The 139,058-nt window shown below is 41.0% G+C and overlaps 12 protein-coding genes and 4 long non-coding RNA genes across 42 annotated transcripts in view; 8 read left to right on the forward strand and 8 right to left on the reverse strand.

Moving 5' to 3' along the window:
• Positions 1 to 4,597, reverse strand: part of tm9sf5 (transmembrane 9 superfamily protein member 5) — a 9,560-nt gene extending 4,963 nt beyond the window's left edge. Inside the window, exons 1-11 of one of the 2 annotated variants that reach the window (XM_086221885.1) lie at positions 4,288 to 4,597; positions 3,663 to 3,730; positions 3,483 to 3,576; positions 3,243 to 3,370; positions 2,982 to 3,111; positions 2,156 to 2,283; positions 1,916 to 2,030; positions 1,736 to 1,815; positions 1,545 to 1,650; positions 1,052 to 1,102; positions 593 to 725 (exon numbers count right to left, since the gene is read on the reverse strand). In XM_086221885.1, coding sequence (XP_086078011.1) covers positions 593 to 725; positions 1,052 to 1,102; positions 1,545 to 1,650; positions 1,736 to 1,815; positions 1,916 to 2,030; positions 2,156 to 2,283; positions 2,982 to 3,111; positions 3,243 to 3,370; positions 3,483 to 3,576; positions 3,663 to 3,730; positions 4,288 to 4,425 — 1,171 coding nt within the window. In that variant the 5' untranslated portion in view covers positions 4,426 to 4,597. The remainder of the gene's footprint in view (positions 1 to 592; positions 726 to 1,051; positions 1,103 to 1,544; positions 1,651 to 1,735; positions 1,816 to 1,915; positions 2,031 to 2,155; positions 2,284 to 2,981; positions 3,112 to 3,242; positions 3,371 to 3,482; positions 3,577 to 3,662; positions 3,731 to 4,287) is intronic. The other variant, XM_086221886.1, reaches the window with a different exon arrangement.
• Positions 4,598 to 6,512: 1,915 nt separating this feature from the next.
• Positions 6,513 to 10,447, forward strand: rbmx (RNA binding motif protein X-linked). 3 transcript variants are annotated; one of them, XM_086221889.1, is made up of 9 exons: positions 6,513 to 7,021; positions 7,126 to 7,251; positions 7,620 to 7,726; positions 7,836 to 7,989; positions 8,117 to 8,257; positions 8,368 to 8,482; positions 8,713 to 8,841; positions 8,927 to 9,018; positions 9,821 to 10,447. In XM_086221889.1, the coding sequence occupies exons 2-9, from the start codon at positions 7,143 to 7,145 to the stop codon at positions 10,135 to 10,137; spliced, it is 1,164 nt and encodes a 387-aa protein (XP_086078015.1). In that variant the 5' UTR covers positions 6,513 to 7,021; positions 7,126 to 7,142; the 3' UTR covers positions 10,138 to 10,447. The 3 variants fall into 3 exon arrangements, with proteins under 3 accessions (XP_086078015.1, XP_086078014.1, XP_086078013.1); XM_086221888.1 differs by having other exon boundaries at positions 6,514 to 7,025; XM_086221887.1 differs by having other exon boundaries at positions 6,516 to 6,937.
• Positions 10,448 to 14,632: 4,185 nt separating this feature from the next.
• On the forward strand, positions 14,633 to 38,172 carry arhgef6 (Rac/Cdc42 guanine nucleotide exchange factor (GEF) 6). 4 transcript variants are annotated; one of them, XM_086221896.1, is made up of 22 exons: positions 14,633 to 15,049; positions 16,109 to 16,192; positions 17,966 to 18,050; positions 21,165 to 21,286; positions 21,630 to 21,834; positions 22,901 to 22,953; positions 23,340 to 23,434; positions 23,664 to 23,759; positions 24,286 to 24,408; positions 26,103 to 26,241; positions 26,365 to 26,424; positions 27,852 to 27,998; positions 29,020 to 29,106; positions 29,461 to 29,542; positions 29,988 to 30,103; positions 30,251 to 30,430; positions 31,518 to 31,538; positions 33,349 to 33,445; positions 33,901 to 33,987; positions 34,085 to 34,184; positions 34,383 to 34,437; positions 35,702 to 38,172. In XM_086221896.1, exons 1-22 carry the CDS (start codon positions 14,885 to 14,887, stop codon positions 35,822 to 35,824), a joined length of 2,322 nt encoding a protein of 773 aa, XP_086078022.1. In that variant the 5' UTR covers positions 14,633 to 14,884; the 3' UTR covers positions 35,825 to 38,172. The 4 variants fall into 4 exon arrangements, with proteins under 4 accessions (XP_086078022.1, XP_086078023.1, XP_086078024.1 ...); XM_086221897.1 differs by having other exon boundaries at positions 34,088 to 34,184; XM_086221898.1 differs by lacking the exon at positions 31,518 to 31,538.
• cd40lg (CD40 ligand) lies at positions 38,145 to 41,942 on the reverse strand. The gene is made up of 4 exons (XM_086221901.1): positions 41,589 to 41,942; positions 40,970 to 41,000; positions 40,721 to 40,873; positions 38,145 to 40,632 (listed from the first exon to the last, which is right to left on the reverse strand). The coding sequence occupies exons 1-4, from the start codon at positions 41,787 to 41,789 to the stop codon at positions 40,256 to 40,258; spliced, it is 762 nt and encodes a 253-aa protein (XP_086078027.1). The 5' UTR covers positions 41,790 to 41,942; the 3' UTR covers positions 38,145 to 40,255.
• A 1,310-nt stretch (positions 41,943 to 43,252) lies between these two features.
• Positions 43,253 to 49,467, reverse strand: tmtops3a (teleost multiple tissue opsin 3a). Its single transcript, XM_086221900.1, has 4 exons — positions 49,089 to 49,467; positions 47,339 to 47,667; positions 44,324 to 44,557; positions 43,253 to 43,477 (listed from the first exon to the last, which is right to left on the reverse strand). Exons 1-4 carry the CDS (start codon positions 49,465 to 49,467, stop codon positions 43,253 to 43,255), a joined length of 1,167 nt encoding a protein of 388 aa, XP_086078026.1.
• Positions 49,468 to 51,875: 2,408 nt separating this feature from the next.
• Positions 51,876 to 59,145, reverse strand: LOC147251317 (dynein regulatory complex subunit 11-like). Of its 6 annotated transcripts, none has more exons than XM_086221893.1 (19): positions 58,862 to 59,144; positions 57,912 to 58,077; positions 57,476 to 57,595; positions 57,098 to 57,259; positions 56,943 to 57,014; positions 56,299 to 56,504; positions 56,118 to 56,202; positions 55,939 to 56,049; positions 55,710 to 55,779; positions 55,247 to 55,353; positions 55,023 to 55,103; positions 54,832 to 54,893; positions 54,643 to 54,737; positions 54,240 to 54,347; positions 53,958 to 54,157; positions 52,962 to 53,048; positions 52,693 to 52,870; positions 52,372 to 52,610; positions 51,876 to 52,260 (listed from the first exon to the last, which is right to left on the reverse strand). In XM_086221893.1, exons 1-19 carry the CDS (start codon positions 58,870 to 58,872, stop codon positions 52,150 to 52,152), a joined length of 2,271 nt encoding a protein of 756 aa, XP_086078019.1. In that variant the 5' UTR covers positions 58,873 to 59,144; the 3' UTR covers positions 51,876 to 52,149. The 6 variants fall into 6 exon arrangements, with proteins under 6 accessions (XP_086078019.1, XP_086078016.1, XP_086078017.1 ...); XM_086221890.1 differs by having other exon boundaries at positions 57,750 to 58,077; positions 58,862 to 59,142; XM_086221891.1 differs by having other exon boundaries at positions 54,643 to 54,725; positions 57,750 to 58,077; positions 58,862 to 59,141.
• Positions 58,369 to 63,389, forward strand: LOC147251318 (uncharacterized). The gene is made up of 3 exons (XR_015118922.1): positions 58,369 to 58,667; positions 60,465 to 60,574; positions 62,295 to 63,389. It is a non-coding gene; the product is annotated as an uncharacterized LOC147251318 (long non-coding RNA).
• vgll1l (vestigial like family member 1-like) lies at positions 60,086 to 63,460 on the reverse strand. The gene is made up of 4 exons (XM_086221902.1): positions 63,223 to 63,460; positions 62,233 to 62,438; positions 61,794 to 62,141; positions 60,086 to 60,870 (listed from the first exon to the last, which is right to left on the reverse strand). Exons 2-4 carry the CDS (start codon positions 62,423 to 62,425, stop codon positions 60,833 to 60,835), a joined length of 579 nt encoding a protein of 192 aa, XP_086078028.1. The 5' UTR covers positions 62,426 to 62,438; positions 63,223 to 63,460; the 3' UTR covers positions 60,086 to 60,832.
• An 857-nt stretch (positions 63,461 to 64,317) lies between these two features.
• Positions 64,318 to 74,650, reverse strand: adgrg4a (adhesion G protein-coupled receptor G4a). The gene is given in 24 exon segments (XM_086222472.1): positions 64,318 to 64,887; positions 65,008 to 65,109; positions 65,390 to 65,670; positions 65,887 to 65,992; positions 66,531 to 66,799; positions 67,224 to 67,345; positions 67,645 to 67,748; positions 67,922 to 67,967; positions 68,058 to 68,189; positions 68,407 to 68,559; positions 68,862 to 69,027; positions 69,122 to 69,338; positions 69,528 to 69,634; positions 70,287 to 70,416; positions 70,498 to 70,658; positions 70,956 to 71,062; positions 71,140 to 71,228; positions 72,562 to 72,710; positions 72,845 to 72,882; positions 73,125 to 73,179; positions 73,268 to 73,326; positions 73,422 to 73,513; positions 73,779 to 74,411; positions 74,599 to 74,650. Coding segments are annotated over 24 exon segments (3,513 nt in total). The 3' UTR covers positions 64,318 to 64,744.
• A 2,087-nt stretch (positions 74,651 to 76,737) lies between these two features.
• On the forward strand, positions 76,738 to 77,237 carry LOC147251321 (uncharacterized). Its single transcript, XR_015118993.1, has 3 exons — positions 76,738 to 76,887; positions 76,963 to 77,076; positions 77,151 to 77,237. It is a non-coding gene; the product is annotated as an uncharacterized LOC147251321 (long non-coding RNA).
• A 904-nt stretch (positions 77,238 to 78,141) lies between these two features.
• On the forward strand, positions 78,142 to 79,953 carry LOC147251322 (uncharacterized). The gene is made up of 4 exons (XR_015118995.1): positions 78,142 to 78,156; positions 78,251 to 78,395; positions 79,406 to 79,445; positions 79,779 to 79,953. It is a non-coding gene; the product is annotated as an uncharacterized LOC147251322 (long non-coding RNA).
• Positions 79,954 to 82,219: 2,266 nt separating this feature from the next.
• Positions 82,220 to 106,368, forward strand: map7d3 (MAP7 domain containing 3). 14 transcript variants are annotated; one of them, XM_086221906.1, is made up of 21 exons: positions 82,220 to 82,377; positions 88,589 to 88,693; positions 89,034 to 89,114; positions 89,353 to 89,516; positions 89,905 to 90,016; positions 91,012 to 91,095; positions 91,804 to 91,911; positions 92,547 to 92,648; positions 94,365 to 94,463; positions 96,131 to 96,256; positions 98,629 to 98,768; positions 100,875 to 101,002; positions 101,092 to 101,312; positions 103,091 to 103,220; positions 103,559 to 103,844; positions 104,164 to 104,211; positions 104,304 to 104,361; positions 104,516 to 104,696; positions 105,854 to 105,917; positions 106,002 to 106,143; positions 106,228 to 106,368. In XM_086221906.1, exons 1-21 carry the CDS (start codon positions 82,332 to 82,334, stop codon positions 106,233 to 106,235), a joined length of 2,433 nt encoding a protein of 810 aa, XP_086078032.1. In that variant the 5' UTR covers positions 82,220 to 82,331; the 3' UTR covers positions 106,236 to 106,368. The 14 variants fall into 14 exon arrangements, with proteins under 14 accessions (XP_086078032.1, XP_086078029.1, XP_086078030.1 ...); XM_086221903.1 differs by having other exon boundaries at positions 105,854 to 106,143; XM_086221904.1 differs by having other exon boundaries at positions 98,653 to 98,768; positions 105,854 to 106,143.
• A 2,498-nt stretch (positions 106,369 to 108,866) lies between these two features.
• Positions 108,867 to 121,328, reverse strand: fhl1a (four and a half LIM domains 1a). 2 transcript variants are annotated; one of them, XM_086221920.1, is made up of 6 exons: positions 121,069 to 121,328; positions 112,464 to 112,645; positions 111,576 to 111,753; positions 110,630 to 110,799; positions 110,349 to 110,535; positions 108,867 to 109,620 (listed from the first exon to the last, which is right to left on the reverse strand). In XM_086221920.1, the coding sequence occupies exons 2-6, from the start codon at positions 112,617 to 112,619 to the stop codon at positions 109,466 to 109,468; spliced, it is 846 nt and encodes a 281-aa protein (XP_086078046.1). In that variant the 5' UTR covers positions 112,620 to 112,645; positions 121,069 to 121,328; the 3' UTR covers positions 108,867 to 109,465. The 2 variants fall into 2 exon arrangements, with proteins under 2 accessions (XP_086078046.1, XP_086078045.1); XM_086221919.1 differs by lacking the exon at positions 121,069 to 121,328 and adding an exon at positions 115,198 to 115,342.
• LOC147251325 (uncharacterized) lies at positions 113,422 to 120,077 on the forward strand. The gene is made up of 3 exons (XR_015118923.1): positions 113,422 to 113,565; positions 117,967 to 118,418; positions 119,594 to 120,077. It is a non-coding gene; the product is annotated as an uncharacterized LOC147251325 (long non-coding RNA).
• A 1,964-nt stretch (positions 121,329 to 123,292) lies between the features above and the next one.
• On the reverse strand, positions 123,293 to 136,640 carry slc9a6a (solute carrier family 9 member A6a). Of its 2 annotated transcripts, XM_086221921.1 has the most exons (17): positions 136,215 to 136,640; positions 134,795 to 134,994; positions 133,512 to 133,589; positions 133,261 to 133,337; positions 133,062 to 133,174; positions 132,763 to 132,868; positions 132,519 to 132,593; positions 130,586 to 130,727; positions 129,957 to 130,062; positions 129,626 to 129,714; positions 129,033 to 129,146; positions 128,489 to 128,600; positions 128,157 to 128,310; positions 127,898 to 127,928; positions 127,721 to 127,809; positions 127,149 to 127,254; positions 123,293 to 126,892 (listed from the first exon to the last, which is right to left on the reverse strand). In XM_086221921.1, exons 1-17 carry the CDS (start codon positions 136,507 to 136,509, stop codon positions 126,641 to 126,643), a joined length of 2,139 nt encoding a protein of 712 aa, XP_086078047.1. In that variant the 5' UTR covers positions 136,510 to 136,640; the 3' UTR covers positions 123,293 to 126,640. The 2 variants fall into 2 exon arrangements, with proteins under 2 accessions (XP_086078047.1, XP_086078049.1); XM_086221923.1 differs by lacking the exon at positions 132,519 to 132,593 and having other exon boundaries at positions 123,294 to 126,892.
• An 817-nt stretch (positions 136,641 to 137,457) lies between these two features.
• taf7 (TAF7 RNA polymerase II, TATA box binding protein (TBP)-associated factor) overlaps positions 137,458 to 139,058 on the forward strand; it is a 7,574-nt gene continuing 5,973 nt past the window's right edge. Inside the window, exons 1-4 of the mRNA XM_086221929.1 lie at positions 137,458 to 137,788; positions 138,481 to 138,557; positions 138,642 to 138,720; positions 139,013 to 139,058. The exon at positions 139,013 to 139,058 is cut by the window's right edge and continues 88 nt beyond it. Of these exons, the coding sequence (XP_086078055.1) occupies positions 137,770 to 137,788; positions 138,481 to 138,557; positions 138,642 to 138,720; positions 139,013 to 139,058 (221 nt within the window). The 5' untranslated portion in view covers positions 137,458 to 137,769. The remainder of the gene's footprint in view (positions 137,789 to 138,480; positions 138,558 to 138,641; positions 138,721 to 139,012) is intronic.

Below are 139,058 nucleotides of genomic sequence, written 5' to 3' on the forward strand. Positions count from 1 at the left end.
ATATACACATACATACATACATATATATATACACATACATACATACATATATATATACACATACATACATACATATATATATATATACACATACATACATACATATATATATATACACATACATACATACATACATATATATATATATACACATACATACATACATATATATATACACATACATACATATATATATATACATATATATATATACACACATATATACACACATATATACATATATATACACATATATACATATATATACACATATATACATATATATATACATATATACATATATATACACATATATACATATATATACACATATATACATATATATACACATATATACATATATATACATATATACACATATATACATATACACATATATACATATATACACATATATACACATATACATACATATATACATATATATACATATATACATATATATGTATATATATGTATATATATATATCATAATGTATTCTTTTTTTTTTTTTTTAGAATTAAGTTTTCTTTCATTCTTGAGGAATAAATATCCAAGATATATCTTGTGATAATGTCAAAGCCTTCTTACAGAGTGTGATGAAGGTCATGATGGAGATCTGAGTGCCTTGTCCCAGGAACACAGACAGCAACATGCCCTTCCTGGGTGGACGGAACACATCCCCATGAACCTGCTTCCACCCCGACTCCTCCTGCGCATCCTCCTGAAACAGGACATCGCACAGCAACAGTCACAATCAAGTGAAGCGAAAAAGGGAAGTTAACCGACCACCACGCCGCACCACCTCACAGTGACACCTGTTAGCAAAGCAGAGCAAAGTGACAACAGTGTCAACAAAAGCTGTAAAATGTGGCATGAGAAACCCAAGTTCAGGAGTCTGTTTCTTTAAACTGGTGAATAAAAAAAAAAGGTATTCAAACCACATTTTACCCTCTGTGCTGATGAGGTTGTTGACTGCAATCACACACCCAAACACCTGATTAAATTACCAAGAAAAGGTTTGTTCATAACGCTGATCAATAAGCTTACGTATGGGACAGAGGTTTTGTCCTTTGTAGATGGAATCTTTATCAAGTCTGCCTGTGGAATGTGACAAAATATTTTTAAATCTAGGGACGGTGCATCCAGTGTGCAGGGCGGTATTTCACACAGCAGAATCAATACATCATTAAACTTACAAAGGTTTAAGAAAGAAAAAAAACAACAACTTCACCTCAACTGAAGTTTTATTACTCACTGTGGCAAAGTAAATATCTACAAATGACCTTTGTAAAGCAGCTACAAACAAGGAAGTGTTCAGCAAAATGTGACTGCTTTCAACCATTTTACTGTTGTTGACTCGAGGTGGGAGGTTTTCACCATACACAGGAGAATTAGTCACAACTTTTCTGAATAACATTAAATGCATTATAGTCACGCAGTTCTCCTCTAAACCTAGATAACATACAGAGAGTCTAATCTAGTATTGAGCTGTATTTCTCACACCTTTGTTCAGTGTGTATATGTGCAGTTCTGCTCTTACCTGGTCCACCTGGTTGTATCTGGCGATGTCCTTGTGCAGAGTTCTCAGCATGATCATGGCAACCATCCCGGACAAAAAGAGGACGATCACCAGTGAATTCATGATACTACAGAAACACACGAGACACTTAACATCCAGATATAAGATTACAGCTTAGTGTTTTTGTTATCATATGAGAAACGTCCCCGTACCTGAACCACTGGATGTTAGTGTGAGGCATTGAGACCAGGATGTAGTCCCACCTGGAAGCCCACTTGATAGACGGGTTTTCCTGTTCAAAGGAGTTAAATCAATCAGTTTCTGTCTCGCAGTTTAACAACCATGGTAATTACAGTGGTAATTACACTAAGTTATACAGTTTGGAGGCCTACCGTAAAGGAGACAGAGTAGGTGTAAACTATGGACACGTCGTTTTCAAACTCCCCAGGTACCTCCATGGGGTTACCGCCCTCACAGATCGGGTTCTTCTCATCTGTTTGTGCGATACTGTAAAGAACAGAACATACAAGTCAAATCTTAAGAAAACTAGATTGTTTTAAATGAGATATTAATATAATTGGCACATGATGATGTGCATTAAATCAAAGTCTAATGGTTACATATCCATTTACCTCTTTGGTTCCAGGGTGGCTGCAACCAGCCGAGCTCCTCTCCAGCCTTCCGTTGTTTCTCTGTGGTATGTGATCTTGATGTCTACATGGTTGAAGACGTAAAATGTGTTCTTCTTGTTGAACTCGGCCTGTAAAAAGAAGATTTTATTTCATGTGTGCGTCAAGAAATATAATAAATAATTCACAACATGTCTTATAATTGCAAAATTACTGACAGTTTAAGACTGTTTATTTGTATTCCAAGTGTCAAGAACCTTAAATATAACTGAATAGAAAAAGTCATTGTTATTATTCTTTCCTTGAATGCTACAATTACAAAGACAGTATCTTCAAATTAAAAATAAATGAATAAAAGAGCTTTTGTTTTTGTTAAACTTGAATCACATTATCTTTCAATAAGCACACATTATATCAGCAACAGAACATCTGCCAGTGCCACAGCCAACAGCTTATTGGCAAATAAGATGAGATTTGCACTGGCAGCTGTTCTGTTCTGCCAATATCAAAGTTCAAGAGTGACTTTGCTGTCCCACAAGGTGGAAAACTTCAACCTGAGCCTTCACCCATGCTGCAGCATCCACATACAAATATGTCAGTAAGATCATCTAACAATGTTCCTTGTGCATAAAATGAATAAAAGCATGAATAAAAACAAAAACTGACACAGCTCCTTCGTAAAAGTAAAATATCTGTTGCTGACGGAAGGATATATCTTTCATTTTAAAATTGATGTGAAACTGCCGGTGTCTATTTAATGAATAACGCCTGATAAACCAGAGTAGCAAGTCACAAGCAGATGAGCAGTCTATTTGAAATCCCAACTCACATTAATAACACAAGCATCTTTAACTCTTCCTTCTGGGGTGACCAGGCAGCCAATGGGAAAGCCCGGGTTGCAGTACTTCTGACTCTCTTCCACCTCATAGCACCATGTGACCGGCATGTTGTCAATAATCCTGAAAAATGATCCAACATGCCTCTCATTAAACACAGTCTGTGCAAAAAAAATGCTTATAAAGAAGGTTTTCCAGCAGCCATCCATGTTTCTATCACGGAAGACAGTAGGAACAGGACATGCTTAACTAACCAGTGGTGCTGGTAGTTAAGCAGCATTCCCATCTTCAGAAAATCCAGTTTGGTTGCATCATCATGACTCCCCTTCTTGTAGGTTTTTGTACACACCCTCTCACACTTAACATTTTCTCCAAAGTTAAACTGTAAAAAAAAAAGAAAAAAAGAAAGAAAAGTCACTTTGGGAGAGTGCATTCTCAAAACAAAGGAAGCTAAAATCAACACATTAGGACTTGGAATTACGACAAACACCTACCTTGTAAGGTGATGACTCAATTCGTTCTCCAAACAGCACCTGCCCGAGGTTCTCAGAGGGCCTCCTTTCTTTGTCATCTTTGCAAAAGTCAAAGCTTTGACAAATACACAGACAACACACAATTAAATGATAAGCAGGAAAGTGTATTTCCAGACATAGCTAATATTACACGTTACTTACACATCATATTCATAAGGAAGAACTGACTCCACAGAATCCAAACGATTGACAAAGAGCTGAATTACTGTCTGTAAAGAACCACAAAACAAAACTTTCAAACTGAACTGACGGGCTGGAACCACACAATAATTAGCTTCAGTGTCTGGGTTAGAAAAGTGCACGTTTCAACCCCTTTACACGATATATTGTTTGCAGTAAATGGAAATTAGTTATATCATGGTTGAATGAAGTGAATTTAGTTATACTTTCTTTCTTCGCCATAAAGTGAGCTGGTTATTGAATTCCAACGCACTGTCAACAATACTAACCTGCACCAGGTAATAGTAGCAGAACAGTAGAGCTTAGCACTCCCACTTTAATGACTTTTTACCATCGTGTGACAGACACACGAAAATTCGAATAATCGTTCAGGCAATGTTGAGGAGAGCTAGCAAATGAATATAGCTAGCACAGACGTCATAATACTAACTTATGCTTAAGCTCGGTTTCCAGGTAATGACTGGGGCCTAAATGAGTCCCGGTAGGCTAACGAGCTAGGTGATGATAATAGCATGAATATGAAAATTCCAAAATCATTACAAATCCCACAACATTCGACAGAAAGCCCTTTATCAAGTCAGCATACCTGGCAATCTTCTCCACCTTTGCCGCTTTCACAAAAACTCACTGGAGCTAAACCCGGAAGATAAAACGCCGAGCTCGAACAGACACGTAAAACTAGCAAGTACAGCAGCACCAAACCGAAGTGTATCCGCCTCTTCATTTTATCGCGGACACGGTTATTCGTTGCTCTTGTCTACTTGTGCCAAATGAGAGAGTTTCTTTTCGTCAGGAAAACGGTTTGCTAGCCGTACGCGGTAAACTGTATCCTCCAGCTCGAGACGTAGGAGCTGACTGGGCTGAGCTGTCTGGCGCAACTAGCATCTGTGACCAGTTCCGTGACGTTGCACCACTCATTCAGTAGAACGAATCTTTTCACTGAACCTTTTGAACGAGTTCATGTCCCGAAACCACCGGTTCGTTAGGCAGTTAAATCAACCAATCAAACTCGATTTTATAACATATTTCACTTCTAGTACATGGAGTTAGGAATTGCTCCACATTTGACATATAAATTGGTACCATGAAAATGACGAAAAAAACGACAAAACTGTTTGAGATGAATGCTTGCTTGACACTAAAAACTGATTTAGGAAAATAATTTTAAGAGCAATAATAGCAGGCAGTGGAATGCAAAGACTTTATTACTTGCCATTATAGTGATAAAAACAACATTAAATTTATCAAAAGGACAAAGCAACATGACAAAAACATGAATGCAATTTGTTGAAATTAAATGCAGTGAGAGATATAAAAGCTAGAATTAAAGAAATATAATACAGAAATAATAAAGAATAGTGTTCCATGGAGGCAAGAACAAAGTGAACATACAGTTTCCATAACGATCTTTTTGAACGAATCTTTTCAGTGGCGAGGCTCTAGTGATTCGTTACACCACATGAATGACGGTTCCCATCTGTGACAAATTTTGCGGAAACGTAATGATTAGCGCCGGAAGTTGTAACGCCAGACATTATTCCTGAAAACGTCATATATCTTACATGTATAGCTGTCGTGGACATGCATATATATATATATATATATATATATATATATATATATATATATATATATATATATATATATATATATATATATATATATATATATATATATATATACCTTTATTCCGGAAGAGTTGCACTGACGTTGCACATCAACGTAAACATATCATCATCTGTGATAAATAATAATAATGATACATACAGGCTATGAAGGCACACGTTTATGATCACACACCATGAAGGGCAGAAATGAAGACACTGTCTTGGGAATCATTAGACAGTTTAACAAACTTGAAAAACTGGATTTTAAAAAGCTCTTGTTGTGTAATATGTAGATTTGAGCTCAATATATTATCATCGCCTACATTTTAAAAAAAACAAACTAAAATACTGAATGATTTTTAAGAGCCTATAATGAAATAACAATTCTCTAAATCAAGAACAACATCCACCAGTAATTACATTTATTCTGCAATGACATCTTTTATTGACTTGAACTACTTACTCCAATAACCTCATGGCAGCACGGCAACATTACATCTCAGAAATAGTGATAAAATCATAGAAAAGAAAATAAAAGAACCTGATTTCAAACTGCGTACAGCGACATATTCAATTATTTTTTTTAAAGTTGCAGAAAGAAGCCAGGAAACGATGTCGAACATAAAATATCATATGAATTCATATTTAAAACTAAACTAAAATTAAACTGACTTAGATAACAACTTTTTAAAATAAATATCAGATGGTACCTGTTAGAAAGCCCTCATAGTTTAAGTAGAATGTTGTTCGGTTCATTCAGTATGTTTTATTTCCATTTACAGAGTAAATTAAATGTTACAGTTTTTTTCCGTAGTGTCCCTGACCCCACGTCGTTTACCGTTATTTTGTGTCTTCTGTCGCGCGTGCATGTTTAAATATAAAAATTATATCTGCTTCGAAAGCCGTTTAAACTGTAATTTCTTTGCTGTGTGTAAATGACCAAAGGTGAGTGGTTTTGTGTTCACTTAGTATAGAGTATGATTATTCACCGTTTACAGTTACTGGTTCATTGTTGAGGCATATTATCGATAAGTACGTAACGGACATTAACTTTAGCCATTACCCCCTCATGCTGTTAATTATTTCACGTCTGGTTATGTTATTTACATTACTTTCCTTCTGTATAAGTGTTATTTATAGTGGTTGTGCTTAAGATATGTTCATTACTGATGTTGATTACTGTTTTTAATATTCCAGAACCACAGCGATCCGTAACAGCTATCTGCCATGGATACCTACCAGCTGTTCCGGCTTATATCCTATAAAGAATATAAAGACCAAACCTGGGAAGTCAAGCTGCCTACTCTCTAACCGGAACACCTTATACCTTGCGCCGCTCTGAAACCACACACTTGGAGACCTCCTTTTTAGTACCACTTGGAGGCAGTAATGCACCATTTCATTGTTAGCCGACGGCGTTAGGCTTCACAGAAGTAGAATTAGGACAAGAAGAAGAAGAAGACGGGAGGAGGGTACCTCTTCTGCGTTTACAGGCGGCTGGTATACGTTACACTCGATAAGTAACACAGTGGTATTGTAGTTTTATCGGCTGTACTACACTGAACGAGCGGCTGGCACGCGGAAGAACTCCGTTATCAGTTGGAATAATAGCCAGCTAGCATTATTCAGGTAACTAGCTAAGCTAACGCTACTCCCCCGTTTGCGCGTTTATCGCCATTTTGCGCATTCAACAGCCCAAGGTTTTCGCCAGAGGCGGGTAACATTGAACACCACATGTTTGCATGCTTTGGGAACACCGATTTGTGTGTGCTGCTGCTGCTCAGTCCGGTAACTACACATACGGTTCTTTGTTGCAGGCGGTGGATTGAGCAGCATGGCAGAGGCAGACCGACCGGGGAAGCTTTTCATCGGTGGACTGAATACCGAGACCACCGAAAAGGCCCTGGAGCAGTACTTCAGCAAATATGGCAGGATTGTTGAAGGTGAGAAGGAACCATTGTTGGCGTTTTTGTTGTTGTTTTTTTCAGGCCAAACTCAATTAAGTCCAAGTATGATATTTCAGAAACGCACATTTATTTAAATGTGATGTGTTTCAAGTTGGTTACTTTTCAGATGGAAAGTTTTGACGACTCCTTAATTACAACTAAACTGTTAAAATTGTTTGATTAAATCCGGGAATTATTCTTTTAAATCCGAAACTGATTGAATGGAAATGAACATACAATTGAAGAAACGTTAAGAACTTAGTAACTCTTGTAGCCAAATAGTCTCTATTTGGTAACATTTTCAGTCCAGACATCCTGTCAGGAAACCAAAAGCTCTGTTCTGACTTTGAATCTCCTCTTTTCAGTTCTTTTGATGAAAGACAGAGAAACAAACAAATCTAGAGGCTTTGCTTTTGTGACATTTGAAAATCCAGCTGATGCAAAAGATGCAGCACATGAGATGAATGGAAAGGTACATTTTATAATCTGTGCTATTTTTAAGCATTAGTATGTATGACCAACCATAATCACAAAATATAAATGTTGAATCTGTGATTGTAATTGTACCTCTTCCACCTCAGTCTCTTGATGGCAAGCCTATCAAAGTGGAGCAAGCTACTAAACCTCAGTTCGAGAGTGCTGGCAGGCGAGGACCACCTCCCATGCATCGCAGTCGTGGTCCCCCCAGAGGCCCGCGTGGATCCAGGGGTAGTCCTGGTGGTATGAGGGGCAGGGGTGAGTTGTCAATATTTTTTCTGTTAAATATGAATTAGTAAAATTAAGATTTAAAGTAAAATATTCTGATGGATAACTTTTTCACTTTGGTGTGTTTTTAATAATTACATTTCCTGTCTGTCAAAAGACTACTACGATTCAGGGAATGGAGAACCATTCTTCAAAGGGATGTCATCCAGAGGCCCCCCTCCAATGAAGAGAGGGCCCCCACTTCGCAACGGAGGGCCTCCGCCTAAGAGATCTGCCCCATCTGGTCCCATGAGCAGGCGTAAGTGTTGGAGAATGTGAGAGTTTGATGGTCTCCTGCATATATCCATATAAGCTTTGTGTGTATCATGATTGTTGGGTGATAGATGGCGTCTGTTTGCTTTGCTTCAGCCCCCATGTCAAGGGACAGGGATCCTTACGGTCCCCCTCCTCGCAGAGACTCCATGATGTCCAGGAGAGATGATTACCCTTCACCGAGAGATGACCATTATAACTCTAAAGATGGGTATGCTATGTTAATATTATTCAGCTGCAAAGAAAGTTTTCGAAAGATTGGTTGTGCTGCATGCAAGGATGAAGGACATAGAATACCCCAAATTACAGACATCTGGCTCATCCTGTCAGTTTATTGGTCGGAGCATAATTAACAAGTGCGTATTGAATTGTTTAGTGAGTTTCTGAAAAGAGTAATAACATCTTTCTAAATTTTGAAGTTGATTGGGTTTTGTTTGACAGCTACTCCAGTCGAGACTATAACTCAAGAGACTCTAGGGACTATGGACCTCCTCCCAGAGATTATTCATACCGGGATTATTCCAATTCAGGTTCGCGGGATGACTACGGCTCAATGTCAAGGGGATACAGGTAAAGAATTTGAATTGATGCATAAGTTTAAAAACAGACATTTTTGCACCTGGCTACTAAGTAACAATGATCCCTGTTATTTAAGCGATCGTGATAGCTACGGGGGAGGTCGGGAACCACGAAGCTATATGGACCGTCCAAGTGGTGGCTCCTACCGAGACTCGTATGATGGTTACGGTAAGATATGACTACACAAGAGTCAAACTGAAAACTGCTGTGGCACAAAGAAGATCTGCATAAATAACAAATCATCCAACCAAATCGTAGCGTTGACTACCTCAACTGCCAGTCACAAGAAGCATCTGTTTTGTCCCCTAACCCAGAGGAAACAGCATTTCAAGTGGCCTCTTAATCGTTCTCATTCCATTTGTGGCATCCCCGACCTGCAAACCAAGTTGAAATTGTCCTGCTATTGGGATATGTATAAGTATTGGCCTCTCCACTGAGCAACTCAATATTGGAAAGCCATGTCCACACATGATAATCCAGATTACCGCTTCATTCCTCAAAACAATAAGTGTCTCACAATATCACATCAAAATAATGCAGACAACCTAATGTACCCCAGAGAGCTGACAACCATACGGAAAGCCCTTGGAAAGATCTGTTGACCACTCCTCTGTAGATGTTGCCTTTCAAAGCCCTCCCTCAAGGAGTAACCTTCAAAAAAAACACCAAGACCACTCTGAAAACCACGTCCTTACCTGCAAATCTAACACTTGGAGCTCTGAAAGGAAAACTGGCTTCTCAAATCAATGGCATGCTGAAACGAGTATCATTGCCCGTTTATTCCCTGTGCTTACTGCCCGTATCGTCCAAATACCTATTTAGGACAGAATACATGATGGGACATGTAAGCATGTCTTCCATTAAAATTATCTGTTGCAGAATTGATTGTATTGGCAAAACTGAGCCCTTGACCGTGCAAGAAAATGTATAAATTGAACCTTGCCAATTACCTGAACCATTGACCCTGCAGGTAACTCTCGCAGCGCCCCACCTTCACGGGGCCCCCCACCATCCTATGGTGGGAGCAGTGGAAGCAGTCGTTACGATGACTATGGCAGCAGTTCCCGGGATGGCTATGGCAGTCGTGACAGTTACCCCAGCAGTCGGAGTGACACATATCCACCTGCCCGTGGTGAGCGAATGGGCAGGCAGGAGAGGGGCCCAGCTCCCCCTGTCGAGAGAGGCTACCCTCCTCGTGATTCATATGGCAGCTCAAGTCGTGGAGGGCCACGTGGGGGCCGTGGTGGCAGTCGACCTGATAGAGGAATGGCTCGCAGCAGATACTGAAATGGACATGGAAGTCACTTTAAAGCAGATTTTAGTCTCCGTGCACACAGTTAACGCGTGTTTTGGAAGAAATCTGACAAAAGAGAACATGTCTAAATCTGTGGAAGATCAAGCATAGCTTTGAACTGTATCTGGAATTTCCCAATTTTTTTTTATGTGTAAACCATTTTTTTATTAGAATTTCTCTTGCTCATGTAACAGTACAGTTACCAAGTGAGTGTTAGTTTTTGTACATTCAGTGCTGTTATAATCTGCAATGCCCTATAAGTCTGGCTTTCCTACTCTAATAAAGCTTTTAGTTGTACCTTGACCTCTGCTCATCGATTTACCAAACAAGAACAGAGGCAGCGACATGACTGGTAATTAAGAACGGGATCTCCCTCACCAAGTTCTCTGCAGAACTTGGGTGAGTCTCCGTTCGTGCTGTTCTAGACGAGGAACCTTAGTACACTCTGAACACAAATGTGCTTCCAACTGGTCACTACTGTTTTAAGCGATAGGCAAATGTTACTGTCAGAATGTTCCGATGTATTTTCCTGGAAATGGATCCATCACCCTAGAGCCACTTGATGGCATGCAACGACAAAACCAAAGGCAACAACAACCAAATGCAAGATTCTTTTCAACTCCACCGATAGTCAACAGCTGGTAAGCAAAGCAAACCTCTTTGTTTCTCATCTGTAAATGAGTTTCTCATTGTCCTGTATTTCAACCCTCACTGAACGTGCGCTATCCAAGACAACTTTTGCCTCAGAGGACAAAAGCAAAGTGGAGGTCAACTGAATGAGCCTTTTTCATTATAGTCCGTTTGCCTCAGTTAAAATAGTCCAAAGTGCAGCAACATCCTGAGACGTTTCATCCCTGGTCAGCAGTGAAAGTTGTACAGCCATTTTCCAGCTGAGCCCTCAAGGCAATGGAGACCCTTTTCCCTAACCAGTCGTCTAACCTGAGTAAGCATGATTGGCAAGTGTTTTTCAAAACCGTAGGCAAATATTTGTACTTTTTTTTTTTTTTCCTTCTTAGACTTCTCTAAATTAAAGGCAGTGTTGTCAGTCTGAAACCTTTTCCACAAGCATGCCAATTCAAACAATGGAGACCTCTGGGAGAACGCCGGCATCCTAACTGCCCCAACTGGAAACACTCAAACACAAAACTCAGTCGGACCAAGGACCCGAAGATAACTTTCAAACGTTTCATGAATACATCATCAAGATAAGGGCAGGTTGTTAATGGTATGCTTGTCATTGCAGGATGAAAACCCCTCAAGGCAACTGCCCTTGCATCAGACCTGAACTGTGTCCCCAGGATGTTGGACCGATGATGACAACGGGACACTAACACAGGTATTGGACTAATCCTTGGTTAAATACGTGAAGAAATACATAGGTGACAGTTGTTTGACAAACCGTGTTTGTAGTTGGTTGTGAAACAAAATGGTAGTATTTAATTTTACATTCCTGCAAATGTCAACCCATGTAATCAGTTATGTTGTGTACTTGCCGCCTCCTAGATGCTGTTCCAGGCTTCTGTTGAGACAGCTGCTTGAACGTGCGGAAACTGGGAAGAACACAGGCTGAAGATTGTCTCCAAGCAGTGTTTGTGGTATTCAATAAAGATGAGAAGAATAACTTCTTTCGGTCTTCTTGCCTTTTGATCAAAGAATTAACTTAAAGATGAAGATGGTTTGAACATTTTACATATGGCCCCTCGTTGTTTGTCGTAAGTAGTATTTTTGACTTCGTTTTGCTTCTGCAGATTTTCTTATGGCGATAAGCATCTTCTGTAATTTAGTTATGGGATTATAGGAATTCCCTTGCAGAAATTCAATCTGATTTATGGATTTGTGATAGAAAGGTTTGAGCTGACGCACAGTCCTCAACATTAACAGAAGCCCTGTTCATATTGGAATCTGCAACAGTGACATATTTTGCAGTAGTAGCTTCTCATGACTAATCCATCGAACCAAATGCTGTTATTCCTCCCTTAGCGGTGTTGCAAAAGTAGTAATTTATGTATTGTTGTTTTGACATTGTTAGTTGTCTTTTGCCGTTTGGTAGCTGGACAGTAACAAGCCATCCATCAGTTTGTCAGGAGTGTGTTTATCTAAGTACACAGGATTATGTAAAATTAAGGTCTCGTGGCTTTAACACATCGCTCACCTCTACGTTAAACTAAACGAGACATTTTACTTTTACCAAAATCACAGTATGACCGAGTATAATATCTATATTTAAGGAGGGGCAATATTTTCTAAATGCCAAATGTCTCAAAATACAATTCTAAATGAAATATTGTGCCACTGCAGATATTCTCAGCCTGCAAATCTTGCTACAGGCTTTTGAAAACTTCATAGGTTGTCACAGATCTCTGTAAAAATCGCATGATGACTCATTCCAATATTGTGAGTCTGATTGCACCATCAATCAAAATAATTGCAGTTAGATATTTTTCTTTAAAAAAAAAGGCTGAGCCCTAAACCGCTGCCGGGAATTGTTAAGGATTCTGAATTCATGCTTGTTTTAAAATTTTGTATACAAGTGACAAGAATGATGCGTTGGCTCTCTGGGTGCTACAAAATGTCCGGCCACTACCATCTGCCCCAGACTGCAGGTGACGGAATCGGGCCAGCTCCCAGGCAGGAGAAGCAGTGCCTCAGTGGTTGAGTATATAATGTACATACAACGTTGTATTATACACTATCACAAAACATTTTATTCATAATTCAAAACAATAAAAGGCTGCGTTCCTATTAGTTAGAATGTAATAAGCAAATTTCTCTGTGATAACACAAATGTAAAGTAATGACTCCCAACACAATCCATGTGCATGTTTAGGTAGACAAGTGGTAAAAGCAGACCAATGGAAAGACATTTGCCTGCTTCTTCAGCCAAAATGGCAAGAAGTTGTCACCAATCTCCACGTTCACAAGCGTTTCTGGCAGTCAAGATCTCACACTCGTACACTCCTCCATTACACACACCATCAAGCTGCTGCAAAGTATATTCCCCTGCATAGATGCTGTTGCTTTAGTCAGTGAAAACCTTTGATGTGATTCCAGCTCTTTGACTACATGCATTGCCCTGTAACGGCTTTCGCTATTGGTTTCCCCTTCACACCAGGCCTCTTTAGCACGAGAACCATATTTGCATCCAAGATCGATCAGTGGGAAGCCCCGTGTAGCACACTTCACCCCATATGACCCCCTTGTCCCTTTAGAAATTAAGAAACAAAATCTGGGGCCAGCTGCACGTGTAGCCAGAGGGCACCTCATGTTCTCGTACAACTGGAGTTACCTCCTGGGGGTCCATCATTTCTATGAGCCAACCTGTGACAGATTTTGTTATTAGTTACTTCTAAGGAGAAGGTGGTCAAGGTTGAGTTTCCAGTTATCTACAATGTGTTCATGAACAGTATGGAAAACAGAAGCAGCAGACATGCCTGATATAATGGTATTCACAAGTTCTCATAACAAATATGTCTGACATTGTTCACCCAAGGAAAATAAGTATGATTTGCATATTAGAAATCTTACAACGCAAGCTACTTTTCTCCATTGTTCACATTTCCAGATATGATTACCCGACTTCTCGCTAGAATGTCAATTCTCCCTTGTTAATGCACTAGAAGCTTCAGGTTTCCACATGATTGGTTATACATCCTGTACTTTGAATCAGGATCAGCTTTCAAACTCTTTGTGATCTCACATCTTGCTTGCATCTTAAAATACGATTTACACTGAGTGCAGAAAATGTACACTTTCATAAATGAAGATGAAAAAGGCCCTCTAGTGTCAAACTCTGCACATACATCAGTCTAAACTGCTCATATATTCAACCGTGGGAACAAGAAAAATTGCAATTCTTTAAAGGAACAGGGCAACGTTTTGGGAAATGATATATAATATATATTTATTATTTCTATTTGTATTTGCCATTGATCCAACAGCTGGACAAGATGATAGAAACCCGTCTCTAGTGCATCTGACCACTGCACTCTGTCAAGATAGGAGTTCAGACAGCATGTCTGATTCTCAAATAATAATATCCATTCATGATTAATGGTCTGTCCATAGAAAATGGATGGATGGATGGTTTATCCAACCCTTGCTATATTAATACAGGCAAAGGTCGTGGAGATGAATGTATTCAGTGACTTTTGATGGAGGTATGCTAATCTACCCACTCACTATCACTCATTGAGCTAAACTAATTATTGCTCAGGTGTGTGTGTGTGTGTGTGTGTGTGTGTGTGTGTGTGTGTGTGTGTGTGTATATATATATATATGTGTGTGTGTGTGTGTGTGTGTGTGTATATAATGAGTTTTTCTTCCTTTAATACAGAAGTAATGATATTTAACACAAAGACAGACAGAACAATACATTTGCACCAGGCCAAGTTCATCTGCCAGCAGAAGAAATTACAGTGATGACGAAAGAGTTTTCCATGTGTCCTCCTGGGAAACGTGCTGATGCACACGATTTCCTGGTCCAGGCTGCAACCGAACATGTAATGCAATATGAGAAATGCCCTCTGCCAGCATGTGGCTACTCGCAGGGGGAAGATAACTTATTTCTATTGTTGAGGTGCCTATTTGCCAGTAGGGGTGATCATCAGTTCGTCGCCCTTCCTCAACTGCCTCTTCTTTAACTTGTAGCACAAGTGCGGATGTGAGTTGCATATTGATACGGATCAGACTGCCAGATATTTTAGCAATGCGTGCTTAAGCAATTATCTTATTTTTGGAGCCATGAATCCAGAGGAGCAGACGGTAACATGGTTAATATCGTTAGGAGTGCTCAGCTCCCCGAAAAAGAATGTTGCTGACCCAGAAGAGTTTTTGAAAACATCGCTGAAGGATGGGGTTGTCCTGTGCAAGCTCACGGAGCGGCTTATACCTGGCTTCACCCCTAAGGTGAGTTGTAGATTGAAGATATCTTAAGTCAACAAATGTGGAAATGATCGACGGAACAGAAGGGAGGGGTTTAATGAAATCGATACGGACAGCAACTTGTGTAGGCCGTTTATTTCCGCAGCGCGGAAGTTAGCAGTTGTTTTTTTCTGCAGTAAGTTAACATTAGCCTCTAATGTGAAATAGCTCGGACTGAAGGGTCTGATAAACTTTTCAGACGTTAGATTTTAGTATATAGTTTCCTGTAAAGCGACGAAAATGTTCCGCATTCTTGACATGAGTGTTTTCGGTGTGAACACCCACCAAAACAGGACCCATTTCCGTTGCACGAGCGCGTCAACGACTGAACCGAGACCGTAGATGCGTGCCGGTTGGAGGGGGGGTTTCCACACGGCCTTATGTTTACAATAAGCTTTTATTACAGGATAAGCATGTTCAGCGTGAATAACGATTGCTTAGATGTTGCGATGACAAAGTTGATAAGTTGCATTTCGTCACTTCCTCTTGAAAGGTTCGTCTCTTCCCGGTTTGACCTCCCTTTGTAAAGCTTGCAAAGTGGGCGTCAAAGCAGTGGAGAGTAACGTTAGCTCCAATAGCACCGGAAGTAGTAAGTTCTTATTTGTGTGATTTTCTTTTGGTCTGAAAATTTGTTATATATGTGTAGCTGTCGTAGATTGCTCTTGAAAAGTACGGGCCCTCATGGAAGTTCAATTTTTTAAAAAATCCGAAAGTTTAATTTTGGAATATTCAGACGCTAGTTTTTAATAAGGGTTTTATTTTGAAAGTGTTTAAACTCACCGGATGTTCACGTTGCAATTTGCTCACTTGATGCTTCAGTTTTGTTAATGGTTATGAAGGCATGAAGGAGACGTAGAAAGATTCCACAGTTGTGTTTTAAAGTCTTGTTCCGCTTATCGCATTTGTATCTGCTCAACAACTAGGCTTTGCGCGTTTTCTCGTGTAGCTAAAATGGCTATAGCTTTGGACCGGGACGCTTGAGAAGTGCTTGTGTCAGATGTCTATCTCTGTGTTTATTTATTTATTTTCTGTGTTTGGGCTCAGTATTGCCAGGACCCGAGGACTGAAGCCGACTGTATTTCCAACATTAGAGAGTTTTTAAAAGGATGCTCGTCCTTGAAAGTGGAGGTAAGTTGTTTTCGTGTGTGTTGTCAAGTTGTATGTAGCTACAAACGGAATATGTGTCGGTATGAGCTGACCTTTCTCCATCATTATCTCCTTATCTAGCCCTCTTAGCCCACTGCAGTTTACAAAGAGGACTTAAACACACTCTTGCTTGTGTTGTGACCTGCTTATCCTGCTGGTGTAGATTGTCAGACGTCCATGTGGAGAGTGAGCCACATAAACAGGCATGCCGTCAGTCATTGACCAGTCAGGAGGAGCAGGACGGCTGGCCTCTATGACCACTGCCTCTGTTTTTAAATGGCTATCAGCACATTGTTTTCTTCTCTGCCTCTCTCAAACTGCATTGACATTCATGCTTGTTTGGTTTTTGCAGGTTAAAAACTCTTCCTTGACTGCCTGTATTTACTGATGATGAAAATAATTCACAGATGTTGGGAGTCTCCTCCATCTCATTTGCCACACTGGACAGCAGATTCGTTCTCAATCTTTATAAATAATCTTTTCTGGTCATGAATCACATCAGTTGGTTTCTTTAAACAGCTAATTGACTCAGCAAGCCTGGCTCGCTGCAGAGTCAAGTGGTTCAGTACCTCTGCCCAGCTGCCTTGTTATGTCTGGGAGGTCCTCTTTGCTTTTATCCACCAACCCCGCTTTAGCCCATAATTAGACCTTTCTGTAGCCAGCCAGTAGCTCATGGGCAGCCAGGGGATGTCTGTGGTGCTACAGTGAGCCCTGCCCATCTTTTGGTCAGTGATGTGATCATGTTTAAGGAACTTTTTCTCTCTCTCTTTTTTTGTGCCATAGCAAATACAGCCTGTTTATCCTGTGACTGCACAAAGAGACCAGTCATAATGCTTTCACTTCTGCACAGAGAAGCAGAAAGCAGAAGCACCAGTAACTACACAAGACCATCTTTTTTGGCTGTTATGAATCACATGATAAAATGTATTTGTTCAGGTTATATTCTGTCATTTAGTATAACATGTATTCATAACATCTTTGACATTAATTACCTGAAGGGAATGTTTCATTATTATTGAAACATTATTATTTACTGATGCAAATGTTTGTTTGTTTGGTATTCTGCTTAGGAAACCAAAATGATGATGCACAGAGCTGAGATTGTCCTCTAGCTACGTTTAATATGATGAAATCAAGCTGAGTAAATCTTGGTGTCCCCCCTAGGAATTGGATGAAGGCTGATCTTGTACCTAGAGATGTGATTGCTTTAACTCAGAGCGAGAGCCCATAACCACGGCTGCACCGCTCAAACTCTATATTTAAGATGTTTTATTTAAAATGTGAAACCGTATCTGCTGAAGGAAAGAAGATAGGCATCTGAGACAGAGCAAGCAACGTGTGCACGAGTGCGTGTATGCATCTGTGTTTATGCAAGTGCACAGTGAATTGTAAATGAGTCTGGCACTGTATGTTTTATTACAAAACCACTAAGTCACGAAATATGGGTCATGCTTAACATGTCAGTTTTTATCTCTGTCAGTTTGTGAGAGGCTTATTGAAATCCTGTGAGAATTTCATTGTCTGTGTGTGTCCTGTGTTCTATTATTTGTGTGTGTGTGTGTGTGTGTGTGTGTGTGTGTGTGTGTGAGAGAGAGTGTGCGCGCGCTCACAATATCAATTGAGTGTCAATCTGTCCAATCAGTATAAATATTTCCAACTTTGACTTCTCGCGTCATTAACATCTGCTGCTTTCCTGCTTGTATGATCAGATTGTTTGGGGCTTTTTCTTCTGACAAGTGTCTTGTCCTCTTCTAGGGGTTTGAACCAGAGTGGTTATACACTGGTGAGAATTTCTGCAAGGTCTTGACCACTTTGCTGGCAGTCAACTTTGCCACACAAGGTAAGACAGTTGTGCCGATTGTCTCTGAAAGCTTCGTCTCTCGCTGGTGAGCAACTGCTCGATAACTGCTGCAACTAACCTCCTCGACTAATCTATTTGTCAAGTGCTCTGTAAAATTCAAAGAAAAGTTACTGACTTTACGGTAAATTTTGTTTTCAAAATGCTTTGTTTCATCTGTCCAAAAGTTGAGAATGAAAATAAACACATGGAAAGCTGGAACATTGTAATTTTTTTGTGCAGAAATTACAAAATAAGCTAGTTTCAATATGATTTTCTGAAGGATTTATGAATTAATTGCTTCTGGATAGTATTGCATGATTTTTTTTTTAAATACCAGATTCATATTATTTCTATAGTTGTGTCCAGAAATAATCACTTATTGTCAGAAAAAGAGAACTTGATTGCAGTGAAAGAGCATGTGTGTAAACTTTCCATAAAGGGAGCTTTAATACTGAGAACACAGTCCGTGAAGCTACATATCGGGTCTGGTGTGTGTGTGTACCACAAAGAACATTGCTTGTGGTCTCAGTTGCTGTGTTTTTGTTTCACCCGTGGAGCATTTTTAAATTATGATTGGTTGCGATATCCAATGGCAGCTGGCATGGCAGTGTGTGTTTGTGTCACGCTGGGTGCCATATTTACTCATGTGTGTCCATAGCTTGATACACCCAGACTAATATCCTGCTTTGTGGATATTTTGTGCTTTCAAATTAAACATAATGCGTGTAGTACTTCTGGAAACAGCCTCTACTCAAGTGCATGTAAGGATGGAAAATGAAATAGTTTGCAGTGCAGCAACCCTAAAGCACTTCAGGGTTATTTGTTTTACTGGAGAATCTTGTATTATTTTTTTCTGAAGAAGTTTTCACAGAGCTGCCTGGAAGCCACCAGCATTCAGAATGATTTAGTCAGCAGTCTCAAGACCATTCGTCTGCCTTTGCATGTCCCTGAATGCTCAAAAACAGATGTATGTTTAAAGCTATTTGAGAACATTTATTTCTAATGTTCCTCAACGTTATTGTTATAGAGGGACTTGCCTGTTCCTGTTTTTCTATAATCTCTAAATGGCTTGTCTTAGTTAGACTCAAAATAATGTATTTATTGTCAAAAATATTAGAGGCACATTTATTATGTGTCTGTAAACCACATATTTGCACCTATGCTCTGTTATTTACACCACTGTCCTTGTGGCTGTCGTTCCTAATTAGCGGAGCTACAGCAAACACATGGCTAGTCTTCATAAAAGGGCCGTGTGTTACCGCAAACTGCTTGACAGGTAACATTAAACTCCCCTTAAAAGAAGAAAAAGGAAAGGAGAATGACACCTTGGGGTTTCAAAATAAATGTTTGTGTTCTGACACATAAAATAAGTGAAATTAGTCTCTGTCAGTGGTGCGTCTGCTCAGCTACACGGCAGCATTGTCCACTCAACGTTATTTTGCACTTTTCCAGTCTGTATGAAAGCCTTCCACCTGCTGTGTCTTGGCAGCACTGGTTTTTCATTGATGAATCACTGGTCCACCTGAGCAAGGAGTCATAGACCATCTCCTGCGGGATTTGAGGCTTGTATTAGCATTTTTTTTCACACATTTTTGGAGAAAAAACATAGACATTAGTAAATGAGCTTATTGTTTTGATTGAATAAAAGGGGAAGAGTTTTTCTGCAGTGTGAGATGTGGTCTTGTTTTTGTCAGTGCTGGGCTCTGCTCGTATGCAAATCATTTCTTGGCAGTCCTCATCTGCAGTCAGAAATGAACTTGATTTGAAGTGGATGAGTCACAAGTTAGCTGATATGATCAAAGGGGCCTCTGTGGTCTTTCTCGTGATCCTTGTGCCAGCGATGCTTTGGTCCCGCCTTTATTGTCTGCGAGTGGTTGCGCAGCATTTGTGTTTATACAGGGAAGGTGCATGTGGGATTGAGTTTCCTCACCTGCAGTGCATGTGGACTGTCCCACTACATACAGACCTCTTTCCATCATATCAGTTAGCCTGGAGTGTGATGCACCCTGGTGTCTCAGCATATGGAATCCATCTCCCGCCTGCTCTCCAGGCTTTCATTATCATAACATACATTCCAGATGATCTGCCCATGAAATGAGATCACACAAGTGTTGCCAAACACATTTCACTGCCTGTATATTCAAGGACACATGAGTAGGTTTTATAGTTCCCAAGGTCAACCCTTTAGGTTGCAGAGGCCAATTCTACACACTTTGAAATGCTTTTGTAATTTACTGCAGAATTGACCAGTGAACCTGGCTAACTTCCAGCTGGCACTCTATAGGTAGTCTTCAGAGAGGGCGTGTATGTCTCCTTGCAGGTTTGCCATGTGTCACTATCCAAGTGAGTTCTGGCAACCAAATTGATTCCTCTGTCAGTTCATCTCAAGGGCCGCAGTCACAGTGCAGGACAGCTGGCAGCTTCTGCCCCTGAATCAAGGTTCCTCCGCTAAAGTAGCTCAGAGATGACAACGTAGAGAGATCGGATGCTAGCCACATAAGTACACATGCACATACAGTCCTGGGAAAATCACTCGATAAGATGTTCAATAAAATATTGAGCATGTTTTTATTTGTATTTCATCAGCACAAGTGCATCAGTAAGAAGTGGGAGTTCATGACTTGTTGTGATGCATTGATATCGGATTTGTTGCGGATATCTGATTTGCATTTTGTAACTGATGTGACCATAATGTCTGTATCATCTATACAAAAACAAGTTTATATGATATTTACTTATTGAACATATGAGAAAAAACACATGAACACATTGCAAATTTGGATAAAAAAGTTTTTCTGTATTGCAAAACATTACGAAAGACTATAAATGATCAATTCATGCATTTTTTCCTCATCATAAACCAATGATGAGCATAGAAGAGACTGACCATACAAGAATAACATGGAGTCTTGCAGTAGTAAATATGTACATACAAGTTCTGTAGCATAATCACGTGAATTATCTTCTGCCTCGAAAGTATGTGCACCTGCGTCACTTGAGCTCTTCATCTGTGTTTAGACATGTTTCCAAGAGGATATTAACATGTTTTTCTGAGGAGACCAGAAGTTATAACCAAAATAATTGAGGCCCCATATTCCCTCTGTGCATCCGTAGACACTGCTGTCGAGAGGTCATGTCCACAGACCAGTGTCCCCTCTCCTAGCCAGGCGACGTCCACGCACACTGCTTCCTCTGCCAAATCCAAAGGCTCTCTGCGGAGACAATCCAAATCAGTGGTATGGGGTCTTCTCTCTCTTTTTTCTCCATGTAAACACATTGATATACTGTGTTCTACTCTATTTACAAGACTGAATATATTCCAACTCCAAATGCAACAGTAGTTACATTGAAGTGTTCTGATCATTTTGTGGGGTTTTACACAAGAGGACTGAACAATACATCCCTCTGCACAAAGTACAGTATATTATGTAGAACAGTTATTGCTGTTTCACTTGTTTCTGTCTTGGTGCTCCTACAAGGTTTAAGCCAACTATCAGTGAAAAATGTGCCGGTCGGAGATGTGCTGGTCAGGGACGAGGTTAATTTTTCTCTCTCCTGAAAAAAAAAACGTTCTAACAGGAGATGTCTGAGAACGGGGGAGGTGGACAGCTGATGGTGAAGGCCCGCTTCAACTTCAAGCAGAACAACGAGGATGAGCTGTCCTTCAGTAAAGGCGAAGTTATCCTTGTGACACGGCAGGAAGAGGGAGGCTGGTGGGAGGGAACACTCAATGGCAAGACTGGTTGGTTCCCCAGCAACTATGTCCGTGAGGTCAAAACCTGCGGTGAGTCCTGCTGCATGATCATTAATCTCATATCATAAACTCCCCCTTCTCATAAACTGTAAACAATTATATTTTTGTGAAATTAAACTTGTGAAAAGTGGAATCATGATGCTTTTGTAAAGGTGCTATCTCTTGAAAAATTGTTCAAGAAAAGGTCTCTCATGGATTGTAGTTTACATTGCCCGAATTAAAATAATTTAGAGTAAGAGCTCTTTCACTCCCGAGTCCTTTGGTCTGAATTCTTTGACTTTTCACTTTGATGTCAACCACAATTACAGGTGTTAGAGGGATGGTACACTCAAAATATGACAATTCACTCCTTGTCCCTTCACCCCCTTGCTGACGGAATGTCGGATGAATTTTTTAGTCTGCAAAACACTGCAGGAGTTTCAGTTAAAAACTTCCAACCGAAACCCAAACAGTGTTTTGTGGACTAAAAAAATGGCACCCAACATTCCATCAGCATGGCAGTGAGTCATGATGGGCGCAGTTTCATTTTTGCCCGAACTATCCTTTCAACTTCAGACCAAGCAGTTGAACTCTGCTCCTCCTTCAAGGTCAGGACCCAGTGAGTTTCCAAGGTAACAGTGGTCCAGTTCAATCAAAATATTTGCTGCGGTCTAAACCAAATGACGAGTTTGTAAACTTGGAGCATTTCCCCCATGGTACCACTCATTTTCATATATACAGAAAATGAATTAGATGTGTAACTGCAATCCATGTGAGAACTTGGAACTCATTTGTCAGGTGCGTCTGGGACATGAGGAGGAAAGTAAAACCAGGATGAAGGTCCTGTGTTCAGGCTAGTGCATATTCTACTGCTTCCTAGTGTAAATTGATAGAAAAGGTCAGAGGGGTGTGTATAAACTCTGTCCCAACACGAAGAGAAGATGGTGATAATTAATTACACCAAAACATGAAAAAGAACAGGTAAGATTTGGGTGTAGGTAATCAGTCCAACAGTTGGTAATTATCCTAGTCCCTTCTGTCTGGTTTGTCTTTTTGCTCTTTGACCGGTAATAATTAGAGCTAGAAAACCAACTGTACTGATTTCTCCTCACCGCAGAAAAACCAGTGTCTCCTAAAGGAACTCAGCTGACCAAGAACTACTACAGTGTGGTGAGTAGAAGTATTGAAGGATACTTAAAGATGGATAGTATTTATTAATATTCATGTTTGTATGAGCATGTTATTTCTCCATTGATGTAATTTTATGCGAGAGTTGGTCAAACAATGGACACCTGCTTGGCACTGAGAGTTCATGGTCGTAGGAGAGAGTGTGAACACAGTACATTTGAAATCCAGTTATTTGTCGTAGTAGAAAGTAGTAGTAGAATTGGCTGAAAAATCTGTCAAATGGACTGCTACTGAAACAAGAGTTTAGAATATTTTGTCATATATTTCTTGTTTTTTAACCTAGACAAATAAGTAGTAGTATTAAATGATGATAGGATGATATTGGGTTTCCCTGGAATCTGACTGCTCTGCTCATGTTGTTCCTGCAGGTGGTTCAGGACATCCTGGAACATGAGCGAGAGTTTGTCAAAGACCTACAGACCGTTCTGAGTTGTTACCTCCGACCCCTGCAATCCAGCGACAAGTAAGAGCACTAAAGCATCTCTTCTCGGGCAGGAAGAATTAGGAGAACAATAGAAATCTGTGGCCCCTAATCCAGAATGTTGAATGTCTTAATTACTGCTAAATTACGCATGACACATAATTTTTTTGGAAATACATAATTTTTTATAACTGTAGATAACTGTTATCTCAAACGTCTCTGGCAAAGATTGATGGCAATACTTGGTTTTTGTCTCATGTTGATGAAATAGGCTGAGCAGTGCGGACAGCACCACCTTGTGTGGAAACCTGGAGGAGATTCTTTCCTTCCAGCAGAGTCTGTGTGTCTCTTTGGAGGAATGTACAAAGTAAGTTACTCTGGATTTGGTCATAAGTATTCATAACATTGTCTTCATTTATGGAAATGGTTTCATTTTAGAACAGTGTGTATGCTCTGGAAGATGTGAGCAAGTAACAAATAACGTTTCTATCCTTCAGGGTAAAATTGTTGCAAAGACTTGAGAACAGGAAATCAGTATACAATGAACATCCATCTTGTTGTTGTTGTCTTTTTTTTGAAAGATCAAGTTTTGTGCACATTGATCGATAAACTATTAATTGCAATTCATGGATTGTTGAAGAAACTCAGTAACTTCTTAAGAATCACAAGGGGAGGAAGATCTGTTTGCGCTTTCATTAACATTTATTTAATTACATGAATCGTTATGAAACATTCATCTGCAGTGTCATTATCTCTTGGTATGTATGTTTCTAGTTCTATATATCATTACTAAAAACTGCTCCTACTTTTTTATTTCCCGTGTGTCTATTTTTGCTCCCCAGCGCTTACTTCTCTCTCTCACCATCTCTCTGACCTTGCCTTCGTTTTTGCAGAGTCCCGGAGGGCCAGCAGCGAGTGGCGGGCTGCTATATAAATGTGATGTGTCAGATCAAGACTCTGTACCTGGGTTACTGCTCCAGCCACCCGTCAGCTGTCTGCATCCTCACTGATCACAGGTCAGCAACTGCACACACACACACACACACACACACACACACACACACACACATACATACCAGCAACAAAAAGTCTTAATTATTAATCTGAGAGGTATTTTGGGGGAATCGTGCAACCTCATGTTGTTGTTGTTGTTGTTGTTGTTGTTGTTACAAGATAACTTTCAGTGATCAATCCCACATTTTCAGCCTTAGGCTTAAATTCAACTTTAATTTGCCTCCTGACAGTAAAAAGAATGGTCTAGTAGCCTTGGTAATAAGGTTTTTCTTAACACAACCAACACCCTCTGACATATATTCCAGTGGTTTTTGACAAGGGCTCAGAAGATGAAATAGTGGTCATGTGACAATGTCTGGGGAAGGTAAAGGGAAAAACTATCATGTCTCACTGATTTGTTTTGTTATTGTGAAAGACTGTAGTTTTACCTCAGTTTAAACTCTCTGAAGCCCCCCACACTCTTGAACCCTTTTATTGTCCGTGTGTTGTGTGCTACGAGGGCATATCTGCACTGCACCAAGCAGAGCACACCATAGGGGTCACGCTTGCACCCGACTGTGCAAGTGGAAAAATGTTGACCTTTGGCACGGCACACTTTGCCTGTGTTGTACGGGGTTGAGTCTGTAAATTGATTGAATTGCTCACAACTCAGGCTGCGGAGTAATAGGGGGTCAAAAACCAGCTTAAGCAAGCCCAGGCTATCCTAACCTACCCATTTTGTCAGTGTTTACACCAGTGAAAGGTTATTTTTGTTGTCATTATTGCTGTTTTTTCTCCTTTGGGATTACACGATACAGTATTGTTTGCAGTTGATGAGCTGTTGTTCAGCTTTTAGCCACAAGGTGGCAGGATTCCCATTGGAAATCCTCGCAGCCACTGTTAAAATATATCAGAGCTGTCCTCATTGCGTTTGTCAGGTCCTCCAGAGGAGATTGAACAGTATTGTGCCACATAGTGTAGGAGTGGCTGTGTTGAGTGCTACTGTTGACAGGATGTATTGAGACTTGTGGTTATGTTGACATATAAGCAGAGCAGTTTCTCACAGTAAGCACATTTCAGTATCAAAAGTCTTTCTGTGACATTCGCGTTAACCAGTAGTGGGTAATGTGTTGCTACAGGACATTGTATGGTTTCTTCAGTTCATTGAAACCACTGCACCTGCAGCAGCAGTTCCAAAGTACTTTACATCATTCTGCTTCTAATTTACCTTAAAACAGGAGTTTTATAATGGTATGGTGAAGTGTTATTTTATTTGATGATTTCACTGTTGGTTTTTTTTTTAGTTCCGTTTTCAGTTGGAAAAATAAAGTCTCATTACCTCACCACCTGTCTTTTAACGGTTCAAATCTGTGTATTCCAGTTGGAGCATAAAGAGAATTTATTTGCAGAGATAGGGCTCTACAAACTTAGTGTTGCCAGAGTGTAACACTTTGCATTCTATTTCATTGTGGTGCTTCTCTGTAGTACAAAAATAGTTTGTATAGCAACGGATACTTCAAATATATGATGATACAAAATACAAGCTGTAGCAAAATTGATATGACAAATGCACAAATGCCGGCCAATGCAAAGTACCAGTGGGTCTGTAGTCCAAGTCATATATAAGCAAATATTCACTCCATGTGGTTTGTTCCTGTAGAAATAATTCTCAATATGTATGTGTGTGTGTTGGAACTTGGTTGTATGTGTTCAACAGCGAGGAACTGGACAAATTCATGGAGAGCCAGGGAGCCAGTGCTCCAGGGATCCTGAGTCTTACCACCAGTCTCAGTAAGCCCTTCATGAGGCTGGACAAGTACCCCACCCTGCTGCAAGAGCTGGAGAGACATGTGGAGGTGCATGAGAAAGTGTCTAAATATAAACTTATAGAAATAGAATGAGTTATACCTACGCTGCTGTTGTTTTCTCTGATTAAACATAGTAATACACAGTGGATGTGTTTTACTATCTTGCCACAGGAAGCCCATCCAGACTTCGCTGACATTGTAAAGGCAACAGCAGCATTTAGGAGCTTAGTGGTAAGTGAGCGCGCGTGTGTGTGTGTGTGTGTGTGTGTGTGTGTTTGTGTGTGTGTGTGTGTGTTCTTGTACTTGCTACATATTGAGGACTAGAATACTTATTTAACCAACAGAGTGAGGACATTTTAGCCGGTCCTCACATCTTCAAAGGGCCGTTTGAAGGTCAAGACTTGGTTTTAGGGTCGAGGTCCAGGTTAGGTTAGGGTCAAGGTTAGGGTCAGGCAGTCAGTGGAGTTGGTTGGTTGAGGGGCTAGGGAATGTATTACGTCAATAAAAGATATAAGTACAGGGGTGTGTGTGTGTGCGCATGCGCATGTGCATGTGCAACCTGCAGGAGGACCTGTGTGACTGCAATCTTAAACTACATCGAAACAATATCAGCCTGTTAACAACAAGGTATTAGGCTTCCTCATTTTATTAGCACAGCCCGCGAGTTTAACAGCCTTTGAGTATCTCCAGGCTATTCTCAATAATTGGATTGTGAAACCAAAAGGTTTAAGACACTGTTACAGATGTGTGAAAGATGAAAATCTGCCAATAAAATTTGGTTAGCCAATGCAAGGTTTTGTTGGTTTGACAAATCAAGGGTTGTTGGAAAGAATGAAAGTGTGTGAGCTTTTCTCTGCTGCGTGTCTAATCACCATGTTGTTCCTACAGTGGGTGTGAGCTGAAATGACAATTTAGCTGAGATGGATAAGAAACAAGACTCATTTTCCACTGTAAAGCTCAGAGCTCCTAGTAAGAATAGCTGAGGTGACTCACATGTATGTGTGTCTTCAGCAGGGCTGAAAAGGAAAGAGAGGAAAAAACACATCACATAGGACTTAGTGTGTAATTTGCAAGTCTGTCTCTCTGTGATGTGACTGTGTGGTTAGATGAGAATACAGAGGAAATGCTCCTTTCATCTCTGCACGTCCTACACACTTTTTTATATAAATTGAAATATGTTGTATGGTCATTTTACGGTCTGCACAGGGAGAAACCCCACCCAGCACCTGAAAATTTACTACTTACGTTGCAGGTGACTCATTAGATTTCTTACAAAGACTGGAATTAAACCGCAGACATTTTAAATCCTGAAGTCAAATAATTTTGTGAGAGTTGATGTCACTTTTTTTTTTTTTTTAAGTTCTAGAGTTTGGAATTAAAAAAAACAGATCTTCGTCACAGTATTAAGCTTCTAATGCATGTTGTGTTCATCATTTTCATTGAAAATCAAATAAAAATAATTATGGTGTGATAATCATGGAAAAATGTATCTAAGAAAGAAGTTTTCTTATGGCTGTTAAATGTGTTGTATAGTTTAAGTTTTTCTTTTTTTAATCAGTTTGATGCATAGTCAGCCTTTGAAAGTCATCGTTCCTGTGATTCAAAAATTGCAGAAGGCCAAATTGCAATTTTAATTAAAATTGTGTGCGTGTGTTTAGACGCAGTGCCAGGACCTGAGGAAGCGTAAGAACCTAGAGCTGCAGATCTTATCAGAACCAGTGCGTGGCTGGGATGGAGACAGCATGAAGAGCCTGGGTCACGTGGCCTACATGTCCCATGTCCATGTGAAAAATGGGCCCAGTGAGGTGAGAGAGCAGCTGTGTAATGTTTCAGCGTGTTCTACCTCCACAATCACTCAACCAGTGTGTTATTGTTTAACTTGTCTGTATCTTTGTGGTAAAATACAACCTGTTTTGGAGCAGTTTAAGTTTCTCCTGAAAGTGTCAAAACAGGAACCCTACGTAGGTCTTATGGAGACTGAGAAGACGCTTGATGGTTACTGTGTAGGGGTCGACTTTTAGTTGGTGGTTGGAAGAAATTTGAGCTTATACATATTTGAATTCACTCAGTTTTCATCGATGCCAGCCACTTTCCAACCACCACAGCAGTCTCACTGTAATTTGTTTTGCAACTTACCCTTCATGTCAGTTCATCTAATTTTCCACTCATATACCAGGCAAAGGCTTTGCCAGTTCAGTATCTACTCGGTAACAAGTCCCAGTGGTAGCTGGCAGTGTTGGTTCCCGGCTGTCATCGGACACTGGAGACTGCTGCTGGAGACAGTGATATACATTTTTGGTTTGTGGTGTCAAATTTGAAGTACCAAAAAAAAAAAGATAATCAAGTTCCCCTCTTGAATTTAACTCGTTGTGTCATGTCTTTTTGTTTAGTTATATCATATGAAAGAAGATAAATTTGCCTAGAATCTCTTTAAAAATGAGTTAAAAATCGTATTTGTGATCGTCGCACAAAACGTTGAAAGACTAATTTAACATTTTCTCTGCTATATGGGATGTATTTCACATTAATCTATGAAAACTGTCTAAAACGTGCACTATTTGGCAACAAAAGTGTGGATTTTTTTTTAAAATTTATCCTCCCTAAAATATAATGTACTGGCATGTCTCATGCTGCACCCCACCTCCAAGTTTTGTTAAAATAGGCCCAGTTGTTTTTACGTAATCCTGCTGACAGTCATTCAAATGGCGCTGACATCACAACCCCCTGGGGTTGGAGGAAACAAGTCTTCAACTAAACACACTGTATTGTCCCTCAACGTCCAAATAGAACACTTAGGAATCCAGACTTTTCTTTTTTCTTTTCCAGGAAAAAGAGGAGCGCTACCTAATGCTTTTCCCTAACCTCTTAGTCATGCTCTCCACCAGTCCCCGGATGAGTGGGTTTATTTATCAGGTGAGCTACCACACTTCAAGCCTGTCCTCTAGATCTGTTCCGTTATGGTTCGAGTTCACCTGTGCCACAAAGGAACTGCACCAGTCTGGGTTTTATCAGCCCAAGTGTGTTCTGTGTGCTCTGTTTAATTTGTGGTACTCTCAGATTTTAAAAGCATCGTTGTATTCAGGTAACAGAAGAAATCTCAAATATCTGCATGGCTAGACATCACTGGTGGCTAAAAAGAGGAAATACATATATTTCAAGATGTATTTTAATCTTCTGTTAATAAATCCCTTGCCCCTTTTTTTGTTAAAGGTGATAAAATCCCTTACATGAAGTATCTTGTGATTTCTCCGTGTTCCTACCATTCAGGGAAGACTGCCTTTGACAGGCACAACGGTAACAAGACATGCAGAAGACACGGACAGCGCGCAGTATGCCTTTGACATCACAGGTTTGCGTCTGAGTCTTAAGAACAAATGATGACACACTATATCACATTAGGGATAAACTGTGTCTTAAAGTTGTTGCCTAGTCAAACTAATGTAATATTGAGGCAGCCTTTCTCCCTGCAGTGTCTGCACACTGGGTTATATCAGGGTTTGTCTACATGAAGAAGCCCTTTTGAGCAGACAACAACAACGTATTTACATTGCAGTTGGTTGCTTCACAAGTCTTAGATATGTATCTTGTTGTTTTGGGCACAAAACGTATTTAATTGTGTACTTGTTTCTCTCGCACACTATGAAATGCTAAATTAATGGAAACTAACTAACTTGAGGGATCTTCTCGCCCTTCTAAATGACAAACACATTCCCAGAACTGCTTTGACACCTTTAAGCCATGTTTGTCTTTCATTAGAGGAAGTGTGTGTTTGTGTGCGTGCTCTTGTTCTGCAGGGAGCATGATAGAACGTGTTACAGTGTTCTGCAGCAGCGCTGTGGAGCTACAGGAGTGGCTGGAGCACCTTCAGCCCTTTACCAAAGGAGGCAGCCCTGCAGGAACCATCTTAAAGGTTAAGACACATTCACACATTGTGCAAATATGTTTAGAATTCAAAACCAAAAGTAAACTCTGCAACATGCGTACAGTGAAAACCTAGAGGTGAAAGTGTTTGCCATATTTTGTCCCACGTTGTTTTTGTTTTTTTTTCCTGTCTCAGACTGTAGAAGGCAAGTCTCTGAGCATGGTCGGTACACCCACTCACTTGTCCCACCTTGGAAGCCTCAGCGCTGTCAGTCGTGGCCCCCTGGAACCCCCCAAAATCAGCAAACCGTGGTCCCTCAGCTGTCTGCGTCCCGCACCTCCCCTCAAACCCTCTGCTGCACTAGGCTACAAAGAGGTAGGAGATTGAAAAAAATTCACACAACCTTGATGTGCATATAGAGCAGTCAGGCGGGGCATTGTCAAAAAACACAAGACTTCTCCATCCTCCTCAAGTCCCTTCTTGCCAAGAACTGCAATCTGCATGTAATCAGTGTGTTGGTACATCCATCAGCTCATGAATACACAGCCCATGTTACAGATCCCTCCCAAGACACATCATTTGAGGAAAGGAAGTGTGTTGGTGCCCAGAAAATAAATAACATGCTCATCTTCACAACAAATGACTGTGGCCATTATCTATGTGCTTTCGTGGGCGATACAACATATTCATGTGACGCACACATAAGACAGGCAAATAAAATGAGACTCAGAATAAACACGCAACCCGCCCCAAGAGGCTATTTTCAAAAGTCAAGAATATTTCCTTTGTTTGCATATTTGAGTTATGATAAGCTAAGAAAAATCAAACCACATAATTGGTCTTTCATTTTTGTTAAATGTGAATTTTGACTCTTATTCTGACTTTTCATCTTTGCACAGTTGTATCAGAATAGGCACCGTAATGAAAACTATTCCCAAAGGCATTTACAAGTCATGGAAATATATTTGTGAAAATAACACACATAAAACTCCCAAAGTCCATATGAAAGGTGGTGGAGTGAACCTGCTTGAGGATGAGAGTGGTGGTGCTCACTCTGGGGTTCAGGTTACTGGCCATCACACTGGTTGTGTTGATTATTCATAAAGTCTACAGACAGCACACCATTTAAGCACTTCTTTTGTCAACAAGTAAGCTGATAAAGATTGCTTATGTTTTGTTCTTTTAATTCCCAATAACAAAACTACTAGTTGTCCTGGAGCTGTCCTCTTCTCTTCCCTGCAGAGGCTGCATGCATCATCCCCTCAATGCATCCCCCATTTCTGTCACATCAGATGACTTTTTTTTTTTCAATTGTTTTTTTACACATCACCCTGTTCTGCAGTCACGTGGAATGGTGGTGTGAAAATGCTCACCACTAACTCTTCTATTACATTCTTCTCTCTCGTCGTAGTTTTTCATGCACATTTCCCCTTTCTCTCTTTCCCCATTCCGCCCTCTGTAGAGGATGTCTTATATCATGAAGGTAAGGTTAGATCTCAAGTCTGCTTCTCTCCATCTCTGTGGGTAAGAATGTGGGTTAGGGGGTTGGGATGGGGTTGCCTGTGTGTGTGTGTGTGTGTGTGTGTGTGTGTGTGTGTGTGTGTGTGTGTGTGTGTGTGTGTGTGTGTGCGTGTGCGTGTGCGCGTGTGTGTGTGTGGGCTTGCGCTCGCCCCAGTGTTGAGCTGGCATGCATTTGCTCCGTTTGCTACCCCCCCTCACTGTTATCTCAGTTTCCTGTGTATGTGGTGCCGCTCTGTTTTTTGTTGTTTTTTTTTATCACCAGTACTGACTCTAGATATCACTGCTGGCGTACAGCATCAATCTTCCAGATTCTAGTGAAGAGCCCTTATGATGAAACCGGATGCTATTTTTAGAAGTCTATACAATCACAGTCTACACTATCCAGAGTACATTCAGTACCCTCAGACTGCCGCCACAGGTTGAATGATATCTCTTTTTACATGCATAATGATATCTACTTGAATACGACCTTGTGTGGATTTCTTCCAGAGCTAAATAAATGCTAAAGATCCGTCTGTGTCAGCTGGATGTTAAACTCCCCTCAAAACGTATCCAGGCAATAATAAGAGTCATCCATCTTTTCCAGCTCCCAAGTGGCTGTAAAAGGTCAATTATGCAGGTTTAAAGTAAACATCACAAAATCTAGATGGACTACATAATGTTGTGCTGATGTGCTCTGAGCAGATGGCTGTTCGAACCACAGTTAGCATGTCACTGATTTCCCCAAACACCAACCCATAAGAGGAAAAACCTCTCAGGGAAATACCACATCATGGCCACAGTGTGTGAGTGTGCTTGGATAAAGGGAATTCTTGAGCTTTGAAGGTTCTCTGAGACTCCACATAGTCACTTTTTCCTCCTGATACTCGTGACAGTGAGCACGATTCGCAGTTGAAGTGGCTTTTAGGAGCCTGTGGCAGAATTTCCAGAAAAGCTACATCGATGGGTTTCCTTTTTCGTTTCTGATTGTGTGTTGAAGTAAGCGCCTCTATTTCCACCCAAGGATATGAGGCAGACAGCAACAGCAAGTAAATTCCTGCAAGATACTCTTAGGTAGAGCTGCACCATTTAAAAAAAAAAAAAAAAAAAAAAAAAAATCCCAACTAATAGTCATTCTTTTGCCTGATTATTGCAATACCATTTGTGATATTAAAGAGATTCATTTTTGAATCCTTTTTATTTTTCTTTGAAAATTCCAGTTAAAATCAATTTTGCACCACAGTATTTAATTTAATTTTTTTTGTTAAAGCAGCCATTAACAAATACTGCATCTTGTGATTTTTGATTACATTTTAAGTGACAGCTGTTCTGTGAGTCATTCTTCACACCTCAGCTTCAATGCGCTCAAGGGAAAGAAACACAGATTGAATCTATTCACAGTGTCAAACAAGTCAACCATTCATAAAATTACATTGTGGTTATCAAGTGTGGAAAGTAATATCTGCTTCCTTTCCCACAGCTTTTACAAGATGTGTTCCGTTTAAACTTCTACATTTTTCAGTCTGATTGGCGAGAAACCTTTAATGTAATAATTAGATTAGACAACGCCTTTGTCATCATTTTTCATGCATTCGTTGTGTTTGCTAGTCTGGTTTGGTCAGTTATCACCACCTGCTTGCTGCCTTGTGTGTTCTCGGAAATTTGTTGTTTGTTATATGTGTCCCTATAAGCTTGCATCCTGTTTGGTTTGGAGGCTTCGCTTTCCAGGTGTGTGTAGGAGTGTGTGCACGGAGAGAAAAAAAACAAACACATTTACCGTCTCACTCCTTCAGGACTCGAGCAAGAGCCCGAGGCCGATGAAGAAGTTCCTGCCTGGCAACAGGAAGAAAGAGAGGAAACCGTCTGATGACGAGATTCAAACCAGGAAAAGTAAGAGTTGGCTTGGTGTTAGCAGTGGGATCAGATCACCAGGGATCACTCCAAAACCTTTAATTTTTTTGATATTAAAACAAGAGTTCATATTACATCGACCCTGGTACACATCTGTGCTCTTCTATTACACTTCTAATTTTGTATTTAAAAAAAATAACAAGAATTAAAATTTTCTGCAAGTTCAGCTTTATAATAATAGAACAAAAAGTAACAATTTTCAATGTGTTTTCAAGGGTATCAATAGTCCTGACCTCAGGAGTCTGGCTCTTCGTTTAAATAATAATGCAGCAGTGGAGTGGAGGGCCTTCCTTTACCAGTATATATTTGTTCTTGATGACTCTGAAATTCACTTGTGCTTAGAAAAATCAAATGGATGTGATGCCACGGCCGTATTTGGTGGGTAAAACTGAAAGGTGTGAGGTTATTTCGGAGTTAATCACTGGTTTTGACAGGCACAGCTGCTCTTGAGGAGGACGCCCAGATCCTCAGGGTCATTGAGGCCTATTGCACAGGAGCCAGCCTGCATCAGACTACCACAGGTTTGATACCATCATGCATTTTATCTGCAACCACTCATAAAATCAAGATTCAAGCTTTCCTACTCGTGTGTGTGTGTGTGTGTGTGTGCGGATGCAGCAGTGCGTAAAGAGTGTGTGCCTCAGGTCCTTCTCCCAGAGGAGGAGAAGATCATCGTAGAGGAGATGAAGAGCAACGGGCAGACGGTTATTGAGGAGAAGTAAGCACATGATTGCTTGCTAACATGCAGGGCTTTGGCATAATTTGTAGTCGGATTACAAATTTGTGTGTAATTAGATTCAGAAATATAATATTGATTTTAATCATCATGTTAAGACCTTGAGTCCTTCCACAGAATGACCCTGACTTACAATCAAGCTCTTACATCAAGCTTCTTCATACCCCTATTGTCTTTCAGGAGCCTGGTGGATGCTGTGTACGCTTTAAAAGACGAGGTTCATGAACTGAAAAAGGTGATCGTCGCTTTAACGGACCGAATGTGCCCTGCTGAGTATTTGATCCTCTGCTACTAACACGCTAATGATTGTTTTCCATATGCAGTTGGAAACTTTCTTAGTCAAGCATGGTGGCACGAAGAAATTTTTAACCTGGTTCCGCAAATTTTCAGCGCAGCTCAATATTTAGGTCCAAAAAGGAAAAAAAAAATGAGAATCAGCTGCTAATTTTATTGTGGTTAGGACTACTTTTATCTTCAGAAAAAAATACAGCCTTTTTAATAATTTCCAGATGTTTTGGGATTTTTGGAAATCACCTTGCAATCCTCGACCCTATCCCATTTTAGGAACCCCTGTTTTTAACGCAAAGTAAAAGTGGAGATTATAGAAAGTTCATTAGCCATAGTAAAAATTAAATTGTGTATCTGATAATGTCCATTTATATGTGTTTTTTTCCCACATTAAGATGACATTTGCATTCAGGCAATTTTATGCGGCCTTATTCAGCAAAATTAAAAGATGTGCCATGTGGATGGTTCTGTTGCCACTCAAATGAAATTCCATTCAGAAAACACATTTACAAGTTGTTTGCTCGTCATCTCCAGGAAAGACTTGCCTAAGCTTGCAGACCTCACAGTCTAGTTATTTGGCATTGTTTCTATGTGTTTCCTGCAGTTTAATCACAGCGTAAGCTAAGTTGGCGGCAGCCGCTATTCGATCGCCGACCCTGGATGAGATGGCGATGAGGATCAGCCTGATTGCTTTATTTTTCAACTCTCTCTGGATGATGTCACAGACCCAGATATGACTGCGTTTAGTGTTCCAGCTGGACTTATGGTAGCATTACGGTTCTTGCATTCTCTTCCAGTTTTAAAGATCTGCATTAAACATCTCAAGCATTCATAAAAGATCACCAAAGATTTCACCTGTGGGTCCCATGACAGTCTGTCATTAACTGGCTGTCTGTGACATCATCAAGTGGGAGGACCTAAATACCTTCCTCTTCTCATTTGCTCTCGTTGGCTGAGGAAACCTCAGCTGTTCTGCTCCTGCAATAAATGTGCAGAAGCTACTAATAAGGCGCTCGCTAGCATGGCTAATGATACATAAAACACATCGAGGAATGAGCAGGGAAACATTTAGATATACTCATTTATTTCTGCTCTCTACTTCTTCGTCATGTCAGGCCAACATAGATGCTGATACCAATATTTATATCGGAGTTGGTGGCAACAGGAAGTTGCACCTGTTGAATCTTGTCCTTGCCGGCATGTTTTCACAGGAGAATAAGTGGATGAAGCAATTCCTGGAGGAGGAGCAGAAGTCACGGAAAGAGCTGGAGAGAGTGGTCAGAAAACTGGCCAAGCAGAAGAACGACTGTGCTTGGGATGACAGCGGCCACTGAACACGTTTGAGTGTGACTGGATGTGTGTGTGAGTACGGGATCCGCATGTGGAAGGGCAGTCTGTGTGTGTGTGTGTGTGTGTGTGTGTGTGTGTGTGTGCGTGTGTGCGTGTGTTTCTCCATCTATGTTGCATCTGCACATTTCAATCACACGTAGCAGAGTTGGACTCACTCCTGACGATGATGCTGAGTTTCTTGGCTTCAGGCGCTGGGGCTTTATTCGACACAAACAGATATTTCTCACAAGCTTCACTAGATTGGACTGCTTCCTCCCGAAGCGGCTACGCTTAACCAAGACTGATGAAACGGGATGTTTTCAAACACATTGCCTCTCGGTGACTGGCACTGTGAACACTTCAGAGAAAATAGAACAATTTTGGACAAGGAACAGACAAAAAAAACAAGTTCTCTGCTGCTTTTTAAGCAAGAAATGAAAAAAGAGAGTGAAGCCATCAGGCGTTCTCTTGCATGCACTTCTTTCCTCACAGGGACAGTTCTTCTCCTGACATCATTACTGTGGTTTTTTTTTTAATTATTATTATTATTATTATTATTATGGTCATTTTTTTTCAATTTCTTCACAAGGACCCCAGGTGGGGAAATTGATATTTAGCTCTCAAATGGATCTTTTTGTAACTTCCAAGACTTCATATGAGAAGTTTCCTAGTTTTTCTGTTGTGTTTTTTTTTTAGGTGACAGGTAACAGGTGAGCTCATGTTACATCCAACTGATGCAGCTTTTTTAATGTTTATTTAAAAGCTGCATGAATGTACAGTGTATCTACAGATTGAATTCTGCACAGATTGAATTCTGCATCAGCAATGTGATAATCAAGATATTGTGGTATATAATCCAAATCTATCAGGGATGCAGCTGTATAACACAACAGGAAATGGCTGAACTATATCATTTATTATACAGAGTACATAAAAGAATGACCTTAAGCTTCTTAATAAAGTATACTCAAGAAGCAATTTATTTGAACTTACTAGTTGCATAGTCTTGCTTTTTGGATTTTAAAAGATATTCTTTATTTATTGTTTATCGAAGCATTTAATTGAGGTGTTAGCCTTCTAGGTATTGCCTTTGTACTTGTCTGGAATTGTATTAAAACTACAGTGTAAACGCAGAGGAAGTACCCTTGCACTGGCAAAGGGGAATCGATTTTCTAATCACAAACAGGATAAATTAGTCAGAGTCTGACTTGAGAAGTTAGATTTTTTTGTTGTTGTTGTTTGTTTGTTTCCAGCATCGGGAGCTTGCAGAGTGAACAAAAATGGAGAGATTTATGTGTGTTTGTCCAGACTAAAGCTCCATGAGCTCAGTTGGTAAAAGTGCCTCCCGAAGGGGTTGATAAACTTATGAGTTTAAGACCAGACTGGAACTAAATGCATGCTTTTATATCGAAAGTGTCTCTAGTGGTAGCTGAATGAGTATATTGGGTCTTTGCGTGTTAGTCAAGGCTGCAACGGTACATTTCCTCACACGGTTGAGGGTTTTATGCCCTCGCTGCAATGCAGAGCAACAGTGGATGCTAATGAATGCAATAAGTGACTGCTTTATCAACAGACCTCTGGGTTGAGCATGCATCGTAGGCTAGGTGTGGAGAAATTGCAATAATAGTGACATTAATCCTGTTTATTATTAACCAAAACGAGTCCATTCATGTGGTTCAACTACTCTGAAGTTAGGCTCTTCTTTGTAATCTGTTCGCCTTGATTTAATCTAGACTCTTAATTTCAAAAATGTTTTCAATTTCAGTTTTCAGGTCCAAATATTCAACATGAATGACCCGGACTTATAATAAAAATAACAAGAAAATAATAATAATTATTGCAATATTGTACAATCGCGAGTGGGTAGCGATGTTTTCAGGTGCGTCCCCTCACAGCGAGGTCAGAGCCCTGTGTGAGGTACGAGACGGCGCTGGTACATCTGCAGCAGAGTTCTGATCAAGGACACTGCAGCAGGCTGAACGCTGGTCTCTGGTGCTGACCTGACATCATGACTCCCTCTCAGGGCTCTCATCAGCGGTACAGAGCCCCTACTTCCTGTATAGATGTGACTGTGTTTAAAATATTGAAATCAACACTGTTCTTTATTCCTGTACAACCGATTTCAAGTCCCTCACTTGAGCACTTACTGGTGGGAGGGAGTTGATTTCCGATTTCATCTTGTTTATCTGAGATCACATCTCCAGACCACTGTGTGTAATGTTGTTGTTTTTTTTGGTTTTTTTTGAAAGTTCTATGCAATTATTGTTGTTGCAAGTACTGTAATGCCCCCCCCCCCCCCCAGAAACTCTGTACTTTATGTTTGGTATGGCCATTCTTTTATTAAAAAAATAATAAGCGAATTATGGTGGTGACATCATTTACATGACAGCATTTAAAACTGGGAAAATTACACACAGCAAATGATTTAAAAAAATAAATGTAAGTAGATTTTACGTGTGTGTGTGCGTGTGTGTGTGTGTGTGACTGATCTGGAGTTGATATATTAAGAAACCCTTTGCATGATGGAAGGAATGACTAGAATAGATGACATCCTGTGAGAGTGTGTCGCCTCTGCATCTACACACAAACCTCTACTAGAGATTCACACTTTCCATGCAGTTTACCTCTGCTACTGCAGTGCCATGATACACTTCTGTTTTTTGTTTTTTTTTTAAATTTTACAATATGCAAGCAGATGCAGGCTGCAACAGTGGTTAAATGTGTTTTGTTATATCTGAACGCAGCAACTAATAGGTTTTTGCAGCAGGCAGATCTGACATTTGTCAAGACTTCAGTGATTCTAAAAGAAATCAATGTAAAATTAAAAATGTAGAATTGCAGCAACGGAAGCCCAGCTTTTGTCATCTTACATCGCATGGGACGTAAGAGTCATACCTTACCATCTACAGAGTTGTTGATTTTTCTTTTTTCATTTTGCTATAGACATACTGGTGATTTCTCAATGACCTCATCGCTGTGCCTCCTGCGAATTAAATAGGCTGTGTCCTTTTACTGGTTTCAAACACAAACGTGTGCGAGTCGTGTGAAAGTCAATCATTACCGCTTTTGGCCAGAGGGGCCACCAAAGTCAACACAAGCTGAACATTCTGAGTAGCTGCTTTAAAGTTCCCACACTTAAACTATCGCTGTGAGCTTTCACAACAAACCTGTTAAAGTCAAATAGGTCACATCAGTTTCCTTTTCATCAGTGGGCTAGTTTTTGTGAGATATTAATCAAATGGAAGATTTTAACGAGTTGGTTTTGGTACTTAACAGTCCACAGAGTGAATGTTAAGTTTACATTCATTTTTATCAGTTATCCTGTTATTTTAATAGTTGTATTTCAAAGTAAAGGGTGCTTGGAGACCGAATACCTCTGGCAGAACAACCTCGACCACATCAATGGAAAGAAAAGCTGTTTTCTTTTGAATTTGGTAAATGAGTTAATTGGCTTTTTTTTTCTACATTCATGCTACACCCAAGTAAATGTGGTGAATATCAGCTTGGTAGTTCTTACAAACAGCATAGAAAACATGACCTCCTTTGCAGGAGGAAGTAATGCACTGCATTTATCTGAGGTCAGAATCAAAATGTAACTGGCAGCAATGTGACATGTGAAGCTGCTGTGGGCCACTGGCACTGAGTTTACTTGCTTACACAACAAAAAAGTACATGTTTTTTGATAAAGGTTATTATTACTCACATTCCGGTCCCCATTCTGGGTTAGTAGAACTCATCGGGGTCTGTTTATTGTGGCTCAGCATCATGGGAAAAGGCATCTTTGCTATGTGGTTTTTCTTTTGTCCTAGAAATGTAAAACCATAGTGGTAGAGATGGAGGAAGACTTTAAATTCAGGTTTATGCTTTAGATACACCCCACTGAAAGGTTTGATCTTTGCTTGGTTTACGACTGGCTCTCCAGTAAACTACTGTTCATGTCAAAGACTTATCTGAGTATGTTTAATTTGCATTAGATATTTCACAGAAGTGAAAAACAATTCCATCCTTTGGCTCTGGCCAACAATTCAAAGATGAATTTCCCTTCCTGCCTGCTGGAACGTGCACACGTTATGACTGTGTATCTATCTATTATCTACTGACTTGGAATTTATTCCAGAATCAAGGAAGATGGCGGACTCATCCAGAAAAGAGAGATTAGGAATAAAAAAAAATTCATAATTTCAATTCTGTACAACCACAATAACAATAATAAATACAGGAAGAAAAAAAAAAACATTCATGACAGTACCGGGGAAGGTGCTTAAAATAGCAAAAGTGAATCTTATTCAATAAATTATGGTTTGGGAATGTCAGTCAAATTTACACAGAAAGATCCTAAACCATCAGTTTCATGATCAGTTCAGTCTATTGAAGTGTTCTTTATATCCATCCACATGTCAAACAGTTCCCAGCTTGCATGTGCTCAGTCTGGACTCCTACAGTTTGTACATCCCAAAGGTGGTCGCCTGCTCACTGTAGTCCACCAATGAGAGCTTTTGTACCCAGATGGCGAGCTGGTTTCCCTTATTCAGCGAGATCACCTCTCCCTCCGTGGTGGTGCACATCTGTGGGTTGGTTGCAGACTCGGCGTGGCTGTTGAGGCTGCAGTGGACGTGCATCACCGCCTTCTCCTTCCCTTTTTCATTCTCTCTCAGCTTTACCATCATGGCCAGCGGAGGCTGACCGTCCCCCTTTGAGAAGGTCACCCGGGAGGAGACAAAGTAGTCACCAGAGTGCAGCACGGTCAACCAGCTGTTGTGGTAGTAGTTGATGTTACTCAGTACTGAGCTGTCTATGTTCCACTTGAGGTAACCTGTTGGAAAGAGAGAGACGGAAATATTCAAACTTCTTCATATATTTTTGATGCATCTGCTGTAAACTTCCATTCAAAAATGTCTTACCTGCAGAATTCTGTAGTCGTGTGCTCTTGTCAACTATCATCCGTGCAAGAGTTTTGGATGAAGTTCCCTCTGTCTTTGATGACGACGACGATGATGAATTCTGGGAGTGCATTCGCTCGTCAATAATGCGTGCTAAGATTTTTTCCTGTTTTTCTGAAACAAGAACAAATGTTTGAAAAAAGAATTTCACATGAAATGGATATATAAATGCAAAGAATTACATACAAAAAAATTAAGAAATGAACATACCTTCTTTTCCCTCAGTTGATGGAAGCGTCATCTATAGGGATTTAATAAAAAAAAAAATCCCCAAAATAAAAATCATGCGTGTAAGTGACATGAATTATTATTTCCTTATTCATCATTTTAGATATATACATTCATTTGATCCCAGAATGTCCTATAAGATTGAGACACTGCTATTAAAAAAATATGTATGTGTACACATATGTGTATGTATATATATATATATATATATATATATATATGTTTGTTTGTGTGTACACATACACATATAGTGTGACTTGTTTATTTAGCATCATTTCCTCCTGCACTTCAAGCTTCGTGTGGTGTTCTGTTTTTACATTCAAAGCAGTAAATTTAACGTGCAAACCTCACTCAATAAGTAGCACCAATAAGTTAGACTTCATAATGCAGATAAAAATCATTGAACACCTAAAATCCAAACTGGTTTAATGTTTAATAAAATAAAAATAAATATATTTTTACGAAAGTTTTTGCCTACTCCAAAGTGCTTCATGATATATTTGAAAGCTTTTTGGTTTTTAATCATTAGCTGAAAGAACTTTTGTTATTTTTAACCTATTCAAACTAAAATGTTCATTGGAAAGAAGATGATTTCTTTTACCATTGCAGAAGTGTGGTACAATAAGAAGAATCCACCGACAGACAGCAATAAATGGAGCAACACCACACCAACCAAAAACTGAATGAGAGCCTTGCTGTGGCCCTGGGATGGAAGTGGAGGCTGGATGAAGACTGGATTAGACCTGTCCAGGCGTGGAGGCAGCGGCGGTGGAGCCACCCTGGTCTGGTAAGTGTTGATCATGGTGGAGGAGAATGAGGCGATGAAGGTGTCCCATGCACGACTGAGCTGTCATACTCTCAAGCAACTGGATTTATCTCTCGCTACTTCCTGAATCTCTTCAACCAATCTGCAACCTTTAGTGAGTTTGTTGTTTGAAAAAAAAAAAAAAAACAACAACTGGATTTCCTGTTCATCTCTTTGTGAACATGTACATCAATGGTCAGCATTTCACTATGCAGCCCAACACCTCACTTGTCCTGGTAACAGTCAACACAAACTTTTAACCAAATTGTAAGGAACTTTTTCTGGCATGAGACCATAATTTGTCAGAGGAGCTATCGGTGTGACATCATCTTAAACTGCAACACCTCCGGAATGCCTTGAGGGAACTGAGGGAATTTGGCAAAAAAGATCTCCGCTTGGATTAATGGATGGACTGAAAACTCTGTGAAGGTCAAAGGTCACTGTTCCCTCAGAAGAACAGGATATCACCTTGAAGAAATAGCGTCAGATATGGACTTCTGTTCATGCCTTGACATGAGAGTATTTTTCATGATCTTTTATGATACACTTTTGTTTTTTAAAACCTTAAATTCTACTTAAACTCAAAGATGATCTGAATTTTTTTTTTTTTTTTTTGGGTGGGGGTTGTTTTAAAGCTCAAGGTTGCTGTGACAGACCCATCTCACGCAGATATAACCATGATGGGGTAATTCTAATCACGAGTTTCCTTCTTGATACTGATTCTAGCACCTTAAGTTATGTACCGGCTAACAGTGTCAGTGGTGTCAGTCACTCCTGCGCAGTAACATGTCAGTTTCGCTATGCTTTTCAAACTCTTCCACTTATGAGAACATATAAAAATACCAGAGGATGTACTCACACACTTCCAGTCTTAACCGATGACGGTTTTAATTTTACATAACAAACTAAGGTCATTCATTAGTTTGTAATTCTTTATTAGTGGAACCTTTCAGGCTCTCAAAGAAACAAAGGACTCATTTAATGTGACGTTCAGAACATTTCTGTTTTTACAGCGTTTATTCAAAACATTTATATTCTACTCGCATGACGGAAGGTGAACCCATGAGATGGGCTCAGATGGCACAGGATTAACATTCTAATATCACACAAGTCTTAAGGTTAAAACTGAGAGCAAGCGTTAAGAAAGGTACAAGGCAAATGTGTGTCTTTTTGCTGGAGTTTGGGTTTGATGGGAACATTAAGGAATCGGTTGTGTGTGTGTGTGTGTGTGTGTGTGTGTGTGTGTGTGTGTGTGTGTGTGTGTGTGTGTGTGTGTGTGTGTGTGTGTACATATACATGTAAAAAAATTTGAAAAGATAAAAAGATACATCTCTACAGATGGGATATGGAGGAAAAAAACAGAAAAGCAAACTACTTATACGGAATTTGCAGGATCAAGAAGAAGCTTTGCTTTATCTTCTTCATGTCCCATCTGTGGGGTTCTGAAGATGGAGAAACTTTCATGGAGTGTAGTGAACAACTAGTGTGTGATGGTTATTTTGCCGGCTGCACTGATGTACATTTCTGGAGCTGCAGAGGATCTGCGGCGGTGAAGAGCTGAGAGAGGCTCGTCTGTGAACGGCGAAGAAGCCAGACAACGGCGTCTTGGGGGTTGGCTGGTCCACCCCTACAGCAGGCTGAGGCTCTCCTTCGCACTTGATGAAGGCCACGAAACATCTGTAAAACTATTTGAAAGAAAATAAGTCATTAATCAAACTACAGCTAACAGCCTGGAATAATTTCCATTTCTATTTCATTACGGTTTCTGATAGTGATGTCAAACAGGGTTTAATTACACAATCAATTTCAAACAAAACACTCCAAAGCCTTTAAGGTAAAATCATTAACAAATGCTTTAGAAATGTTGATTATTATTGCAGATGTAATATTGTCTTCATCACCAGATGAGGGTAGATAAAAGCAATCAGCTAATTAAACCTTGAGTTGTGCCCAGAGGACGACAACCTGGATCACCTGCAATTTTCTGTTGTCAAATGTATTATCATGCACGGCCCTTTCAGCGCTTTCACTGACAGAATATCTCATGGTACCGGCCCTCTGGCACATCAAAGAAACATCAAAGTTGTCTGTGATCAGAATATACGTCCTACGGGTTTTCAAGGTGTGATTTTGTTTTTCTGCCAAAGTAACAAGAGCAAGATTGATTTGCAGGCTGGATTATCAGACCACAACCTCTTTGAACTTCAACAATGACCCAGGCTTGTCTTCAACCGCCCCCCTCCCCAGTTTAGCTGCCGTAGATGTAGTCGGCCATGCTGCTCCCATGGTGCACTGAGCTCCTCTTTCCTCCACCCACATGCTTCACCAGATTGTCAGTTTCCTTAAGGGTAAGAATATATCAGAGATTCAAAAGATTTATTTTAAAAAAAAAATCATTCAGGAATCTTGGAGGAGCTCTTTATATTGACTTGGACCGTGACATAATTCACTCACCCCCCTAAGGCATTGACTCCAGCAATAAACCCACGGTCCAGAATCTGGGTCCTATTTCATCTGCTCACACCACCCACCTGGTTGTTGAGGAACACATAGATGACCGGGTTGACGACAGTGCTGAACTTGGCCAGTATTGACGGCACCACGCTAGCCAGGGGGGTGACCAGTTCCGACCTCCCGAAGGTGACCATCAGGGCCATGATACCATAGGGCATCCAGCACAGCAGGTAACCAGACACCATGGACAGGACCATCACCAAAATGTGCTGCTCTCTACGCTGAGCCGTCAGCAGATTGATCTTCCCCACCTGGGCACATGAAAGAGGAGGAAGACAGTTAACGTCCTGACAATAAGTCTAAATATTTACTACTAAAAATGCAAAAACATGTTTCACTTATAGTTTGTTAACTTAAATGTTCAACCTTCGTTGTACAGAAACATGTTAAAGGCTTTCCTGATGCTTTTGGCTTTTCATTGAAAACATTCAATGCTATCAAATTATTGCCGTTGTTAAAATGCTGGTACAGGGTAGACAAAGGGGTGCCAGTCGTGCAAAGACAGGTTTGATACACATGACCTTCAACTGAATGTTATGGAGGACATTTCCCTGGATGGTGGTGGTGCAAACTAAAAAAATGTGACTTTTTAACTTGGCTTAAAGACAAGCAGGCATTTCTCTGCTTGCATGAAAGGACCAGTTTGTGGGATCTGGTGCCATCTGGTGGTGAAGTGAAAGACTGCAGGACAGCGTATTGAGGCCTGTGCGTCGGGGTTGAAAACAAAAACTGAGGCTGAAGTCGATGCCTAAATTCTGAGGACGTTACTGTGTTTGCTGGTTCTGGACATACAGAACAACATGGAAAGGTGTAATTGCAGCTGGGTTTATGAAAAGAAAAACAGCAGGAGAGAGTCACAGGCCAAACTGGAAGAGCTCTGCATGCATAGACTGAGATATCCGTTCTCTATCACCAGCCTTTCCCATCCTGCTGATTTGATGAAGCATTGCTCAAATGGATCATAAACAGTATATTATGATTACCACCGTCTCCCTACTGCATGTATGGATTTTATACTCCTGTGGTCACCATCTTGGGTAATTACTGCTCAGATGCTCATCATGGCACTGAGAGCATGAATAAATGAGCTGCCTGCCACAAGAAATCCTCCAGAGAAGACAATCCTGCACCTACACACTCAATTACACTTCACCTTGTATGGTATTAGGCCACTGTGTTTATCCCCATACGTGTGATAAATGTCATCAGGGATTGTTGCATGGCTAAAATACAGAAAAAGACGAATTCACTGTCGGCTTATGCTCCATTTAAACGCTTTTTTTTTTTTACTGAGTACGATTTTGCCATTAAAATGTATATTTTAGTAAATAAACATGGTACTTTTATGAAAGAATGTATCTCTAAACTGTCTGTGTGTTCATATAGGACGAGGGCCCCATACGTAGACTGATCCACAATGACGCTGTTGATATAGATGTCATCTCTCTGGGATTAAGTCACCTTTAAGACGCAGGCAGAAAAATCCACAAACTGATTGCTCAGTTTCTAAGAAAAGCCCAAGGTGCACCTCTCTGCTATAGGGCTAAGCCTTCAGTGTGTAAAGACTGTATCAAAAATAGAGAAGCTTATATAAGAGCAGGTATCCAATAGTGAAGGTTGTTTCCTCCATCTAAAAATACCCTCTTGGTGATTCATTGAGAGAAAAAGTAGCAGGGGTGCATGGAGAGACGTAACAATTCAGGGCCCTTAATTACCAATTATTTGTGTGACTGCAAGGTTTATATAAGCCCTACATGGGTGGGGATGATTCACTGGAAAACCGAAAGGGTCGTGGCCCTCAGAAGAGCAGTGATGCACTGAAGCCCCTCGGACACCTGCTCAGTGTTGGCCCTTGTTCCTGCTCCTGCTGGATATGCGGATTGTAAACAGATGGCTGGGATATCTAAAGATATCTTATCTGGTTAGATGCTACCTTGAAAACATGAGACTGGGTGTGATTGGCAGCTGACAGCCATTGCTCAGTCTTTAAGCCACGCTCTTATGTCCCAAGAGCCACAGCTGAAGCCACTTTAGCAGAGCAAACAAGTCTTTGTCGCTGAGCTGACAGACGTCTTCAAAGGCGGCACTTTTAGCACATTTTGTTCAGACAATGGCAGTTCTGTCGATTTGACATTCTCCCAGTTTTGTGTCTTTTTATGCAGGTAACCACAACATGTCTTCAGTCATACTGAATAATGATGAATTTGGCCATGTTTGAAGTGATAAGGTCAGCTTTATAGTGTCCGGACATCGTGAACCTATCTACACAGGTTGCTATGGGAACCACACATGCGTCAGTGACTTAGCATGCACAGCCTTCAGATGTGAAAGCAAGAATAATGGAACTCCCTCATCTCACCCTCTAAGTCAAGGAATGGAAATCGTCTGTGGCTGAGTGTGGCTGGTATACATTAGACTGAACTGTGCTGATGTCATGGGGCCTGATGTGTGCAACAACCTGATGTCGTCAATGAAGTAGTGACTGGAGGGAACATGTAGATTTTCAAAATTGTCTTGGATTGGATTTGCAAAAAGAGGCTTTTTTTTCTTCTTTTTTGCGCTCCAAATAGTTTAAAATTAATCGGGACACAATCTCGATATACCGAAAATCTGACCTGGGCTGGCAGTCTGTGTTTCCATTGTTTCTGTATCTCAAATATAAATGTTTGAAGACTCAGCATCCATCCATCCATTCATCCATTTTCTATTCTGCTTATCCATTCAGGGTCGTGGTGGGGGGGGGGGGGGTCACCAGTCCATCACAGGGCCATCAGTGCCAATTAGGGGCTCAGTATCTTCCTCAAGGACACTTGGACATGGTGAAGTGAGGATCGGACCAGCGACCCTTCGGTTGCTAGACGGCCATTCTACCTCTATGCCATGCCGCCCCCACCCAGAACAAAATGTGTGTCTTTATATTAGTGAGTCTGTTGATCATAAAACACAAGTTAATCCTGTGTTATACTCTATTGCCAGAACTGCAGTAGTTGGAAATGACACATTGAGCATTCAGCAGCTTGGTTTGGACTCACCCTCCTGATTGCCACCAGGATTCGTCCATATGAGTACAGCATGAGCAGAAGAGGCAGCAGCAGACAGAAGATGAAGAGACACAACACATATGAGACACTGGTGGGAGACCGTAGGTGCCACTGGACTGAGCAGGTTGTTCCTGGACCCTCGGGACCATAACTGCTCCAACCCAGGAAAGGAGGCAACGTCCAGAGGAGAGAGTAGAGCCAGCAGCCGCCGACGCACAGCCAAGCCTTCCTGAAATCAGAAATGTCCGCCTTGGAAGCATTCAGCACGGTGGTGTAGCGCTCATAGGAGAGGACAGACAAGGACACCAGGGACACAATCCCTAATAGGAAAGGATGAGGAGATGTTGATGGATACATCGGTAACTGAACACAAAGCTCTCAAAAGTGTGAAAACAAAAGACCATTTCTAGATCAATCCATCAAGGAACTACTGAATGAATTGCACATCATTCAAATTAAATGCAATATTTTCTACATTTCATGTTACAATCTAATGTGCTTTCTTTTAGTCACCAAGACAGGAAATGTCAATCTACTTAAGAAAGGTTAATTCTCTGCAGCTCTAAATGTATCTTATGTGAGAAGCATAAAATACGATGTGAGCAAGTGGCTCGTGTTTGTCGTCAGTCTTAAGTGAACTCGGAGAGGAACAAAGCGTGCATCAACCCAGCAATTACAGTGCAGGCTTGTCTGACTGACAGGATGTTCGCTGCCTGGCTGGGCTCTTCTTACATAAATGTATGAAGGAGGCTGTATCTTTCTGCTTTTATTGAGACAAGCCACACTGATCCTATGAATGTGTGTTTGTCTGTTACACTTTGATACAGACTGACATGTTTGGGTGGAACTCCAGAACATGGAGTATTATTCATGCAAGTAAAGAGGAAGAAAAGCTATCAGTGGATTTAAGGAAAATTCCAACATTCTGGGAAATAAGCTTCAGGAACCGAGACCCAAAGACCCCTTGTTAGCTTAGCAGAATGAATGGAAGTGGATGGGTGGGTTAGCATACCTCCTACAAATCAATACAGCTTTCTTCAAAATGGTCTCTTCTTGAAGGGTCTGTGCAACACATATTATACTATTTAAAATGGTTAAATATTCTTATATCAGACTCCTTGTCGGATCTACTTTCCTGACTGGGCGCAGTGATTCGTCGCATCACTTCAAAAGCCTTTTTTGTAACTGCCGCCAGACTTCTAACACTAAACACTTCCAACTTTGGAAGAGACAGGGGGGAGGATAACACCTGCGCTCAACAAGATCATACACCATCCACTTACACAAAATATAGAATCGAAGGATTTTGGTTTGAGGACTAGTAACTAGCCACAATACAGTTTTATCACAAGCAGAAAAACCTCTTCTGTGTACAATTACTACTCAGTGGTACATGTAACATTATTTAGGTTCTTTCTTGACTAAGATCTCAAACTCTACTATCTCTCGCAGCAATGCCGCTTGCAGTGGATCTTTATATTAAATATAATTGATACAAATTTAATTGCAAATTAGGATTTTTCATGAAGTCTTTACAGCAACTTTGATGATTATAATAAAACGTCCAGAGTTTTGAGATAATTGTAAGTTAAAGGTATGTACACTTAACTCCAAAAGTGCTGCAGTATTCTTTGGTTAGTTCTGATCTCATTATGAGTTTTAACTTTTTGTTTTTATTAGAAAGCATGCTGAACTGAGAACCGGCAGAAATGTGTGATTATACTCATCAGATGTCACTCACCAAAAAAGGAATTAGCGAACCCGTACCACTTGCAGCCGTCCTCTCCAATCAGCCATCTTCCGTACAAACTCGCCGCGAAACTGAAGGGTGTCCCGAAGACGCACACCAGGATGTCGCTCAGGCTGATGTTCAACAGAATGACATTGATTGGTGTCCACAGGGAGCGGAACTTAGCGAAGACCAGCAAAGTGATGAAGTTATTCAGGATTCCAGCCACGAGAATGAAACCGAGGAATACTGCCACCACCGTGTGGCCGGTCCGGCTCAGGCTCAGCCCATCCGGGTTCCGGGGAACGCTGGGGTCCCGCAGGGTGGTGGTGAGGCTGGAGAGGGAACTGTCCGTGGTGCTGAAGTTGCAGCCGCGAATCTGGACGACCATCGCTGAGACGACGAACGGCTGCACGCACGCATGCATACACACATACACACAGTCAGCGAGGAGCGCCAGTCCCTGAACAGCAGCTCAGTGCAGTGAGGGCCGATCTGTCACAGTTATTAGAGAGTGAGGACAGTCCTTTCAGTGACCCCCCCCCCCCACACACACACACACACATACCGTCACTTTACACTATACACACTAGAGAACTAACATGATATGTTCTGAATCTTTATTGACTCACATGCTTATTGGAAAGAATGACAATTCTCTTAACCTTCCATTTTGAGGTTAAAAAAAACAACAACTTGATGCACTTTTGCATCAGAATATAAACGTGATCCAGACAGTGGTGTATATATATATATATATATATATATATATATATATATATATATATATATATATATATATATATATATATATATACATATATATATTTAATTGTGCAAATCTCATTTTGACAACCTTGCAAAGTGAGGACAAATCCTTAATCGCACATTTCTTGTCATCTTTTGCACCCCCCCTCCACACACACACACACACACACACACACACACACACACACACACACACACACACACATACACACACACTCTTACACAGGTTTTCCTAAACTTTTCTGATCAGGAATCCCAAAGTAAACGTCTTGAAACTTGCACCCTATCCCAGGAAGGGCTTGAAGTGTAGAAATGTAGCACACATAAGCACTGCAAGCTCATTTGAATACAGCTACACAGATTAAACATTATCTTTAGAAACAATTAAGGCCTCTTTTTTTTTAAATGGTTGCAGAGTCTATTTTATTTCTGTGTGACCTCACAACCCTGTTTGGGGAACCTCTGCTCTTCTAAAATAAATCTCCTTCTCTCTGGCACACAAACTCTCACCAGTTCTTCTTCATACTCTTCAGTTACACCTGTGAAAATAAAGCAAATCTCTCAAATTCTTTGCTTTCTAACCGCAAATATGGTGCCTTTTGAGGTTTTTGTGCTTTGGGTTTCTACTTTGAGGAATGAATCGAAACTTGAAGAAACAATCATTGAGCTTTAGAAACGTTCATGGCAGATATGGGTCAGATTGAGTGAGCGTCCAAAATGCACTTCTTATTAAATGGTTAGAGTGCAAACTTGGCTTGCTTGCTTTTGCTAAGCTTTGCGTTTTGTATTCATGTGCCAAGTGACTCAGAGTATGTCACCAACACACAAAGACTTACACTTGTTCAGCATTTTCTCTTTTGTAGGCTACAACCTGGAATGGGGGGGGGGGGGGGGGGGTGAACCAATTTCCCACATATCTATATTTTCCTTTAAGTTATATATAAGATAATAAATGCCTGCTAGGGTCAAATATACTAGAAAATGCAAAAACAACATACTTTGCCCAAGCTACAATACTCAAGATATGACCTTTCAAAATACAATTATGTGTGTAATCCTTTATTATGAAAACGCAATAAAGCCACTTTCTACTCCTTCATGGAAAGTTAAAACAGAATAGATGATGAAATAGCATCAAATTATTTTATGTGACACCCCACTGTATCTGTTTATTCCTGTGTGTGCACAAGTGTGTTTCAAGTACAGGGTATGCACCGACGACGCACGCCGCTCTTTGATCGCTGCCATCAGGGGAAATCTCAGTAAAGCTCAATTGCTATGGTCACGGGATGTAACCAGGAATCTATATGCTGGAGTCTCAGAAACCTAATGCCCCTCTTCTACTTCTACAATCAGTGTTATTGGCTTGTTGAAAGCTCAATGGGCAGCAATCACTGCAGAGCCACTCACTCTGCTCCATCACATGGACATCTGATCATGTTGATTATTCCCTATGAATGGGAAGAGGGCGAATTATGGTTTGGAACCTGCAGGGCGGCTAAATCTGCACCTGAGCAAACAAAATGCAGCTTGAAGGAATCAGAACGATAAACTACAACTCTTCCCACTTCAACATCATGTTGATGTTGAATCCACCTCCATAGGGAGCTTTGGGAAAGCAGAACAAAACTCAAGGTATAAAAATGCTCCAACAAAAGTGCCATAGTCATGAAGTTCAATTTAAGAATCACCCAATGTACTCGGCTGTTTCGTTAAGGCTACTTTTGCACAATGTTCTCACTCAATGAATGAAAGTGTGAACATGTAATGAGGGAAAAGCACAAACAGGTGAATAGAACTGAGGAAATCAGGGACAGTGATGAAGATATAAAGTGCGCGTACTCCGAAAACAGCTTTTGTATTGACTTGGTAAAAGCCGGGAGACACATTTGTGATAAAAACTGTTCACCTGCTTGATGTTGCATTATTGTTTGGCTCCACAGTCTCCACAGCAACAGGTTTCTTTTCAAAGTGAAATTAAACCAGAATCTGTAACTTGATCATATGTGGCACACAGATGAAGACCCAAAATTTACATTAAAAAAACTTTATAACTTTTTAGCATATATGCTCACACAAAATACAGAAAAAAATGCTATGAAATTGTTCCAGACCTGGTAATTATCACTTTCAAATTCTCTTCCAGGTTTTTTTGCGTCCATGGGAACCCTGTTTCTTAATCTGTATTTAAGCCCAAACATTTGCATCCACATTCTCCCTACCACTCTTTTTCTTAAGTCCACCAATATCTAGTTTATCAACTGTCACACTCCGTCTCTCGTCAGCAGCTGTTCACTGATGACTCCTATTTCTTCCCTTTCTTTGTCACATTGGCTTTAGCTTGTGGCTGCTGCTCTTCCTCTCCTGAGGCAGCCTTAATACGCTTCTTTTCCAAGGGGGTCATTGCATACCAATTCTGGTGGGGGAAAAACAAAAACACAAATTCAACAATAAAAGCATATGGAATATTATTAATATTATAGTCCCTTTATAGAAGTAAATTCAAAATTATGAGGACAAACTGTACTTTAAGTGCTTCTTCTTCTTCAAACACAGGGTCCATTTCTGCCAACGGGAAAAGAAACTCCTGGGCCATCAGAGGTATTTTTGCCTGCTGCATCAGGATCCGACTCTTGGTGACAACACTCTGGATGGCCTGGACCATGTGACCTGGAGTGTAGCCATCGGAGACTTGTGCCAGGGAGTTGGCGTCCAAAGCTCTCGTTACTTCGCCTCCCTGCTTTTGGATCAGCTGCTTCCATAAGACTGAAAACACAAAGTGATAAAGATTTCCAAATTTATTTTTTGTATTTTTATTGTTAACTCACCATAATGTGCCCTTTCTTACTGAATCTGCAGAGGTGGTCGGGTCTTGGGATGAGGATGATTTTGCTGTACATTTCACACAGTGACTTCATGTCAGTACTGTGGGGGTTTTTAGTGGTTCCTACTAGAAGAAGGCGATCCTCCCCTTTGACCGACTTGAGTATCTTGAGCAAATTCTTCTTCAAGCGTGTTGGTTCTAACTGGAAACACATGTAAAATGCCTTCAATTACAACGTGAACAGAAAAATTAAACATTTAAAGCCGCTCTGCTTTTACGTTTCGCTGGAATACCTTTTTTTCTTCCTTGGGTACTTTCTTATAAAACATTTTCTCTGCATCTTCAATCCATATGACCGAAGGTTGCAGCAGCCTTGCTACCTATGTGGAAGTGATAAAGAAACTATTCTATTCGTACTTTCTGGTCCTGCCACAACACATGAATGCCTACAATAAAAACTCTGAGAAAACTGTGCAGAAATATCACAATGATAAATTGACCTATTAGGGTTATGTATGTACAAATTCTACTGCCAACTGCCCAGCATACTGCGAACTACTGTTAAAGAATATGCATTGTTAGCATTATCTCAGGGCTTTTTACTTAAAGTGACACTTCACCCAAAAATACATTTTGTCTCTCTAAAACCAAAGGTGTTTTTACTGCTGTTTCTCTTCTTTCTGACTCAAGAATGGGGAAAGAGCCGGCAATGTACATTTAGCTGGAAGCTAAAGGTTGCTGACTGCTACACGGTCACTCAACTCACATCTTCTTTATCCAGCTATACGCTCGGTGGTCTGAAAAATGCTTGGATTTGAGCTAAAAACGAACTATAATGGTTTTGCTTATAGTATATGTTTTTTTAGGGGGGCTCAAATCAAAGTGCCTGTGGATTATTGAGCATGAAGCCGATGTGAATTATGCAGGACAGTTCCCTTGACAGTTTATCAGGAGCTGTTTTTTGACTGTTTTGCTGTTGCTAACCGTTTGTAGCCATTAGCTTCAAGCTAGATGTATGTTACTGGCTCTTTCTGAAACCTGGAGTCACAAATAAGAATGTGTAGAATGTGTGTGTGTGTGTGTGTGGGGGGGGGGCATAAGCTCAAGACACCCATTGTGAGTGTGTGAAAGGTAAAAGACACTTGTTGGGTAAAGTATCACTTTAAAGTGCATCTTCTGAAGATCTCTGATCTCCTTCACTTCACTTATGAGTTGGATTCTGTAGATGTAGTTCACACCAACACAGATACGGTCTCGCAGCAGTTATTTATTATAGAAATGTGTTTTACCTTAAAGACCATGTGGAGCATCATCGCCAAGCCGCTCTTGCCTGGGTATTTTCCAGCAGTGTTCAGGGGGGACAGGTCAAACAGGCTAGCACCTGTCTCCTGGCAGATTGAATGGACCAGCATCTTCTTACCGACACCGGATGGCCCCGCCAGCAGGATGCCCTTTATCAGGGGAGCCTTCTCATGAACCATCTGACAACCTGCAAGCAATGGACACCGAATGTTTAACCAATAAAAAAAAAAAGTTCATTTTTTCTTGCCTCTAGGAGCTGAAACTCATACCTAAAGGTAAAACCGCATACAGAGATAAGACTTGTCGCACATCTGACAATGATGGCGTTGGTTCAATGCCTTTTTGCCTCTGTTTAGCTCCGCTGTAATTGAAAGTACCTAAAAATATGACAGGAGGAAAGCCGTATCAGACCACGCGCTGATGTTTGGCACAGCAAATCAATGAGGAATTTGCAAGAAAAAGTTTAAAATTCATTCATTCACCACAATGACGACCAACATTTTACAATGTTTTGGCAATGATGAACCAGAAGAGGTCAGCAAATAACTACTAAACTAATTCTAGATTCATTTATGGTCACAATTAGCTGGGTCCTACAAGTTCTGTAAGGTGGCAATACATGGATTGCAATCACATTTAATAATCAAAAAGAACCATGGAGGAATATCTTACCCAGGAAGTCCTTCATCCTGACAGCGTTAGGCTGTTTCAACAAGCCCTGCTCCACCAGCTCCTCACACAGAGACTCCAGAGTCCTAGAAATGAATCTGCTTTTCTCATCATCTTCTCCAGCATTTGCGATGACTAATTTCATCAACACCTCACCACTAAACTCAATGAAACTCACGAGTATGAGCTCACCTATTCTCTGTCAAATCTTTCTCTTTTTTCTTCCCCTTCCCAGTTTTGGATGGCTTTTTTTTCTGTGCGATAAAAAGATAAATATCACAACTCACAACAGATATTTGTAAAAAAACAAAAAAAAAATGCAGTCTGTGAAACTACAAGGTTTTATATGAGATAATGTGTGAAATTTCATTTAATTTTCACACCTTAGCCTTTGGTTTCCCACCTTTGCCTTTTCCCACACCCAGCTTCAATTCAGCCAGCTCCTTACTCATCTCCTCATCCACCTGACGAAAAGCAGCGCAGAAGAACTACTGGTGATCAAGTTTGACTGAGATATTGATAAGAATCAGTGTCCAGTTATCCGTTAGTTGTTGCTTCTATTAATGATCCTATTTTTGGAGAAGCTTCGTGGTTCTATAGCACTGACCAGTCCTCGAATCTCTTCCTTAAACTCCCGTCTCTTTTCCTCCTTGATCAACTCCACCTCCAATCTCGCACTGACATTTCCAGACTCAATGCGGGGTTTCCAAAACTCTGTGAATAACAAACTGGATTGTGCTTTACTACGGGAGAAGTAGTCTATTGCTGTTGCGAGTAGGGGGCAAGTGGCCAAAACACAAAACAGCAGTTTCCCCTCGGTTACATGACAGGAACATTGTAACTTTTTGGGAAATGCGCTCTACTATCCCACAGCAAGAGGAGCTAACTGTTGTCTGGAGTGACATAATGTACACAGAGAAGAGAGAATTATATCTCATGTATCAGCTTCTCTGGTACTAACTGTCAATATAAATAAGCAGAGTTTTAAATATGTATATATATATATATATATATATTTTTTTTTTTTTTTTCACACTGGATGTTTTAACCATTTGTGCATTTAAACATACCCTCAAAGGTTTTGCTTCCTGCTTCCAAGTCTGACAGGAAAGCTGAAGGCAGCATTTTCAGCCCTTCTTCCTGTGATTCGTCAAAGTTCATAAGTTTGGGGCTCAGGGAGTTACAGTGAAATCTCAGTTACTTTATACAGTTTTTCCTTTTAAAATAAGATGACATCACAAGAGTTTTCTGAATGTCGTCTAAATTAAAGGATGATTTAATAGAAGTGTGAGCTCTTACCGCTTTATCATCCTTCCCCTTGTCCTGCTTCTGCTTTCCCTCTTTTTCTACCTTCTGTTTAGGTTTCTTATTGGACTCCTCCTCCATCTTAGCAGCGAGTTCTTCCATCAGCTGAAAAGAATACACACACCAAACTGAACCACCATTCAACTATACTTTTGACTGAGTCTGTATTTTACCTGCTGACGGGTCTTTTCAGAAAAAATGAGAGTGGAACCTCCTTTCTCTTTGTCTGGGTAGTCTGGGAACAACCCTGTAGCATCCCTGTGCAAAAAGGGACACAACAGAAGAAAAAAAACTTGATTCATTTCACTTAATATACATATTTTTCTCGAAATAAATATCACAGTAAGTCCTTACCTACATTCCCAAAACCATTGTCTGATTTGTTCTTTCATGGTGTTTTTCAGGTCAGGGCCCTCCACCTGTCGTATCTGGTCTGTGACAGCCACTAAGGTCCGGAGGTAGCCGTCCTCATGCTCCTTCTGCTTAATCTGTCTGGAAACTTTTCTAGCTTTCATGCGGATTTGTGCAGAACTTGGATGTTCAAATTTTGGATCCATGGCCTGATGCGGAAGTTAGCAAAATACATGCGGTGTATATTGTTTCAGTCCCAAACAGAAAAAGGGAAAAGGCAATCGTATGAAGCTTTTCTTTCTACAGATATCTGGAACTACTGCATCACAGTTGCATGCCCTCACAATGTGTGCCTGCCACCATGACACTGCTCGTCCTTGAGTTCTGATAGTTGTTTGCATTGTATGTGGAGAAATTCCCTAAAGCCGTTTCAGAGAGGTCACTTTAATGGAAAACAGATTGTACAACCAGACAACTTGAAAACACAGCGCTTATAGGATTTGCCACTGCGGAACTGTACTACAAATAAATAGCAGAATTCTGATAGTAGACAAAAATGACATTCATGAACAAAACTATGCATAAAAGCAGCAAATTTCTTCCCTTAGCAAAGACATGTTGCAAAAGTGGTATCCTGCTTCACTCACCCATCCCATTAAAATATCCTCTTCATCTCGAGCAACCTTTATCGCTTTCCTGGCTCGGTAGCCCCTCCACACCTGCAAATCACATTCATGACACTTTAAGCATCAAAGATATGACAAATCCTAAAAAAAAACAATGCTTGCTGATAACAAAACACCTTCTGAATGCAAAGTGCAGCCAAGTCATGGTCAGTTCTCCCTGGATTCTTGGTCCTGCCCTGTTGTTTCGACGTCGCCCTCAGGCGTCCTTGGCGGGCCCTGACTGCCACTTGAATGATCTTAACAGCCTCTTCTAGACTCATTTCCTTGGCCATTGCAGGCTTATGAAAGAGAAAGACATATTTATACATGCACTGGTTTGGCACTGATAATGTCAGGAATGAGCACAAACAATTTTTGTATTCCCCAGACTATGTGGCAAACTTTCATTCTGTATGCATTTCTATGTAAAAGAAAAACACTTATTGAAGAAGTAAGAACATCTTGAGTCCTTCACGTGAGGAATACAATAGTATTTTAGCTTGTTTCCAACTCACCTCTGGGCTCTCAGTAACTTTGACCTTGTTAAAGATATTTGACAGCATTTTCTTTCGCACTCGGATTTCTTCGCTGCATTCACTCAAGAAATAGTGAGGGATTGGGATCTCGAGGTCAAGCTAGAGAAACAACAAAGAGAAAAGCTCTGGAATTTCCGGGGAGACGTTTATGATAAATCAAAAGCCAGATGTGGATAAAGAAATTGTTTTTCTCTTTTCAGGATGATGACCCAATTTCAATTAAATTTCACTTATTTTCAAAAATAAAACTCACAGGTGTGAGCTTCAGGTCATTGAGGACATCCTCCATGTAGTTGTACTCTGAAAACTGTATTTCCACCATTTCATTCTTCAACTCCAAGACTCTCCCCATCACACCATCAAGCATCACTCGAATAAGTTGTCTCTTCTGATGGTGGATCATCTGGTCACAGACCTTCTCCAGTTTTCGGAAGACTTGGATGTAGCGCACATAAAGCTTGGCAAGACGGTGGAAGAACGCTTCCCGGTCATTTTCCGGGTGGGGGGGTTTTGCTGGCTTTTCCTCAGTTAGCAGGCAGCTCAACTCTAACTGGGCATCTACCCACAGCTTGTTGTACGTCCTAGAAGAGTACACAAAGCTAATGAGGGGAGGAGGGCACCAATGGAAATTTTCATGAATGGCGGGCAAGCCGTAGTCAGACAAAATCATATGATGGTTTGTGAAGGGGGCCCCAAAGTTTTTCCTCTGAAGGACGAACACAAAACAAACATATTGAGCAGTGATTTCGGCAGAGCTGCCTCATCAAAATCGAATATAATTTTTTTTTCCTCACAAAAAATAAAGAAAATGAAATAAGCAGTCTTTTACAGCCTGATTTTAAAATTACTTCTTTTTTTTTTTTTACCAATTGGTCAGTTATTTATCTATTTATTATTTACATCTAGCAAGCAAAGTTAACCTTGTGTTGGGCTGAATTTGGCCCCTGTGCCCCACTTTGGGCAACCCTACACTGTGGACATCATACACTAACAAGGGAATATTAATACAATACAAGATGAAAGATGCTCTGTGTGTGCTAAGTTTCTGGCAGTTGGCAAAATCATCATGATCAAATATTAATGGCTCATCATTCACCAGAATAGCACTGACATCGAACATTGGCTGGCAGGTCTCTCTGCATTAATCACTGGGGTTTTTCCAACTTCATTTGTAAGTTGTATGTTTCAAGTTTCATTCTTGTGATATCATTGTTTTCAGCTGTGCTGTTGCTAACCGACTGTTAGCGCTAACATTAACAGTATTTCAGAGCGAACAAGCGCGCTCTCAGAGGTTTAATTTTAGCTGAGCAGGCTAACTGAAATGTAAGCTAGCGACACTGCAAAAAAAATGGTGAGAAATTTTACCTTTGTGACATTTCTTTGCTGGCAGACAGAGTATTTTAGTTTTTAGAGTCTCTTATCTTGTTGCTATATATAGGATTACACTGTCAAACCAACCCTAAAGTAGGCTAAAGTGTCTCAAACATGAGCTGGGTTCTAACCAGTTGATATGAGATGACAGTTTACTTAGGACTGGTCTGTCTCCATAGCGACACTCATCCTGGAAGTAACTTGTCTGTTTTCTTTCTGGTGAAATTGTGAATATTACAATGGGCTAATCAGGGTTAACAAGCGTTCTAGTTCACCTCAGTTACGTTAAAAGCTTGTTAACCCTTTTGGTTCTCAAGGCAATTGTGACATCAGCCAATGACTCAAAGCCATGTCACACAAGGAATGGCGTTTCAGAAGCCAGGCCTTTTTTTTTTTTTTTTTTTTTTTTACAAGACTTCGCGATTTGACTTCATGAGTTGACAAGTGCCATTTGAAAGCAATATTAAATTATACTGCAAATACAAGACTTGCAAATAAACCTAGGCTAGACTAGGCTACGCAAGGCATTATAATTACTGGACGGGCGGCACAGTGGTGCAGTGGTCAGCACTGTCGCCTCTCAGCAAGAAGGTTCCAGGTTCGAGCCCCGGCTTGGGCAAGGGATCTTTCTGTGTGGAGTGTGTGTTCTCCCTGTTCCTGCGTAGGTTCTCTCTGGTACTCCAGCTTCCTCCCACAGTCCAAAGACATCAAGAGGGGACGAGGCTGACTGATACTCTAAATTGCCCGTAGGGGTGACTGTGAGTGTGAATGGCCCTGCCATGGACTGGTGACCCATCCAGGGTGAACCCAAAGCCTGCTGGGATAGGCTCTAGCCCCCCCACGACCCTTAACAGGATAAGTGGTAGTAGGATGGAGTATCAGCAGAGTCCTCTACGCCCCCCCTGCTGTGATGGTATCTAGTGGTCAATAGATGGCGATATTAATCACTATGCAAACACTGGCTGGTGATGAAAGGCAAGAGTAAACTGAGACATGCATGACCACCCAAATAGTAGAGCATGAAGTTGAGCCTGTTTATTCAGCTATTTGTTTTCCTAAAAATTGTTGTCTCATGTACTTTCAAATATTAAGTAGGAAAGACAAAATGACGATACATATGTTTTTATTTCCATATGATGATTTTATATCTAGTTTCATGAACAACAGCCATAAAATTATTAAAATGTGGTTGTTTGATATTTATATGATCACCTAGACCTCAGCGTTACAGTTGAGGTAACAATTTGGCCTGTAGGTGTCAGTATTGTGCAAGATCTGTTGTCTGATGTTGACTGTACATGTGAAAAAGACACTAAATTCAGCGATGAGCCCCGTTTTTAGATCTTCGTTTGTCTGTAAATATATTTATTTAAGTTTATATATACAATTACATTTTTTTTTAACTGTACAATACACTTGGCTGGCAGAAAACAAGTCATCAACACAGAACTGTCATTTTCATTTTGTGGTCATTTGCATGTGCACAAAACCATTTAACCAATTCAAATCCACCTAAACAAACCAGGAGAAAAATATCAACAACAACATACACATTTAACAGGCTCACCACTTTAAATTAATACTGGTTCCTTTATAGGTGTAGGCCCAATAAGAAGAAAATGCCCTCCATCCACACCGCTGCAAAGAAAGCAGCAACATTTGCCATCCTCAGAGATCAACACGTGGAGCGACCAAGTTGAAGAACAGGTTTGTCGGAGAGTGCTCCCTCTCAGGACGTTCTTCTTTTTCTTTTTTCCTACTTGCAGTTATTGCACGCTCCGGCACTTAAGACCCGCACAATGACGGCAATGGATATGCCAGTGTTTTCCCAATTGTTTAAGCAAAAACTCAGAAGCTTCTTTTACTGAATCTTACAGCGCCAACTCCGAGACTTCATATAAAGTCACAGACATGTTGGGAAGTTAAACCAATTCTCTCGTCTCCACTGCATCTGCCAGAATCTCCTCAGTACCAGTACAAGTCTTTCTTGTCCGCACGTTGTCCTGACAAAGACACAAAGGTGAAGCAGCTCAAATTTGCGTATGTCCATGTGTGCATTCTCAGAATTATGCCTCAGTAGATTCCAAGCAACGAAAACCAGGAAATAAATCACTGTTAAAAAGTAGTCACCAAGCAACAATTAGAGATGTCAAATGATGTGTTCATAACAGGAAATATGAATTCTGACCACTTTTCTCATGAACCAACCACACTGACTTGTTACCCAGAATGCATCACATTTATAACATACGAGATAAGGTGATTAGAATAAATGTGGTTTGAATATATGAGAACATTTTGTCATAAATGAACTTCTCTTTGATGAATTCATAAAACATTTGTGCATTTGCAGTAAAAGCCTCTGAATATGTGATGCCTCTATTTTACCTGAAGGATGCAAAAATGAAACCAATCATTACTGGTTGGTATATTCATGGTAAATTGATACAGACTAAGGGTACTTTCACAATTAGCGCAATATGCACAGCAGAGTCAGAGAAACTTAGAATTAATCATTTTCAACACAGCATAACTGTTTTTACATTCATCTAGAGGAAGAGGGCATTGTGACTTGCTTCACAGCCACTCATGCTTTAGTATGTAACTCCATTTATAGACTACGCTGGATCCAGAAGTTAGATTACAATTTACAATTTTACTTCATTTGAACTCGAAGGAAGACATGTTATTTTAAGATACTTTTATATAAATTCTAAATATATATATATATATGTATATATATATATATATATATATATATATATATATATATATATATATATATATATATATATATATATATATATATATATATATATATACACATATACATACACCGGTATATATGCCCTGAGATCTTTCTCCAAGGTGAAGTAGCCCTGATGGCATCACCATGGCAGATGTTGTACCACAGCTGGAGGCTTACCAGGTTCAAAATCCACAGAGTCTCTAAATACTGGAGGCACCGTCCAGTTGGGAAGCAGTTCTGGCTTGGAGCTGGAGGCCATGTTGTGCCCCATCTCACTCCGGTCACTGTGTAGTAAGTTGAGTAAGGACGTGGCATACTGCTGCCCAGTGACACTCAGACCCTCCTGAGACAGGGAGTATGCAGAGGACGGTAACGCTGGACTCTCTCCTGTTCTAGCAATGAAAGAGTGCCATGGTCCAGGAGGGTTGTCTGCAGGGCTGAAGGTCAGGCAATGCCCTCCAAGAGGAGGAACTTGTGACTCTGAGTACGACTCAGCAGCAATTCCCTGACAGGGGATGTTTTCCTCTGCAGGGAACGACAAAAAGAACTCTGAGGAATGGGACATATTCCCTGTTTGTAATCAGGAATGTAAATCTGATTTACTGTGTGTGCTTACCCAGTTTAATTGTTTTACGCATCCTCTTTGTTTTCATTGTGGGACCTGCCTTGGCCTTGCAGACACTGCTGAGAGCACGAGTGAAGTGAGCATCCACCATGCTGCCGATGTCGCCCTGGAAGTAGGTCAGAATGACACACTGAGAGTGTCCCTCCACCTTCACAGCGATGGGATTGTCTGTTCTGTCCTCCATGGGTCAGTTGTGACTAAACAAAAACAGTCAGCAGGATCAGTGATACACAGTTACACCACAAGATGCAGATTTGATACTTTGTTTTATAAGTGAATACTTTTTAATCAAAGTATCAAAACTGCATCAAAAGTATTCACTTTTTAATCTTTGCTAAAGTAAAAAAAAGTAAAACACATGAACATCTCAAAATACATGATGGAAACCTTAAAGATTATGCTTCTAATGTCATTTATGATTTTTATATTATTATAATATAATTCAAGTGTTTACTTATGTCCAATATCCAAAGTGTGTTTCGAGATGATGGTATATTTCTGGTGGATTCAAATTGATTCGCAGATTTATTTAAACTTTTTAAACCTCTCTAGAGTTAAGAATCTATTTGAAGGAAGCTGTTTAAGGCTTGGTTGCAGTGAATGACTGATGACATGAGCTGCATTCTTCCTTCTCTGAAGTAGGCTGACCGAGAGCTTCAACTAATTCTATAAACTACCTTTTTCTGCGTCGTCAAATATTATGACCCATAAATCCTACCTTATTTTAACATTTAATATCATAGAAAAGACATGAAAACCTCTGTAATGTCCCCTTTAACGACATAAAAGTTGTTACGAGGAATGCCAACATCTGCTGTAATTTACTGAAGGTAAATCAAGAACTTACATGAGGAGATGTTTGAATAAAAGGAGCTGCCAGCCTTGTGCCAGCAATCTCTTTGAAGAAGTGAAATGAAAATAATCTGAAATGACCTCCTTCAGAGCAATGAACTAAATCACTGAGGTTATTGCAGCTCTTACCTGACCTGACGATTGACCGAAGATGACCAAAGAGCGCGTCCTTGCATTGACTGGTCTTAACCAGTTAGTTGCCACCAAAATTATCACTTGGCTTCAGTTCAAGTTATCAGACCTTGATTAAATGAAGAGACCCAACAACAAGTGTCTTTTCTTTCTTCTTTTGCTCTAAGGACAAAACATTTTTCTTCCAGGTCTACCAAAGTTACTGGGAGGGCGTGTGTGAACCGCCGCGTACGCAGAGCTATGACCAGAATGCCATCCGGCGAGTTTATCCAGAATCTCACGCACGGCTTATTAAAACATTCCACAGTCACACTGTCAAAAAGTCATACACACTTAAAGTTCAGTGTTTCCCATCAGAGAGGCAACATTTGACCGATTCTTGATTAGACTGAAGAAAAACTCCTCCTTAAAACATACAGTTCAAACTGAAAGTAAAACCTCTTGAGCTTCTATAGAAGATAAACCCGCTGCTCTTCACACACGCAGTCATTCAGATTAAACTAAGATATTTTTCAGAGATTTTCAAAGGATCGTGCAGGAGCCATGGTACTTTCTGACTTTCTAGCTATGCCTAGGTGTCCTGGTTGACTTGTGATGTCATATCGGATCATAATTGGCAATTACTCTGTTAAGACAAACTAATAATGATAATAATTTAAAAGCTACAGTGTTTTTGAGGTTAACAACAAAACAAAACCTGCAATTACATAAGTGCCCATTTATTTTTCCAATAATTTTGTTAATTTTACGTCATCGTTGTGACTTCTTGCCATGATAGAAATTATTGAAGTATAGTTGTTTGACCATTTGGTTCCAACATGTATAAACTAAGGAATGTGGACGTGTTCTTTACAGTCAAGAGGAAACATTGATGTTGTTTCAGAAAACAAAGCAAGCAAAGCATCAGGCGATTACAGGTTTGGGAGCATAATTTGGCTTGTGTTGTGTTTCTGATTTAAGGATCATCTTTCTTTTTTTCCTTCTTCAAATATAGCACGAGGACGAAGACAAAAATAATACAGAAAGCATATTAAGTTATGGAAATATTTCAACATACAAAAATGATTTATTATTTGTATTAGCACTGAAATGTGGGACAAAAAGACTGAATAGGATCTACCGTACAATTTCATATCGTCTGATGTTGAGAAATACCAGTAGGATCTTTAGTGCTTGAATGCAATTATTGGATATTACCAGATCATTGTATTTGAAGTCCATTGTACATCTACTATAAGGTTTGGAAAATGAGTGTCATTCAAGAGTGAGAGTCTTTCATTTTAAACACTGAAGGTAAAATTGTAGTTTGAAGCCTTTTGAAGTTCTACTGAACGAAATGTGCTGTTCTTTTTTTTAACTGCACGTCTATCTTTAAGTACATTCATGGCTTTGGCTCGGTTTTCTTTCCTTCCCCTAATAGTCATGAAGTTGTTCCATTTCCGTCTATCAAGCTCGCTCCCAGTGTTCGAACATGATAAACCAGGGGAGCAACTATCTTTTACATATATGATGAAGCCTGCTATGCCCCCTTGTGGTTTTTTGTTACTGATCCTGTGGATGAGTCAGACACCTTCCTCAGAGCGAATGTGTTGTCAGAAGCAACTGAGTCACAGTTGACAAGATTGTTCTTTTTACCGCCTGCGGTCACAGATCGACTCCAATCTAAACACAAATGAAAAGAAAAGAACAAGATCATCCTCTTTAAATATACATCTCATCAACCATCTGGTTCATATCCTGGATCATATCCTTTGTCTGCATCTTTCCTTTTATATAATGTACCTGAATAGTCATTAAGTCGGAAACGTCCACAGCACAAGTGGATTCTCCATTGTTTCCTCACGTTGTCTTTCATCAGACAGTGGAACAAAAAGACAAAGAAGCCTGAGAGACAAGAGCAAAAATCGTACGTTTAAAATCTTTGCAAATTGTATCTTTTGTAAATTGAACATTATTTTTTGCACTGTAGCAAAAGGATATGAACATAGTATAGTTTAAGAGGTCATCATCAAAAAGAGACATGTTATTAAAATGCTAATAATAATAGAAGGCTATGAAAAGCTAATAGTAGAAATAGAAAACCCTAAAATGGCTCATGTGTCAAGTCTATGCATGTAAACTATGTACATCTACTTATTTAAGACCAGCTGTGGCTCAGATTTACCCTGCAAAGGGTTGAAGATGGAGAAGAGGTACATCGGGACCACTCTGCCTGGTCCAAATGAAAAAAAGCCCATTAACCAGGTCAGGCCTAACAGCACAGTGAGGCTTGCCACGGCCCTCAAGTCCTGCAGAGAGCTGCGAGTCTTTGCTGAAGGCTTATTGGCCCTCATCTTTCTGATCTGGATCAGAACCACGATGAACACACAGATGTTGCATAACAGGATAAGAAGAACAAACGCCACCACCGTCACATAGAAGTAGACATCATCTTGCAGCCAGCAGCTAGAGAACAAAGAGAGTTTGGTCAGCATGTCATTCACTCTGGGATTTATGGCTGCCATTATTTCAGCTGTTTTTTTTCCCTGCCGTTTGTTGTTTCGTGGAATTTACTTTAAACATTCCATGAATTTTATCAAGCACTTAGGACAGAATCTTGTCTTATCTTACTGAGAAGAACCAGCGCAAAGATCAGTTTCAGCCCAGGTTTGGAGGACTTACAAGGTGTCTGTGGACTGAAGCACCATGGCATCGTCTCCCTGCACAATACTGCCATAGGCATTTTTGTCAATGACCAACACCAGGCTGACTATGAGTAGAGGAACACCTGTAAGAACACAACATATATAAGACAGAACTCCAGAATTCCAATATCAGGATCAGCTGAATATATATGACTCGCAATGTCTGCTTGTTGGTGGATCAATCAGTCCAGCACTTTAGAGGAAATACTGGTTTTACTCCTCCCGGACCATTGAACAGATCCATCTCACATCTGAAGTGCCTGAAGAACTTGATGGTGGTTCATCATGAGGACTGTGAGTTTTCATTATGTAGTGTTACTTAAGGTGGCCAGTTTTCGTATTTCACTATAGAACATAAAACTGCAGCTGGACTCCATATCGTCAAAACTACAGTGCTCTATTTTATTACCCCAACATTGACCACAAAAGCAATGCTGCACCTGAGCAGCCTCACAGTGCTGCTACAAGAGTATTTTAGAATCTGAATCACATTCAACTTCAACTCAAGACAAAGGTCTTTCCTAAATCCAACTGACTTCTTGGAACTAAGCGGATGTGGTTCTACTGGCCTTTTTTTAGGATTTGTGCTACAATAAAAGAACTTCTGAAGTTCTGCCTTACCCCATCCTACAGCGCAGAACTTGAGGATGTAAGAAGGAACATAGATGTTGAAGACCTTGACAAGGGCGAGGTACATGTGCACGGCTTCAAGGCCCATCCAAGTGAAGGAGGCTAGCAGGAAATAGTGGAGGGTTGCAGCTGTAGCGATACACAGACCGGAGATGGAAAAGGACGAGAGCCAGGAGTCTAGAAGGAAAAGCATGCTCAATCCCAAGAGAGCAGATGAGAGATTGATGAGTATTTTAGAAGGGTAGTCCCGGCGCAGGTTTCTGAAGTGTAGAAAAGATGAAAAAAAAGGAACTCAGAAAAAAAAGATAAACTGAAGAGCCTTAAGTCTTGTTCAAGAACCTCTAGATGCATTTGCTGTTGGAAACGAGAGAAAATTACCAGGTTGTACAATATTTTACTGGCACTTAAGAAATCAATTTACAAAATAAAAAACTGTATGTAGGTCCTACTGTAGCTGGACAGTTGAAGCTCAATGTGAGGAATTTAAGATTGGAAACCAATGTTATGGATGAAAGCTCATAATGTGTTGTTGTAAGGGAGTATGCATTTGCTAGTTTCCCAAAGTTAAGGGTGAAGTCATGACTTTTTCAAAGCTTGCACAATCTAGGTTGCAATTAAGTTTCATTTCAGATCATGTTAAACTACTTATGATTGACAAGTCAGTATATTAGTCTCAGCCCTTACTCAAAAGCGAGGTAGGTGATGAGAGTGATGCCCAGGAAGATGGCGGATATACCACAACCAATATAGGAGATCACCGTCAGAATCTGGCTGTCAGCCTCGCTGATGGGAGCTCTGGACACGTCCTGACATCAATGTACAAACACACCAATTATATTCATTATATATTAAGGCTGAATTTTTTACCATCAACAACTACAAGCTGTTTTGTACAGTCATCCAGGTTATACAAAAATGGATATAAAAAAAATATTGTGAACGTTGAGGCTTTGACATCAGCACCCAGCATCATTAGTGGAAAAAAAAACAAAAACAAACCCATAAACAAGCCCCTAGTCAGTAAGTGACCAGACTGAATGTAACATGCTGGTGCTTGCGGGAGTGTGAGCCCCTGCTTTCATTTATAAACAGCACACTGACTCACCAGGAGCACAGCGAAATGTGTGAGGTGATCACACAGACAGCTGGTCTGATAGGAAAAAGTGGAGCTGGTTTCACAACCCCTGCTGTTCCAACCACCATACCCATCTAACACACACACACATACACACAAACACACACACACACACACACACATTCGATTAAAGGTGCTTATCAGCAGACATACAACCTTCTTTATGCAAGAACTCAAACAGGGTAAATCCTCTAATCCAACTACAGACGTCTGACAGCTGAAATACAATGAATAATCAGCAACTCACCATTGATCTGGAAATCCCAAAACACACAGAGCACTGTTTCATCTGCCTGTGAAAGCAGTGATGTGACAACATTGTTAAAATCAAATTCAGACTCATTTTTTCTTAATTAAGATGAAGCATCAATGAAGCATCTGACCTGTATGGGTCTTCTATGTTTGAGAGTCACCACCACTTTGTGTGTTAAATCACTGACATGGCTGTTATTGATGCTTGCAGATACCACACAGGAGTTCAATATCCTGCGTGTTGTATTGGATGTTAGGGACTCCTGTTAAAGACCAGACTCAGAAATTACTGTAAAGACCCACTTCAATTCTTTTTGTGTGTCTGTTGTTGTACGTAATGGTACAATCAACACTAAACCTCTGGGGATAAAAAAAAAGATTAAGCATAGCAAAGACCAACATGCCTAACAAAGACAATAATAGAGAAATGGAAAGACCAAGATGACAACAAACAAAAAAGGAAGATTAACATGAGTGTACCTGGAAGAGGTCTTGTGTTCCATAGAACTGAAACTGAACACGAGTCTTATCACTCTCTCCAGGTGTGAATAAACCATGAGGTGCAGGGGGCAGAGAGATAGTTGCATCTGTGCCAGGAAATGGTTCACTTGTGAAGCTCTGGTTAATGAAGACCTACATAACAAAATACAATATACTTATAATGCACAATGCTGCTGGGTATTTCATAGCAAAGTCATCAATCATGGTTTAAAAGATATATTTCTCATCATTCGGCAACCTAAAAACTGTGTTTATACGCAGCTACCCTGGTATTTTAATTGTGGAATGAATGCTTGAGGTCATGTCTGATGATTAAACTGCTCCCTGTAGTTCCAGGTTGTTCAAGAACATTGGTGCAACTGGAATTCTCCTTAAGCAGTCAGGTGGAACCAGTTCTATGAGTTGCAGAACACAAAACAACAGCTGTGTCTCACTGTTGGTGTCAGGAGTGCAGAAGTGGAGGATACACCAAAGGTGAGGCCATTGAAACCATCTGGATTCACGTTGACCATGGACAGGGCCACTGAGGGTGCCGTTAAACTGACAGATTCACCTGGGAATTCCATGTTGTTGCCCATCCTTTCTGTCAGATTGAGAATGCTTTAAAAAAAAAAAAAGATAGAGGAATCAGTTCATTGGACAAAACTTTATGTTGTTAAATATGCAATTTTAATGGATATTTGTCTTCACTTACACGTTGGCCACCGGAGTGACGACTGTTTCAGACAGCAAGATATCAGCGACGATATTGACAATGTTGGAACCAACGGAGGATTTGATGATGCTGACATCAACTACTTGATTGAGCTTCTCCACCACTGTATCCAGCTCAGAGGAAGAGAGCTCTGCAGTGTCTCCTAACTCCGCCTTTACAAGGTCCTTAATCATGTCCACAACTTCCACCGCGTTATCTACAAAATAAAATATTCAAGACTTATTTCCTTGTCAGCTTCAAAATATCTTTTTGTTAGGGTTTGTTTGCTTGCAGGAAAGAAATGTAGCATGTATGAGCAGTCAAAACGAATCGAACGTGTGTGTGCGTGTGTGCGTGTGTGCGTGTGTGCGCGTGTGTGTGTGTGTGTGTGTGTTATTTCTCTTACCAGTGGTGACAGTGACGTTTTCAAGATCAGATATAGTCACAAGCAGGCTGCAGTTTGTCATATCAGGATCAGTCCAGCTGGTCGTGTCTGTTTCAATATTTAACTTACTGAGGAGAGAATAAAATCAGTGTCAGCACAGCCAGGGGGAAACTATTATACTCTTATCAGTTGAATAGTTGTTGAACTTCCATCTGTTAATCTCCATCTTTACAGCTATTATTGGTTAGTTAAACATAGGATCATAAAACAACAGTATTGTATTTGAGACTTAAAATTAACAATGAGGTTTTTTATTAAGGGATCATATAATTACACATATTAGCCAATGTCCCACAAGTGATATAAAAATTTGATTTAAGGGAGATCCTAATCTAATAACCCACTTATAGGAAATTGATTTTTGCCTGAGCTGCAGGCTGGCAGGGATCCATCATTATTACACGTGTGGGTTCCGAGCTTGTGTGCAGAGGCAGACGACCGAACGGAAAAGGACATTGTCGTTGGGGGAATGTTGTACTGCAGGGCTGTGTCTATGGAGACAGATTGCTCTTGCGATGGTGAACTACATAAGTACAAATAAATAAGGCAATATAGAGAAAAATTCCTTCTCTCTCCATCAACATAATTGAACTAGGCTTAAATATTACTCCTCTTTGATTGAATAAATTTGAGTACCATATTTTTTATCTTAAACAAACAGATAATTTAATCCCAGGAAGAGAAATTGGATCCCTGATCAAATATTCAGTCACGTCTTACCAGAATCTATAGGCTCTGCCTGATATTGGCTTCTTGCATCCCATAACTTGGTTGACTTGAGGAAACGTTTCAGGCCAAATATACTCTCCATAGAATGTTGAAGTGAGTTCTTCAAAACAATTTTCTGGCACTGAAAAAGAGAAAGGTATATGTTTAAAAATGAGTCAATCTATCTTCTTTTTTGTCTCTCACTTGCGTTAAGAAATCATACTTATGTGCTTGATGTCCACCTCCGTAGTTTCAATAACAATGGAGCCATTTTCATACTTTGAGGTCAAGGCAGCACGAATTAAAGTTGTAACTTCTGTAACGCTGTGTATTTTGTATTCCTGGACGTGGAAGGTACAAGTATATCTGTTGATGAAATACTTCCTTAGTGGGAGCAACGGCAGTTTTACAGCATGAGGAAACAGACATGAAAGATTTCAAAATGTCCTTGTTCATTGTCACCTACTGTTTAAGCTGGTCAAGAGGAATCTAAAGGACAGGGGAGTATTAAAACATAATAGAGTGTTAACATGAAACGGACGATTCATTGTATTATTTTTCCATCGGTGATTGTTTTGCTACCAAAATACCAAATTGTCTGGCTCACCATCGGTCCATCCATGTTCCTATAAATAATATAAGTTATAATATTACAAATGACTTTTGACTGATGAAGATGACAGTTGTACATAAAATCATTGTTCCAGTTGGACTCACCTCCAAACAGTCTCTGCAACGACCACATTCAGTACAACCATGGTGTCATTCACTTCCAGTTTTTCCTTCAACTTTTCCAAGAAGAGAACAAAGTTTAAAAATATGAAATAAGATCTGAAAAGAGCATTTATTTGTGTTCACGTCTTACCCATGTCTCAATTATTTCTTTTGGTTTTGCAGGGGTGCCAGTCATACTTAACGTGACATTTACTCTGAGGAATGTATCTGGTCCGAATGCTGAGAAAATAAAAGACAGGTCTCATATGTTAACTGAAGAAAAATTCGGTGGGATTCTAACTCAAATTATTCAACATTTTAAGAAAAGCTTCAGTTTAAGCAGCATTTGATATCCAGAGACAGTAAGGGCATGTTCTCCTATTGCAGCTGACACAGTTTTTTTTAATGCCTTAGTACTTGTAATGGAGAAAATGCATCGGTTACATGCCAGCATGAGCGAAACAGGATTTCTATGGAAGGCAAATGTTGTCTTGCGTTGATTGAAAGTTGGCCTGATTATCTCTGATTTGATTGCAAAAGAAAAGTGTTTAATTTATGCACTTCGTAGTATAAATAACCTTTAACTGCCTCTTGGTTGTTTACTCCGTCTGTATCTCATGTTACAGGATTCTTTATTGTGTTTATAGTCTTTCAATATCTCAGCTGTGTTTCAGCAAAGAAAATCTTGTTGGACTGTGCAGATGAAGTAAACATCTATTCTTAACTATTCTGAACCGTCTCAACCAACCTGCTGTCTCATTGACATCCAGAGGTTCCTCTGTTGTTGACATATTAGTAGGTCTAGCAGGAAGACTTAGGGTTGGACCTATCTCTGTAAAATAAATTACACATTTATGTGAATATCCCAAAATACAACAAGACTGGCTCATAGACTAAGCTACAAAATGTAAAAAAAAAATAAATAAATAATTATGGATGAATTACTTGGTTAAGGCTGGGGTCATTGCATATTGCTCAGAATAGGAACCAGTGACAGTTGCATTTTGTTTGCTTACCTGATGAGGTTACAGCAGTGCTGGAAGTTGGAGGTGGTTGGGTCACTAAAGAGATTGACTCTGGATAAAAGACAAGGAATAATTAATCCAAAAAAATGTAGTGTACACTAAAGCTCCAAGGCTCTGGAACTCCCCCAAGATATTGGGAAACCAGATCCCCTGAGTGTTGGTCAAGCTCAATACGCATCTACTCTCCACCGCCCTCTCCTTCTCGGGCTGAGATGACAGTTGTGATTTTGTCTTATATTACAAGTGGTGAGACTTGTTTGTTAAAAATTTGAGAAAGCTAGCTTGCAAAACTTTGGGTTTTTTGGCAGCGTGATCATCCCTATTGACACCTAAAGTGATCATTTCCAATTCAACAACTGAGTGAACATCATATCATCTGAAAGTAATTATAAAAAAAGGTCAGTCTCATGTGTCATGAAAATGAATTATCATTAAAGACAATAACAGAGGTTACAAAGTTCATTTCATTTCATCTTCGACTGATCTGTTATCAGCTTGTTCATAATGGCATCCTCTGAGTCGGGTGACAGGACTGAGCTGTTACCTACCTACAGGTAGGATGCTGATGCTATTAGGATCAGCTGTCAGGTTCAGGAGGTTGTCAGAGAAGGCTGAACGCAGCATTGCAGTAATGTTCATCTGAACCACATCCACACAGGCAGCGGGATCCACGTTCACGTGGACTTCACATGTGAAACTTCGGGGAAACCACAGTGACATCTTCATTCTCCATGTGTGCAAACCTTACAGTGTCTATTGTCAGGGTTCATATAAGGCCACTTCGTGTGTTGTGATCATCAATATTTTGAGGATTGCTTGAATTCAGCTTACCATTTGTCACAAGTGAGGTTTGATAATGGCCGTGATTCCTGGAAATACATTTTTGTCATATCTTTATCAACGGTTGTGTGATTTTACGCAAAAAAATAAATAAATACTGTTTTTAATACAGCCATCTTGCCTCTGACCTGATTTGAATGACCTCACGTGTCATTTACTTCCTTAAAAGATAAGATCGTCTATGTCTGCGCTCTCTAATGAACTGGTCTTTGAGGATATTGCTGCTTCCTTCTGTGGAAAATCAAACTGAGGACTCCTAATAGAGATGTACCTGAGGTTGCTGCACATGTGGAGCTGCAGCATCGTAAACCGCATGGCAGGTACGGCTGCACGGGAACAAAGATAAGGATTACAATCACGATCACACATCTCACTTAAATTCAGACAGTGTTTACCAAGATAAAGGTGTGTTACCTTGGGGGTGACACAAAAATGCTGTGAACAGAAATGTGTCCAGGGAAAATGCTCCTCAACTGATGAGGAATGACAATAAATGTCAGTTATTTTGACAGATAAATCCACATTTGTTACCAAATCCTATTGTCATATTCAGGAAACATCTTCATACCCACTCTCTTGTGATTTTTTCCAGCGACACTGAACAATTCCCAGGCCTCGTAACAAGGAGCATCTGCATTTTGATTTTGTAGATGGACCATGCTAAAAATAAATAAATAAATAAATAAAAATTGACAAATGCAAAGCAAAATGCCTCAGATGTTGCTTCAAAACAGGAAAATTTCCAAAGGAACATTCTAATCATTCGGGAATGAGAAGTTCACCTGCTCCTGAACTTAAACTGTACTGAACACAAAAACCTCATCTATTGGAGCCTGTTGTGTTCTCTACTGTGGAAACTTGGTTTTGTTATTTAACAGTTCAAACTGACTGACTATGAAGCACCATAGAAAGAGGTCCTATTTACCACAATTCAGGCTGCTGTCAGGCACAGGGGGGCAGCTATAGTTCCACTGACGCAAGTCCCAGCTCACCACATCTCCGTCTGCACAACTCTGCCTCCTCAGCTCCTCACTGCTCCATTCTCTCGCCCACATCCTGAACAGACCGATCTCACCAAGCAAGTTATTTCCATTTTCTGCTTTAACTGCACCATTGGCATCTATAAAATGAGACACCCCCAAAGTAAGAGTGCCATTTGACTCCAATTGCTGTGGCTGGGTGTCATTCACAAAGTTCTCTTTCTGCATGGTTCCATTAATGTAGATCCGCAGCCTCCGAGCTTGGCCAGACCAGGTGAGACAAACAGAATGCCACTCTTTCAATTGAATTTTCTTGTTCAAATGCCATTCCTCTCCAAAGAGCCATACAATCAGCGTTGCATTTCTGCCCCCAAGTCCCAACTCTATGGGACGACCCCCCGGAGCTTTATAAACAAAACCTCTCCACTCTGTTGCAAAGTCACGGCGGAAGAGTATGCACCCTGTCAGGTCCTGGAGAGCCGGGATCATGGTGTGTGGTTGGAGCTGCCACAAACATGGACGACTCCTGAATTGCAGCTTCTTACCCCACAGGCTGCTGCTGCTGCTGCTGCTGGAGACTTGGAGCGGAAAACGTAGACAGAGACAGATTTGATAACAGTGACTGAAAAAAATCCCCTTCATATTTAATGTGTGTGATATCTTACTTGAAGCTAGATGACACACTGCATGTTGTATAGACAGACAGATGGCAAGGGAGGTTAAGCTTCCGATAAAGTTCATGGCAACAAAATGATATATCTGGACCGTCCGTGCCAGTCAAGTAGTCATCAGCCGTAGAGAAACAGAAGTCGTTCATTTTTGTTTCATTCACGAAAAGCAGAACAGTTGTAATCACTTTGTATGACAAGAACTTACCATGATGATCTTCAAATTGTGGAACCTGAATAAAAAATAATCTCAGACATCATACAATCTGTTCATGGGACGAGTGGCTCGGATATGAGCGTGCAGCTAAGTGTGACTTTATTTCTCCATAAAAAGACCTCCACACCCTTCTGTGTTGAGTTTCCCAAGTTACTCATTAATCACTGGCAATAAACTTAACTAACAAGCATGATAACGGGAAAACTGTCTGAGACCTGCACAAAAGTGAGTCTCTAGTTCTTCCTCATGATCACACTGCAGCCTTTTGAGTTCACTGTGATTATACTTGAGAGTTTCAATGTCTCAGGGAGCTCTAAGGGTGACAGTAACTTTACAAACTACAACAACTTGACAGTGTTTCTGTAGCTATTGATGAGGTACTGTATGTACCACCGCAGTGTCATGAGTTTTTCTATTTGCTTTTCAGAAATGTCCTGTAAAAGAGGAAGAACATGTCAGAATATTGTCGTGTGTGTTTTTAATAGCATGGTCACAACAGCTAAAAGCAGAAATTGTCATAAGGATGTCGAAGTGTGTGTGTGTGTGTGTGTGTGTGTGTGTGTGTGTGTGTGTGTGTGTGTGTTTTGTGTGTGCACGGGCTACCATCATAAACCTTTCCACACAAGACACTCACAGTAATCATCTTTTATTACTCCTGTACTTTACAGTTGCCTCAAATGATTTATAATCAAACAAGTATAATTGTCTCTTATTTTTGATGTACTGCAGGTCAGACGTGTCTCTTTGACTGCCCATCTTACTTTCACCTGTAAAGACCAGAAAGTAAGACAAGTGTATATTACATCCTTCCTTTATGGGGGAATTTAAAACACACACACACACACACACACACACACACACACACACACACACACACACACACACACACAAACACACACACACACACAAACACACACACACACACACACACACACACACACACACACACAATGTCCAATGGTGGGCAAAGTACACAACTTAGTACCTGAGTCAAAGTATAGATACTCTCGGTTAAATGTTACTCCCTGCAAGCGGAATTTGATAAGTCAAATGTTTACTTGAGTTAAAGTACTGCAGTATTTGCTTCTAAAAAAAAAAACGCAAGTATATTTTTCACACTAACACTTTTGGTGTTAAGGTCTGTTAAGGAGAAGATTGCTCAACACTGAACCAGCCAGAGAAATTCATGGATAACCAGCATGTTCCTAAATAAAGCAAAATGGTTTGAGTCAAGCAAGAAGTTCACAGTTTGTGACTAATAGCATTCAAACGTCTACAACTGACATCAGAGCTTCAGGCTTAAGAGTAACAAGTTACAACAACATTTATAGACATGTGGCACAATCAAGTGAAGAGAAGTGAAGTACAGATAATTGAAAAAAATGTTTGCATGTACAGTATACAAGTAAATATCCACCAAGGTCAATGTCCTTACACTTTTTTTTTTTAAAATATCCCTGAGCCTGCCATGGTGCTGAGATATTTTGAACGAGTGCAGCTCTACAGTACCACCTGATGGCCACATGAGGTATCACAACTTCATCATCATGATTTGCCTAAATTAACTCTTTAGATGTTTTATTAACATTGATTTCAACTTCAACTTGAACCTTTTCAGAAGAATCAGTTTTCTCTCTCTCACACACACACACACACACACACACACACACACACACACACACACACACACACACACACACACACACACACACACACAGACTTGTTAACAAGGGTCTCATTCATGCATTTTAGTTCCCCCTCTCCCTGCCTCCTCATCTGACAAGGCGGACAAAAAAAGAAACAGGTTCTGTGGAGGATATATGAGAAGTTCAGGTGTGACGTGAGGCACGACTTGAATGAATTAATTGGTCCAGCGGCTGGGGACCTCTATTACATCAGCAGTGATGCAGAATGAGGGGGATTCCCAAAGAGTTTTCCCACCAGTGCTACTGAGTAAGTAAAGGAATAACACACTGGTGCTGAACCTGTAGGGTTTTATTGCTCTTTTCTGTTGTTTGTTTCCATTGACTGATTTCACTTGTTTGACATCCGACTTTAGAACTCTTTTCAAGTGAGTACGTTGTATTCTTGAAGGGTTGCAGTTCCTGACTTGCCAGCAGGCCTGGAGAGTTTTTCATGGAGGCTCATCTATATGCTGCCATGCTTATGGTAGGTCTAGTTTTTTTAAGCACTTATACAGTGGCTTCTGCCGTATTTCTGTTCAGAAATGTACTCCTCTCTCAGGTTTGGTGTGTGAGAGCACACTCTGAGTCAGGCTGTGCTCAGACAGAGTTCTTACACCCTAATGGCAGTTGCGTTGCATGCCATGTATGTGGACCAGGGGAACAGCTCTCAGAGGTAACATGCCATGAAATCACCGATTCTCCCTTCTGGTAATTCTACCTGACTCAGAGTCTGTATGTTGCTTTCAGGACTGCGGTTTTGGGGATGGCGGTGAAAGTGTGTGTGTGGTGTGTGAAGAAGGGACGTTCAGCACAGATACAGACGTGGAACCCTGCAAAAGATGTACACAGTGTAATCTGCTAAATCGCCTGGAGGAGAAGGCATGTTCACCCACCGGCAATACTCTGTGTGGCCAGTGTCTGCCAGAGTGAGTTATACCCTCAATGCCTCCTAAAGCATTGCCTGTATAAAATCTATCCAGGTGTTAAATGACTCTGTGTGTGTGGTTATGATGGTGCGTGCAGGTATTATGAGCTAAGGAGCATCACTGGGGAGGCGGAGCTTTGCTGTGTGCCTTGTTACAATGGTGACACGCTCCATGACAACTGTTTGATCCCGACACCCTTCAGAGCAGGTATAAACCAGTGAAGAGTAAAAATCAAAATGTAGAAACAAAATAAAACACCAGCCTCATAGTTTTTGCATAATACTGCTCACAGACAAACAAACAAATGCCACAAAAACTTGACCTCCTCAGCTAAGGTGGTAAGCTTGTACTGCTCCAGAAATATGAAGGAAAAGTTATGATTGTTGATCTTCAACAGAGATTGACGTCACCGTGCCTGGAGGAAATTTCAATGCCCCCCAAGGAAATAATGAGTATCACAGTGCACTTTCACAGTCGTCTCCTGTCTTTGATTTGACATGATTTTCCTTTTTGTCACCTCAGGGGTGAAAGCAGAAACCTATTCAATGGTCCTGATCGGCTCGGCAACGGCGTCTTTGATTTTCTTGATTGCTCTGCTGCTTTGGGTTTTCCTTCTTACAGCCGAGAGATTCAGTGAGTAGACGTGTAATGTTTGCTGTTTCTGCTATTTACTTCCATCTGTCGTTTATGTGCTTCATTAAATTTGGCTTGTAATATTCAGAGCAGGTCTCTGACTACTGTCCCGGTTCTGAAGGACTGCTCTCTGAAACAGAGGGTGCAGCCAAACCACAGAAGCCCCCATCAAAGCCGGCAGAAGACCCCCCAAGGTGGTTTGCAAATGGTTCCTCGTGAAGCCTCTGTGTGATTGCTCACTTATCCATCCACACAGATTTTGACAACATAAATCCCTTCAATACTCAGATGTTTGAACTCCCTGGAAAATGAGGTGCATCCTGCTTCTATTGTGATTAATGTCACCACCAACATCAAGCCCCCCGGCCAGGAAAAGGAGAACTCCCACGTCTGCCCGGAGGAGCAGCGGAGCAGCTGCTATTCCATGGAGGAGGTGAAGTAACGCTTACTGAAGAATTTTACAGCAGAAGCTTTCCTATAAAAATTTACTGTTGCTTCTAAAAACAAAAACAAAAACAAATTCAAGCCAAAGCTTAGTGGTTATATGTTTTATTAAATCCTACAAACGTAACAGATCGATGCCACCAAAACACTGAATCATTAATGAGTATCAGCAGAGGGCGGCACAGTGGTGCAGTGGTCAGCACTGTCGCCTCACAGCAAGAAGGTTCCAGGTTCGAGCCCCGGCTTGGGCACGGGATCTTTCTGTGTGAATCTCCATGTTCTCCCTGTTCCTGCGTGGGTTCTCTCTGGTACTCCAGCTTCCTCCCACAGTCCAAAGACATCAAGAGAGGACGAGGCTGATTGATACTCTAAATTGACCGTAGGTGTGACTGTGAGTGTGAGTGGTTGTCTGTCTCTATGTCTTGGTCCTGTGATGGACTGGTGACCTGTCCAGGGTGAACCCAAAGGCCCAAAGCCTGCTGGGATAGGCTCCAGCCCCCCCACAACCCTTAACAGGATAAGTGGTAGTAAATGGATGAATGGACACAGTATCAGTGGAGTACCCTACGTGCCCCCCTCACCCCCGTGCTGTGATTGCATCTAGTGGTCAATAGATGGCGATATTAATCACTATGCAAACACTGGCAGGTGATGAAAGGCAGGAGTAAACTGGTTATGAGACTTCAACTATCAGCCCAGCTCTGATGGAATTTAATAGAATTGTACGTGCAGTCACCATGCCGTGAGGGAATAATGATGAATGAAAATGAAAATCTATTTTCAACTACTTTCCAAAAGCAAATCGTCTCAGGTCATCCACAGGTTCGTATCTCTAAACTGATCCTTCTGTAGATATATAAATTTTAAAAAAGCATATTCTCACATCACAAACTTTGATATGTCTTGATAATGTAAAATAAATTATTATTTTCACAATATATTCAGAGATGTGAGAAACAGAACTTCTATTTTCTCATTGTCTTCTTTTTCTGTCATCAGATGGAGCAAAAACTGCAAAAAATATGGCGGATGGCTCAAGGTACATAGAAACTGTGTCATACCACCTCTTTTTTTCAACCGTGAAATGCAGGATTCTGTTACATGTAGCGTTCATATTATTCAGAGACAGATGAGGAGCTCAGAGGAGCAATGAGTTCTGCTTTCAAAGGAGTTGTGTTCCGTCGTATTGAAGAAGCGCTCCCACATGAATACTGGAACATTTATTGGTTCATACCTGGAATAACTTAACCTAAGGATGATGTATAATTTTGTTTTATAAGGGTATTGAATGATTTTATCTGCACACTATATCAAAATGTTACAGCCTTGGTGGTGTTTAATGCTGTTGATTTTACTTCTAATCTCCTGCTAGGTCAGGGTATCGAGACGCTGGACTATGACTCAATCCAGGACTTGTCCGTGCTGCTCGATTCTGCTGACAACAGAAACGCGCTAAGACGACTGGGATGGTCTTTAGGTGTCCCACCTCAGGTTGTCTCTCATCTCCAAGGCTTCCAGGATCTCTTCCAGTACCTGCGCACCTCCACCTACACTCTGTTGCCCCAGCTGGCCCAGGCTGCGGCGCTCCTGCCTAATCCAGAAGTTGTTGCTAGGATACACCAAGCTGTGGCGAACAAGTGACCACTTAAAGCCTTCTGGATGTGTTACCATGACTCCAGCTGTTATGGGGCTCGTCTGACTCATTTTGTGTGAGGACACTGTTACCAGCTGATCATCCCATAAAGGGAACTCTTATTGCTGGGAGATGAATCTACTCTTCTAACAGAAATTGATTGATTTCTGAATGTAATATGACGTTACTGAAAGAAAAAATAGTGCACTTATTTCCTAAAGGTCTGGCTTTTTCCATTCAGGTTCCATTTGAAGAAATATATTTTGTTGTAAAGGAGGCTAATACCATTATATAGTAAACTGTGTATAACTGTGTATCGGACTGTCCATTCCACCCTCATTCCACTGTACAGTTTGTTAATATCTTTTCACTGAGATGTAATTTTTTTATTCTTCTTTATTCTTCATTAAGAAGCCAGCAAAAATGATTTCACAGCACATTGTATTTAGAATTACAATGGAGTACACGAGAAATAAAGTTTGATTCGATTTGGGGATGTAAAAATAAATAATGTTTTGTTCGTGCTTTCAGTTCAAACTTTCATAAGAGCCAGGTCATTTTAACTGAACTTTATATGTGGAGCTACTTCCTGTTTACCATGTGAAATAGATGAGAGGCCCTCTGGGTAAAGCATGTGAGACGAGCCAGGACAGAGGATGCAGTGTTCATAACAAGAGAAAGAACACTGAGCCCTGAGAAAATGTGTTATTCTCTCGTCAGGAGGAGTTCTCCAAGTTCTCTGTTCCTCAGCTCTGCACATTCTACAACACTGTCAGCCTGGTAAGGTTTTTTTTTTCTTTTTCTTCCTCTCTCATTTTACAAAATGTCAACAAAGTAGGATTAACGAGATGTTAAGGAATGAACTAATTCTCAACTGACACCTGTGAATGGTAATTTTTTTGTTAAATTGCCAGGGTTTAAAAAAAATTCAAGACACTCAATGTCTAAACAACTTATACATTGAAATGACTCTAATTAACATGTTCTCGACTCTGTAACCTGCCTTTTGAATCGTTGACTCATTCAAATTGATGCTGTTGTGTGCATGACTTGAGGATTAATTTGAGATGTTTTAAAATGCAACAAGTGTGATATTAACGCTAGAGGGCGCGCTTGAGTCTCATAGCGATTCTAGCATCTGTATAGATCGTCTATTACAAAGAAGAACCATTATTACTCGTTCGAATGTCACATTCTGCAGTCTGCATAACCTTTCGTCAACGGGAGGGTTGAGATTACCTCTTTAGATGATAAGAGGGGAAAATGTATCTTTTTGTCACAAGGAGCCATAACTACTTTTTGAAAGAACATGGGAGCAAAACTATATGACTGGATTATCAGCTGCCTTTTTATATCTTTCGTTAATCTTGATATTAGCCTGTCCAGAGTTACCTGCTGTGGTAAGGGGTAGGCTGAAATAATATCATTTATAGTTGGAGTGTATTTAGCACAAGTGTTCAAGTAAAGCAAAAGTCCCTTAAAATTATATTCCATTCCTATATTCCGCAACTCTTTACATATGAACATTTAATTCCGTCGCAAAATTCATCAGATTCTTGTAGCAATTCATAGTAGTCATGAAGTATTAACGGAATATTTTACACCTCATAGCGGCGCTACTTTGTGCCAAGTGTTTCTTTTTTACCAGTTGTATTTCATTCACTGACTCGCTATCTTTAAAGAATACCATTTTATTTATCTTTGTTTTTATCAACATCAACAAATATACCAACTAACAGATGGAAAGCTGCATGAAGAAAATTAAAAAAAAAACATCTTTTCATAGTTAAATTTGTCTAAAAAGGCTGTGGTACATACATGATGATATAAATACGGCTTTCTTTAAACAGAACTACAGTCAAAAACGTTCGGTTTTAAGATTATAGTTTAGCTAGTCAAAAAAAGTCACAGTTTCTCAGTCACCTTGCATCATTGTACTACATCACCTCTCTCAAACACTGAATAAACTTGCTATCTTTAACTTTTTTAACGTTTGCAGTAGTCCACCATGTTTTAACTTTCAATTCACGCTGCAACAGTTGGCATCAAATGCCATTATACAAAAGCGAAGAGATTTGCCACAGACCGTTTTTTTTTTTCCCTTCGTCCGCTTTTCGTCGTTTTGCTGGTCGTTTCCGGAAGCCACAGGCGGTGAAGCATCTCGGCCCCTCATTGCTCTTTGATGTCCACGTCCCCGCGGTGTCCGAGTCCTACCGGCTGCGATGTGCTACGCGCCCCTGTTTTAGAAAAAAAAAAAAAAAAAAAAAAAACAGAGAAGGAAAACTTATAGAAATGGCGGAGGGCGCAAATACTCTCAAGGGCTTGCGAGCACAAATGGGTAAGATAATTACTTAGCTGTCATGGTTATTTTTTTAACAAGTTGTGATTCGCCTTGTGGTAACTCTTTATCAGTTTGCTGGTCGCTAACCGGGTTATTTGAACGTGTGGTAACGCGGCCAGCTTGCCTGGCTAGTAACGTTAGCTCGCTATTGACAATGGACGCGGACTATCTGCTCCTTATACTCTCACATTGAATGAAATAAATTACAGCACTTAGCTAGCTGAGAGCTGTAGCGACAAACTCCAGGGAAAGCTAAATGTAGCGGGTTAGCACAATAAGGGAAAATTACTTGTAGCTAATGTTAGCTAAAGTTGTATCGATAACGTTTGTAGCCCAAAGCCGGTTGACATATCACGACGTTTATCTCTCTGAAGCCTTGGAAGCACGTCGAACGATGCTTTTGCTTTGCCACTTTATTTTTTATTTCTTACTTTTTAAATAATAATATCTAAGAAAGGACTATCAAACTATATACATTTGTGTATATGTAATTGACTTGAAGCAAACTGCGTTGTAAGTGACACACCTCAGTATGTATGTTAGCTCATCTCTTGAACGGTGTTAAAAGCGATCATGTGCTTGGAAGAGTTGATGATGCCTAGTAGAACTTATTCCTGTAGTCTCAGCGGAGACTTTGCATCAGCACTTTCATTGCTTCCTGCTCCTGTTCGTTGTCGTTGTATCCATTACTGAATTCTGTGTAATTCGTTGACATATGGCATAACCCCCTCCATTATCTCTGGAGGCTAACTATCACAATGTCTGACCTGGATTTCAGATAAAACTGGACTATCAGACATGAAGGTCTGATAAGAGCTGCACGTCATTGAATATCTTAATGCAATGCTTTTTTTTCATTATTGTAACACCATTTCACAAATAGTTTTGATTAGCAAACGCTTTTTTTGCGAAAATTCAAACTGCAGCAGCAGCGTTTTTATCAGTGCTTTTCATCCGTGCCTCAGCTGACCTCTTTTAGACATGGAAGACAACTGTGTCTGCATCCACAGCCATGAATGCACAGTTTGTTTTGACTGGAGCTGCAGTAGGGCTGACAGTATTTTTCAGTGTTTTAGGGTAAAGAGGGAGTTTTCTGCATACCCAGTGTGGGTGTAGGTATGTGTTACTCCTGGCAACAACTGGACTCTATTTAGTGCTGATCTTCTTCCTGTTTCCTTTGACTTTTCCATTGAGTATTTATTTCAATCTGGTATTTTCATCCACCCAATTTTGTGGTTTTATGAAAATACCCACAAAGTTTAGCGTGATGTAAAATATTGGAATCCTGGTGTTATGTGGAATAGAATGGTGTCCTGAGAATTTCTAACCACAAAATGTTGAAATTTGCTCTGCATTGAGTCCGACTGACAATAACAAAATAATGTCAGGAATCTAGCTCATGTGCATGGTCATTTCCACAAGAATGCGAGCTAGAAGAAAATGTACCCTGTCATAATGAAGGGAGATCACACCACTGCAAGGCTATCCTGAACTTGGCCCATAAAAGCATGAGAAATATTTCTGAAAACCAAAGGAGGAATTAGAGTCGGCTTATTTTCATTGTGTACTTTTTTTAAGGTTCTCTCCACTTTGTTTTACTCTTCCACCTCTGATTTAGTGCAACTTTTGAAATTACCTGATGCCTTGTGTTAAGAGTATCAGTGTGTACACTCAGACAGAGGCACCATTTGAATAGCAAAACACATTAATTTGTATATGCTGGAACCAAGGTTAGGCTGTTAATGGTCTCTCATCAGTGCAGTTTGTTTCAATTGACTTTGGATTGATATTGTCTTTTTTATGTTCAAAGACTATGCAAGTTCCCTGCTTGCCTTTTCTATAGATGGGAGATAAAGCTAGAGTATTTCACACAACATAAGATGTTTGATATCAGTGATTATCTATAGTCAATTATAGTACCTTAGGCACATAATGCACAGGCCAAAGATGCATCTGTGTAATGTACAGATATCAGCAGAGCATGTTTCTTACATTTTCACAAACTTTGATTTTAACTTTTGCCATTGTGCAATTGCGGTCAGCCTGAACAGCAGACTCTCTGGGATGTGTCGTCCTGCTTGTATTGCAAAGGCTTACCTTTGCATGACAAGGTCTAGTGTAATCCCATAGAAGATTTGGTGTGTTAATGTGTGCATGTGTGTGCACGTGTAAGAGCATGCATCAGCAGTGTTATCTTTGGAGCCATAATGTTAAGCCAGCAGTCGCTCACTGAGCTGTAGTTGGCCAGGAGTGCTCGTGTTTTAATTATACACAGACTCATTCTACTGCTTTGGAGCAAATTAACCAAAAAATGAATTTATTGGTGGTTCAGTTAATCATGAGTTTTTGTGTGGAGATGATAATTCCTGTATATTTGGTGTGCTCTTGTCTCTGCTCGTAATAGGCAGAGCAGACACTTCCTGTGCACCAAGCTAGTGATTTGTTCTTTGCCTCAGGGCGCAGTGCAGTCTGCAGATGGAGGAAGCGACAGAAAAGACCTGATGTCAGATTTTATTTTATTTTTTTCAAGCCATATGTGTCTTAATGTTAGTCAACAGGGCTGTGGGACAGACTACCAATATGACGTCTTTCGACCTTGCTTATTTGGAGAACTAGCATTTGATCAGTGTTAGCATCGGAGCAGAAGTGTCATGGTGTAATGCTGGCTGGCCTGCTTCCTGTCCAGTGTTTGTCTGTTTTGCCTGCAGAGTGGGGTCATGACTGGTCGGCTTGGTGGTCCCTTAACTGCTGCTATAATAAGCTAGTAGCCTGACGCCACGGCTGGACCACATTTAATCAAAAAGATTTTTACACTGCACTCAGCAGGTTTTTCCTTTGTTTTTCAGCATCTTCTGCTTGAAGGCTTGGCATTGTAGTTCATATATATCTATATAAGTAAGTATTAAGCATGTTGCTGTATTGCGATTGGCACACATTAGTGAACTAATCTATTAATTTTAAATGATTTAAAATAAATTGGGTCATGTTAAATCTGATGATGAGGTGGAAATGTCATATGCTTGCCACCAGCTAAATATTTAATTATATGATTTTAATTATTATTATATTTTGTCAAATTAAGCTAAGCAAGTACCATCTCTTTCACCAGACTGACTGCTCTGCTGGTCAGGCTGTTGATGGTTGATGCAGCAGCAGCAGCCACCGCACTGAGTAGATGTATGTTAATTTGTGCAAATCTCCATAGTGATGGAGTGATGAGAGGCTTCTCCTCTGATTGGCTCTTTTCATTTCTATGAGCACACCTGGCTCTCTTGAGGTTTGTTGGGAAAACAAGATCTCGTCCCTAATTTACTCAAAGCACTTGAATCATCACATGCGTTTGTGTGAAACGGAAGTCTGCTGGGTTTGTCTCTGTCCGTTGTTTGTCCGTCTGTTTGTACTTTGTTTAGTTCGTATCATGACAGAAGACAAGGTTTCTTAAATCGTTCCTTTGTCCTCTACATTTGTTTCTCCCTGAAATTCACTTGACTTTTCATAGAATCACTGAAAGGATTCTTCAGCTTGATATAACAGCTGGTTATTACACATAAGTGGTCCTGCTCTGTAACAGCTGTTACCCCTCAGCCTCTTTGCCTTCCTGTCTGCTTTTACTTCCCTCAACGATGCAATCATCAGTTAGGTCTAATACCTGCCTTGTCACTGAAGTCAGTGATAAGACTGAAACTATATTTGGTCAGTTAGCTATAAACTGAGGTGAGGGAAATATCTGGTTCTTTGGGCAGTAATTCTTACTATTCTCAGCAGCTAGTCCTATTCTGTTTGCAGTTTTTAACCAATGGTTTCAGAGCTTTCTCAGTCAAAGTTGTGCTGAACAGCAACAAAATGAGCTTAAACTTGCTATTCAGCTTTATAAAGCTGAAGGGTGCTGGGGTAGTTCATCAGCTCAAGTAACATACCTCTGATATTATACATAGTCATATAGATTACTTTGAAACATAGATTTTTAAGTCCTACCCAGACACAATGGTCTCGCTCTTGTCTGCACTCTTCATGGTCATCTGAAAGAACAGAGACCACCAATTCAGTTTGCTGACACAAGCACTCCAGGTTTTGAGGAAAAATGTCCTTGTCTTGTATAAAGTGAGGAGTTAGCAATTGAGTGCTAATCCTATAGCTTTATAACAAAATTGAGAGTTGCGGCAGGTGGGATTTGTTTAATCTGAATCAGTTGAAATGTTTGGTTTGCTCAAGACAAGAAGAGCAGACTAGAAATATTGACAAAGATGGAGGTTTTGAGAGATCAGAAGTGGCAGTAAAATGAAGATCACATGAATGAAGATTTAATTTTCCTGTTTGTCAGCACTTCAGTAGTGCTGAAAACAGTCTGACCAGAAGAAAAGAGACCAGCGAAAAGAGTAATACGAAGGTTTATTGAGCTTGATCAAGTCCTCCCTGTTTCCTTCCTTCATGCCCCCCTTTATCTCATTGCTCTGATTTTTCTGACAAGTGTTGTTCCTTCAGAGTTCATTATTGACTTTGCAGTTTCATGTGTGCAATCTGCAGTTGGGTGATAAGAAGAACATAAAGGATGTTGTGTAGTCACACTTTCTCTTGAGTGAAACTTAAATCACATTTCTAAAGAGGTGAAATCCCAAATAGAAGCAGGAGAGCTCACTGCAAATACAGTTTATAACATCAGTTCTTTACTGATTCTCTGGTAATAAAATATTATTCAAGTGGATTTAGCAGTGGAGAGATGTCTGTGGGGTGGTTAGTGGTTAGTACTGTCGCCTCACAGCAAGAAGGTTCCGGGTTCGAGCCCTGGCTTGGGCAAGGGATCTTTCTGTGTAGAGTTGTCATGTTCTCCCTGTGCCTGAGTGGGTTCTCTCCGGTACTCCGGCTTCCTTCCACCGTCCAAAGTCATCAAGAGGGGACCAGGTTAATTGGATACCCTAAACTGTGTGACTGTGAGTGGGAATGGTTGTCTGTCTATATGTGTTGGCCTTGTGATGGACTGGTGACCTGTCCAGGGGGAACCCCTCCTCTCGACCAAAGGCTGCTGGGATAGGCTCCAGCCCACCACCACCACCCTTAACAGGATCAGAGGTAGAAAATGGATGGATGATTTGGTGGCAGTATGAACAAGAACAAACATAATAAGGTGACAAGCCTGAGCTGCTGCTACATGGAAGAGTTCAGAGGGGAGATAACTAGTAGTTACGGACTGTAATCCCTGGGCCTCTGAATGTAGGCGCAACTCGAAAAAGGTTGGCCCACAGTTTCTCATTTTTCAGTTTATCTGGGACTCTCTCTTAAGTGTTGAGGATTACCATCATCAGTCAGAAATAGACTGAGATTCTAGATTGAGAAGCTCCCTAAACCTTGCATTAGCCACTATTTCATACACCTTGCAGTTTGCATATTAGTGATGTTTAGCTTGCAGTTATTACAATGGTCCCTGTGGTCGATCAGCAGCATAGGCGTTGCAGATGGCTCACAGAAAGTAAAATAAAAATAAAAAAAAACATGAAAGGAATAATTATTGCTCAGGCTTTTTATGAACTAAACTATTAGTTTAAGGTTTTTTATGGGAATGGGAACATCAGAGCTGGTCTACAGAACTGTGGTCCGCTCACAGCTTCATTAGTCACCTGACCCACCTTGTGTTTATGATGCATATCTAAGGTCTGTTGCAGCACTGTGTTATTCTGAATAAGCTGTGATTAGGGGCATCAACAACAGAATTTTTCCTTACATTTCATCATAAATTGCAGTGTGAAAGTGTAGAGATGTAAAGAGGACTGGTTACTGGTTGTATTTATCCTCATTCAGAGAGAGAGAGAGGGAGAGCACTGGGAGAACACAAATATCTTCTCTCTTATGCAGCTGTCTTTTATTGATTGTATTGAACAGCCAAATTTGTGTCCACCCAGAGAATTCTGAGTTGAATATAGCCCTAAATTTGTCACAGACATCAGTGTATAGCAGGCCACAGGTTGGACCATGACCGGGGGGTTATGTCAGATGGTTGAATGGCTGGATTGTTCTGTAGCTTCACATCAGTTGGATCTCTCCAGCTCTTGCATTCCTATGCAGAGCAGACAAAGCACAGAGCAAAACGGCTGATTAAAATTTGATTGGCTTGTTGTACCCAAGCAGTTTCATCCCTGCTTGGTCAGAGATTACATAATCTGAGCTAAATTCTGTATTTGTAAACTGTCCGTGTCTGTGTGTTTCCTCTGTACAGCTGCAGCCGCACAGGCCCAAGCCGAAGAACGGCGCAGCCTAACAGGGAACAGTCCAGGACCTACAACAAACACACTACCAGCAAAACCTCAGGGGTGTAGGCCAGGTAATTGACACCACACCTTGACACAAAAGCAGATTCTCACACATACTGCATTAGCCCTGCTATTTTGCCTGCATAAATCTGAACCATTTGATGCAACACAATCCGCCAGTGCCACTCCACCCCAACTGCCCTCTTAGTGTGGCTTAATGCAGGTAAACACTTAGTCATCATCTTGTCAATGTAACAGTTGACAAAGCTCATTAATGACAGTCCCATGAACACATCTGCCAGGTTGATGCAAAGCCACTATAACAGTGTACTATTGTTAGCCTCCCTTGTTCTCTTTATATGCATTGCTGCACATGTGAACCGCTTGTAACCAATTTGTATGTGTTTGCAGTCATTGACGGTGCCTCACTTAGAGTAGACGACCGACTGCGAGTAGCTAAAGAAAGACGAGAGGAAGCAGAGAGGCAACAGGGTAGGGGAAAGTTCTGTTTCATCTCTTTGGGATTGAATTCATCCATTGAACACAAAAGATCTTTATGTTGTAGCAAGTTTTCATTAGCACTGTTTGATATCTCATTAGCTTTACAATTGATTTTAAATAAGGTGGATACGAATCAGTCTTATTGATTGATTTATTTTAGGTCGGCTCTTACGGGACTTGTGAGCTTTTCTTCCACTTGCACTCACGGACATATTGTATATGTTGTCAGCTTTACGTGAGTCTCAGATCATGGAGCGGGAGCGTAAAGCCAAGCTGCAGGTGGAGCGTCAGATGGAGGAACGTCTGAAGAAGGTTGGGGAGCAGCGAAAGAAGGAGGAGCAGAAACGATTGGCTGTGGAGGAGAAAAGGAAGCAGAAACAGGAAGAGGAAAAGGTAGCTGCAGCACTGATGGCAACAGGATCATGTGACTTTCAGGATGTTACTTGGTCTCATTCTTGTGACTAAAACTTGATTAATATTCAATATTTACGTTGAAACACGTGTTTAAATCAATATGTCCTCTACATATTCACATACAATTCAAATATGGAATAGAAATACTGATCATTTTAGAAAGATAATTGTAGAAAAAACAATTACAATATCCAACCAATACTCAAACTTTAAAATGTTTTGGACCGATCAAACATTCAGCCCTGCAACAGTTGCAATAAGTATGTTTTGAAATTATTGTAATGTATCACAAAGGATTATTATTATCAGGCTTTCCGGTCCTCTCTGTGCTTTAATCTCCCCCCCCTCTTCCTCTGTTGTGCTGTAGGAGCACTACGAGGCAGTGATGCGACGGACTCTTGAGCGTAGTCAACGAGTTGAGCAGAGACAGAAGAGATGGTCTTGGGGAGGATTGTCGACGGACTCTGATGGACGAACGGGTGAGAGTCCTGTCATTGTCGTAGCAGGCTGTTCTTTCCCTTCCCTAATGTACTGACAGCTAACACCAAAAGTAGCGGGCAGCTAGGACTTCATCGAATCTACTGAAATACTTTTCAGGTGCAGCACTTTTAATTCAACATTTATAGCAGCTAGTGGGGTATTAGAGAATTATGAATGCAAAGCAACATCTGGAAACACAGAACTATGATGCAAATTCCGTGACTGTAAAAGTGGAGAACTCCCCTCAATCTGCTCGATGGCTGGTAGCTGCCAGGAATTATTTAAATCCAGTTTTGATATGCAGTAAAACAAGCTCACAAATTCTGTTAATTTTCTGTAATCCGAAGGATTACATTTTTATGACAGTTACAACTGCAGTTTGTGATACTCTCTCTACATGCATGAAACATCACATGACTGCTCTGTGCAACATATCTGCTGTTTGACAATGAATCACAGTGCCTCATACGGTGTGCCTTTTTAAATTATTGTTGCATTAACTAGTATCTCTATCAAAGGTTGAAGGGATGATTTACTAATTTGTATCAGTGGTTATGTAAACAATTATACAACTATTATGAGAGTAATTATACGGATATAAAAAATATTTAACAAATGTTTTTTCAACCATATCTCATTGACAATAATCTGATTTATTTTATTTGCTCCTAGAAATGCAAAGCAAACTTAAAACATACAATACATGTTTAAATCAAGAGAACAGTGCTTAAAAGTGAAGTGTTAAGGTTCCAAAAAAATCAAGGAACTCCTGCTGGCCTCAGGCTATTGGATCATCTGTCAGTGAGTAACCATGAGAGGATAATGTCACCCAACCCTACTGAAAGTCTTATTTGAGTGCCAGAATTCTAGTGTATGTATCACGTAAGACACTGTGTCAAAGGCTGATGGGTACCAGCCAGGATTCTCTCTTCTGGGACGTGCCTCATCTACATGTGTTGTATCGCTCCAGCCTCAGAGGTTTCTTTCCCCACAGGAGACTCTGATGTCAGCGCCTCATCTCCAGTAACTATAGTAATCTCCCCTGCCTCGCCAGAAAAGCCACCAAGGAGTCGACAAGGTGTTGTTTGTTTATAATTTGCCCACCAATGTAGCAGCACCGCATGGACTGGCACTGGTACTATAGATAGACTGGTCACCTTCCATTCCTCCTGCCAGCACCCCCCCCCCACCCCAAACACACACACCCTCTTCTGTAGTCTAACACAGTTACTTGTATGTGGCTTCTGTTCTCAATGTGCTTCAGACTTGCTGGAAATGTAACACTCACTCACATTTTCGGGCACTTCCAGGTCTCATGGGCAACTTCGCATGGAAGCCCAGTAGAATGTCACACTAAACTAATAATATTACATCAGGATTCTCAGGCACAGATCACCATGTGATGCTGCGGATGCTCTTCTCTGGAATGGTCAGACAGGATCTGCTGTTTACTAACCAACCACCATGCCTGGCTGTGAAACCACAGTGATGTTATGGTTTGATAAAAATGCACATTCTTATGCACAGCATACATTAAGCACATTATGCAATGTGTTTTGCAAAATGAGCATTTATACATTTTCCCTTGATAAGTAGCACATTAGATCAATATATACTTAACATATCAGGGCATTCAAAAGTTTTTTTTAAGAGAAACCATCAAATATTACCCTTGGAGTCTTGCAAACCCTCTACTCCCACTTTGTGTGCCTAATTACCCTTCCCCATTGGCTAGCCTCCAGTGTAAACCCTGCCTCCCTTGTCTGTCTTTCCTCCTCCCTACCAGTGGACAAGCGCTCCACGTCCACCACCAACTTGAAACAGCCGTCAGAGGCTGCCATCAGTAAACGCCTATCCTCTTCCTCTGCCACCCTCGTCAAATCTCCTGACAAAAGTAAGTCTCCTGCCTTGCCCCGCCCCCCTCCCTGTCTTTTCCCCTCTCCCTGTCTTCCCCCCACCCCCTCTGCTGTACCCCTACACCTTTGCACTCCAGAGTTCTAATTTAGTGCTCATCACCAAGGTAAATGTTGTCATAATGATTGATATTCTGAAATCTTCCAGTCAACTGAACTGTAAATGACCTGGAACAAAGCCACCCTCTCTATCAGCTGTAAGCCTAGCATGAACTCTGACCCCTGTGCTCTTCATATCCAGGGTTTTGCACACAAGCTTACTGGAGCAAACTGGACTGGTAATAAATACCTTAGCTTTCTGTCTCTTGTACCAGCCAATGATGAACTAGCATGACTCAAGCTTATTGTGATTGACATGATGGGAGTTTGTCTTCCACTGGGAAAAATAATCAACACAATCATGATTCACATTTCTCCACAGCTTCTGTAGGTTACAGTGCCATTTCTCTTCTGTGACATTGCTGATTTTTGCTGTGTTGCTCACTTTATTCAATAATTTTGCAACCATTTTCTCTTCTAGGCCTATTAATGAGTTCAAAGAGGTGGGAGAGTTTGGTACCATTTTTACAGTGCCTTTTAAATTGACCATTGTGAGTGTGTCATCGTTTTCCCTTAGGGATTAAGCCAAGGAGTTCATCTTGTAACCGGTTGCCTAGCAATGGCACTGCTTCTCAAACCACTAAGGAAGATGGCAAAAAGCTTCAGGTGGAGCAGACAGGTGCAGAAAGACCCCCCTCCATCCCACACTACACTTGAATTACAACATGATCACCAAACCACTAGACTGTGTCCCTCATTATTATGCATCAAGAGCATTTCAGTTTGGTTAACATTAAGCTTTTAGATTTTCCATTCATTTTCATTTCTCCTCCAGTATCCATGTTAGACAGATAATGTTGTTAATTAGTTTTCCTCATGACGTCTATTAAAGGGAAACCTACAGAGGTGGTTTTTCCCACATTGGTGAGCAAGTCATAATTTGCAATCTGTTGTTAAAGACAAACAGATATTTATGGAAATTTGAAATTCAATCATCTAACTGTTAAAAGATCTGTGTTTTATTTATAAAATCAGTTTTCATACAAATTAATATTTTTAAGGCTGGAGATAAAAAAAAGGGTATTTGAAGCCTCTGGTGTCTCTGGAGAAGTATGAAGGCACACCTGGCAAGTGATGTCAAAGAAAAATGATTTTCAGACTAATAGTAATTACATAATTTGGAACAATGTACTGTATTCAAATATTTAAAAAAACTTGCTTGTAATATTCTCTCTTTTGTGATTATTGAGGTGAAAAAAATCTCATTTATATTGACTGTTCAGGAAAAACAAATAAAAAAGTACATTTCATGATTTGGGACACAAATATAGATGATAGTAAAAACATTTGACCTTTTCAGCTCTGCCATAGCTGTGACAACCACTGAGCAAGCTGGCTTTGAAAAGGTTTAGGTTTAAACAGCTAAGAATTAAAAGACCAACAGGGGATTCCATTCCACTGGCCATTTCTCCAGAAATACTTTAGCCTCCATTTAAAAAAAAAAAAAAAAATCAGTCCACAAAGGCTAGCTCAGCGGTTTCAGTGTTGTAGGCAAATCACCCACTCATTGTTGTGTGCGAGAAAATACAATCAATTAATCAATAAATGTAGTTTTCTCCCTCTGGGGACATTTCATGTCTACATGAAAGCTATTTCCCACTTCTGTGGTGCTAACAGGCAGCACATCCTGTGATGGTGATGTTTTCCTACTTAACAGTATTTTACTATTGACCAAATTAAGACAATACTCTGAATATGACTGGTATGTCATCAGCACTTTGAAACCATCTTAATCAAAATAATGTCACAGTTGGAGTAAACAATAATCAGATTAAGACTTAAAATTCTCTTGATTTTTGCCTACATTATTCAGGTGCCTTGTCAACCTAATTGCCCAATGAAGTTCCTCTGGAACTTTTTCATATTTTTTCTGACATTTACTGCTGTTAGTGTTTTGCATTATTAGCAAGAAAACACTACTAAATGTACCTCAGTTACAACATGAGAGAAACAGATGGATGTCAGACTCAGACTCTTCTCTGTAGCATGGATGCAGGAGGAGTAATTGAATTTTTTATGAGAAGCTTACGTGAACACCTTCATAGCAATATTTTCTCATTTGGAGTAGGGTCATTTGTCGTATTCTTTGCTGTCCCTGTAACCAAAGCCATTGATGGACCAACACGGGTCAGAGTATGTGTGGATTAGATAGACACAACGCGTGTATTGCTCCCATCTGACTGTAGTTGTGGAGTCCCAGGTTGGAGGCAGCTGTGAAACCAGTTAATCACATTCAGCCAAACAAGTACATGCAAATGGCTAAGTTTCTCTGGGGATTCCTAATTGACCTCCTCCATGTACCTGGTTGGCTATAACTCCCTTCTCATGTCTGTAGGCGCATCGGGGAAGAAGAGAAGTTCATCACTTACTCAAGTCAGTGTGGGCAGAGCACAGACCCCTGCAAAGGCTGATAAGGGGACTACAGATGATCAAGGTGGCTAGCATGAACCATTGTTTTTTCATGCTGCTATCTACCATTTTTAAGCTACACTTTTAATAACAGGCATGCTGCCCTGATGTTAACAGCTTGCTTATTCAAATCCAGTCAGGTTTTCTGAGTCCTTAACAAAATATTTTTCTGAGATTCAGCTCTGCATCATTGAGCTTTACAATCTCTCTTTCCATCCTTGATGTCTGTCACCCAAAAGTCTCAGTTACTGCTGAATGTTCCTTTTGACAGCTGCTAATCTTCTTTATGCGTTCCTGTCTGTGATTTTTTTCTGAACGCTGCTACCTCCGTGCGTGCCTTATACCCTTTGCTCTCCACACCAGAGCCTGTACTGACTGTTTATTTCTTATCCCTGCCTCTTTGTTTCACAAGCATCATTGTGGAAATGGTTTACTTGTTTGTCTTCACTAACACACTGTAATGTTTTAGTCACAAAGTGTAGATTGTTTTCTCTCCCTCCCAGATGACATCGTCCTAGCTGGATTTAAGCTAATGGTCTTGTGCTTCAGTGTGGTGTTTGTCGCCGTAGCCCCCCAAGAGCACAGAAAAGACCATGAGAAATCGCCGCATTCTGTATATTGTGACTAACCACCAATGCCTCTGTTTGTTTTGTAGACTTGTCTGCCTCGTCGTGGTGATAAATTTTGAAAATGTTCTTGTCCCATATGTGTGTGTTTCTCCTGGATGATAACACAACACAGCTGCTCATCTGAAAGTACAATATTTTCCAGGTTATTTAGCCCAAAACCTCCCACACACCTCTTTCCTCATTGCTATCGCTTTAATCAAGGGTTCGTATCTCCCGATTCAGAGCAGCAAGCATGCTGCCATGTTCTATGGAGCTGGCATTTAAAAGATGTTAAACAAAATACAAGAGTGTCTGCAACAGATGTCAGCTATGTAAATTACTTCAAAAGCAAGTGTGACTGCAATCAGCAAGTATTTAGGGACATGGAAAAAAATCACTCCCTTAACACTTAATATTCCTGCTGTATATTTTCTACTTTGTAGCGCAGGTATCAACAATGGCCGCAATCAGGGACTATCAAATCTTCATCTTCATACAAGCAAGCGCTCCATGTTTCTGCTGTGAAATAAGAATTAATTTGAGTTCACTGACTCAAATTTGGCACCAGAACATTTACACAGCAGGGGCTGAAGGCTGCTTGTCTTGTCACAGTCTTTGCTCTGTTACACTCCTCTTTCTACCCAGTAGTATTCTTCTACTATCTTCAAAGTTCACTAATGGTTTGTTTTTCCCCATCAGCACACCTCCCTCTGCCTCAAGGAACCATTGATTTGACCTCAGTCCCTACTTTGATTTCTAGTCAATCAGTCATTGGTCTGTCTCAGTGCTCTTCCATGGTGTCCTTTACTTGCTGTCCTCATTTTACTGAATGTGATGGAAAGGTAAAATGGTTAAAAAAAAAAAATGGCCCCATGCAAGATTATTGAGACATAACCTTTGGTTCTTATTGTTGATTCTCTTCTATTGGTTAAATCACATGGTGACCTTTCTAAACCTCATTGCCCTCCCCTTCCCCCTCCTCTCCTTTGTTTTGTCTTGTCATCCCCCACTCTTGCCCACCTTTTTCTCTCTTGGCCTTTTTTTTCTTCTTTACCATTTTTCGGGTGATTTTTCGGTCGTGTAGCTCGCAGGCCACCGGCCAGCACTGTGGATGGAGGTGTCCTTAGTCGGCTGCTCACACCCACCCTGGCCTCACTAGCTAGGAGCAAGAGTGCTGCCGCCCTTTCTGCTGAAGGAACCGATGCTCCAGGTAACCTCCTTGTAGGAGATCCTGTCAGAGAGGAAGGATGACTAGACACAGATCCTGGTCCTCCCAACTTACCCTCATTTTATCACCAGAAATGCAATTCTCAGTGTCACCTCTCAAGTCCTGAGCTTTCAGTTGTGGTTTCTTGCTGGTGTTGGAACTGCTGACGTTGGTACATAGTTCCAGTGTTTAATATCAGCTTGTATTGCATTACACTGATGTTAATATTTAGAACAATCATTATTTTCTGTAAAGTACACCCATGTGAGACCATAGTTCCTCTGCAAAGATTGACACACAAATGGAGCAAGCTCACATGCACTCTCTGAATGACACAATTGACTGTTGTGTGTTGAGCTGAGCTGATCAGGGCAGTCCTGGCTGGGTGCATTTCTGTACCTGAGGAGCCTCAGAGTCCATGCTGGGAGATTTGCTCTAAGCTGCTTACTTGTTGGTTCTTGTTACGTCAGAATGAGACTGATGTGCTATTGCGTGCATTCTTGTTGCGACACAATACAATGCTGAAATAGTGATTACTGCCATTTACTTTTAGAACATGGTAACCTGGAGTCCCTCTATTTAAATGCAGTATGGCTACATTGACAAGATTCTTGGCTGACACTATGAAGTGAAATGTACTCTGTAGCCCTCTAAAGGAGGTTTGTGTGTCACCAGCTGACTTGCTCGTGTTAGAGTTTTAGCTCACTGTTTTCTTTGTGCAATGCTGTGGTGAAAATGATCTGTGGTAGTTCACATTTCAGATATATATCATCCAAGACTTCTGCCATAAATAACCCATAAAGAGTCTACTGACTCTCCCACTGATCTGAACAGTAACTGAGAATGAGTCTTGGTTTTGGGTAGGAGTGTTTATCGACATTGGCCATTACAAACCCATTAGCAGCTATAGATCTTCTGCTAAGCAACAACATGACACACATGCATTAGCAGCAGTAGCTAAAGGCAGGGTGCATTGCATAGTCACTGTAGAGGCTTCAGTATGGAATCAGAATGAATGGCAGAGCATGTTTGTGACCAGGCTGTGGTAGGGAGAGTTCTCAAGGTCTCGGGATTATTGTGACTAATCCCTCAATCTGACACAGCAAGATCATAGCCAGTAGTGGACAACGTTATTTTCTCTCGTCACTAACTGCAAGCTGCACTTATACTCAGACTGCTGGTCACTAAGAACTGACATTATTTAACAGCTCAGCATCAACATCCAAGGTTGGCTTTACTTAATGAAACTTTCACATAATTTAGTCGCAGGTCACAAACTGCATGAAATAAATTTGTAACTTGTTGGTATTACTATGAAGAATTTTTTTTTTAATTAGAAAAAAAATGCCACCAAAATGCTCAATATCTTTGGATGAAGCAGGAGTGGCTGCTCAAAAGGGAGACCAGTCTCCCTCTCAAATATCTTGGAGACCATCTTCTGTTTTATTAATTTGTCCATTTTGATGATTTGATAAAAGAAAAAGAAAAAAGCAACAAACAATATTGCATCACTTGACTTTTAATCAATGTTTTGATTTACTTTTGTATAGGAAAAGTCAAAGTTGAAAGTTGTGCACCTGTGGCTTTCATAGAAGTCTCCCCCACCCCACCATCCAGCTGAAATGCAACATAGTTTCACACTAAATTCAGATACAGATAAATACATTTTTGTGAAAGTTTCTACATGAAAAGCCTGCCTAACATCAGCAACCCCCATTGACTTTTTCAATTTGTTACTGAATTATATTTGATTTTGAGCAAGTAATACCTTAGAGTAGTTGAGTCTGCTTTGCAAAATCTAAAATTAACTTGTTTCATGTTTAATTCAGCACCTTTACTACTATCAGTGCGGCAAGGATTGAAAGACTGTATATTACTCTTTTTTTGTTTTAGTAATTGAATGCAACAAACAACATTTTAAACAGATTAGAATACTAATACATCTGTATGTACAGTGTCAGTGTATGTTCTTTTGTAATGGCGGTAGCTTTTGTTTGATGTGTGTGTTGTGTGCTATGTAGTGCTTGATGTTCAGGTTTGTTGTTATGTCTAGAAGCATTCATGCCTGTTGGCTGTCAGGGTTATGTCCAATCTAAGCTGCTGGAATCAAGCTGCCCAATCGCTAAATCTAACAAAACGCTGTGTTTTGTTTTTTTTGTGCTCTTGTCCCCTTACAAAAACACTTCCTTTTCCATCATCATCTACCCTCCCTTCCTCTTTGTCTCTTTCTCTCCTCTTTTCTGCCGAATCTCCTTCCACCCTCTTTATTTCCGGCTCTTTTTGCTTTTTTGCTGCTTTGCTGCCCAACTCGGCCACTTATCACACCTCCTATTGGTTGTGCACCCTGGCGCTGCGATGACTGTATCCTTTACCAGAGTGTCACCTGTGTCCTCGCTCAGCCTCTGCCAGCCCCCTGCACCCAATGCGTGGACCCGTGCGCAGCCGCAGCATTGACCGACAGAAGGGCGGCATGACCACCTCTGTCTCAGCTGACGGAGCCCTCGACCCTTCACTGGTGAGAGCACCTCTTGTTACTCTGCTGACTCACAGTCCTGGTCAGACTTTTACAAATACAGTGGTGTAATGAAGTGATATCTTTCACTGAAGATAGATTTTATTGGCTGTATTTCCTCCATATATCTGTCTCCTGAAACTGCACTTTCTTTATCTTTGCTGTATATTTGGCCACGATGTTCATATGACCAGAACTTGTATGATTTTGTAGAACAAGTGTCTTACATGTAATATGAGAGAATTTCACTCAGTGGGTTTAGTTGTTCATTACGTCATAACATACCTGAGCTGCACTTCCTTGTGCAGTATTGTGTGGGAGACTCTGTTCAGCATGACATCTGTTTGGTTTATACGTCCATTATCTCTATGGTTTGGTTAGCAAAAACAGCATATCTGTTTGTAGGATATGTTCAGGCACAGTATTGTGTGTAGCTCACTTGTATTTTGATAGTTCTCAGAGTAAATGGAAGAAAATGTTATGAAAGTGTCAAATATGCTGTTGGTCTATTATTATGTCAAGTGAGAGATTCAGTTGTGTCACAAAGTTTTCTGTCTTGACGAGCTGAAAGAATTAATGTATTAATGAGAATTTGATTTAAAAACTTATTTATAGTTGTGATTGTGGACTGAAGGATGATGTAATACTGTTGTAGCCTTGTGTCTGTGTGCATGGAAGGCTCTGGATTGGACCTACCGTATATTGCGCTGCAGATTTTAGTGAATGTGAGACTGTCAGACCTTAGTATGTTATGTCTCTTGACAAAAATATTATGGTATCAAAAGTCATTTAATGAATGTGAATAGTACAAATATTACTTGAAAGTAAAAGCATTTTATTGTTTTGTGCCTATTTTTGGATAGTCTTTAAAGAAATACAATTCATGCAAAAAAGACATAAAGATAGAGTGACATTGCTCAGTGAAGTGAGTGGTTATACTACCTGGACACTTATTCACCACACTATTGCAGAACGGGAAGACTGTTCTTTAGTCTTTACCACTCATAATTCCAAACGCATACATTAGAAAAATTGTATCCTGCTTCCTGCACAACTTAAGTCTAGCATTCCCACTTGGTGGCTTGCGCTGCCTGGCTCTCTCATGTAACCTGCCAGTCAGCCCCCTCAGCGGCTGTGAAAGGCCTCATTGTCATCCCATGAGACAAAGTGATCCACAATGGCCTGACTATAGACAGATTAGGCCATGCAAAGCAGACTCCACCCTGCCCTTGGGGCCTAATGTTAAAGGCTTTTGACTTTCCTTACCATCTCATTGTATCTTCTCTTCCACATTCACAGATAGGTGTGCAGATAGTTGAAATTAACTGCCTCATTCTTATCGTTCAGGTAGTGCGTGCCACTTTAGATTTTATCGTTTACGTCAGCAGCTGTTTGCCTGCATTGCTTTTCAAATGAAGGCAGTCAGAATATCCCCTTCATAAATTAACCAAATAAATGTGAGACAAAGATCTTAATTACACAAATTGATGTGCTGTGCCTGTGGTTTTATATTGGTGGACTACAGTGTGACAAAATGAACAAGCAAAGGGCGACTTTCCAATTGAGGTAAATCAGTTTGGAAAGCTGTTATTCTCTAGGACAGATATATAAAAAAATCCCAAAAAGGGTCACCGAATACTCTTTAATGCCAGGATTTCATAATAAACCAAAAAGAAAATCCTAAAATGCTTCACAAATATGATAGGCCACTTTCATAATCAACCAAAAACACTCTTCACATCTAAGAAATAATTTTGTGTTGTGCTTCAAAAAGCATGTCATGTGCGTGCCATGGCTGCATTGTTGCAACCATTGTAGGAAGAAAACGGAAGATTGTCTACAAGGAAATTGATTGCATGTGGTGTTGTACTCTTAGATTGATTAAAAAAATGAAATGGGTTGCCAAATATACTTTTTTATGACTAGCACCTGGTCAATTTTATTGCTCTGCCAAAATTAGGGATTTTCTTCTTATGCACACATCTGCCGTTTCTTGTCCCATGTTACTTTTCTTGTTCATGTGAATAACTTCTGAGTTCATGATGTAATCAGAATAAAGAGATTGTCAGGAATTCCTTCACTAAGACTGTCCACTCTGTGGAACAACAGAATAAGCAAGACAAGCAGTCAACATCTCCTGGGGGGCAGCGTTCTTCATCTACTACACTGGCCCGCAACCGCTCGCCGTCTCCAGCCCCCATTCCAGCTCCAAAGAGGACTCCCTCCCCAGCAGCTAAGTAAGACCCCAAACTTACATTTTGAATGATGTTCCACTATATATTTTTAACATTTTATGCAATTTCTCATTCTGCTTTTGTTATGATAGGCAAAGTTCTAGGACACGCCCACCCTCACCTGGTGCAATGAAACAACGTCCCCCATCCCCCCAAACAGGAGCCACCAAACCTCCACCCATCCAGAAACCAGCTCTCACCCCAACAGGGCCACCTACTTTGCGAAAGAGGGATTCCAAGTCCAAGGAACTGGGTCTTGGCCACACTGGGCCATCACAGTCCTCTGATGCTAGCAAGACCAAAGAGAAAGATGGTGGGCACATCTCAGTGATACCAATCTTTCCACATTATAAATACACCTACTGCACTTCATAATAATATGTGTGCAAGCCACGATTTGTGACCAGTCCACGCAAGCTAGGACTTCCTTTTCCATACTCAAAATCAGTAGGGGGAAGTATGTTGCCAAAGGGTTAAGGTGCCCCCACCCTGTCTATAAGAAACAGGGAAATTCAAATTTTCAAGGCATTGCAGAAGCTGAAGGCAAAACTCTCAATTTTCCAGTTCGTTTAAATTCCAACACTCATCCGCAGTCACAAGTTTTGGTTAGTGACTCAAGATCAAAGTGAATCTGGAAACAGTTCAGTCAGATTTCATAGGGCCCAAAATATATCTAAAGGGGGGGGGGTGTCTTTGAATCAGTGACTCATAAATGATACAATTTAAGCAGCAGAAAACCACATATATTGAGTATTTAAAATAATAGCTTATCTGGTTGTTATTTTCAACATTGTCATTCTTTCTGCTTGTGACCTATTTTACTCCATCTCTCTTCCATAATGTCAAAAAAAAAAAATCAATCTGTGTTTACAAACCCCCCCCCCCCCCCCCCCCCCCCAAAAAAACAGCAAGCGACTCTCTGAGAGGTGTTTGGTTATATTATTGGGAGAGAGTCACTTGCTGTTTCACTTAATGTGGATTCAACAGAGCAAACACTTCCCAGGGTTGTTCAAAACCCATTTGTCTCATATGCTCTAAGGCAGTAGGGATTGTGAAGCACCCCTGCAGACAAAGCACGAATCTTTGGAACAAACTTGCCCTCTCAAATCCCAAGTCAGAAAATAAGAAAAATTTAAGAGCCCATTATGAACAGTTTGAAGAAGAAGTTTGAAGAAGTTTCATTTACGATTGAGAATGAGTGCCCAGCCTGTTATTTTATTTCCTCTGTCTATAAAAGAATGGTACCTCACATCACCGGCTGCCACTTACCTGTGAGAAGTAGCTACTGGAGGCCAAGCAGTCACCCCATTCCAAATAGATGTTTTAAACAGGCACTGCACAAATGAGCTGCTCTCATGTAGTGTCTTAATCTCGCAATTATCAGTGATGCTCAAAGCTGCACTTTGTGGATTATAAAAATACATCCTCTATAGTGAGGCTGCAAGGTTGTTTAAAGATGATTGTGTTTTGTTTTTTAAGAGGCTGAAGATATACAAAATTGTTTGTGTGTGTGTGTGTGTGTGTGCATGCATGCGTGTGTTTGTTCGCGTGCAAGCATGCTTGTGTGTGCGCATGCGTGTGTGTGTGCAAGCGTGTGTGTGTGCAAGCATGTGTGTGTGCAAGCATGTGTGTGTGCAAGCATGTGTGTGTGCAAGCATGTGTGTGAGCAAGCATGTGTGTGAGCTTATGCGCGCGCGTGTGTGGCAAACTGACGTGGCTGCAGCTCAGTTTGCAGTAAATCTCAGTGGTGCAGGAGACCTATTAACTCCCAGCTGGTGTTACATCCTGTTACAGATCCGGGTTTATTGATGCTGCCCCCTCTTGGAGAGAAATATGCCTTGTAAGATGAAACTGAACTGCATACTGCGTGGAAGGCTTTAGTCTTTATTCTTGCATTATGAAGATTGATTTATTTCAGACTTCTCCAGCTCTGTGGCTCTTTCTCTCTCATATTTATATGTTTTATGTTGTTTCATACAACTTGGATGATCATGTGAAACTTGAACAACAAGGGCCTGTAGCCCGAGGTCAGCACTTCAGTGGAAAATGTGTGACAAGCTTTTCCTCTGAATGTCTCTTTCCACTTGTCAGACTCGAAGGGGATGGTAGGCACCAATTCAGCTGCTGAGGCAGCTAAGATCCTGGCAGAGAACCGCAGACTGATGCGAGAGCAGAAAGAGAAAGAGGAGCAACTCAAGCTACAGCGGGAGGAAGAGGAGAAGTGAGCTCAATGAATTAGTTCTTTTTGTTCTGCTGTTATTGTGCTAGAGGGATGAACTTTTGACTTTTGGTCATAATTTGGGGATGTAGATGAAATGCAAGTGCCATCAACACTGATGATCTCATAGTCATAAGAGTTTATAAATACATTTGTTGTTAAGTATAACCAGGCCATTTTTATAACAGTAGTATGGACACAGTGAACAGGAAATAAGATAACAAGATGTTTGATATATTATTATCACAAATTTTGTCTTTGAATTAGAAGGTATTCCAAATACATCCATTTTTAAAACTAATCCATAAAATGCCAAGTGCTGCTGGTTGTTTCCACCTCAGGCTAAGAAAAGAAGAAGAAGCACGTATAGCGGAGGAGGCTCGACTGAAACGCATAGAGGAGGAGAAGAAGCTTGCAGAAGAGAGAAGGATTAAAGAAGAAGAGGAAGCTCGTAGAGCGGAGGAAGATCGGGAAAGACTGGCAGCAGAGGAGGCGCTGAAACAGGCTGAGCTCCAGCGGGAACGGGAGGAGGCTGAGGCCAAGGCCCTGGAGGAGGCAGAGCGCGTCCGCCAGGAGCGCGATCGCATCATGCAGCAGAACCAACAGGAACGCATGGAGAGGAAAAAGGTATTAAAAAGGAAGAGAGGCAAAAGTTGTGTCTCCAGTGCCAAACCTGAGTGATAAAGTTTTTGTTAATTATTGAAATGGATCCAAACACAAACAAAAAACAAACCAAAAAAAAAAGATTTTAATATTAGCTTCTGTATTCAACCTCTAACAGTTTATACTTGACTTGAAAGTCTTTTTTCCCAATAGGCCTGATCAAGATAGACACCCAGTTTAAAAATATTTAAGCAACAGATAACGTAAACCAAGAATGCTTTCACTGTTACTCTGTTGTCAAAGAAACAATATTTAACTATGCTCCATTTTTTTATTCGCCCAGAGAATTGAAGAAATAATGAAAAGAACTAGAAAAGGAGACGAGTTGAAGGTGAGTTCACATTCATACTGCCTATGTGTCTGTGGACAATCCTCTACGATCTATGTCGTGAAAACATTGTATATTTGTGTGTGTGACTGTAGAGAGATGATGATAAATGCATGCAGGAGGACGGCGATGACGACAACTTCGAAGCCAACTGTAAGTTTTATCACCTTGGGCATGTTCAAAAGGTTTCAGTTCAATTAGTTACAACGAGTACATTTTCCTATTTCTTTTTTGGTTTGCATATATTTTACATGAAGGACTGAACTTAAATACAGCCAATGGTTTGTGTCATGTGATTCTCCCTCAGTTGATGGTGCAGGTCAGACAAGTGACCTGGACATGGAGGCTGACAAAGAGGAGAGCGGTCTGTCCTCTGGTGATGGGGTGGGACTGCGTGAGGAGCCCCTCGGTAGTCTGAATGGAAAACCAGAGACAGACGACAAGGAGAATAGCAATGGCATAAGCACAGATGAGAGCCAAGCTGTAAGGTAGGACTTCAGACATGAGGGTGGTGCTGAAACCCACGAATACTGGGGTGTTGCTGTCACTACAGAAAGACCTGGAGACAAGTAGAATCCTCCAGCAGTAGTGTAGTCGTCACCTGCAAAAATATAAACATACAAAAAACATAAAAATGTAAGGGAATGTGGCCAAGAGGCAGCGTGTGTGTGACCATGTTAACCAAAATCAAAGCAGTGTTGGGAACTAAAGTTCTCAATAGTGGGCTTGTAGCATCACTGTGTTCTGTCAAGCTGCAAAGACGACATCAGCCCGGCCTCGCTCAGTACGACCTCATATTCCTGCCTACCTGCAGCTCTCATCACTGTTTCTCAACTATTACTTGTGAAGGACAGTTCAAGTGCCCTCTGCTGGCCAAACTGATTATAATAACTCTCTTCACCTGATGTCTGTTCCCATTACTCATTACACAACTGTTTAGCAACTATAACCCACACTTCTTCACACTGAAGATGTGCAATGAATGGAAATTGCAGCATGACATTCAACAATTTTCAAATCGGCTGAAGGCACAATGTTTGTTTTAGACTGATAGTGAGCCAAAACACCATTTTAAATTAAATGAGTGAATGAATCATGTAGAAATTAACATTCCCAGTATCATTCAAAATAATCGATATTAAATATCTCTATTAGGTATTTTCTCAGAATTGTACAACCCGTAATTTACATGTCGTTAAACACTTACCTATCAATATAACTGGTAGCGATGCACAATGTTGCTCCTGATTAGCACAGACAGGCTGAAAGAAAATGCATTGGTTGGTGTTTTCATGGGGTTCGGTTGCAATAACGAAGATACAGATTAGTACAAGTCTTATCCACCAGTACATAATGTCACCATGTACTTCTCCATCTGTCACTGTGAAGAAATCAGCAAGACTTTTGTCTCACAGCATTAAGGTCTCTGGTTCGAGTTCCAGCTGTCACGCCTCCTTTCTTTAAGCAGTTGGTATGTAAGGTTAATGTCCTGTCTGCAGTCCTGACCAAGAGACCAAAAAAGATGTAGAGTTGGGCCCTTGGCTCCTCTCCAAAGAGGATGGGTGAAATTCAAAGGACAAATGTTGCTGTATTGACAGCGAAAATAAAGACTTAAGGTTCTACCTCTTCACCCACTTCTCTGCAGTCCACTTCCAAAGGGCCGCCACGTGGAGGGTTCTGAATTCCTGAATGAGCAGGACTCTGCCAAGGTGGGGCTGGTCTCAGGCCTCAGCAGTAAGTCCAACAACCAGTGGAGCTTTGAGGAACTCATTGATGTTAATGTCCACTCAAAGACTCACCCCCTCATCGAGGCAGAGGACTGTAACCAGGTCTTGATCAACTGTGACGGCTCAGATGCCACCAGGGTAGCCTTTGAGGACAAGGGACCAGTAACCACCCTGCATTCCTCCAATCAACCCATAGAGGCCATGTCAGGTATGGCATTATTCTTTAATTCAGAATGTGTGTGTAGTCTTCCTCAGAGTGGACCCCAACACTCTTCTTCATGTGTGTCTACAGAGATGTGATGCTGCCGCCATTGCTCCGAAGCCTCCTACTGTTGTTGCACTCCTGAAGTTCCTGTCCAGCTGAGCTCCTCTAAAAAAAAAAAAACCTAAAAAAAACCTACCAATTCCTATCAGCTTCCTCTTCTTCCTCCTCCACATGTTCCAGAGGGAGGAGCACAAGTTGAAGCGGAAAGACCACCCTAAGTGCTAAATTTGCACCCTACATAATGAGGAAAAAAAAATGTTAATGCTTCAGGGAAATTCCATATATTCCTTCAACATACTTGCTTCAGGTCTCTTTCCTCTTCCTCTTGTGTCAAGTTCTCCAGATTTTGTTTTCTATGTTGTGTCTAATTTTGATGATATTTTTTAAGAGTTCTGTCTTTGTCGGGGTTGCATTGTTGTAATTTATTACTTGTGGCTTCTTTGTTATTGTAATTATTCTCACCTTTAGTGTGTTTCTCTTGTATGAGAATATTCCAGGTCCATGCACATGTGAACTTATAAGGTTAATACCAAGACTAACAGAGGGAACAGCAGTACATTCGGGTGGGGGTGGGGGGGTTGGGGGTTCACATCCCAGTTTTTGCATGTGACTCATCTAAATTTACTTGACCGGCTGGTCTTTGCAGCATCCAGCAATATGGCCTTACCGTGTTTTTGTTTCATAACCTCCAGTATCTAAGTGTGAATATTCTAAGTTCCATGTGCTGGAGCTCATACACGCACAGTCTCCTGTCACGTGCTCACTGCTGAGGATGAAGTGTTCCTGCTTTACTTCAGAGCTCTGCCCTTTGCAAGATGTACTCAGCTTCAGTCAGAGTGTGTTTCCTTCCAGAGCCACTAGATGGCCTCGCAAGCACAACTGTTCATGAAAAGGCTGCTTTGAAGGACTCACGGTTCATTTATTTGTCATCGCAGTGCTACGCATACAGAATCTGATTACTAACAATCTCTCGTTCAAGATTAGTTTGAATCTGTTCTTACCTGTAATATATTCTCAGGAGAGCTCTGTGTTTTAATTCTTAGCTGCCTCTGGAGTGAGTATATGCGTCTCCTGCTACCTGTTCACTTGCGATCCTCGCCGTTTCTAAGACTAGAAATCTTCGGGAATCTGGTTCCACCACAAGCTTTGCGGGCTCTTACAGGCTGTCATCGGTCTGTGTGGCTCTTTCATGAATTTCTCCCACTAACTTCTAAAAAATTCCAACATTACTAGCTGCTACATGAGACACACACAAAAAAGCATTTCACTTATTTTTTATAATATAAAATGTGGCTGTTTATATATGAAAATACATTTCTACATATATTTAAGTGTTATTGTATTGTGTGTATATATAATCAGTATTAGGCAAATGAAGCCGTGTTTAGGATGGAGCGGTGATGGAGGAGATTTATTTTCTTGTGTTTGTGACTGTGCTTTAAGTTAGATTTCGACTCGTGCCCCGCGTCAGGGTGGTCAGGTCAGCTTTGGGCAGCCTTGAAACTGAAAACAAGGGGCCAAGTTGGGACCCACTACATGTTTCTCAGTGTGTATTTGTATTTTTATGAAGAGCTTTCAGTTGTGCCCCCCCCCCCCCCCCCCCCAGTCCCTGCTGCCTCATGCAGACTAAACTGGCAGACATTCGAATGGCAAGCAGAATTGTTTGAGCCTTCAGCGACGTGGTTGTTGCTGTGCCTGTCTTTGAATGTAATCCCTGTAAGATAGTTCCAGTTGGTATATCAGCTCGTCTGTTCGAAGAGGCAGAGTTCATTTAACAGCTGACACAGGTCACACTTGTTTTGGGTTTCTCATGATCTGTATTGAAATCTTGAAATTCCCTACGCTTGAATAACCTAAACGAAAGGTTTTTTTTTTGCCTTGGTCTTTGCTGGCTTTCACACCCGCTTGTGAACTAAAAATGGCTTTGTGCATGAAAGGGCTTTAGTTTTATTCATAAGCTCAGAGAATGTAACACTCAATGACCCGTCCTTCATTATTCACCGCTTTTAGCTTTCAGGAAACATACAGACTCGTTGCACTGTCACTGATTACTCGCTATGGTTAAATATGATCGCTACTGAGGAGTAGCTTCACTGTAGAAGAGTTCTTGAAGAGAAAATGGTCATGTCTGATATTTTAGAAGTCTCATCCATAATCCAAAACCTGCCTTCAACCCCCCCTTCCCCCAACGTTTCTCCCTCCTGGTGATTAGAGGCTGGTCGAGAGGAGACGACGCTCCTACGGGACAACAACAGGTGAGCAGCACCTGTGGGGTGGGGGGTTTTGGGGAGGTGCTGTTGTAGTTGCTGCTTGAACAGATACTGTATCTATTCCAGGTCCTGCTGCATGTTTGAGGGCTCAAGTCCTCAATGCGTATAACAATATAGGATAGCACGGTGCCTTAGATCTAGATTTAGGGTTTTTATTGTCACTGTTAACTAAGAAAGTGTGTCCTTACCTCGGCCTCGACAATCAGTCCATCCAGGGCAACTTTGTGAATACGAAACTCCTCTGAAAGATTTACTCACCTGACAACACCCTGTCCACACATACTAGAATTTGTACTGTAAATATTTCTAAAGTGTACTGAGATGATACAAACTGTTAATAAAGTCTTGCAAAAACAACTACTCGTGCCGTGTTTATTTGCTCCAAAGAAACAAACATTGAGATGAGCACCTCCTTTATTTTGCTTTGAGTACATGAGCAGTTTATATTTCAGCATCAAGCTAAAAAAAAAAAAAAAAAAAACACAACTCATTAGAAGTTGAAATTCACATGCTTTACATGTCTTAAAAGTCTCCGCTATTCAGAGACACAACAGATTATTAATCAAAGCTGGTATGTTGGAGCATGCATGTTAATATCTTTCTTCCAGAAAGGCACCAAAGAGACTTTTTTTTTTTTCCTATCTTCAACAAAAAAAAAGCTGCATCCACTCTAAAAGAGCTCAATAGAAGAAATGATAATCCCTCCAAGAAATTATACATGTCACTATCAAACACTGACATGTTGCATTTACACATGTGCAAATAAATGAGTCAAGCTAGAGCATACGGAGCTGAAATAATCTCCCGGCCTTTCACCAAAACTGACATTTTAATGCCATTTCAGAAACTGGATTTGCATTTAGAACACTTTTCAGCCACTCAAAAAAAAAATCCCATATTTGGAATAGTGAGGGTTAAAAAAAAAAACATATAAACTGTCAGTTTTGGTGTAAAGTTACTTTAAACTTAATTGTCTCCACAGACGAACGTGCTGTTCACAATTTCTTAGCACAGTCGGGGCAGTAGATGTGATCCCCGTTGATGACGAAGCGCTTGTTGGCCAGAGAGAGGCAGCACTTCTTACAGTTGAAGCAGTACTCGTGCCAGCAGTATCCCTCGTAGTTCACCACGTTTGTCCCGTGGCCGAACCCTGAGTGACAGACGGACATTCATCAGTCAGCAACGCCAGAAAACCAGGGAAATCTGTCCTGCCATTGGATGAGTACACACCTCTTCAAAACCTGGATTCAGCATCTAACTTCTGTTTTTTTCTCTTTTCTTTAAATGTAAGTCACCTTTGAAAGTTTAGGACATTGCTACATATTAACCATTATTGTTGAAATGCAAAATCCCTTTTTGAAGACCGAAACAAAAACTTTGCCTACTCATCAGGCTGGAGGGGGAAAATGAACTGTTGAGCATACGTGCCAAAAAAGTCTCATTGGCGACCCCTGAGAAATTTGAAAACTTTTTGCACGAGTATAATGCACAAATTTTTTATTATATTTTGTAATATTCTCTGTAGAAAATTCTTTCACTGTTGAAGTATTTGGACTTCTTGACTTGCAGCAGGTGATTCTTCATTCTCATACATCTCCATGTTTGTCAGCCCCTCACATACCTCACATACATGGCATTAAACCTGATTATGAGGAAAAGTCTCAAGGTTGACTCTATCTCCTGCATTGCATCATGGTATATTGAGGCATCTGTCGGGGGGTGGGGGCAGTGACATCACTGTCTCTTCTACTGTACCGTTCCCATTAGAATTATGCTTGAATCGTTCACGTGAAGGACGTGACTTTTTCTTCCCATTCATTCCATATTTTATACAGTTGAGGCTGGTATCTGGGGGGATCTGTGTGAGTTGGGCCTGACCTGTGATGGGGTTCTTGCAGCCGTGACACTTCTTGGCTACGTCGGTCTTATAGCAGTCAACACAGTACATGACGTTCTCATGGGAGGTGAAGCGGGCTGTCGCCAGGGGCTTACGGCAGGTGTGGCACACAAAACACTCGGAGTGCCAGGGCTGATCCTGGTAGCTGACCCCCCCGGAGGTGATGGCCTGAGAGGGATAGGTTATGATGTCATACACACACAAACACACACACACACACACTAACGCTCTGTGGATTATTCATTTTGATGTGATCCAGTACCTGCTTGCAGTGGAAGCACTTCTTGGCGAACTTCTTGTCGTGGCAGGGAGCACAGTAGATGTCATCACCCTTGGTCAGGAAGCTCTGCGTGCGGATGGGCTGCTTGCACTCAAAGCAGGTGAAGCAATCCTCGTGCCACACCTTGTTCTTATACTCCACGTTCTGGGTTCCTGAAACACACATCATCAAGGAGTTGTGGAGAGCTGCAGCAGATCAGAACAACCATTTGAGCTGAGAGGTGATAGGATGTAGCCCAACAAACATTTCACTCACTTTATTTAGCACTGTTGGTATCGGTTCTTTTCTCTATCAGCTTCTTTATTAAAGCTGCGTGATGCTGAGTTTAACCTCTATGACATGTTTATTGACTTTCAGGTCATATTTCCAGTTAATATCGAGCACCGCGTCTCCATGGAAACAACGCAGTCACGACTAGAAGGAGTGAACATACTTACATTGACAAATTTATTTCATCAAAACAATGAATGAGTGTATCAACATCTCTCCGAATGAAGTGTCAACACTAATTCAGCACAAACTGAACTTTGTTTATGACCTCTGTGAAGAGGCGCTACAACTCGTCCCAGGTTGTTCCAGTCAGCGCCAACCGCTGCACCACCGTGCCACCTTGTTCTGGTGAATAGTAGCTGAATTTGTTGATCTCAGCTGGGTCAGTCATGGTTTAACAGTTACGCAGAGGAGTGCTGGATATTTGTTTTTCTTTTTTTAAGAATCTGATCAGTGCAAACATTTTATGTTATCAATATTTTAAACTAGACGTGTAAATAAAAATGACTTTTAATATTACATTTAATACTTTGATAGAGCAGTAGGGTAGAAACAAATATTCACAAGCAAAGCAGATGGATAAACGTGCACTCTAATGATAAAGACCACCAGGAGCCATCATTTGAATATTTAGGCTCCTGAGTAGCAGCAAACCCACCTGGCATGACCACCTTGTAGCAGCCCTGGCAGCGGTTGCCATCCTCTCGGGAGCTGCACTTGCCACACATGATCTTCCCATCATCCCTGGCGCTGAACGGCTCGCTGGCTAGAGGCTTGTAGCACTTGGCACAGCGGAAACAGTCCTCGTGCCAGTAGCGGTTCTTATGGTGCAGCTCCTAAACACAGAGAGGGGGTGCAGACTGAGTAGAGGTGCCCTGATGCAGAGGAAAGGTGGGGGGCCTGAGCCCAGAATAAGAAGCCCATGTGTCAGGAATTAGAGTGGAGGTGAAGTGAACCGGGATGCGGCGAGGCATGAAGGAGACCACGGTCAAATGTGAAATAAAGTATTTTAGCTCCATTAGTACAAATGGTTTGGGTTTTTTTTTTAACACAACTAACTGCCTGCTACGGGCAGAGCTCTGGAAACAAGCACAGCTGCTGGAGAGGAGGCGGCGATGACAAATGCAGGCACACTCAGACCCCTCGCTTTCATCACCCAGCAAGTTAAAACGAAGAGGGCCTGATTCCCAGTCTGATATACTTCTTTATTTTGACTTATTTATTCAACAAGCTTAAGTTCTCTCCTGTTTCTATGGAAGATCTTTTTATTATTATTATTATTATTATTATTATTATTATTATTATTATTATTATTATTATTTACTTCAAGCAATAATAATCAGATTTCTTTCATATGAAGTACTGATGCTGGATGGACAGATTCATATTTACTCATTTCTCCTGTGGCTTGTGTGTGTGTGTGTGTGTGTGTGTGTGTGTGTGTGTGTGTGTGTGTGTTCCAGAAATCTATTATGAATTTTACAAAGATGCATTTACTTCATTATTTACTGTCATGGGTGATTTCCCACTTCACACACTCTCTCACCTTGGCATCAGCACCTATGGGTCGTCTGCACTCCGCGCACGTGTTGGCGCACAACTTATCAAAGCACTTGGTGCACACGTGCTTCTCATCCTTCTTCACGTACTTCTTGCCGTGCAGGTTGTCGCGGCAGTAGTAGCAGTCGAAGCGATCGGTCATGGTGGAGGAGAGGTAACACTTGGGGCCTGAAAGAAGACATTCAGAGGAGATGAAGCGGCTGGAGCTCCGTCAGGCAGCACACGGGGCCATTGTTGCTTCTCCATCACCCAAACAAGCTCCCTCTCACAAACTCTCGGTTTTATTTATGGAGCACTTTAGACGTGCAACCAGAGCTCCAGCTCTCAAAAGGAAAAAAAAAAAAAAAAAGAACCCAACATAATGCGGACACACGAGACAATACCTCACATGTATTGTGGATGCTAAAAGATGCTAATGTACATCTGACCTTAGGAATTTAAAATGCAAAAATAAATAAATACATACATAAATCAAGAGCAGAATTTCCTCAATGAGGACGTTAATCTTCAGTGTCGGTTTTAATATCGGTAAGAGGTAGAGCTCCGCCAGCAGCGGCATACCGACGTGATGAGGGAGGTGAGATGGAGGTTAAAAAACAGAACAATTAGAAAGCAGCGCACAGACGGCTCATTGTTGTCTAACTTCCGTTTTTTTCACACTGAAAACTTGTTATCGGACTCCCCTGGAAAGTTTTTATTTTTAGTCCGGCTGGCTCAGTCCCACCCCAACACACAGACACATATTTCCAAGATAGCCCCCGAGTCCAGCTCAAATATTTGTCTGCATCTTTGGGAGGGTCATTTATTGGCTGTAGGAGCAGGGCGGCGGTCCGGCGCGTCCCGTCCCGGCTGGAGCAGCTGTGTGTGGGGCAGGTTGGGTTTATCACTTTCTGCTGTAGCTGCTAAAGCTTCTCTGTCTCCCAGGATGTCAGGGGACACACATCATTCTAATCCGCAAAAGCAAATGAGTGATGGAGGAAAACAATGGTTGTAAGGGCATTTCGTTTTAGTAACCATAGCAACAAGGAAAATATTTATGAAACGAACTGCAGCTATTTACATGGGATGTGGTAAACAGTCGTGGAGAGGTGAGCCACTCAGTGTGTGGTATTTGCCTGTGTGTGTGTGTGTGTGTGTTCTTATAATTGCTGCATTGTGAGGATTGGAACAAGTTTTCAACAACAGTGAGGACATTTTTGGAAAGTGAGTTATCCTCACAATTTAAAAGGGCTCGGTTAGATAAAGTTATGGAAAGTCCTTGCCAGTGTGTGTGTGTGTGTGTGTGTGTGTGTGTGTGTGTGTGTGTGTGTGTGTGTGTGTGTGTGTGTGTGTGTGTGTGTGCGCGTGCGCGTGTGTGTCAGCTGTCATCCAGGGATAAATGTCGGACTGAGTGACACCCCGCTCCACCTACTAAGGTCAGATGTGCATTAGCAAACTGTTTTCTTCCCTGTAACAACATCTACTGCACGTCTGTCCCTCCTGGGTGAGGATCCCTCCTCTGTTGCTCACCCTGAGGTTTCTCAGATTTTTCCCTGTTAAAAGGGTTCTCTATGGAGTTTTTCCTCAGTCGATGTGAGGGTCTCAGGGCAGAGGATGTTGTTATGATGCCATGTAAAGCCCTTTGAGACAAACTGTTTGTGAAAACGGGCTATACAAATAAAATTGCCTTGCCTTGCCTTGCATGACCTATCCTGGAGCCCATGCAACACAGCCAATCACACACATAAATTCTTGTCTCTCATTTGTGAGCCGGGCCAGACCTGAGGTTGATTTCCACCATCACCATCAATCCTCTATATAAAGAACATTGACCTTCCTGAGGGGACAAATGCAGAGTGATGACTAACAAGCCTACATTGATACTATTGTGGTTCCAGCTGAGACGTGTCCAATACTTGGGCTTTAATCTTTTGTTACTCCGCGACAGCTGCCCCCTGTCAAGCAGTCATGGTATGTGCCATTGCTAAGCTGTCGAAGCAGAGGGAGCTGACCACTTGGGTCCTTGTGGGGAGGAGTCCTCCATAGCCAGAAAGGTCAGAGTGTGACCAGTTCGAGTGGTGAGTCAGAGCAGCGTGAGATCAAAGACAGAGCGACCTCCACGGCATCAGCGGATACAAACAGTAGCAAAGACACAATCGCGGCATGATTTTCCTTTTACTACCATCTAATGCAGTCATTATAGCGCCATAGAGGAGATAAACAAACAAACAATACAGTGCAAACCCTGGAACAAGGCAACAGCAAATATTAAACCCCATATTTCTACAAAAGACCAGAATTGCACCCCGAGAGTGTCCCATCAAACTCATTCAGTCCCTCAATATGAGAAACCGATTTGCCTCAGTATTTGATGGCTTCTTCCTCTGTTCTTCATTGAGACGCTTGAAAAGTAGTAATAGTAATAAGTAAGTAATTTTTGAATATTCTCACTGGCAACCGGGGGGGGGGGGGGGGGGGGTAAAAGCGCCAATCATTAAACCTCTTTGATGCAGATATTTAAATACCATCATTTAATTTGGATTGTTCATCTTGAGAAAGTCGTACATGCTATATTTGAGTAAAGCAATACTGATGAATTTTTAAGTCCCTCAGCATGTAAATATCCAATCAAACACTCAAAAAAAAATCATTGAAACAGCATCAAAGTCTCCAAACCGAGTGTGTAGTCGCACGCTGCTCGTACACACCTGGTCAGGAGGTATTACAGGTAGCATCCATACCTGAGTGCTTGTAGAAAGTCATGTTTGGTTTGTAGGAAAGAATACAGCGTAGGAGGAGAAGGTGGCATCCACAGGGGGGTCAAACCCAGAGACCATACACCTCGCTGTGTTGTGGGGGGGTCTGTATATACCCCTCTGCGACCTGCACACACCCCCACGACCCCATGTCCAAATCCTGCCTTCCTTATCCTGCCTTTTTAGGGAATGCATTGGAGAATGGAGCGGATGAGAGAGGGGATAGATTAGGTGATACAGATTGGATTCCATTGCTGTAACATCAGACGGTTAAAAAAAAAAAAAAGAGGAACGAAAAAAAGAAGCAGTGTGAGGGTTTTGAATGGTGGCCATGAGGGATAACAGATACTCCCAAAGCCTCGACATAGAATGTTTGGTTAGGACGAGTACAGACGACACGTTGGATCACTTAATATCATAACTCAGCCTGATGACTCACAAGAGGTTTATGTTATTGAGGAGAGACTAAGTGGGGTGCTCTGTAAGCTGCCGCTCATTGTAAGCTACCGCAAGTAAACAACTATACATCTGCACAAAAAGATCATATGTAGATGGTTTTTATGATCCAATATAGCAGATGTTTTATTGAGGGAGTCGGGGGGGGGGCGGAGCCACAACGTAATTTGCAGACAGTGACAGATTCTTTGCTGTTATCTTCTTGGAGAGAAAATTTCCTTTAAAACCCCTACAAATAATAATGATTTTTTTTCTACATGACAGCTTGTACGGAATTCAAAGTCTCTTAAGAAAATTGGGAGTGTTTCTTGAATGTAACAGTGATGTAACTGGCGATGAATGTCTACAGAAAAGAGCAGAAACTGCAACTTAAGCTTCGGTAAGATAATTTTTCCACGAGGTAAAAATGTCGATACAAGAATGACGGACATCAAACACAGACTCAAGCAGTGGAGCAGGCAAAATAAACAGCCGTCTTCACCGTAGCAACGCTGCTATTTAAGGACAACATCTATACTTGCTCTTGATCAATATTTTTCTTTTCTTACTGAGACAGTGAGGGATAAAGAATAGAAAGTCCCTCAAGGATGTACTTTTAAGTTAATTTTTGACTTTTTGGATATGAAATGACATCATTCCATGCTACACTTTTGGGCAGGTGGCATAATTACTATGTACATTATAGACTTACAGTATACCCCTGAAATACAGCATTCATAAGACCAATAAAAAAAAAAGAGTTAATGAGGTCACAGTGCCCTTGACCTTTGACATTAACCACCAAAATCAAATCAATACATCATTGCATTAAGGTGAAAATGCTGACGAGTAAAGCTGAGATAACCTCGATGACATCAGCATATGTGATCATAGCTGGATGTGGATCACTCCATGACATCCACACAAGATATTCCACAGAAATCAAACTGAGCTTCATACGTAAAGTTGCTGTAGTCGCCCTTTTTAAGATTAAACCCCTCGCAGCCAGCATCCTCCTCCTCCTCCTCTTTTCTGCAGTGCAGCTCGTGGCTCTTCCCTCTGATTGTATTGGGCCTCTGAGGACAGACGGATCATTACAGGAACGAGAGGAAACTGACGGCTTCTTGCGACTCAGACAGGAAGTTAATTACAGGAGAGGGCTCGTTAAACTCGCTGGCAGAGACCAGAGTACATCTGATTAAAAAGAAATACTTGTTTCTTTACTATAACAGATAGGCATAAAATCAATGCAGTGGGCTGGCCTGTGTGTGCATGTGTGTGTGTGAGTCCTCAGTTGTTTGAAAGGCATCTGTGTATAATCAGAGATTTGGTTTGGTCCATTACTGCAGTACCAAGCATTAAGTCTGTCCTGTTTTATAATCTATCACTCAATTATCATGAACCCACAAAGATGAGTTAATGAGCAGGAAGGCGCCGTGACTCCCAGGTTACCAAAAGCCTCCCGGTGGACCGTCTCGCTTCTGTATTACATCTGGTCCAGCTCTTCTATTTCTATCCACATTTGTTTAAACTTGCCAAGCAGTTTGTCCTTGGACGATACTCATGACAGTGAGCCAAGAGAACGTTATATTTTGGGTTAGGATCGGAACATTTTCATTAATTTCTCAGGAAATATTTCATGAATTCTGGATGTCTGCCCTTCTAGTTTCATTTTTTTTCTCTAATCTCTTATTAGGAATCGCCTGATGTACTTAGACCCCCACCACGAACCACCAGGGAGACGAACTGGTGTCCGACGTGGATTTAAACTGTCAGATGATGAATAAAACTGAGCCGATGAGCTGATTTATGAGGCGATGAGTTTAGCTAGAAGTAACAGCTGTGACCTTGACCTTTGACCACTACATTTGTTCAGGTCATCCTTGAGTGGATGTTTAAGCCAAATTTAATGAAGTGTCCTTCAAAGCCTTGCAGAGAAAAATACATGTACGGACACTTTGGTCTGTGTGGGTTCATGGTACTTGAATGATAGATTCTATATGTCGGAGTTGTTTTTAAGGTACGTGATATATTTATTATTTTCCTTTCCTGTTGTGACTCACAAACAGCACCAATATTATACTTTGTGCATCTGTCATCGGATGTAGTCTCCCTCATCCGTCCCGCACGCTTGTTTTGGAAGTACACAAATACTTCCTGGTCATCCGAAAAAAATAACCTACACTTGTTCTAAATTAAGTAACTGATAATCTGTTTTTCTTCCATTTCATAGTAAAAAATAACAAAAAAACCAAGGCTGCAAATTGTGAAGTACTCGCTCATGTTTAGCTTTCACCTCTCTCTCTCTCTCTCTTTTAGATTTGCGGGTTTTGACAGAGAAACAGGAAACCTGGTCAGAACTTCCTGAGTCGGTTGCTCAACTTGACAGGAACAAATAATCTTCAGTGTTGTAACAGAAAAAAAAGAAAGAAAGAAAAAGGCCATAGCTTCCGTGTGCTCGTCCCCCAATATGACCTCTATCTCCCCGGACGTCCCAGTCACCCTTCGTATCTGGTTAGTGGGCAGACAGGCTTGTGGCTATCTCAGGGGAACAATGAGTCATCATCAACACAGGGAGAGCTACGGTAACACGACCACAATACAGAACTCATTGGAACATAACACACACTTAAGGTCACCAAGCGGCTACGCCAATCAGGGTGTGACTGATAGACTCGGACTCGCCGCTGTCCAAATATGTGTGGACAAAAGGCTGAGAGGGCAACTGTCAACGCTGTAACACTCCCTTCCAGAGGATACAGCTTGTGTTGGTAACATTAACACACACACACACACACACACACACACACACACACACACACACACACACACACTCTCTCTCTCTGATAAAGCTCTCTCTGTGGGCCAGTAAACACTCAGCTCTCACTGCTCTCACATGATTCCATCATTCCACTCTGCTGATGTGGTGAAGCAACATTAAAGAGACCAACTGCAAACCTGACGCATGAAATATCACATAACACACCCTTTTGTTTTGTTTTGTTTTTTCATTTCATTTCATTTCAATCTGTCACGCATGAGGATTTTCTCTAAAGCACTGGAGCGCTCACGATCTTTGGAGGCCAACCAGGAAGTTAGCATCACAGTGGATTCCCTCGACCAAAAGCCAACTGGATCTTTAATAATCTACACACTATTACATTATTTACACACTACACTGCACTACACACAAAATACACCCCTTTTATGACTTTTGAGTGAAGCACACACTACACCATGGAGGAGCTACAAGGCAGACGCGTGACTTTGACGTCACCTCGCACTTCCTCTGTCCTTGACGTTTAATGTCGTCGTCTTACACAGAAGATTAGCCAACTGTGAGCATGTCAGCCACATTAAAAAAAGCTTTGAAATTCACAAGTGTGGTGTTTACTTGTCTGTTTCTATGTCAAAGAACTAAACATTAAAACATATTATGGCTTTATGTTAAGCATTCAACCAAAAAAACAATTTACCTACTGGCTGAGATGACAGTGTTTTATGGTGCAAAGTTCAAATCATCGTTTATATTGTTGCTGCAAAAAAGAATGAAATATTGTCACAAGACTATGAAATCTCTCTCTCTCTCTCTCTCTCTCTCTCACTCTCTCTCTCTCTCTCTCTCTCTCTCTCTCTCTCTTTCCCTCCCTCCTTGTTCATTTCTCCCGTCCCATTTCTTCCCAAAGTAATTAACTGTAATTCAGCTGAGGTTTTTCTCTGGCCGGAGATGAGAACAGGGTGAGAACAGCAGCAGCAGACATCATGGAGATTGCTTCCACCGGCCTCACTCAGCTCAGCCCACACAGAGAAAAGGAGCAGCATTGCCTATTTAGGAGTAGTGTGCAGGGCTTCCATGTGTTTCATCAACTCGCTCATCTACGCATCAGGCACACCCACACTCACTCGTCCCCTTCTCTTCTCTTTCTTCTCTCTGCTTCATTCGCAGGGATAAAAGGAGTGATGAATAGCATGTCTCTGGCTGAATAAACTGCTGGCACCAAACCTTCCAGACAACTCAGAGTGACAAACATTCTGCAGCTGGCTCGGATGAGAGCAGCACCGAGCCCTGGGGTGGCCATAGAGAGGAAGAGAAAGAGGCTACACAGAGAGAGAAAGAGACGGTTTACTTTGTGACCACAAGATACAACTTGTTCCCTCAATTCTATACGTTCGAGACCACAAGATGTAACTTGTTCTCACATGTTATATCTTGTGGCCAATGATAAGATCATTTATGGCCAAAAATAAGATAATAAGATGATCAAATTGAGGGAATAAGTGTTATATCCTGGCCTAAAAATAACTTATTGTGGCCTCAAAATGTATTCTTGCTTTCTGTGCCGACAGAAAGAAATATAAATCTACTCTCAACAGTCACAAGCATGAATGAAGTCTGGCTCAAGTATATTCTCAAGAATTTCTTAACAAAACAGTGCTGTTGCGTTTGTGCAGATTTGTGTTTCTTTAAGGATCAGAAATAAAAGTTCTAAAACGTCTTCTGTGTATAGTTCAGTCTTGAATATGATTTTTTACTTTTTGCAAATTACAGCCCCGGAGAGAGGGAGCAATCTTTCAATGCTGCAAGTGGCTTATTTTATTACGCAGGGAAGTTTTATGGCTTTCGAAGGATGGTGAAATCACAGTGGAGCCACAGGGAGGGAAGACCACTGTGCCAGAGAAACGACCGTGATATCCGGGTCCCTTTCATGACATCATGCATTTGGTTTGGCTGTTACCCAAAGCAGAAGGGAGGAGACAAGCTAATGTATGTTTTCACAGTTTCAAGCCACGCATGGTATTTTTAGGTACTGCTGGTCACTGCAGATGCCTTAATACACACACACACACACACACACGCACGCACACTGGCTCTGTAAGACAGACAGTGATGCAATCAAATAAAAATAATTAATCTTCACTATTATCCAGCTGCATTGATGAAAGTTAAATTATTCGTCCCGAGAGAGGAACTTAAACGTCAAAGTAGTGAGTAACAGTCCAGAACTCCTCCAAACGATAAACGACAGATGTGTATTTAAGGGTCACGTCATGGTATGATATCCTGTCAGCTATTAATCATTTAAGTGTTGTTATCATTATCATTATCATTATTATTATTATTATTATTATTGATAATAATAAATCAAAAGACATTGAAAAGGTGCTCATGGTACTTTAAAACTGTTTTAAATATTCATAAAGTATGAATATGTAATATGATAATTGGGAGCAAAATACGCGCGATCACCTGTTGCGCTTTAAACCATCTCGCCAGAATGAATCCCTGAGGATGAAACTCTCAAGCCCACAGGATTACAGCTGTTCAAAGTGAGCGTTGATACGCGCAGAAGATCGTGTCCTATCGCCTGACGCGAGCTGAGCAGCAGCAGCAGCAGCAGCAGCAGCAGGTTTTCTACTCACCGATGAGCGTCTTTCACTCGACACCAAGCAGTGTCCGGTAGGTTTGGCTGAGAGGTAAAATCTGCGCAGGCAACGCAGCTTTTAAAAGCCAGAGGGAGCAAGAAAAAAAAAAAGAAAAAAAAAAAAGAAACTGCGGGCAGGACATGAGCCAAACCTCTGCAAACTCTCATAAACAATGACCTCAACCAGGAATTTACTTGCTCTCTTAGTAAAGTTCTCACTGCTCCCGCACACAAGGCGAATGAGATCATGAGGAAAATAGACATAACTTTTCTGTTTCAAGGAGCTCTGACACTTCACAATAGCCTTGTTATGGAAGATGGCTAGACCCCCCCCCCCCCCCGACACACACACACACACACACACACACACACACACACACACACACACACACACACACACACACACACACACACACTTATATCAGTGACCCCATGCTATACTTTCTGCTGTTTCTCATAATGTGGACTGATTTTTCACCTGAAACCTTTTTGTCCTGTTTTGGCCTCGCTCACCTCCTTCTTTGGTAATGAAGGGAAGAATTACATGAAGATGACTCATTCTCAACAAAAGTACATGCAGACTGCAAACTCAAGCCTGCTGCACTTCCAAATGGATGACAATAACCCCCCCCCCACACACACACACACACACAGACACACACAAAAAGAGCCGTTATTATGATGTAACACAGACACCAGCTTTTATTTTGACCGTGTCAGAGAGGCCGAGCCACCAGATGTGATAGTTTCATCCCCGACCACAAAGAGACGCACGTCTGACCGGAGGAGAACGTGAACATGTACCGTGACTGACGGTTCCGAACCAGGAAATACTGAGGAAGAGCAGATCCTCTTCTTCACCGTCTATCTTCACCTGCACACCTAACCGAGTTAAGTGCCAACTGTCTCTGGCTGCTGAGAATTTTCAGGTCTTTCTTGAGTCCTTGTGGACATTTGTGCCACATTTGAAAAAAACAAAAAACCCTCCAGCTACCCCTCCCCCTTCTATTTTGTTCAGTGACCTCGACCTTTGACCACAAAAATCTTTCAATTAATTATAATGATAGTTTTCATCCCACAGGAGAAGATAAAGAAAATATTAAAATTGTTTAAAAAAAAAAAAGGCTGTTTATCTTTTCCTCACCACCACAAGTTTTACCCTCCGTATATTTTTTTGGGAGAAAAACAGACGACGAAAAAAAAAAATCTTTTAAAGCCAGAGGAGATAAAACTATAAGTGTTCCAGAAAACAGAGCCCCCCTCCACCTGCCCCATAAAACAACACTTTTTCTCTCCTGAACCACAGCAATTTGTTTGTTTGTTGTTTCTTTATCTCATCCATGTTTAATAGCTCGCAGCCTCGAACTATCAGCCACGTATGTGGATCATTACTCAGTTCTTAGCCTAATAAAACCCCTTCTCAGGTTTATAAATCCAACTGTACTTTTGAGCTTGTAGAACATTTGTCTTTCCTCCGTGCCGGTGACGGCCGGATTATGTTTTCAGGTTGCACATTCCGTTCCGTTCTCCTATTTCAGGAAAAATTTGAGTTTCTTCGAATTTGGCACAAACGTCAGCTTCTGCTGTGACACTGACATGGACATGATGATCAAGTGATTATTCTGATGGTCAGCTTCACTTCGACTACCCCAAAAAAAACAATTTCTAGCTCTGACACGCATTCAAAATTACTACAAAACTTAACACATTTGTCTAATAGCATTAAATGTTGACATTTTATACCCAAGAGGTCAAAGGTCAAATTCTATTTGACATAATAATGTTCTGAAAAATATTCTCTTACCAATGATCAGCGACACCTTTGTGCGGTGACAGCGGTTGCACGGATCCGTTGTTTTGTGGTTGTGCGTCTGTCCTTTCCAATATTTTTTAATGTGACATCGCTGGAATCAGGCTTTCTTCAAATTTCCCACCAACGTCTACAGTGACTCACAGATGAACTGAAAAGATTTTGGTGGTCAAAGGTCAAGGTCACTGCAACTTACATATGGACAAATTTATAGTTTTTTTTTTTTTTAAATTAAAGTCCGCACCGCGTACAGTATGTTCTGAATGTAAGCAGCAACTGGACTGGGCAGGCGGAAATTCTAGCGGTGTGTGTGTGTGGATGAATCACCTTGATAGCAACATTCCTAAACAACCAGGACATCTCATGATAAAGGAAACAAGGTTAATGAGGACGCCGCGGCGAACGGGCGCTTTAATCAAAAGCACAAGCTTCTGTTTATTGATCTTTGCAACTTTGAACAGGTGAGTATATTTACACAGATGTACCTGCAACACAGAGGAAAAGAGAGCACCTAACGTCTCCCTCTTACTCTAACACACACACACAGATACTTTTCAAACATCCGCACATACTTGCAGGCATCACACACACACACACACACACACACACACACACAGAAATAGAACTTGCAGTATAAAGATAAAGTGGACTGTTGAACACAGAGCACAGCAGGCCTCTTTGGTCAGCTACTTCAGACAAGAACCCGATTGATCAAAGCCATCACAAGTCACCATTAAAAGAACAGAAAGAAAAAGAAAGACAGAGACAGACAGAGAGAGAGAGAGACAGACAGACAGACAGACAGAGAGAGAGAGAGAGAGAGAGAGAGAGAGAGAAACACGTAACTGGCAGAGCAAGAGGCAAATATCAAAACCTAAATATGAGCTTTTGCAGATTTCAGATTTTTCAGTTTCAGCTGAGGAACAGTGGTATATATTTTTCTTTTTCAGAGTCCGCCATCAGCGAGCGGATGGAGGAGACAGTTTCATGCTCTGTAGGATTCATGGCAACAAGCATACAAACAACAAATCTCTCGCAAACGTACATAGAAAGTACCTGAATGGTAAAGTGATAAAATGGATCAGACACAGTATGAAAGTAGACGCCATTATTTCAATGAAACAATCATTACCGTTCATTACATTGGCATGAATTTGCTCTTTTTTTTTCCACAACCTTCCAACACAAAGTAATATAAAAGCAGCTGTTACATACATAACAAACATCAAAGTAATAAAACAGAAAAAAAAACATTCTTGAGGAGCGAGTGCAAATAAATCAGCTTTTCTTCTTTGTTTTTTTTTTTTAAACTTCATCATTTCCCTTCTGCAAAACAAACGAAAAGTATAAACTGGTGAAAAGAAGAAGAAAGAAGAAGAAGAGGGAAAAGAAATAATTTCTTGTGATATCATAAAGAAGCATGCTGGGTTAAAAAAATACTTTCAATGAGAAGTTCCTGCACAGCAGAAGATAACTATGGAAGGCGAGTCTGCTCTTCCTTCCACCTCCGTATCATCCCAGCACATGAAAACACACACAACCACCCCCTCACCCCCACCCCCACCCCCCAGGCCTCCATCCCTCCTTGTTCATCTTTTTAGCAGACAGCCATTTCTATTCTTTGGCTCACCGGGAGGACAAACAACTGAACTGTTGTGCTCAACTAAGTCACCATGTTCGCTGTGTTTTCTGGCTCCCGTCCACATCAACACTGGGTTGCCACGACGACGTCCTATCAACACTTCCTGTTGAACTCTTTAACAGCTGCTACTCAGGAGTCCATAGGGGATCACAAAGCCTTCCGTTCTTCGTCGTACCAAAATAGCCCCGACAGTGTTCGACGATACCCGGAAATAAGGCTAAAAAGTAACACATTCATCCATCAGTACCCTCATGTGACTTGATTTTACACCTCAACCCTAATTAATCGCCCACTATGCTTTCAAACCATCATGTACACTAGAGAAATACATCCAGCATCTAAAACAGCTCCTTCTGCTCTGTCTCTTAATGTTACAGTACCAATAATGAATTCATTTTAAAACGTCAGCGAGTGGCGCTTCCTGCCCGTATCACTTATCTCATGGCTTTCATTATATAAAACCAACACAGAGCCAAACAATTCTGTGTGATACCAACAGCATGGTAGTAACTTGTTGCGTGTCCATTGTAACAGAAATTATGAGCACAAAGCCTAACGAGTGCGACAAGTGTTATTTAACCTCTGTTGACGGGATGAGAAAAAGAAAAGAGAGAATATAAAACACTTAAAGGTCATCTGCATTCAATTTTCATAAAATGTCAAATGCAGGACAGAAATGGCACCAAACATCAGCCCTTCGCTCTGCTGCGAGCAATGTCACCATCTAAAATAAGGTGTAAACTCTCTGTCTATGTCACAGTCAAAGGTCAACGGGTGTCAACCACAACTTTCACTGCCAGGCTACTCTGGCTGCAGCAGCAGCATCACATTGTTACGCGTAATTTACAACCTGACAGCCTCCAACTGAGTATACTGCTGCCTTATAGACGGAGGGGTCGGCTTGTTTTTCTTTTTTTTGGTTTTTTTTTTTTAATATTCTTTTTGTTTTGTACAAAGAAAATTTACAACAATTTCAAATGGATCTGTTGTGGCTTAAACTACAATTCCCAGGCACTTGATTGGAACCAAATGTACAGTTAGGTTGTTGACTGTGTCGTCATGCCTCACTAACAGGAACAGTTTCGCTCGCCTATTCGCAAACTTTATTTTGAATGTATTCTCACCAATAATCTATTTCTTCTTCCAAACGTCCGAATCAGGTTTGAGAATGAGGGGCACGTGAGCACACCTGACCCGTGGGGTCTGACGTCCACCCAGCAGAATGGCATCACCCATGTGTGGACCAAAGAATTGACGGAGTCCCGTTTTTGATTTGATCTCAGTTTTTCTAGTCTCATATTTCTAGTCCCAGGGGGGAGTGACTGAATTTGACTCTAGACAACTGCGCGGGCGTGTGAAGGTGATGATGAAATGGTTCAGCTCAAAACTGGTGGGAACATGGGCCGCTTTGGTAGACAGAACCAAAATCTTGACGGCACAGATTAGAGAACCTGCACCAGTTTGGTGGAAAACGAGCTTCAGTGATGCCCAGAGAGAAGGCAACAACATTCAAGGTCAGTCCAACACCCCCTCAACCACCCTTAAAAAGAAAACAAGCATCCTCAGCATGCATCTCAACGCGACAGCACTCGAGTGATAAACTACTCAAAGACAAGTTAGCAACATGCTGCTAGACCTCTGTGTGATGCTACAGTGAGGTGACTGACGCACAAATTCAAGCCAAACAAAGAAAATGGCTTTTGATTTGAAACTGTTCAAATAAATAAGACTATCGTTACAAGGATGCCAGAAAGGTGTGGAAACGAGCAGAACCAGAATGAGGTAGAGACAATGATTCGCTGCTAGAAGAAGTGGGAAAAGTGTAAAGACAGAGAGAATGAGTGAGACAGAGAGAGACAGAGGGAGAGAAAGAGAGAGGGAGAGAGAGAGAAAGAAAGTGAGAGAGAGCAAGAAGGCGAGAGAGAGAACGGGAGAGAGGGAGAGAGAGAGAGAGAGGCCAGAGGAGTCAGCCGAGTTGCAAGAACAAAAGAGCAGAGGAAAGAGCAAAAAGAAAAGGTGGTGGAGTGATGAAGAAAAGTCAGGTACTGGTCGTTTGCTCGATGGCTGGGGTCAGTTTAAGTTGGACGGTTGCAGTAGATTGACATATTAAGATCATCTTCACATCCGCACGCCGTCGTTGGCATCTGTAAACGGAGGCTCTGAGTCGTCCATGGGCAGCACCAGGCGTGTGCCCCTCATCACCAGCTCGTGATCCCCAGACGTAAGCTCCCTATCCAAGTCCTCGGAGTTGGCGCCAAGGGTGTGGGCGCCGCTGGCATCGGTACTGATCGTAACATCGCCATAGTTCAGGTTGATATCGCCGTCCGTCAGGATGAGGTCAGAGTCATCATCCTTTAACTGGCACTCATTCTGTTGGGAGGAGAAAAGGATGTCAGGACACTGCACATGGAAAAATATAGCAGCTATCTATGTGTGTGTGTGTGTATGTGTGTGTGTATTTCAAATTTGTATATTTCTTGCAGATTTTTCTTTCACTGCTCTGCATTTTTATCTTTTGCACTTTAACTGTAAATGATCGTGCTGCGACTTTTTTGTCAGTCGACGTCAAGTGCGTTGTGTTGCGCTGAACTCTCAAAAATAGCTTCAGCATGAACCGCCGTCTGACCTCAAAGGCCTGCGGGCTCGTGAGGAAGCGGGCGAGGGGGCCACAGCAGGGAGGCAGCGTGGCTGTGAGAGGGGGGCCGCTGTGAGTCAGGATGGGCTTCAGGTAGCTGGAGAGGAGGCGGGAGTCAAGGGCGACTTGCGTAGAAATTAGATGTTGGACCAAGAAGATGGGAACCTCAAACTAAAACACCTTTACATGGAAACGCAGGCACAAAAAAATATTCTCAAGAAAATTGAAAAACATCCCCAAATCACACACATTAAGTTAAACAGTTTGTTAAAATACATGAAACCTTATGACCTTTAATATCACACGGCTGATAAAGGAGATGTTGCTCTTCAAGTCTACACATGGCACCCCTGTCCCCCTACTGGCTGACACTGTGAACTGCAGCACTCAACAGGAAGATAAGCATCTAGGAGGAGTAGCTAAATATTAAATATGCTGAAATTATAAAATGGTCACCTGCTAACCCCCCCCCCCCCAAAAAAAAAGAAAGAAAACAACAACTACACACAGTTTCCATGTTTTTTCTTTTTTGAGTTCTTGAAAAATAACTGCTCAAAGGATACTTGTGGTCAAAGTTGTACCAAATTCTGAAGAGCCAGGCACTTTCTTGTTTGGTGGTGCTTCTTCTCTCTGAGCCATCAGTGATACTCATCTGTGCAAACACAGTCGACGTGAACGGAGTGCTTTGTTATGGACACAGGAAACTTTTCATAGCATTATTCCCCAAGGGTCAAACTCACAGAGTTATCTTGGTCAGAGTCCACTCCCACTCTGAAAAAAAGAAAACAAACAAACACAAGGAACGTATAAAATCTATCGCAGTCATTAATCGTCGGAACAGTTTTGCATTTCTTGAGCAGATTCAAATGAACGGTTCACATAGAAAACATGAGCACCAACGAAATCCAGTTTAAGAGGACAACATAATCACCATCAAATGATCCTATAAGCCCAGTAATTGCTAACTGGTATCTAATAATTTAACAGGAGTCAACTGACCGTATGCGCTGGCAGGACAGCATCTGTGTTGTCCCACCGCCACAGAACCAAACAGTGAAGAAGACCACGAGCAGAGTGGTAGAAAACATCATCTGCCGGGCGTATGTGGCCGTGTCCCTGATCGACAGGGCAAAGGTCATGGCACCACGCAGTCCTGAAAAGTAAAAGAGGAACAATTTGAGGCACCCAATCTGGTGACATCAGCTGACTTACAAGTCTTACAAGTACTCTCATCGTGTGTGTGCCATTGATGGACTTTCTTTGAATATTTCATTACAATAAATAGAATGAATTTTATCATCTATAAATCTCTTATTATCTCGTTGACAAACCCGCAAACATCATCATGTGCTGGAAGTTGGATCTGATCTTGTTGTGGCGTCCCAGATTGAGAAGGAAGGAGAGAGGGTAGATGTTAGCGGCTCTTCCGAGGAACACTGCCACCTGGTGGACAATGAGGTCAAGGAAACTAGTGAAGCTAGAAAAACCTGAGGTATTTTTGTAAATAACCTAAAACCTAATGGTTTTCCAAAAAAAAACCAAAACAAAACTTGATGAAATTGTTATCATCTACATTAATCCAAACCAATACACCCATTATTTCACTGCCTCAGGTGCAGATCGAAGCATGAAACACAAACCAGATGACAAAGCTTAGACCTTTGGCTTCTACGCAAAATGACTTTCCTCTGGCCTTCTGTTCATTAGAATTTAAATATGTTTTTAAATCAGGTCTTACTGAATTAGCTGCAAATGAAAATGGAGGCAACTCCATACACTCCGCACCTCAGTGTGAGTGAAAATAGCAACTTTGATGCTGAAGCAGCAGCCCATCAGCTTTGTGTCCATCACATTGTTTCATGTAGAAAAGGATACGAAAGCCCCGATGATGAACATGGGATTAAAGACGTGGTTCTGGAAGGTGAACAGCGTCAGACCCATGTAGGAGAAAATGAAGTTCTCTGCCAGGAAATTCAGTAGTTCAAACAGCTGGAAAAGAAAAAAAAAAAAGTACCTTAAAATATAAAATGAGAAAATGCCAGCAAATAAAATAAATTTCTGGTTTACATTTAAAATGTAACTTATAAACGCTATTCTCTTAAAGAAGATTAACAGTGCTAGTTCAGCGTGGTTCATCAACAATCTTTACGTTTCTTTTTGCGCAGTGTACCAGAAGAAAAGAGGGTTTATTCTGACACAGCAACTGTAGCAGTTACATTGCAGATGTTGCTGAGCTCCGTATTAAACATCCATTACGATTGTAGCTCATAAATGAACCACGTACAAAGCTATTCTTGCTTTAAACATCTGCCACTTCTCCTCAATCATACTTTCAAAATAAAGACACACACAAACAATATTTGAAGCATACCAGAGGACAATGCTCTACTTAGAAAGCGTCATCACTTCTGTTGTGAAGCGCTGCGATATGAATAACACTGAGTTAAGTTGACGTGCTGTAGTCTAACCTGTTTGGTCCGGTCCTGGGACTCGGGAGACAGGTTATTATAGGTGTAATGGGCCTGAGTGATTCCACAAAAGAGCACCGCCACCACACCTGACACCCAGGAAAGAGATTCAGTTACATCATAATGCAACAATAACATCTGGCTGCTCTCAACTTTGCTAGGTTGTTGTTTGCATGTCCAGGCTGATTCCAGCTGTGTGATGCTAGCAGACATTAGAGGTGAACCACATCTCCTCACGCTGAGACTCAGAGTTAATCAACTCTTTTTTTTTTTTTCCTCATTCTGGATGGATTACATGGCTGTTGTCATGTGACTTGTTGGGTGTTGTCACCTGTGAATCCACAGGCCTCAGCCAACAGGAAAGTGCTCCACGACATGAGGAAGAAGAGCGCCGTCTCCAGCAGCTGGAAATCTCTCAACTTGGTGAACTTTGTCACGTTCAGACAGCAGTTAAGAAACTTAACAGGATAATAACACAGAACAAAGCTAAGTATTCAGCCACAGCATTTGAGAAAATATGTTTTCTTCATATTTATGAATCTAAATAGAGATTCTCTGTTGTAATGAGAAAATTGAATTTGTGTAAATTCAGAGTAATGTGTTTCAAGTACAGAGTCAGCTTCTACAGTGTAAGAGCGTTTATCTGTAAAACACTGTCACCCGCTGCACGTGTTATCTTCAAGTACAATGAACTACTCTGAATACTTAAGCACTGCTGAATAGACAACAACCTCGAGCCCCTCAGTATCAGTTCAGTTACTCTTAGTTGTTTATATGGTGTTACAACCTGTGTCAACCCGGGAATAAATTACAGTAAACAAATAATTAACATGCAAATATGTTTTGTACGCTTTGTAAAAAAAGTCACTAGATTTCACAATCTATTCATTCTTATTACGGCTCTTTAAGGGAACATTATTCTTATTTACTGAAGCTACATGAAAACAAGAGGAAAGATATAAGAGCCGTGACGACTCCAGTGGCAACTCCCAGAGCAAAAGAGCCGCTGAAGACCCCGAGGAAAATCCCGAAAGACTTCAGCATCGCCATGACCTCAAAGGTGTGACTGTTGTCGCCCTCTGGCTGGTACGCCACTATTGACCTGTAATAACAGCACGTACAAAAATTAATTCAATGGGGAAAAAAAAACAGACAAAAAGAGTGCAAATTTGCTCTGCAACACTACAGGAATTTTTAGCTCTTAATTTGGTGCTACAGGCAGGAAACAAGGCCCGATGTCAGGAGTAAGAGTTAAAAATAGGCTTTGCTTCCTGTTGGTAGGACTCAAATGAGGCCTTAAACTATCCTACAGTGGGTGAGAACAAATTTGTGAGTTAGAACAGGAATGAGGCCCAAAGTGTAAAGAAGATGAATCATGTCAACCATGAAGAACCAACCGCACTTTATGAAATTTTAACTTGATATATTCCATAACTTGGTGAGCTCAAATTAAATCCTTCGGTCAGAAAAGTTGCAGTATTCAAAGTGGGAAGTATCTGCATGATGTAACTCCCTTCACGAGGTTAGCGGCTTTATTATACAATGATCTTTGTGTACTCGTAATCGTTAGTGGAAGAGACATCTCTGAAAGAGAAAGTGAGAACTCACTCGAGTAAACAAGGTGAATAATCCAGAAGAGCAGAGCAGATGAGGCCAGAACGAGAGTGTCAGACTCTATTTGGATAATTCACTGTTGAGACCAAACTCACTCACAAGTGAACCTGACGTTCCGTAATATTTCTGCATGAACAGTAATAACGTACATAAGCTGTTTGTAAGGGACACTTAGTCCTGTCCGACCTGTACAAAGGTGAAATAATCTAATTAATAAATAGTAAAGGTTTTGCTTTACTTTACTGCTTTTAACCTGAAGCGAACATAAAAGAGGAAGCTTATGATTTTGGTGGACCTCATTATGATTCCTTGCTATTAATTTTATGGTGGAGGAAGGGGAGCCGTGTGAGGAAGGGAGATTAAAAAGTGTTTTCTTTCCTCCAAGACCTCCGTCACTTATTTCAAAATGTTATCGACAGGAACCAACCTGACGGAAAGGCTTCCACGTTTCCAAAATATTTGTCTCCGCTACCATGCAGTGAACAATCAGGGTTGCAACTAATTATCATTCTCATCCTTGATTAGCCTGCTGAGGATTTTTGCCTTTCAGTTTAGAAAATGTCCGGGGGAAAAAAAATTCTCATCGCAATTTCCCAGTGGCCAAATTGCAAATTTTTCCATCAAAAGTACAAAACCCCCAAAACATAAAAGCAACCTGGAATCAGCAAATGCTTTCCATGTCTGCTTCAAAAAAAAAGAAAGAAAGAAAGACTGAATCAATTAATCGACGGCTTGTGCTTCAGTCCACTACCTCTTGTTCAATTGATCCAGCTACATTTTCCATAAAAGAAGATAAAAGTTGCGGTGTTACACTGGTTGTGTCAACAGTGGATTATCCCAATAAAGTGGGACAAAAGCAACATGAGCACAGTTCTCATCAAACTTGGGTCAAAGAGCATTTGAACATCATCAGGATGACCATCAGAGATCAGTTCATCAAGCAATGTAAAAGTTTCAAATGCCACTTGAAGCAAGTGTGACTCTTTAAAGTATTCAGCCTCTCCCTGCACCCCCCCCCCCGCCCCCTACACACTCCTGGAACAAATCACCAGATGTCTTAACTATAAGCAGTTCTGGCAACCTGCCCTCTGCTTCTGTTTGGTATAAACATCTCCAGGGACAGCCAGCCCGTCTTCTTATAAACAGGTAAATAAATAAGCAGAACTAAATGTAGAAATACTGATCTATGCTTGTAAGAGCCAGTCTAATAGCTGGTGATTTGTCATGTTCCTCCCAAGGCACTGCAAAACCATACACCGCTGTGTTCTACTTATTACACCCGTTCAGTGGGCTGGTCAGATTCTCTTTGGAGGGGACGGGCCATCCACTGTGCTCGTCATCATAATCTAAAATTCTGTGGAAATAATAACAAGAGTCCCATGAAGAGAGTCTGAGTCTCAGTTCGGCATCACTGTAACAGGACCGTGATGAGACGCTTCATTACAGGTCAATCCATGAACAAACTCAAGATCATCTGAGATTGATGTGTTTGCGATGTCACGTGAGGAACACGGGAGACTTACGAGGACAGAACAACGGCGACCGCATCGTTGAGAACGCTCTCGCCGAACAGCAGAGCGTACAGGTCCACGTCTACCTGGAGCTCGTTGAAGATGGCCAGCACTGTCACTGTGGAACACAGAGCAACATAGACCACATGCACTTCCAGCCGAGAACAACTTCAGGGACAGAAATGATTCCAGCTGATCAGTGTAACCGTCTTGTGAGTATAATTATCTCCACCCAGGAGGGGGTTTCCACTGCTATCTGCTGGTCTGTCTGAACTAAAAACTAGAACCAAGGGGAACAGCAGGAGACGCACCAGGGTCAGTGGCAGAGACGATGGCGCCAAAGAAGAGGCAATCAGTGAAGAAGAAGTCTCCATCCAGCTGTCCCACCCGCATCATCAGCATCACACAGCCATACATCAGCAATCTGTGGAGGAAGAGCAGGTGTCGTCGTCATCATCACGGATGCTTGTGCGCTCTCATTTCTGTGTATAGATCAGAGTGGTGTCTTACCCGATGACAAAACAGGAAATCACTGTCCCCAGAAAGGCATAAGCCAGGATGGACCCCATGTTACGGAAAAAGTGTCTCTGAAAAACAAAACCATAAACCACATCAGGGCTCTAACGACTAGACTGAGCCATTCATCTTCACCATGTTCTTGCCCCACAGCTGTCATTACTTCATCAGAGGGAGTCAAAGTACTATTCAAAGTATTTGGTTTATATGCAGCAGCAGCAGGAGAACCTGCAGCTTTACTTTACCCTTTTCAGGCTGTAGCCTGCGTGGAAGATGATAGGTGGTAAAAGAATATTGAAGAACACTTCGGGGTCAAAGGTCACCTGAGTCATCACACAGAAGGAAAAAAAAACAGATCAAAGGGTCTGAGGAGCAAGGAAAGAAAATCAAGAAATGCTTTCAAACAAATGGATATTAATAAATTATTTGATCATCAATGACACATCTGGGACAGCGTGAGGTTCCTTCCTCTACAATCAAGAGGAAAAATGACAAGAAGGGTGAAGGGGGGCCACTGCTATTGACAGCAGTAGGGGATTTATTTATTCCTCACTTGTATGTGCTTTTTTTGGTGGCAGAGAGGGGGTATTTTTTATTTTAGTTTTTACAGAACACAGCATGTAATTGCAAATCTCTTAAAAAGAACATGATCTAAAAAGCCGAATAACTGTTACAGAAGTGGAAAGACCAAGTGAACCTCAGGCAAAAGCAATCTATCCACGGTCTTAGAACAAGAATCTTCCTTTGTACATCTCTCAGGGAGGGGTCTCTGTCTGCTCACATTACCCAAAGAATAAGCCTTTTTTTCAACACTTTGAACCCTTTTTAGATTCACTAAACTTGGTCCTGTATTCTGATTAGTGGTGGCACAAAATATTGATACTCCAATGTACTGCAATGATACTTCCCCTTGCAATACGCTGGTGCCAAATAACGATTCACTTTACACCACTGGAACTTCACTTGCAATTGTTCCATTGCAAAACTTTGGTGCAAAGCTGAGCTTAAGAGCAACGTAGCTCTTTTGGTTTAGTTTATCTAATTCAGAGAAGCACAGAGTGCACTTGTACATACATGATTTGTAACAATTAAAGCAAGAATAGGTTTGGTAACTATGATAAGTGTCGAGCGCTGACCTGCTGCTGTACCTGACAGTGTTGCTCTCATGTCACAAACGTCAAACACCTTTGGTTCCATAGAAAAACCTAACAGAGAAAACCTTTTCAGAATTTAGGCTCTGTAACCAAGTATCGCTCTTGGTGACATTCTATTTTTGACTATCGATATTGTTGGCTAAGTGTTGTGATAATACCATACTGAATGTTATTCTGTGATTCCCACCCCTAAATTAGTTTAATTAATCTCATGTGGAGGAAGGAGGGTTCTTCAGACAGACAGAAAGAGCTCTAAAATAACATGATACTGATAGAGAAATTCACACAGGTTCATAAAGTCCAGCTAGTTCTGATTGGGACACGACTACGTACAAAAGTGTTTCAATGCCAGACAGCAACACGATGCCTTGTACCTTGCGCAGCATCTCATTGTCTTGCACGTCGTCCACCTCGTTGGCACTGATCTCCCCTTTCAGAGTGTACTCGTAGAATTTGCCACTGACGTTGACAAGCAAAGTGGCAGGGCTGGAGTTAACATGGCAGCTCAAAGTGACATTGTTAACGTCCCTGGGAACGTGGATGCCGTAGCGCAAGACCACACCGACAAGTAAACCTGGGTAGGAGGGAGAGAGAGAGGGAGAGAGAGAGGGGGAGAGAGAGAGAGAGGGGCCAGAGGAGTCAGTTCATGTACAGAGCAAGAGATGTACAAAGTTTTAATGTTGTGGAGAAGAAATGTAGTGGATGGTGATGGAGTATATTTATAGCCTCAAAATGATAAATTAGCAAAACAAACGACAGAACTTTGTTAACAGTCCTGTGCAGAAAACCCAGGCTGATTACACCTGTCGTCCAGGAGAAGAAGAGTGGAGCTGGGCTTGGTATTACGTGACAGAACCTAACTCACTAAACTAATAAGAGAGCAGCAAAGGTGTCAGGGAAGTCTGAGTAGTCCCAGTCCACCTGAGGAGATAGCAGCAGATGCTAATCCTGTTCCATTTAGGTGCCACAGAAGTCCAAGCCAATAAGCAAGCCTCCACAGTAGCTGATCTGAGAGATCCGAATGGAATGCAGCCCCTCATTACTGTTAATAATGATGAGAAAAGTTCAACTTGAAAGGACTACATGAAATACCTGAGTGGGTTGACTGTGCGCAGGCTTTTGAGCAAACAAGAATAAAAGCAGTCCTTGTAGATACATAATGAAACAGGACATTTCACCGTCAGGAAGTGAAAGTCTGGTCTGGGTTTACTATGCTCCAGTCTGTCAAAGAGCCTAAAATGCTCCGTCAGTGACAGACAGAAATGATGGACAGACTGGTTTTAGTCACTGGATTTTGAGTATCTGTACAGTGTGCTTTCTTATTTTTTTCTACTTAAATGTTCATATCTTTGAAGGAAAATGATCAACAAAAGTTTTATCGTATGAAAAACTGAAAGCCAACACACTGCTTAACACATTACAATTCAATTTCCCCCCTAAATTCAATTTAATTATATCACACATATTCCACGTTATTACCAGTTTGTCCTCATCTTTATCTAAGCATTTTTTTAAGTCTAAAATATATTACGTGACTATATAATAATTTCACTAAAATGGCTAGCAGGCCAATCGAATAGCAGGAGGTGTGTGTATACAGCCTCAAATAAGCATACTTCCCCATCTACCTGAGCACTCCGGTCCCTAAATACAAAAATATCCCATTTTATTTACTGACGTGGTTTCATAACCGAAGCCTGTTTGACGACATCATCCATTCATTTCAAGTCTTATCAACAATACTCAAAGATCATTTGACATCTTTTTGTCCATCAGCCTGAGGCGACAACTCACCATAAATCATCGCTAATCCAGTTTCGTGCAGGAACCTGAAGCGCCGGTGTTTAAACAACCAGATAGTCAGGATGGTGAGGGTGAGGAGCAGGATGAATATGAGCAGGTCTGCACTGTCCTGCCGGTGACTCTCCTCTGCTTTCTTCTCTGTAACGATGTTCTCCATGGCACTGTCCAGCTTCTGAGGTGATGATGCTCGGCAAACACAGACGCACACCGACAGGCTCACTAGCATAAGCAGCCATAGCGTCCTCGTTGCCCTGCGGGCTCTGGTGACAGTCTGTTTGAACGCCATGACAGCTGCCCGGTGGCCAAAGGCTGAAGCGCCGTGGTAGATAAACCCAAACTTTGTAGAATTATAACACACGACCTGGGAGAGTAGAGAGCAGAAAGACGCCACCAGCAGAAGAATCGATTGCGGCCCGGAAGTGAAAACCCTGCCTTTCCAGAAAGTGTACAAGGATTTTTCTACGTAAAAGCCTTATGGAAATATGTTTATCGTTGGAAGAAACTCAGATGAATAAAATGTACAGATAAATATTCAGTATTCATTGTAAATATTTTAAATGACGACTCAGTACTGATATTTACAATTTCAGAGTATGTTCATAGCGAATGAGACTATGGTTATGTTTTATTTTGAAAAATTAGATACCTCGTTATCTGAACAGGAAGTGAGGTAACAGTCTAAAAACTGAAAGCATGTTTAGTTGAAGTACACAAATCCGTATGTGTATTTTTTTTTTTTTAGAATGAAATAATTATATTACATCTTGGTTTTGCTTCACTGACAAAACCACTGCAGTTGTGCCTAATCAGCAGATCACGGTGTTATTTTTCAAATCTAATTAGGGATACTTTCGTTTGTAGGTGTCCCAAATAGTTTTCCATCATAGCGAATTCCTGCAGTACTAAATAAAGACGGGAGTTCAAGTCCCACCGCTTGTTAACATATTTGCTTGATTTTGATAGACACGTTTCATAAGAACGGCCAAAATAGCAACACAAAGAGTCTCGTGTCGCTATTTATTTTTTAGTTAGTGTCGCTATTCATTTTGATATTTACGAATATTTCATAAAACGTACACCTTGTTTTAAAAAAAAGCGAAAAATAATTGTCAAAAAGTGTAGGTTATAGATAATTATGGGCTAATGCTCCATCTTGTTGCTATGAAAACAGGAAGAATTCCAAGGACTAAATTTCATGAACAACGCAGGGCTGATTCACGGTGTTTTGGTGTGTAGCGGCATAGAACTGAAGGCGTTCAATGACATCCTGAGTTTGAAGTCAAAACTCTGTGACCAGTGAAATGCAATGTGCGCTTTTTGGTAGATCTGTGCTGCGGAAGCCGTCGAATGTCTTACGGTCCCTTCCTCTTGCTGAAGTTTCCGAAGAGTATTTGAAAGCAGCATGACTGAACGTCGTATCAGCCTTACGTGTCTCCGTTTGTTTATCTAACCTTTGTTGTTGTTTTTTTTATTCTAATCGACATAGACGCCCAAGCCTGCCTTCAATAACAGTTTTTAATTACCGGCACACATTTATTGAACGAAGATGACGTCGAAACTGAAAGGTATGTCAGTATTCCCCGCTTGTACGTAGCTTGCTAAAGGCTAACGTTAGCTACTAGCTAGGTTTCTCTCCTTGTTTGTAAATTATGGTTGCAGAAAGTAACCTGTGCACTCATGTCTACGTGGTTAAATGTATTTAGACTACGTCTATTTGCACTGCACACTTTTATAAATAAGTAGAATTACAGTAAGTCTAGGTTAATGGACGATAATTTTGGCATGTTGTACAAAAGATTTTGACTGAATTGAAGCCCGACAACTTTATCACCTATCACTTTTAAGACAGAATGTTATTTATTTATTTAGTAGGTAAATCCATTTTGTTGTAGAAATGTAAAACATTGCGTTCAACCTAAAACTGCACGCATGTCAAGGATTTCGTATGTTTGCACCTAACAATAGTTTGATAAAAACTGAATACTGATCACACATTGAATGTTGTATGACGTGATGATAGAGGGACAATTTAGAAAATTGCTAAGGGAATGGTGTATGAATTTTTTTGTAAATTATTATTCCAAAATTTAGGTGGTGTTCTAACAAGGTGAGGGTGCCCTTTAGTGTGTCTATTTGGGGCCTTGAAGAATCAGACATACATAGAAAAACTGTTAAAAGGATATGAATATAGCAAAGAAGGAGGTCAGTGAAGTTCCGTCTCAAATATGTATATTTTTGATGTTTTCTACATTTCTAGTCGGGAAAGTTGGCTCTAAGAATAAGGAGGATGCTCCCTATGAGTTGGAGAGTCAGTTTGTATTAAGGTTGCCAACGGTGAGAATATATAAAATATTATACACTATAAAATTAATTTTGACCAGCTGCTGGAAATCACACCACCATTATCTTTTTCTTAAGGAATACGCTTCAACAGTTAGAAGAATCGCCCAGTCCAGCAGTATGAACATGAAAGACCGACTCACCATCGAGTTGCACCGTAAGCTGGTTTATCGCCGACCCTTGTCTCAGCATCTGTTCACTTTACTCTTGAATATTGCTCTCATGTGAAGCTGTTATTGGTTTCTGTGCATGATGACATTAATTTTCAGTTTTTCTATGTTTTATTTGATCTGCAGTTGTATGACTTATAAGTTGAGCTTTCCTAATATCTCAGTAACTTCTCACCCTGCATGATAGCTGAGAAGCTTGTTCACACCGATCATATCTTTCCTTAGCTGCAGTGTGTATAAATCATTCTAATCTATAAAGTCACCCCTGGTATTTCATAGCTGATGGTCGCCATGGCATAGTAAGAGTGGACCGTGTACCTTTGGC

The sequence above is a fragment of the Aulostomus chinensis genome, chromosome 13 (assembly GCF_037954235.1).
Source record: "Aulostomus chinensis isolate RoL2024-O1b breed Wild chromosome 13, RoL_Achi_v1.0, whole genome shotgun sequence".
In the NCBI taxonomy this organism is placed as follows: domain Eukaryota; kingdom Metazoa; phylum Chordata; class Actinopteri; order Syngnathiformes; family Aulostomidae; genus Aulostomus; species Aulostomus chinensis.

Bases quoted from the DNA above. Each gene is read 5' to 3' on its own strand.
- rbmx (XM_086221889.1), top strand. From the start codon at position 7,143: ATGGCAGAGGCAGACCGACCGGGGAAGCTTTTCATCGGTGGACTGAAT. The intron at 8,483-8,712 runs GTATGCTATGTT...TTTGTTTGACAG, and splicing joins CATTATAACTCTAAAGATGG to CTACTCCAGTCGAGACTATA. The intron at 8,842-8,926 runs GTAAAGAATTTG...CTGTTATTTAAG, and splicing joins TCAATGTCAAGGGGATACAG to CGATCGTGATAGCTACGGGG.
- arhgef6 (XM_086221896.1), top strand. From the start codon at position 14,885: ATGAATCCAGAGGAGCAGACGGTAACATGGTTAATATCGTTAGGAGTG. The intron at 29,107-29,460 runs GTGAGCTACCAC...CCTACCATTCAG, and splicing joins TGAGTGGGTTTATTTATCAG to GGAAGACTGCCTTTGACAGG. The intron at 30,104-30,250 runs GTTAAGACACAT...TTCCTGTCTCAG, and splicing joins CTGCAGGAACCATCTTAAAG to ACTGTAGAAGGCAAGTCTCT.
- cd40lg (XM_086221901.1), bottom strand. From the start codon at position 41,789: ATGATCAACACTTACCAGACCAGGGTGGCTCCACCGCCGCTGCCTCCA. The intron at 40,874-40,969 runs GTATGTTCATTT...TTCTTGTTTCAG, and splicing joins ATCAACTGAGGGAAAAGAAG to AAAAACAGGAAAAAATCTTA. The intron at 40,633-40,720 runs GTAAGACATTTT...TCTTTCCAACAG, and splicing joins ACGACTACAGAATTCTGCAG to GTTACCTCAAGTGGAACATA.
- tmtops3a (XM_086221900.1), bottom strand. From the start codon at position 49,467: ATGGTCGTCCAGATTCGCGGCTGCAACTTCAGCACCACGGACAGTTCC. The intron at 47,668-49,088 runs GTGAGTGACATC...CTTTCCTATTAG, and splicing joins GTTCGCTAATTCCTTTTTTG to GGATTGTGTCCCTGGTGTCC. The intron at 43,478-44,323 runs GTGGGTGGTGTG...TCTTTCAAATAG, and splicing joins ATGTGTTCCTCAACAACCAG to TTTTACAGATGTTTCGTGGC.
- LOC147251317 (XM_086221890.1), bottom strand. The intron at 54,158-54,239 runs GTATGAGTTTCA...CATTGCTTGCAG, and splicing joins GTATGCGGTTTTACCTTTAG to GTTGTCAGATGGTTCATGAG. The intron at 53,049-53,957 runs GTAAAACACATT...ACTTCCACATAG, and splicing joins TGCTCCACATGGTCTTTAAG to GTAGCAAGGCTGCTGCAACC.
- vgll1l (XM_086221902.1), bottom strand. From the start codon at position 62,425: ATGGAGGACAGAACAGACAATCCCATCGCTGTGAAGGTGGAGGGACAC. The intron at 62,142-62,232 runs GTAAGCACACAC...CGTTCCCTGCAG, and splicing joins GCGTAAAACAATTAAACTGG to AGGAAAACATCCCCTGTCAG. The intron at 60,871-61,793 runs GTAAGCCTCCAG...TGTCTTTGTCAG, and splicing joins CTCTGTGGATTTTGAACCTG to GACAACGTGCGGACAAGAAA.
- map7d3 (XM_086221903.1), top strand. From the start codon at position 82,332: ATGGCGGAGGGCGCAAATACTCTCAAGGGCTTGCGAGCACAAATGG. The intron at 90,017-91,011 runs GTGAGAGTCCTG...CTTTCCCCACAG, and splicing joins GGACTCTGATGGACGAACGG to GAGACTCTGATGTCAGCGCC. The intron at 91,912-92,546 runs GTAAGTCTCCTG...GTTTTCCCTTAG, and splicing joins CGTCAAATCTCCTGACAAAA to GGATTAAGCCAAGGAGTTCA.
- fhl1a (XM_086221919.1), bottom strand. From the start codon at position 115,219: ATGACTTTCTACAAGCACTCAG. The intron at 111,754-112,463 runs GTGAGAGAGTGT...CTCTGTGTTTAG, and splicing joins CCATAGGTGCTGATGCCAAG to GAGCTGCACCATAAGAACCG. The intron at 110,800-111,575 runs GTGGGTTTGCTG...TGTGTGTTTCAG, and splicing joins CTACAAGGTGGTCATGCCAG to GAACCCAGAACGTGGAGTAT.
- slc9a6a (XM_086221921.1), bottom strand. From the start codon at position 136,509: ATGGCGTTCAAACAGACTGTCACCAGAGCCCGCAGGGCAACGAGGACG. The intron at 134,995-136,214 runs GTGAGTTGTCGC...CCTCCTACCCAG, and splicing joins TGGATTAGCGATGATTTATG to GTTTACTTGTCGGTGTGGTC. The intron at 126,893-127,148 runs GTCAGACGGCGG...TCCTCCCAACAG, and splicing joins CGAGCCCGCAGGCCTTTGAG to AATGAGTGCCAGTTAAAGGA.